Raw genomic sequence first — 144,179 nt, forward strand, 5'->3', positions numbered from 1 at the left:
GACACACAAACAAAAGCATGCAGCAGTAAACACTGATCAGGCTCCATTAAGAGTTCCACGTTCTCGCCTACACAGAAACACGGAGTCCGCGGTCTCCCTTCTGTTGCTGTCTGGTTTCCTCGCTCCTTAAAGGTCTTTACCTCAAAGTTGGGAAAGAAGAATCAGCAGTCCCTTCACTTCCCCGTCTCTCTCTCTGCCCTGTGGTGGGGTGGTTATTGAGATCATGGTGTGTCTGAGTGGCAGTGATAACCGGTACCCAGGTGCCAGTGGCACACGGTGTTTAATTAATTAATGAGACCGCGGGGTTGGTTTTCTAATTCCACCTAGCCGGCATCGGGGGTGTGGGGGAGATAGCCGTGAAATGTTTAGGTGTGTGTTTTCAGGCGAGAAAAGGGGAGATGTATGTGCGAGTGCGTGCGTGTTATGGGTGTATATCTATTTTGTTGGCAGTTTGGGAGCTGGCTTCCTTGTTAGTGGGGTATTAAAATATGTATGGAATATTTTTACTCCCACTTTTAATCAAGCCTCTTGATTGGGAGTTAATCACAGGCCAAATGAAGCTGATGATGAAAGAAACACAGTTAGCATTACAGTAATACATCAATCTGAACTCTTCCTCCTGCACAATAACCAGGTCATGGGCCTGAGATATAAACATAATGCAATTACTGGATGGTGCTCAGATGTGTGTGGTGTAGGTTAAGGATCCAATTAAGTAATATCAAACCAAATTCCAAAGAAATCAGTGAGCAAGGATATGAAAAAGACTTTTAAAATAAACTCTATATTAAGACCATTAAATAAAAACAGTTTTGCCAAAACATTTTAATTTACCATGTGCTTAAAGTTTAGCCAGAAAAGTATAAATGATGGTAAAACGTCCATGACATTACAATCAAACATTTTAATGTTATTTAACATTTCAGTGGGAGTTTCTTTTGTGGGGACTCTTGGGTGTTTTTTATTTCTTTCTTAGATGTATGAAAAGTAGCTGTATTCTGCTAATAGTGAGGTAAAATGAATTATAATTAAAACCTCTGTGAGTGAGAGTTATGTCCAAGTGAGATGTGATGGTATTTATTACAAAAAAGAGAAGTCCATCAAAATCCCAGACTGAAAACTGGGATGTTTGGTTTCTTTTAACCCCAACGTTAACTTTACATCAGTAAAAATTTTATTAGATACACCCTGCCAATAATACCCCTTTTTTATTCAGAACTGCAGTATTTGTTCATGGCACGGATTCAAAAAGGTGTTGAAAACATAGAGATTTTGGTCCATCTTGACACGATAGCATCACACAGTTGCTGCAGATTCATCAGCTGCACATCTGTGATGTAAATCTTCCGTTCCACCACATCCCAAAGATGTTCTATGGGATTGAGACCTGGTGACTACGGAGGACATTTGAGCACAATGAACTCATCGTTCAAGAACCAGTTTGAGATTATTTGAGTTTTGTGACATGGTGTGTCATCCTGCTGGTAGCAGCCATCAGAAGATGACTGGTACGAAATGTGGTCGTAAAGGCATGGACATGGTCAGCCGCAATACTCAGCTAGTTTGTGTTGTTTAAATGAGGCTTAGTTGGTACTAAGTGAAAATATCTGCCCAACCACCAGCAGCCTGAACCGCTGATATAAGCCAGGATGGATCCATGCTTTCATGTTACTTATGCCAAATTCTGACCCATACAAAATCACAGCAGAAATGTAAACTCATCAGTTTTTCCAATTTTCTGGTGAGCCTGCCTGTAGTCTTATGCTGCTGTAGCCCATCTGCTTCAAGGTTCAGCATGTTGTGCATTCAGAGATGCTCTTTGATTATAACAAGTGATTATTTGGGATGCTGTTTGTCTTCCTATCTGCTTCTCCTCTGATCTCTGCCATCAGCAAGACTTTTTTTGCCCAAAGAACTGCCACTCATCTTTTTTTTTGAGAGCATTCTCCAAACAACAACAACAACAAAAAACAGCAACAACTTGGGATCCTATACTGGAGATGGCAAAGACCAGCCGGTCTAACACCAATAGCCATGTCACATTACTTACTAACTTCACCTTTCTTCCCTATTCTGATGCTCAGTTTGAACTCTCTCAAGCACGTCTTAAGCACATCAAGTCGCTGCCATGTGATCGAGTGATTACATATTTTCATTTTTGAACAGTTGAACAGGTGCACCTAATAAAGTTGCTGATGAGCATACCTCTGAGAGTTTAAAAACATTTAGAATACATACTATACCACCATCAGCATAACAGACCACAAATGATAAGAAGATGCTTTTATGTGTTACAACTGTATCCTAGGAAAAGTTTGAGCGGCCCCGATTAATAGAACAGAAATAGTTAAGAAAGGCAGCTGAAAGAGGTGAGCTCACACAGAATGTGAGGGTCACAGAATCGCATGTGAAGACAGGAAAAAACTGAAAAACTGCATTCAGTGAAAACACTACAAATACCACACTGAAATATGTAATAAGAATTTGTAATTGATGTTTGTAGAGTACTGCTACACATTCAATAGATTTGTTAGAAAATGTAATATTAGTTTTTAAAAAAGGAAAAAAAGAGGTGGCGTGATGAAAAAAAGGTTTATTGGGTTCAGTCTGGCTTTTTTTTTTTTTTTTAAATCAAGCATCTGCAGAAAGAGAATCCATAATCAAAGCAAAAGCACAACAGGATATTTCATTCAGCTTTCTCTGATGCACGTAGACACAAACATTTAATATAGCTCAGCCTTTCTTGTAACTCTAAATATTTTTGCATTTTGCTCCAGGCGCAGGAGTTTTACTGCAAGCAGAAAAAAAAAGCTTCCTAGATCATAAATGATAGAATGTGCCTTAACAAAAGAAAAGCAGCATTTGTATTCACAGCTCATCTTTAAGAGCTGTTTTACATGGTACATGTTAACAAATTATGTATTTCATACTTTACTACTTCCATAAAGTACTCAAATATATTAGCTTACACACCGTAAATGTTAACACTGTGCAACTCGTACACTCACACACTGGCAAACAGTCTTAGAAGCTGATATCACAAATGAAGGAAATGATTTATTGACGCTCCATAAAACTCTTCTTTCTGTCGGAGCTCACAATAAAACTTATATAATCTCTGCTAGTGAAATATTATAGATAGGCTCTATAAAAATAGCTTTATGGCTACAGGGGGGAAAAAAGCGCTATAACTTGTTCTATCCTGTATATTGTGGTTTGAAACATCTTATTGCTTAAAGACAAACGAGTCCAACATGAACGATTTCCCAGTTCAGGGGTGGGTTATCACGAAAATCTTGGGAGTCTTGTTTCAGATGTAAAGTTTTGAGTAAAAGTTTAGTTAGAAAAAAAAGCTAATAACACAGTAAGGAAGAAAACCACACAGTGTAAGTTAATGATAATATTTAATAGTAATCTGAGATTTCAAGAGTGGTCGTGTACTGTCTGTATATTAAAGTTTTGCTGGAAGTGACACTGCCCCACATCTCATCGCTTAAAAGGCACAGATTGCCCACATACTATGAACCATCACAGTCATTATTGCTCTTATTTTTGTTTGTGTAGGGACTGAATAAAGAATCCACTTTGATAAAACCAGATATCTTTTCACTTCAGACAGAGCCAGGATACCTGATATCACCAGTTTACAGTCTTTGTAGCCCACCAGGAGTGGGGTAAAATAGGTGAAGGTGTTTTGGGAGCTCCCCCAGCAGCCTGGACCTACAGGATGGCTTCAAAGTCACCTGATCCAGTTCTTTCTCTAAGCTTTATCAAAAAGGAAAGTCTAAGCTTATTTTTAAAAGGAAAGTCGGTGTCTGTCCACTGAATTTGGTTTCCATTGACTTTTACTAAAGTATTAGAGAAACAAGAGGTTTACTAGTTCTCATAAGGATTTAATGGAGATTTCATTTAGCAACTGGCTGTTGTTTGCGTCTTTGGCAGAAAGGTTGCAGGAGCTTCCTCGCAGACTCAAAATGACTTTGGCAGGACGGATACAAAACAAAACAAAACCGCATCCCTACCTTAACACAGCATTACACTAAATCCAGTTGTCTTTTGAGTCCAGATTCATAGTCAATGCAAAAATATGAAATTTAGATCAAGTGTTTCATCAAACTCTCAAAAATAATTGTTGAACTATTCCTTTAACCTGCTAAATGCTCCCTGAGCAGCGATCGATCAAGAAGCTCTTGCACAAACAGCTTTACTTATATCATGAACTTCCTGCTTTAACATCTTTGATGTTAAATTTATACCCAAGTCAAGTATATGCCTTAACACACACAAATACACACACACACACATCCTGGCTCCCAGGTTGCTCTTCCTGGAGCAGCAGGGTGATGCAGGAGGAGGAGAAAGGGGGAGTGGGGGAGAGCGGAGAGAAGAAAAAGGAAGAGGCAACAGGAGAACAGACCTCCCATTGAACTTGGCTCGCTTCCAGCACTCATTCACCCAGTAATCAGCTGTGAGTCAGTCAGTCATACCGGCTCTAAACAAACACATTAACATTTCAGTGCGCAATACAGCGATGGCTGCTTGCATGCACACAAGCACAGACTGTCACTGCATTAAAGACGCACACACGCACTACCGGAGCACAGTTTACTAACTCTTTACCTGCATGCGTTTTTGTGAATTTCACTCGGAGAGTGTGTTTTTTTTTCTTTACAGTCTCAGTTTCGCGCAGGTCTTTGATGATCACGAGTGATGGAGAGCTGGAAAGGACAAAGGGTATTTTTTTAAAGTGTGTGGGGGGTGTATTGATAGAGGTGGGGTTGGTGGACTCTCATCAAAGGACGCCATCACTCACCTATGCCCCAAAAGGAACTGTCAGCGTGCAGGTATGATGCCTCGGCACTGCGTGCGAGAAGCTGAGCAGACCCCCGCGCAGCTGGGGAGGATAACCTCCGGTGATTACACTCGCAGGGGTGAATGTCAATCATGCTGGCTGCCATAATGTGTGTATGTATGTGTGAGACAAACCACTCAGTTGTTGATGCAAGTATGCCTTATGTACAACTGTGGATTTTGAGCATGTGTGTCTGCATTAGTGTGTGTGTATGTCTGCCCAGCGATGGCCTGTGAGATTGAGCTGTCAGTCGGCAGGCAGCAGATGAAGATTAATGGAGTGAGCAAACAATAAGAGGCTGGCAATGATCATAAATATGCTAATGGACATTATCAATACACACTCACTGACATGCATAAGAGACAAAGTATGCAGACGTGTGTGTGTGTGTGTGTACAGTATTCATGCACAAGGGATTTGGGATAGGAGGTGATTTGGGTTACCCAGTTAAAATCATCCTCCCTCCCTTTGGGATACTGCAGCATCAAAAGACACACACACACACACACACACACACACACACACACACACACACATTTTTATAGTGGGAGTGTGTTGGCTGACTGATGGATCGGGCACCTGAGCTTCCCATGTGTTATGTTTGGGGTGTGGGCCACAAAAGGGAAAGGGAGGAGGGCTCATTGAGTAGATGACATGATTGGTGTCACATTAAAATCTGTTTATTTAGTGCTTGTGCGCGTGTGAGAAGGGCAGCGGATAGTGATGGTGTCTGTGCCAAGCCTCTGATTAAGACTACAGGTTCGGCTAATAGCACAATGAGAAGCTGATTAAGAGCAGATGAGATGGTAAAAAAAGAAAAGAAAAAGAAAGCAGAGAGACATAAAAGGGATAGATATACAGACACATCTATTCACTAAACTGATGATGGGCCTCTTTGTTGTCTCATCCCATTCTGTGGTTCTCTTGGGTCCCTCCTGTGTCTGTATTGCATGCTCATTTTTTAAATGAATACCCTCTTTCTTTATCTCTCCCTGCCTCCCACTCCTTCCTCTTTGTCTCCCTCACCACCCATCTGGGTCACACAGCAAAAAAGAGCAGAAAGGGGTCCCTGATGTGAAACCTGGTCATCCACTTTATCACCTGAAAACACACTTCTTAACCTCCTTCTACCTGGTTGTCTCTTTTCCCGCCTACTTCTCTCTGCTCCATAGGGTATGCAAACTCCACTGGGAGATGTTGAAGGCTCTCGGGGCTCTCCGACCTTCCTTGTCCTTTTAGCGCACACATGCATACACACACACATACACACACACACACGTGTACTCCTGCTGTTACAAACTCACACTCTCTGTCCATTTCTGATGGAAAGCGCAATTTGTGTGTGGCAAGAGGGCGATGGATGGAGTGTGCAAAGTAACACAGGGAAGTGGTTATGATTGGGGCTAATGAGCTCACAGGGGATGCTGGGATAGAGGAGGCGGGCCAATGGCAAGCCTGGTTCAGATACACCACTCCCTGGAGGGTCTCAGTTTAGCTGAAACCCATTTCACCTCATGGGAATTTATTTGAGTATTTGTGTGTGTGCGTCTGGGTAGTTGCTGTTTGAAAATCAGCAGTCCCTGTGGTCATTATACACTCATTCTGCTGAGCTGGTTACTACTGGTCCCCATAGACATCGGTAGTAAAGCATTTAGAAGTCATATCAAATCGTTAAGTCAAGGTCACGAGGACCCGCTTGTTTTTTCCCCCGAGTGTTATTGAGTCTGTAATCTTGCTCTTAGAGGCCAAGCAGAACAAACTCATAGAAACTCAGTGATGATCCTTAACACTGCATCAGTGGTAAGTGTGGGTGTGTGCGAACAGGTGTGTGTGTGACAGTGTGTCATTCTGTGTGTCTCATTACCATGCATGGTGTGTCAGTGTTGTCCAGAAGGCTGAGCTTCCATCCATTGCTCCAGGGGAGAGTTATAGATTACTGGCTGGAGCAGGCAGGGGCCAGGGGAGCCGCTGGAGCCCAGAACCAAGAACTGTAGGCTGGGCACGGCTCTCAGCTCATCAGCCTGTCTCTTGAGGCTGCGGAGCTTAACCTGGAGCAAGGCTCTGATTAACCAGACTAATGACAGTACAGCCCCCAGCTCCCACTGCCAACACCATAATCACTGCTTAAGGCCCCAGCCAGTCGTCATGTCTATATGGAGAGAGAGCAGTGTTACAGCTTAATGGATAAGTCTACGGACAACAAGCATTTTAAGTCAACGGTCAATAGAAGCTTTGAGAGTCAATCGCAGGAGAAGGGACCAATGTATGAGGCTTGAATGAGCTCAAATACTTTTTTCTGTTTGTAAGCTGTATCTATGCAAGAGGCTCAGTATGTGAATATAAATATGCACCACCGGGTTTGTGTGTGTCACCACAGTTGGAGGTGTTTAATGAGCACTGATCGATGTCTCATCTGCGCCTCCTTAGCGCTAATGCAAACATTTCATCAGGACAATGGAACCGTTCAGCCTCTGGTACACACAGAGAACCCAACAGACAAACAGCACAAACCAAACAACGTATGCAAATAAGCCAGACAGTCAAGCTTTTGTTCTTACACTCTGTTACAGACAATTACCCAGTAAGTGCAATAAACACACCACTGGTAACAATTTATATCTTTTTAGCATCTTTGAAGGTGTGAAGGAGGTTGGAGTGCAGTCAGCCTGCAGAACAGGCATGCCAATAGTGCTTACTGTCCTCTGTGAGTAAAGTGATTTCTGACAACTCCTAAATTAATCCCTGCAGCTAGATCACAGCCCCGCTTTATGACTGTTTGTGTGTGTGAGAGGGAAAGTTAGAGACAGAAGTAATAGCTTGGTGTTATAAACAGACTCGAGTCGATAAGTGATCTAGCTCCTGCTGGGTGGAGAATGAGAGAATGATATTCAATTCAGACCCCAAAATAGGTAAAAAACAAACAAACAAAAAAAAAAACTCCTGCAGGTTTACTGCTGCTGCTGCATGAGGGAATAAAAGGATGACACTATTATTTTACTTTTCCTATAAAGCTAATAGCCGCAGAGGTGAGATATAGTTAAAAGGCAAATATGGGGCAGACTTCAATGAAAGGGTACCTGGTTACTTTACTTTCTCTCTCACACAATTTTTTAAAAAGCATTTCCTCATTTAGGACTTCACATCACAGGTGGGGATTCAGCAATATATGAACAACTTCCATCCCATCTCCAAGCTTTCAATATTAACAAAAATCCTTGAATCTGAGGTAATTTTGCAGTTAAAACAGTTTTTATCTCAAAGTCAAAGTAAACTTTACTGTCATCTCTGCTATATACAGTACAGTAGATAGAGAGATGAGACGACGAAGCTCCAGTTCCCTTCAGTGTAAAAGAACAACAATAAATACAGTAAGAGTAAGAATAAGAATAAATATAAAGACTGGGGTAAGGGGAGTATATACACTTTGAGGTAAAGGGGTCAATAACATTCTAAAATGTACAATTTACAATCATGATTTAAAGTGGCTTTGAAGTGGTTTAGATGACCAACATAGCAGCTTTACAGTTTACAGTACGAGTATGAGTATCTGGTAGTAGTCTGGTATCATCATAATTGATTTTTGGTTTCAGGATAGGGCACATACCATTACTGCTGCTAGAGCTGTGACAAATGATCTCATAGGTGTCCTGGACAGTACATTGGGTTGCCTTATTTGTGGATAATGAAGTGTTGATTAAAAAACTTAATAATGCTGGTTTTGGTCCTAAGGCTGTGAAGAAATTCTGAAATCTTGTAAATCAAAATCAGTCTGTATATGCAGAGTGCCATAAATCTGATTTTCTTGAGATAACTACTGGTGTCCCACAGGGTTCATTTAAACAAAAAAATCTGGGCAAATAAAATTTCAGCAAAAATACATCTTTATGCTGACAATATTATCATATTCACACATGCACTCTCTGTAGGGAATGCAATACAAGAGCTTTATTTAAAAACAAAATTTGTGGTATTCACAAAAATTCACCCACAAATCTGACATCTGATGGTGAATCAAATAATTCTTGCCTTACCCTTTTTTCAAATAAAAATACTTGTGGAAGCTACTTTTCTACCTATGATGGTTACAGGGATTCACTGTTTGATATATGGATGTTTCTGCCTCAGCTTTACTGAGCCATACACCTCCATGTTTTATTATAAATGCAATCATCACTGCATTCACCCCTGGACTCTGTGTGATTTGATGGGCTGGCCGTCACTATTTACAAAAAAACAGCACTGGTATATTTTTCTCTGATTCTAAGTCCAGCAGCATACCATATGCTCCTCTAAATGGTTGCTCAGACATAACTAAAGTTCTGACAGATCTGTGGAAAACAGTGTTCACTTACTATGTACCTTGGACATTTAATAATTTCCAGAAAGCAATAAATGAACATGCCTGTATCTGTTGGTGAAAGTTTCATAAGGAATGCAGTGAATGAAACCTGTAGATGTTTTTCTTGTGAGGCCATTCATATTTTATGTAATTGGCATTTTTTGTATTGTATATTATGTTGTACTCCCTGCATTTTGTGTTGTTTATGTGTGTCATTTTTTAAATGTTTTGAGATTGTACAGCATCTACCTTGGCCAAGTCTTTCCTTTGAAAGAAATTTGAATGCAACTTCCTGGTTAAATAAAGGTAATATTAACATAAACAACCGTGTGCATCTGAGATTTTTGGGTCTTTAGTGTATGTGGGAGACTCAAGAATAACTTGCAGTACCCGTATTTGTCCTAATTAAAGACAGCTCTTAAACCTAAAATCTCACCCCTTTTTAAACCGCAGTTGGACAAAAACCTCTATAGGAAATGAGGAATATGCTATATTGAGTTTGGACTACATGAGCAATACTTGTAATATCAGATATATGATCGGTTTTGGCCATCCATAATCCATAGGATGTATGCTATAAGGTGACAGAGGGAAAGAAGAAGGATGCAAGACTTATGTTCCAGTGGCCACTTTTCAGTCTGCAGAAACTCTTATTGGCTGACAGCCCTGACTTAGCCATTCACGTTGCTGCTGATCCTCCATAACATGCAGCGCTTACCTTGTGTGTCCACATGCACAGCTGTGTGCAGCTGCTGAATGGACCACTCATGCAATATTTTCTGTTAGTGTGAGTTAAAGCTGTGGCTTTACAAGTGCTGGTTGACAGCTAAGCAGAAGAAAGATCCAGGCATGCACTCAGAGCAGCTGCGTTTCTGAATGGATCCCGCCGCCATTGTTCTGCTGTCACTAACTCATCTCTCAGGCCCAGGAGACACACCACTGACATTTACCAGACCCACACCACTCCCCCTTCCCCACATATCCTTCCTCTCCTCTCTCATTCTCCCTTTCTCTCTTTCTCTCTCTCCTACCGCTTCCATTGAGTCCCTCGCTCATTCTCTGCTTCTGTCACTCCATCTCTATCTATGGGATGATGTATGGGGATGGATCAGTGTGGACACGTGTGTGTGTGTGTGTGTGTGTGTGTGTGTGTGTGTGTGTGTGTGTGTGTGTGTGTGTGTGTGTGTGTGTGTGTGCAAGAGAGAGTCAGAGTAAGTGTTTGTGTTAATGAGTGGCCCTTTAAGGCTATTAAGCTAAGATTGGTATGCCCAGAATCCCTCATTACCCAGCAAGCAATGCCCCCTACATGGAACGGTAATTGGGAAGGAGAGAGAGAGAGAGAGAGAGAGAGAGAGAGAGAGAGAGAGAGAGAGAGGGTGAGAGAGACAGGGAGAGAGGGCTGAGGTGGAGGTGGAAATAATAGGAGGATAAACAAGGGATAATTGGGCGGATTGAGACCAAGAGAAGCATTTGATCAGGCTGATTTGTGTCTGCAAAGAGAGAGATGATGTGAAGAGCAGAGAGGTTAAAGGTCACACACTCTAGTATGTATGCACACGTATGACACGCACATGCTTTACATGCATGAGTGGTGCTCTATAGACCCAGACCTGACATAAGCTTACAGATACATACATGCATACATGCACGAAGACATACTAAGACATGCATGAAAGATCAGGCTGCAAAAGCAATCTTTTAAAAGGTTCATAGTCCCACAGAAGGTTCATACTATGAAACAAAATTTGAGTCAATATCAGTCTGACTTTGGAAGTTCTGATTTATTTAGAAAAATGTTTTTTACTCTGTCAGGCTGTGCGACCATGGATGTCACTCAGAAATCTCTGACAGTCGCTGCAGTCTAGATACACTTTTAGTCAGTTTTACACAGTGATACATCAGCATCACCCACAGGACACAGACATGAACAGCAAAGATTCACAGCATTACTGGTGAAATCCTTACCTGCTGTTGCTGCCAAAAATCTTAAACTCTGATGGATTTCAACTTGCTTTGTTTTAACAAAAACACTGAAGTATTAAATTCAAGTGACTTTCTCTTTTTGGTCTTTCCTTGTGTTTACATTTAGGTAATTTTATCAACCACACACTTGCTGATTTATTTTTAATAAAAATGTAAAATAATACTATCCATTTTGTTTTTCTAAAATAAACTTTAGATTTGCAGATACTTTTGATAAGTGTTTATGTATGGACATAACATTTTGATGTCACCCTTCTGCGTTAGGGGCACTTGGAATGATTTACGGGCATTTATAATTCCCATCTGCTGCAGATCCTCCTGGTTTATTTATTTTTTCGTCTTTGTCTTGTACGTCAGCGACTTGACATTAAATTTGGGACTTACCAGAATTTTTTCATCTGGCTCTTCTTTACAGATTTGTTGATAAAGTACAGCAAAGTAAAGTGTAAGATGCTCTGTATGATTCTATGATGAAACTAAATAAAAGTTCAAAAAAAGAGCAAACCGTGGATTTATGTCGCCATCAAGTGGCAGGACTGTGACTTTGTGCACTCACAGAGAAAACGGGACAGAGCCTCTTTTTCTTTTTCGGTGGGCCGAGGTACCCGACTGTAGGATCTGACTATAGTCAGCTGCGACATAAGATACCATCTGGTCGCCTGTCCAAGGGGAAGTGTCAGGAAGATTACACGGAGTAGACCCAGGACTCAGATACCTGGTAGAAAATGGATGTGTGGATGCAAAAGTACTTGTTATGATAAATTAATGTAAGGTCACATATCTACTCAAAGTATGTCCACGATCATGCCCAGCTAAAAAGTCCCTGCTCACTTTGAATGCTCACTTATATGTAGCTACCTGGACTGACACGTAGTGACATTAAGCACCACATTTAGAAATGACGTATAATACTCCCAGAGAGTGCATGTGAACATAGTGGATATGCAACCATTTTTTATGGAACAGAATCTGGACCTTTTAAAAATCGCATATATGCACATATAACAAGCAGAGTGATATAGATTAAAAACAAGAGGAAAAACAGTGTAAAAGGAACAGCTTAAATTCGTGTCTTCAGTAAATAATTTTCGGAGAGAGGAGTGCAAACATGATTGGTAATTTTTAGGTTAGGTTAGATTAGATTACTTCCAAATTTTGGATGAATAAACACAATTTAACGCATAGCTCGTCAGAACAATAGAAGCTCTGTGGTATATTTGGTGTCAGTGACTAGGACTGAAATTCCGATTGCAGCCGAGGCAATAAAATCTTACTCTACAGGCTAATTATTTTACATTGCATCATCTTATACTCCAAACATGTGAAATACTGTGTCAGCTGTTGTGGAAACGTTGTTCAATCTCCAATTGATCGATGGTGACAGCAGCACGTAGCGTCTGCTCATTGGACGTTACTGTGATTGACTGAGGAGACGAGAGGAGAGGGCGGCTGGGCGATACCATTCATCCGGCCCAACACCGAAAAATAGCCTATGAAAAGATTAATGAGCTCTAGAAGCCATCAGGACTGCGGTTTCAAAGAGGATTATGGGCGTGTAGCTGAATTCGATGGTAAGATTACGAATCTGGGTAATTTAGAGCTGGATTAGCCTCCTAATCAGACGCGGTGTCCCCTCGCATCCCTGCGAATAAACAGGATGAGGAGACGGTTTTGTGACGCTGCAAGGAAACCTGCGAAGATGCAGAAATTCAAACAGTGATGGACATCCAGTTTTCTTCCAGATCGGTTTAACCGTTTTTGTTTTTTGTATTTATTGTTTTACCAGCGTTCCCTTTTTTGTTGGTCATGATTTTCCTGCGGAGGCTTGTGCAGCTTTCGGTGCTGCTGATCCACGCTGGATGGTGGGGGGTCGCGCCGAGCCCCACCGATGAGGGAGCACTCCGGACTGGCCACGGAGAGCACGGAGAGCCTGGACACCAAGAGCCTCACAAGGACTCCTACAGCACCTTCGCCTCCGAGTTTCTGGAGTCCAGATATCTGTCCGATGATGGTGAGGATGTCACTCAGTCCACTAAAGATGAGCAGCTAGTGGTTTTGTTTGCATGCTTTTTTTCCACACACAAGCACACAGGGCCTAGCACGGGCAGGACAAAGGTTAATATGTGCCAGTGTTGTCTTGCATCCAACCTGTCACCTCAATATGAGGCCTTTCAGCACCCAGGCCAGCACCCCGATGGTAGCTGCCCACCCCTTCCTTCTCCTCACCCACACACAGAGTGCAGATGGCCTCTCCTCAGTTGGCCTTCATCACTGAATACATGTATCAGCTATTTAGTGTGTAATCAACAAAATTCACGTTATTTATTTACTTATTTGCTGTGTTTCGCAGGTTACCCATTCCCCACAGCACCCCCAGTTGACCCCTTTGCCAAGATCAAAGTCAGCGACTGTGGAGTAACAAAGGGCTGCATAAGGTTAGAGATCCACCTCTGTCTTTCTCTAAAAAGAGCTCGAGTGTTACTGTAATCCCTGGGGGTCCTTCATCCCAGATGCTCCTGACGTCAGAGAGCCAGAGCTAAACATGGGAACGCTCAGCAAGCTAATCTTTCTTCTTTGTAACCTGGATTCAGTTTCTTTTAAAAAGTGTCCTCATTTGTTTAGATGAGCTCTGTCTGCCCAGCTGAGATCTTATCTCTAGTGAATGACTGTGAGCATTTGCATTTATTTATCTGCACTCAGGTACGGGAAGCCGGGGTGCGATGCAGAGACGTGTGACTACTTTCTGAGTTATCGTCGCATCGGGACAGATGTGGAGTTTGAGCTGAGCGCAGATACGGATGGCTGGGTGGCTGTAGGTTTCTCATCTGATAAGAAAATGGTGAGCAGCTCTGCAACATCTCTGACTGCTAAAAGTTACACAGGTCTTGTGTCTTATTTGGGACAGCAAACCATGTGTTTGTATCTTTTGGGCTGCATATAATTATGATTTTTTTGTTTTATCGCTTCAGGGTACAGAAGAATTAGCAGTCCCACGTCAAACTCATGGATAAGAATTTTTTTGACTGTAAGAGATTGAACCAATTAAATATGAAATTCAGTGACTCAGCAGGTCTCCACAATAAACTCTCTGTGTCAATGTTTCAAAACTTAAAAAAACATATATTAATTTGTTAGCCAGTTTGTTTAATAAAAACATTGTTTGGGTTAAAGTAAACCCTTTCACAATTTAATCCAATGAGGCGAAGCTTGTGCTGTTTTTTCCCCCAGGTCAAAACATTGACATCACAACAGTGCGACTGATACGTTGCAACCACAGTCCTGGAGCAACATTTATGTAACTTTTTGCGAAGACTAAAAGCATGATATTGCATCACATGCAATATCATGCTGCATGCATGCATCACAGTTGCTGCAGATTTCTCAGATGAACATCTGTGATGGAAATCTCCAATTCACCATATCCCAAAGGAGCTCCATTAGATTGAGATCTGGTGACTATGGAGGCCCTTTAAGTACAGTGAACTCGTTGTCATTTTCAAGAACCCAGTTTGACACAATTTGAGCTTTAAGACATGTTGTGTTATCTTGCTGGAGGCAGCCATCAGAGGATAGGTACAGTGTGCCAATAAAGGGATAAATATATTCAGCAACAATCTCAAGAATGGCTGCTCACTGGATATTTTCTTTTACAAGGAATTCTTTGGAAAACATAGAGATGTTTACATGGGGAAAATCCCAGCCGATCAGCAGTTTCTGAAATACTCAGATTAGTCTGTCTGGCACCAGCAACCAAGTTCAAAGTCACTTAAATCACTTTTCTTCCCAATTCTGATGTTCATTTTGGACTTCAGAAGGTCATCTTAATATCTTAAATGTTTAAATGCTTAAATGCACTGAGCCATGTGACTGGCTCATGGGTATTTTTTTTTTAATGAACTGGCCTGGAAGTGTATATTTTACCTTGACTGTATCATAATGGTCAGTTTTTTCAAGAACTAAATTTATGCACATTTTGGAAATAACACTCTTTGTCTCCTTAGGGAGGAGACGATGTTATGGCCTGTGTGCACGATGATAACGGGCGCGTGCGGATACATCACTTCTACAACGTCGGCCAGTGGGCCAAGGAGATCAAGAGGAATCCGGCTCGAGACGAAGAGGGCATATTTGAGAACAACCGCGTCACCTGCCGTTTCAAGCGACCGTTATACGTCCCACGAGAGGAAACGCTTGTGGACTTACACCTCTCGTGGTACTACCTGTTTGCATGGGGACCTGCTATTCAAGGTGAGCGATGAGTCTTTAGCGTCAGATTACACTGCCCATTTTTTTAGCCCTTGCCCGTGACATCTCCTTCATCTTACCTGTCCAACAGGTTCCATCACGAGGCACGACATTGACAGTCCTCCAGTCAGCGAGCACATGATCAGCATCTATAAGTACGTGGACATCTTCATGCCCTCCACAGCTTATCAGACATTTAATTCTCCCCTCTGCTTACTGCTCATAGTAGCTCTCACCTTCTACCTGCTGATGGGGACGCCATAACGAAGCACAGCACAGCACAGCAGAGAGAGGATGAAGCAGCAATAAAAAAAAGTTTAAATCTGATGCCACATACAAGTGCCCTCTTTGCACAGACTGTGTTAGATATATTGAACATGAAAGACTATATATTCATAACTCACACAGCATCTTGAAGTATTAAAGCAACACTCTAGAGGTGATATGTGCTGATCTGAGTATTAGACAAGAGGGCAGAGTAGTAGTAGTAGTTTAAAATAGGCCAGTCATTTTCAGTGTTAACGATAGCTTCCAGTTATATAAAAATATGAGGACTCCATTCCAACAAATACATCTCACAAGACTTTGAAACCCTGCATGCACTGGAAAATCTGGGAATGGTTTCAGACACCCACCGTGCACTGGTGAATAATGTCAAACTTTGCCAAAACAACGGGTTTCTGAGGATGAAAGGAAAATAAAACAGCTCTCACAAATGCTTCCCGTCTCCTCACCCTGCTACGTTTCTGTGGATCTCAGCCTTAAAAAAATAAAATAAAAATGTTGTTTGCTGGTGTTAGAAATATGGACTGCAGGGTTTCAGGAACAACCCGGTGCATCTACTATGTAAAAGATTTTCGTATACTTTTTTTTTACATCCTTGTCTGATTTCATCATCTCACTTCCTCAACCACAGTAACTGCTTTGTTTATCAGTACTGTGACACTGTGACTTACAGCAAGACTGATGAGAAGAGTTACTACTATTGCCTGTTCAAGCAATAACACGGTTAACAGAAACATTTTGCTCTTATATGAAGTAATATTTTTTTTCCCCTGGGTTGCTATTGTAGCTTTTGAAGTGTATTAAAAATGGTTGAATATGTTAAGATGTCTCCCACTGAAACATCTGTCGCTGCTGTGCTTATTGCTAAGAACACAGTCTATACAAAATACAGACGCTGTAGTGAATGCAGAGATTGCCTTCTCACTCTGGAAGTATAAAGCCAAAGGGCATGACTTTAATAGAATGTAACATAATTAGATTTTGAGCAGTGGCTACGTGTAGTATGATGTGCAGCCTGATAAAATGTACAAATTACTCATACATTCACACTCGTGAGAGGCTGGGCAGAAGATAAAATACACAAGAAAGCGCAGAAAATAACAAACCAACAAAAAACACACCACCTTTTACACACCACCTGCTTTTCAAGCACATGAAATGGGCAGTGGGAAAAATAAAGGGGTTGTAGAAATTCTCATAAAAAAGTAAATGAATGTACAAATGCAATGGTATTCATATAAAAACCATTGTATATTTATGCGTGGTTGTTTTGTTTTGTTTTTCTTACCAGTTAACCTAACATGCATGCCTGCCATGGGAAGAAGCTGTAGGGCACAGGGAGAATATGCAGCTTTTGAACAGAAAGACCCCACACAGCCATGAGATTCAAACCCAGTGGAAGTGTAAGCTAGTGTGGTGTCAACTTGAAGTCAACTTACCGTACCATTTAAAAAACAAATGTTTAAAAAAGGATCTCGGAATTTCAGAAAACCTGATCATCATGACTCTAATTGTCTTAAAGACACTTTGTTTAACAATGTAATGTAATTATTTTTATTTATATATTTTAAATAGCTATGATGTGTATTGCTGCTTGAATTAAGTACTTTATAACATCACCTTGTAACATTAATAAAACAATAATAAAAAATAAACCGGAAGAAAATTGGTAAGTTAAAAAAAGAAAAGAAAAAGAAAACAGGAAGGAACGCGCGACATCACCGACACTTCATTGCCCATGAGGCCTTTGGGCATTCGATGTTGCTACGTCATTGTTTTCCTCCCTCACGCGGTGGATCAGTTGGACGGGCTGGCGGAGCTGAAACTGGGAACATGGCAGACGAGGAGGATTCGGCGCCGGATCCCGCCGCTGTCTCTCCCCCAGAGAGTCCTCACGCTGGGCAGCCTCACTTTGTTTCTTTCTCGGAGAGCTTCCAGCCGGCTGTCGGGATGATGAGCCAACTGCTAACCCAGCCCTCCTCCCTGAAGTTTGACAAGAACATAAAACAGGCCTTCTACAACACCGGGGCGATGATATTTGTGGCTATCTGCTGCGGGGCAGCTGTCCTGGTCTATTTCATCCTCGAGGCCTTCCTCCGCCCGCTGCTCTGGGCTGTGCTCTGCGGCACCTTCCTCCACCCCTTCAAATACTCCCTGGCTCGTCTCGGCCGTTCATGGCTCAGCGGCCTGCAGGACAGCGGGACGCCCATAGTGGTGGGGACGCTGCTGGTCCCGGTGTGGTGTCTCAACTACGGGGTGGAGGCGATGGGTAGGGTAGTTCTGGAGAAGCTCACGATACTCCTGGTTATCGGGGCGGGGGCACCGCTGGTTTACTTCCTCTACCTTTTCTGGAGTGTCATCGGTATGCAGGTGATCCTCGGGCACGTCTGTGGGGTCATCGGGAACGCGCTGGACTGTTTCCACTTTATGTGGGTGAGTGACAGTAGAGTGACAATCCTCTCTCTGACAGAATGACAAAGGGCCCCTCTGTCCGTCAGAGTGGGTGCTGTTAGGTCAGCTCTGTGTAAACTGTGGCACATATTTTAAATATTATCTGGGACAGAATGTTAAAAGTTATACTTTAAACGTCAATGATTTTATTACTCGCCTGATTGTGTGGGTCTTACTATAGTAAACTAGTAATCTTACGATAACAAACTAGTAGTCTTTTGATTGTTGGTTGGGTAAAAAAAAATCAAATATGAAAAGCTCACATCACGTTATTTGCACAGAAAATTATCTACAGAGGGAGTAATAACAGTAATTGTGAATTTCATTCCTACTTAATCCCGTTTTGTGTGTCTGATTAAAATGAACTCAGAATTAAAATGTTGACTGTACAAATGTATAAATGTTATTATCATGTTGTCATAAATGCCATTTAGCAATAGGCAATAGTTGATAAAGAATAATTGGGGGATTAAAGTTGACTGGCTGCTGCAGTGTGTCTCTAATAAAGACTTATTCGATTAACCTAAACAGAAAATGTGTTTCTTGGAATATGTGTGCAAACTTTTATGTAAGTTGATCTAATTTCCTGCAGTTCCAGCATCTGATCGATCGGTACCTCATTCCCAAACAGCTCCAGGGGCCAGAACCCGTCCACCTCATCCAAATTGCATTAAATGTTCTTCTTTCTCTGAATGCGGAGTTCAGCTGACAGAGGGCCTGTGTTTATAAATAGGATGGAGGACACTATATTAAATTACATCAAGGCATGTCTTTGTGAGGAGCGACACAAGCTGAGATCTTTATGAGCAGTCGATTAAACTTCTAGTGTAGTCTTAAGTGCTGACTGCTAAACAGGAGCAGAGCGTTTGTAAAACTGGATGAGTTTAGGAAGAAAAAACATCAACACAAAGTGATTATCACAAAAACTGTTCAATTATACTTTTTAAGACTCATGAAGTTTAAAGGTTCAGCATCAAATGATGATTATGATGCAATGGAAGAGAATAGAAGTCTCAGTATATTTAATTAAAATACCCTCTGTTTCATTATTGTGCATCTTTGTTTTATTTCGTCACAGGTGGGGACTGTCGTGTTTGGATACTTGCTGGCGGTTTGTTTTAAGTGGAGTCCTCAAACTGAGCGGTACCTGAGGACTCTGGCACTTCCTGTCTGGGCTGTCCTGCTCTTCTACATCGGTGAGTGTGGACAGCGCCCACAGCCAGCCATACAAGCTGCCTCTTTGGACTGCAGGAGATTTCTTCTAGATGTGGTCAATAAGTTGCTGCCTGTACAAATCCACTTGTCTTTGAAACAGAGGGCACACAGAGTAAGATGAGGATGTCGAAAGTATTTTTAGCACACTTAACACTTGCTCTGAGCTTCAGGCGTGAAGTTTTAAAAAGTGACTGAAAGCTGGTTAAGAAGAAGTTCTGCCTTAAAAGGAGGTTTCTGGGCACATGTGAGAAAATGTTTTCTGCTTTGAAGTTTTTAAAAGTGCTTTCATAGCAACAGTCAACATTGTACCGGTATGTCATATTTGTTTATGAATATGGTTCAGCTCATCAGGCAAGACTAGCAGAGTCATGCTTGACAAGGAATATACCTGTTAAGCCAGTAATGTCGTCCTGCAGTTTAACTACAACAGCTTTCTCTCAATCTAGTTAAATGTATCCATCCGTAACTCATCCATCTTCTTCCACTTATCCAATTCCTCTATCTGTTTTAGTGTCTCTGACTGGCTCATGGAGAGTCCCCATATTTGTGGTTGTGGTTGGGCTTCTCATCGTGGGCTACCAAGAGAAACCACCTGTCCCTGGCACAGGTGAAAATATACTATCACACCTATACACTGACATACATTGACATTTACCAAAATGAGATACCTTTACTCACCATTAACTAGGTAATAAATATGGTCAAATGAGCACAAGTCTATGATGTGCTTAGATTAAGTTGCATTTAGCCACATTTGCCTAAGCCTAGCTTTACGTGAAATATAAGTGACTTGAGGTGACTGGTTGGGCTACGCTCATCAGACCAGCTTTGATCTTTCCTACTGTGCATCCTCCGCTCTGCCTGCCTTTGTGTTTCGTTATATTCAGTCTCTCTTGATCTCCCCAGGTGAGCTTTCAGGGCAGGTGCTGTCATTTGCTGCTAACACTATTTACATGGCAATCTCCTGTAGCAACCTTCAACCCAAAACTGAACTCAGTGGAAGCTCCTCCACAGGTAAGCTAGCTGCATTGTATTCAGTCTATTAAAGAAGATCATACAGATGTCCCAGATATCTGGGCTGTAAGGTTTATGAAATGAGAGAACTGGCAGATTGAACAGAGGGAATCAGACCTCTGAACATACTGTTCGATAAATGTTCAGAGCATTGCTAATTGGTCAGAAAAATGTCAAGTTTTAAAACCCAAGATATGCAATTTCAGTTTTACATTCTTTATTTCTTTTTTTACTGTAGCTGCTTTGGCTTTACCAATTTAGCCACAGCGGCTGAAACTCAACTGCTTTGTTCTTTCTTTCTCTTCCTCTTCTGTGCTTCCTCTGTCTGCTTTCCCTCATCCGCTCATAGATGGTGTGCAGTCTGTGGGTCCCGTGCCTTCCACTCCTGGGTTTCCCGGGTTCGCTGGGAGCTCTCGTACATTGCCCGGCCTCTTCCAGAGAGAGAAAAGCTCCCACAGAGCCAGTGATATTTACTTTATTCTGCTGGTCTGGGCTATTGTCTTGGTGCAGGTCTGGCTCAACCTGTGGATACTACAACTGCTCCCTATTCCTGTGGCCGGTAACACACACACAGACATACAAACAGATATGTGCACACTTTCAGTTACTCCTCGTCAGTCGGATTTTACTCATGTGCATGTTGGCTCACTGATCTAGTGTGGGTTCTGAAGAAGCTGGTGGTCCGGTTTGGTATGAAGAGCTTTGCAGAGAGGACTCTTACCTCGTGGTGGACGGTGCTAGAGAAGTTTGGACGTGAGCGTGAAGAGGCACTGCTCCCTGGACCAATCAAAGGCCTGGCTCAGTTCCTCCTACGTATCGACACTAAGGTAATGTAAGAGCTGCCTGTGAAGCTGATGTCCTTATTTCCTCTGCCTTTGACTTTATACTTCCCCATCCAGACACACTTTATCTGCAACTGCTTGATAACAAATTACTTATCAAAATATCTCAGGAAAACTGAAAGTCTCAAAATGCTCTGTTGTTATCAGTCATATTACATATGTTAGTTTCATTTTTAATGTCTAAATTTAGCCAGTGTAAAGATCTGCCAGGTCCTAAATTTATTAAAATGAAATTGGTAAATTCATATTAAATTGCCAAAAACGGGGGCTTTTTAGTTTCCTTTACCTTTAACAGAGGATTTTAGCTGCTGTTTTTGTTTTTCAGCCTTTTAGTTTTGACCCAGTTGCAACAATCTCATCAGTGTCGTTTACGGCAACAGCTGGAAGCTATTTTTAGCAAAAAGCTGTATTAAACCAAGTGTGCGCTAAACTGCCCAGCACCAAATGGTAGACAGACAAAATTAGCACTTAGCTGAGAAACACTTTCAAATCAGTTCATTAAAAAACAGAGCTAAAAGGAGAGTGAATATTAGCCTGATGCCCGCATCACCAGGTGGGCAAGAAAATACTCATGCATCAGTGATGTTGTTGCCCCATATCTGCTGGATGTGTAAGTATGCAGTTGTTTTGTTTCCAATCAAAATTTAGAGGCAAAATATCTCCAAATCTCTCAATATAGACTAAAAATCTCAAAAAACAAAGCAATGCAGAGCAGAATTTTTTGCCGACATATTAGAGTGAGTGACAGGATTAGTGCTACATGGTTTACATTTCTCAGGTTTTATAAATAATGATGTCATTGCTGTAATCTTATACACTTTTCTGCCTTGCCCTCACAGTTTTGGGATGTATTTGTGTTCTGTCTTTGTAATCACATTGATTTGCATCCCACTTGTATTGCCAGTCCACACTCACTGTAGTTAGTGTATCTTGCCTGCCACTTCCTGAGGGGTGTACTACGAAGCAGCTTCCGCAGAGTTTGACTTTTTTGTTTTCATGCATTAGTTGGTCCCATGAAACCTAAAACCTCATTCAAACCTGACGGGTATTTCCAATTTTAATGTTATGGTTTCTGTGACAGGCTCTGTCCTCGCTTACATAAAAGTGGGAGTTGGTGGTGGGAGCATCATTTGACTCCTGTTTAGCACAAAATGGACTGCAACAGCTATACTGGTGCTGCCAATAACTCAAGATGGAACAATTCAGCAGAAAAATATAATCGCATAAATTAATAAATTACTATATTTATTTTACCACTCAGTCCACTCCTGGTGCTGCTATTTAATGTAAAGATCTACAAATTAGAATCATGATGCGTTTCATTATGAAGTGCATTCAGGTTTGACACTGTAATTAGATAACTTTTGTTATTGACCAAATTGAATTAAATAAATTTTCTTAATTGAATAACCTCTGTAATAAATTCCAGTAGACTGCTATCGCAGTAGTGTAAAACGTAGCATTTACACAAGTTCAGTGCCTGGGAATTCCTGTGAAAACACAACATGTACAGTTGTTGTCAGTTTACATTCATCACAGGCATAAATGTCATAGTAAATTTGGACTTTTAACGATTTTTTTGAGCTGTTCTTTTTCCAGACTTGTATTATTGTAGACCATATATGTTTAATGACTTTAAGGAAAAAAAGAAATGGGAGCATGAGTTTGAACTTATTTTAGATTTTCTCTCATCCAAATAGTCTGGAACATATACATACACGCCCAAATGTATACACATACTCAAGTGGTCCCGAAGGTTCTACAGTGCCTTTTAATCTGACAGGGCCAAGGCCTATTAACTCCTCATTAATTATTGACTACAGCTGGTAGTTTCTCTTTGCCAGCACAAAAAGGATTTGCTTGGCAGGACTCATTTGATTGACCTCAGACCAATAGGAAACTCAAAGGAGCCCAACCCGAGAACCACCGAGGCTCAAGAACTGGAAACTGTTGGAACACCAACATCACTGTCCACAGTGAAGTGAATTTTACATCGCAGTGGATTGAGAGGGTGTTGACCAAGAAAGAAACCCCTGCTTTAAAATCAACACATTCAAGCTCCTCTGAAGTTTGCAGCTGCTCAAACAGATAAGCCAAATGCCCTCTGGAGAAAAGTTTATGGTCGGGCAAGATAAAGATTGAACTTTTGGGCCACAATGACTAGAAGTATAAACATGAGGAACACTGTACTGAGTGTCAAGCATAGTAGTGGTAGCATCATGCTCTGGGCCTGTTTTGCTGCCAGTGGCATAAGGTACATTACAGAGAAGATTCTTAAACTTGATCTTAAATGAACAGATAGAAGGTTGAAACTTGAACACAGTTGGTAGTTCCAACAGGACAATGATCCCAAACACATATCGAAACTGGTGTTAGAATAGATAAAGTAGGCTAGCATTGAGCTTCTTGAATGGCCTTCCCAAAGCCCCGACCTCAACCCTTTGAATATTCATGGACTATGCTGAAAGGCTGGGTCTGCTCCAGGAATTATGCCTAAAGCTTGTCGATGGCTACCGGAAGCATTTGGTTGACTTGCTAAGAGACATTTAAACAAAATAATAGTGGAGATTTATGTATATATTTTGACCCTTAGTGGATTAGAGAAGAGCCAAAATAAATACAAACAACTGAGTTCAAAGAAATCATTAAAAGCCCCAAATGACCTGTGATTGTATGTAAACTGACCACAGCTGTACCGTTTGCACTGCTGTAACTTAACTGCTAGACTTTGTTCAGTGCTGTTATGTACAGCTTAACAGATTGCATGTCAGCTGATAATCTATATCACTCTTAGGGCAACTTGTTTGGAAAAGAAGTGAAACCGTATCACTTGGAGATGATGTTAGACAAAAACTTCTGAAAATAGCTTTAAAACGAGAGCTGCCCTTCTGAAACCTCTGGCTATAGTCTCAACATACCTTGCTAACACATGAATTCCTCTTTGTAGTACACCGCTCTGACCCCTCAGAGCCTGTACCCACACAGAGCTTGTATTCTTGTTGCACGGGTACATGTGATGACTGCTGCAAAACTCTTTCCAATAATAATTTTCCCAATGTCTCTTTGTCTCCTCCCCAAGCTCTGGCATTGGCTTAACAAGCAGGTAATGATTTGGAGGAGCAGAGTGCTGAGAGAGCGAGACTGAGAGAAAGTGGGCTTGTGTGTGAGAGACATTGAGAAAACAAGGGCAAATAAATAAATAACTTGTATTTATGTGCGGGTGTGTGTGACAGCGTGAGCACACCTTGTAGCGGCTTGGACTGGCATTTTACCCATCCACTGTCATCACCTCTGCCATCCTGTCTAAACATCTGTCCTCTTGCTTCTTTCCAGCTTTTATTTTGACAGTGAGCTACAGCCGGGGTGTTGCACTCAATAATCCCTCAGCCCAGACTGTATCTTCTCTGCTTTGACCTGAGTTTGTCTTGAGTGTGTATGTGTGTGTGTGTATGTGTGCGAGCTGCCTCAAAGAGTAGTGTTAAATGGGGGGGTGTTTCCTTTTTTTTTTCCTGGAAATTTTAATTTTTTAATTTTTTAGGTGTGACTAAGGGACTGGACAAAACAATGGAAACACGGTTATTCAATGTGAGGAACTAAACTTAGTGAATATATTTGCCACCTTTGAACCATTTGGCTTTGTGGAGCTGGTTATTACCATAGACTGTATATAAAAGATGGAGATTAGCACTGGGCTGTCACTCATTGTTTGGTCTTTGTTGTTGTTGTTCTTTTAGTTTTAAAGTAAGACATCAGAAAAGAGGCTTGGCTCAAATTGAGATTTTTGTGGAAACTACATGCTCAGTCAGCAGCCAGGACCAAATTTCAAACCCTTTTTTGTCATCTGTTTTACTCTTACATTTGACCATATTGTACAACATACAACATTCTGCTTTTTTTTTGTTTTGTTTTGTTTTTTTGTTTTGTTTGTATTTTAATAAGGCTTGAAACTATTGATGAGACCACAAACGCTCTCTGTAGTTCTCAATTTGAACTATATACAGAATGGCTGTAGCTCCCGTTGACCTCAATGTACCTACAAGCCTGCATTCTGCATCTGAAGGCCACCAGGTCACAATAACTATGGTTGGAAAAAGACTTGCTTTCTGTCTTGACCTCAGTACAAATTTAAAGTGTTTACAATCTATTCAATTCAGTTCGGTTTTATTTATATAGCGCCAAATCACACAAGTTGCCTCAAGGCACTTTATACTCTGATTCTGGCTGTTATTTATGAACTAGAGTGTCTTTTATTTAGAATTATCACAGGTGTTGATTCAGTTCAGTCATTTCTGATGATGTAGTTTATATTTTTAATACAGTGCCGATGTGCTGCATTGGAAATGTAGTGTTTGTCGTTGTGCGGCCTGTGTATAACTTTTTAGAGGTCTCATGCTCCCTGTTGTGATAGTGACTGAAACCTCTTCTAAACCTCTCGCTGCTCAATATTACCCAACTTCTTTAATTTAATTACTTCTTTCAGTATTAAACTCTTTTTGAAGTGGTGTTTCCATTTTTTTGTTAAACAACTGTTTGCTGTTCTTCTTTCAGGTAAGCTAGATGTTAAAGAGGAAGGTATAAGACTCGCTGTAGATTCACTCACCTAAGGTTTTACACAGACTCTTTGCAGAAAATGCCATGTCATGTCACCATCAATATAATAAACCATTACGCCATGGCCTTAGTGCAAAAAGAGAGAGTTCTGCTAACAGAGCTTTGATTTTAATGCAGTTTTGGCGCATTGAGAAACCTGAGTCGAGAACAGAGAGCTCACTTTGAAAGTGATGTCATGTCTGTTTGTCGTTAAACCAACAACCCAAAAAGCCACTTGCATGATTTAATGCTTCAGTGCAAGAATGGGTGCATGCATTGTATGAGTACAGATATGCTGTTATTGTCCTCTGTGAGGACTTTTTACGTCTAAAATGACTTTTCACAAGTGATAAGGACACAGGTTTCTCCATGTGCATGTTTTTACCTCCTTTAAAGTTGTACTGATGAGTCTATTTTGCCATCTTCCTATTATCCCCCCCCTTCTCCCTGTCTTTGCCCTCCTCTCCTTTTTATCTGTGCACCCAGATGGTTGTGTGGCTGGAGCGATCTCTGGATAAAATCATCAGTATCTTCATCATCTTCCTCTTGGTCACAGGGACCCTGCTCATGGCTCTGCTGCTCACTGCTATGGTAGGTTTTTGGGTTTTTTAACCTGACTTCACATCATTTGCACTGATGATGGATAAAAAAAATAAACATTAATCTTTGTAGGTTCATCACGAAAGTGCTCACATCATCGACGTAACCAGTAACCTCATCAATGAGACCGTATCTAACCATCCAGAATGGGCCAAGTAGGACAGTCCACTCTGTTTTTCTGTGTTTATTTTTAGACTTTCCTCTCATTTGCTAAAACAACCTTACTTTGTCCTCTGTTAGCCTCCTTCCAGAAGCCCGCGTGGTCCAGAAAGCTCTAAATTCAGCTGCTACTAATGTCTACCAGCATGGGAGAGAATGGATAACACAAAAGGTCAGGACAGTAATTTTCACTGATAATAATGGAATACAGCCAGACAGCGAGGAATGTGACCAATCTGTTTCCTTTGTGTGTGCAGCTTCATAAGATTTTAGGAGATAAGGTGAACCAAACTGCAGTGATTGAGAAACAAGTTTTAGAACTTTGGGACCGACTGTATCACTCCTGGTTTGTGAAGGTAGTGTCAGAGTTTTGTGTTTAATGTCTCCCAAAGTCTGTTCTTCAGTATTCTTCAGTTTTACATAAAATACTATGGTCACATTTTTCAGAATGTAACCCACTCTGGACGGCATCGTGGGAATAAGATGACTCACAGACAGAACAGCTGGCTGGGGGACATCCTGGACTGGAAGGACATTGCTTCCTTTCTGCAGGAAAATATCGAGACACTACTGTCTGTAAGTATGAACGTATGTAACGTACACTATAATGCCAAGTGTTTCAATCACTTCCATGGCCACAGGTGCATAAAATCAAGCACCAATGCATGCAGACCGCTTCTACAAACGTCTGTGAAAGGATGGGTCGCTCTCAGGAGCTCTGAATTCCAGCATGATACCGTGATAAGATCCCACCTCTGCAGTCCAAGACCATTTTGTTTTCTTAGATCAGGACATCAGCCATGAGAGCACCATGCCAGCACTGCCCCACTAGCAGCATTTGCAAATTTACAACTGTGTGCGTCTTAGATAGAAGTACAGTTTCCTGTGGATGGTGTGTTTATTGTTGCCTCGTCATTTTGCAGATCCTGGAGTCTTTGTGGGTTGTAATGAGCAGGAACGTTGGCCTCCTCATCTCCACCACGACCACTCTCCTCACCGTCTTGTTCCACAGCGGCACGGCGCTCCTCAACTTTGCACTGAGTTTGGTATGAAACGCTGATCACAGCCACGTCGTTTTCTCCATTTTATAAAGTCCAACTGTTTGCAAAATTGATTATCATTATTCTTTTGTAATGCACAAAAGTAAGCAGAAAGTGTTCAGCTTAACTGCAAGTGTTTCTCAAAAATATTCTAATAGATTTATAGAAATCTGAGGCCGAATAATGTCCTGCAGACTCGTCCATAAAAATGTTCTCAGACTTATGTTTAGCTAAAGATCATTCCCAACTGTGTGCTTAGGTTGATTTATAAATAATGCTTACTAACACGTGTCAGTGGTGTGTGCTTGTTTGCTGTGCTTTCTGCAATGGAGGCAGTGCTTCTTTTAAGCATTGTTTAAACTGTTGTGGTACATTTAAACTCCTTCATATTAAGCACACACTCACACTGATGGATGCACTAGGGGCAATCTGGTATTTAGTATCTTGTCCAGAGTCATTTTGAAATGCATACTTGAGGAGCCTGGGATCAAATCACCGACCTTTTAGTAGATGACCCGCCCGGGGCACCTCAAGGAGGCGCTATCATTAGCTAACTTAACAAGGCATTCATTCCACTGAAACATCTTCTTAAATAAGTATTTTGCCAGGTCGTGTAAAAAAAACAAAAAAAAACATGATCCATAACCTGAGATCAGTTTAAATTGATGACACTGGCCTTGAGTTTTTTCTCCTCAATAAATAATGCCAGCACAAATGAGCAGTAGTCTGGAATGGCCATGGACCTTTACAAAGATCAAAATCACCTTAAAGTTAGAGGAGACTGAGGCCAGGAAACATTCACTGGACTAAAATAGTGAGCTGACATTAGAGCCAAACACGCATCCTGGAAGCGTGTCAACTCCACAGTGACCGAGGTGGGGCTTGGACATGTCATCTGTTCCTCAACCACAATACAGGACTTTACTGAGCATTGTTAACTGTGTATATTTAATGGTGTTGCTCTTTCTGTCTTATTTTAATAAAGTAGACCTGCCACATTTACTCTTAAAGATTTAAAAAGCTAATCAGATAGTCTTATATTTAGCACAGCTGCCATTTTTACTCCTTCCTGTAGGTGATTTTCCTGACTACTCTCTTCTACCTGCTGAGCTCCAGTGGAGAATACTACAAACCGGTTAAATGGGTGATCAGCTTAACTCCTCTCTCTCAGCCGGGACCCTCCAGTAACATCATCGGCCAGTCTGTTGAAGAGGCCATCAGGTAGTCGCATGCGTAAAAGCTACAGAATCTAAATTTGTACCTTGGCGAGATTATTTTTGACCATATTTGTGTTTGTTTTGAAGAGGAGTGTTTGACGCCTCTCTGAAAATGGCCGGATTCTACGGCCTCTACACTTGGCTCACTCACACTATCTTTGGCATCAACATCGTCTTCATTCCTTCTGGTGAGTCAGCGTGTCCGCAGCAGATTGTGCTGTCGTTATGTTCGCACCTGCCAAGCCACACTCAGTGTTTTGTCACTCTCTGAATCCCTCTTTCCTGGCCTGAAGCTCTGGCTGCCATCCTGGGTGCCGTGCCGTTCCTGGGGACCTATTGGGCAGCTGTGCCGGCAGTGTGTGACCTGTGGTTGGCGCAGGGTGAAGGTGTCAAGGCCCTGCTGCTGCTCATCTGCCACCTGCTCCCAACATATTTTGTGGATACAGCCATCTACTCTGATATATCAGGGTATGTATGCGTGACCAGCTTATTTGAGCTTCTCTTTATGGCACTGGGACATCTGACAAACAAATCGCACCAAACCACCTGTGACTGTTAACATAATACATACAAGTCCGCTTGCTGGCCTAATGTGGGTTTGAAAGAAAACTGTACAGTTGTACGAGTCTATAAACAGCGTCTCTGTTTGCCTCTGTTTCATAAACTCCCTGTTGTGGACAGATAATGCTCCTGTCTTCGAGCTTCAAGCCCTACTATCTTTACATACAGTTTACATACACACTCAAATGCATACATCAACTCAAATCTTTTAATAAGCAGTGCTGAAGATTCTACAATGTCTTGTAACTTGATAAGGCCAAGGCCTATTAATTTCTCATTAGTTATTATGATTGAGTACATCTGGCAGTTTCTCTTTACCAGCTTAAAAAGGATTTGACTGACAGCACTCATTGGATTGACCAAATGGGAACATCCCAAAAATTCAATGAAGATCTAAGTAGGAGAATTATAGATTTACACTAGTTGTGAAGGTCTCTTGGAGCTATTTCCGAACACCTGCAGATTCTAAGATCATCAGTTTAAGTAGTTCTAGCTAAGTACAAGTTATTCAGATGTGTCACCAGTTTGCCAGCGTCACTTTCCACAGAGAAGCCAGTTTTACCATGAACTGAGAGGATGACGACCAAGAAAGAAGTGCTCAAAAATTGACGTCTTCAAGTTCAACTGAAATTTTCAGCTGCTCACATGGACACGCCAAATCTTCTAGAGAAAAGTTTGATGGTGAGACGTATCAAAGAGTGAGTTTTTGTCCACAATGACAAGAGGTATGTTTGTAGTGAGTGAAAGCGAGGCTTACAAACCTAAGAAGGCTGTACCAGCTGTCATGCTCCAGGGCTGCTCTGCTGCTAGTGGTACTAGTACATTGCACAAAGTGGCTGGAATAATGAAGGAGGATCTCTAAATTCTTCACCTCAAATCAATCGTTGGACACAGTGGTTTGTTTCAACAGGACAGTGACCCTCAAACACACATCAAAACTGGTTGTGGAATGGATAAAAGCTCAAACTAACCTTGATGGGTGTATATAAACTTCTGACCACAGCTGCGGTTTGGGGAAAGCTAACTTTTTAGCCTGTTTTAGCCTTCGGCTGCATCACATGTGTGCACTGATACAGTAGCTGCCTGCCAGCCTTTCCACTGTGTTTTAAACCATTTCTTTTGTCTTTGTCTCAGAGGTGGACACCCATATTTGACAGGCCTGGCGGTGGCAGGTGGTGCGTACTATCTGGGTCTGGAGGGGGCTATTATCGGGCCTATCCTCCTCTGCATCCTGGTGGTGGCAGCCAACATCTACAGCGCTATGCTGATGAGCCCCAGCTCTGCAGTGCCCACACCAGTGCAGCCAAACTGGCCTCCCCACCCTATGAGGTAAGACGCATGAAGAACAAACAGCAGATTAGATGTTTTTTAAAAAAAAAAGCAAACCAACCAGTCAGTTGTCTTCTTGTCTGTGATTAGTAGGACCTTTACGGACGCCACTCCCTCTGTCCTGAAGAAGACCTGTGAATGAGCACATGAGGAAACGACATCCAGCTTCCTATAGGCTGATTCCTCAGGGGAATTGCTCCCCTCCCTGAAGCTCCTCCCTGTGTGGCCTGACTCCATAGGGACGCCCTGACTGAAAAAGAGGCATAGCAGCTGGTCACCCATGATGCTATGTGCTTAGCTGAACGGTTTCTCAGAGCGATATGGCACCAGCTCCTTTCATTCAGCAGCACACAAAAACTCCTGTAAGCATGCACCCTAATCCCAAACTTGGACCAATGACATCACATTGGGTTTACGATTGTGTAAGGTGGAGCCATCGATGCTAATCGCATCATCGCTCAAAACTCAGTGCCTAATTTGTTTTGTGATATTGAGAAATGCCTAAAAATTACTGTGTCATTTGTGGTGAACTGTAAGATGATATATTTTATCTACAAGACCCCTGATTTCCAGCCTGCACTCCTTGGCTGTATCTGTGCTACCGTACGTGGTTGTGCAGTATTTGTACTCCCTACCTCTCTCCTAATGGAGGCTCAAGTAGAGTTTGTAGTAAAGGCAGGTTTTCTAAAAAAAAACAAAACTTCTTGCCACAGTTGTTGTCTCATGTGACTCAAGTAACTGAGTAATTAGACAGGGACCTGTTATTATGCTTATTTCTAGCTACATATTCGTATTGTGAGACTATAAATGAGTATTTCGTTAAAACTGACATCACAGTCTCGAAGCATTGGCCACTGTATGTGCAGTGACATCGCCACAGCTCTGTACCAGTTACACCAGCGCCGAGGGTGCAAGGACTCGCTACAGTATTCTCCTGAACGATAGGTGTCGCTACTCAGACAAAAAGTCCATGTCAGTGCTGGTAAGAAGTCAAAACCAGAACCAAAGAAATCAGAAGATTTCTTTTCTCCCTTTCAACCTGCTGTAACATCTCCCTCTGTGTAATCTGTGGCAGCTGCTGCACGAGGTTACATAAGTTAAGCGGTGTAGCACTGGCCAAAACGACATCAAAGCTCGGCGTTGTTCACAAGGGCGAGGAACATAAATGGACCCTGACACAGCTGCTAAGTTCACCTGCTGTTTGAAGAAGCCCTCTTTCTTCTGATTGGCTTCCCCTCGCCTGGCTTCCACACAGAAGCCAGTGCTCATAAACCCCGCCTCCTAATCACCATACAAGGAAATCTGTGCCAAGCTGATGTCAGGAGTTGGCAAAATGATTGCCTCTCATAAAGATTAGTTTTATATACATTTACCTCATTTTTTGATGCACATTTAATATGATCACTGTAATTGGATAGTAGTATAAACACTATGATACACGACCGATAGAAAATAAGGATAGGTCCCATTTAACCGTTTTCATTTTTACTCTTTAGTTACTGTGTTATTCACGATTCCGTGATCGTAGCTGTGACATTCTCAGCTTTGACAACGGTGTTCACTCCTGCTTTACTGAACCAAGCTTTGTTACCACTGTTTGTCTTTTTTTGTTTGTACGATTCAGTTATTATTAATAATAAAAATAATCTATTTTTATTGGCTACAGGTTTAGACTGATGATGATGACTACTTCTAATGGATCAGATTACACATCTTACAATCAGATTTTAGTCTGGTTCCATTATCAGAGGATGTTTTTTATTTTATTTTATTTTGAATGTATTTAAAGATTAAGATTGTTTTGTACACATATGTGTGAAACCAAGTTTTTAATTCCTTACATTCTCTGCTGATCTCTCACCTTTGCACTCAGAAAATCTTGATTGAGTGATTTTGTGAAGCACTTTCAAGTTTTTTTTGTTTCCTTTTAAGTTTTTTTTAGGGCTGCGACTGTTGTCCCGGTCACAAGATTTCATTGACAGTTTAGACTTCACACACCTCAAATCCTATTTTAACCTCTTTTGCTCTTGCACTTCGTGCGCCACACTGTAACTCGAGTCAGAGCACTTGTCTGAGAGGAGAGTGTAAAGCAGGTCACTTGAAGCTTTAATAAAGAAGCAGATGACTCGTATGCAATGTGACTGATCAGACATGGCTACCATGTTAGCTGTCTGAGAGTGGGACAGTGTGATGTGCTATGAGTTTCAACCCAATACTGTAGTTTTCCTTTTGTACTGATGCTGTGGTTTTGTTTTTTTATTAATACTGGACATGCACTGATACAATAAACATGATCTAAACTGCAGTGACTTTGACTGTCTTGTATTGTCCTTTTTAGATTAAATAGATGAAACTGCTTGCTAAGTTTCGTGAAACTGGTTCAGTGTTGTATTTGCCAAAGTGTGGACGCAAGAAAACTGTCACTAATGAAGAAACATCAGTGGCTGTCCTAGCGTCATTCAGCAAGAGCCCACAGCGTAGCACTCGCCGCATGTCACTGGAGAGTGGCATTAGTCGAACAGCCCTTCGGCAGATATTAGCTACTCACAAATGGCACCCTTACAAACTCCAGCTACTGCAGCATCTCAACGAGGATGACCCAGATCGGCGCACAGAATTTGCAGAATGGGCAAAACAAAAATTGGAACAGGACGCTCAGTTCACGCAGAAGATTTTCTTCAGTGATGAGGCAAACTTTTATGTGAATGGTACAACGATAGTGGGTCCATTCTTCATCAATGGAAACCTCAAGGCCACTGGATATTTGAAATTGCTACATGATGATGTGTTTCCCTCTTTATGCACTGAAGCTGGCACGTTCCCTGAGTTTTTCCAGCAAGATGGTGCACCACCACATTATGGGTGCCAGGTCCGAGCATTCCTAGATAAACAGTTTCCTGGAAAGTGGATTGGTCGTTGTGGGCCAGTTGAATGGCCCCCAAGGTCTCCCGATCTGACCCCCTTAGACTTTTATCTTTGGGGTCTTCTGAAGGCAATTGTCTATGGTGTGAAGATACGAGATGTGCAGCACCTGAAACTACGGATACTGGATGCCTGTGCTGGCATTTCTCCTGCGGTGATGCTATCAGTGTGTGAAGAGTGGGCAGCACACAATGGGCAGCACACTAAACACATTTTATAAGTGGTCAGAAACTTGTAAATAACTCATGAAAGAATAAAGTTACGTTGAAACCAAGCAGACCATTGTTTTTCTTGTGACATTACCAATAAGTTTGATGTGTCACATGGCCCTCTTCCTATTGAAAAAACAAAAGTTGGCTGACTTGTAAATGGCCACCATGGTCACCACCCATCTTGAGGAGTTTGCCCCCTCACATATACTAATGTGCCACAAACAGGACTTTAATATCACCAAGCATTACCATTTTATTACCGTGTATCCATATAAAAGGCCCACCCTTTAAATGTGTAATGTTTATCTGAAATGTGTTATCACCAGTGTTGGGACTAACGCGTTATTAAGTAACGTGTTACAGCAACGACGTTATTATTGTGGTAACGAGCACGGTAACTAGTTATTATGCCAAAATCAGGAACGTGTTAGTCGTTACTGGGATTTAGATAGGGTCGTTATTCGTTACTTCGTGCGGTGGCTGTCGCGGAGCTTCCACAGATTCAGTAACATCAGCAAGCGGTGGAGGCCAGCAGGTGGATGAGGGAAGGGGAGGCAGGAGGAGCAGAGACCCGAGGCAGCCGCTGGTCCAAGTGTGAACTGAACTTCAGGTAAGAAGTTATGACCTGCAGTCCATCTGGGTCAGATATGAACCAAGTTTAGGTGGAGTTTATTTTCGTTATGCTGACTTTTTCATACTGGGTACTAGCGAGCCTGACTGAGTTTCTATACAGCTGGGTGGGTGCTATGATGTTACTGATGTTGAACTTTATTTTGTTCATAAGGTTAATTATTAGAGTTGCCAACCGTCCCCTAAGAGAAAATATTAAGCGTTTCGTATTGAGGTGAAAAAGAATGCAGTTTGTCCCGGACTTCAGCTACAATGAAAAAGACACAAAGCTGGAGTTATTCTGTCTTTGCTGCACAGCTGCCTCTTCTTCTCTCATTCTCTCCCCTCCCTCTCCTGTTTCTACTTCAATCATGAAAATGATCAATGATCAGCTGATCGGCTTTTCTCTCTTGTTTATTTATCGCCCAATTTGCGCCAGAAAGAATAAACCAGTGGAGGTCGTGTTAAACAACAGCAGCACGTTTAAGCTTGATCAGCTGTTGTTAGAATTTATTTAATATTAATTTCTAGTATCAGCTGTTGTTAGAATTTATTTAATATTAATTTCTAGTATCAGCTGATGTTTGCTGGAGCCACAGCTGTAAAGCTGCTGGTCATGATATCGGTTTGGTTATGTGGTGAGAGGGAAACATGAAGATGAAACCAGGAGACGTCCTTACTGAATCATCAGAGCTGAACAGGTGATGGAGAAACAGGTTTACCTTTTAGGTGACATGAATGAGTTGAAGGGAAGTTATGAACTGTTTCTGAGAGACAAACAACACCAGGATCCTTTTTTTATGTAGCTGACAGCTGGTAACTGTGCAGGGGCGGGTCTAGCAAAGTTTTGCCAGGGGGTCCATGTAGGGCATTAACGGGGAGACAACACAAAGAAGTACTTTTCTTTCTTATTCTCATTTAAAATATCTAGCTTTAAAAAAATAATTATCTGAGTTTTACAACAAACGATTGATAGATTGATGCATATATATATACCATCAGAACAGTGTACATCACTGTCACAACAGTGTTTGTTTTCATTCAAAGGCTTTATGATTTTTCCTATATTGGTGAGCCGGTCTCTAGTCAAAATGCCCGGGCCGATTTTTTGTCCCAGTCCAGCCCTGTATGCAGCTCATCTGCAGTCTGGTGTTACCTACATCTTCCTATTCGGAAGGCAGAATTTCCGAGTTCTGAGTACAATCGAAAGCACCACGACTGCAGTTTTTGTGTTGGATGTAAAAGGCGCACATGACGCTGTGACGTAGGCTAGAATCATGGCAGCAGTCAATAATAATGGATTGGATTTATATAGCGCTTTTCAAGGCACCCAAAGCGCTTTACAATACCACTATTCATTCACTCTCACACACTGGTGGAGGCAGCTACAGTTGTAGCCACAGCTGCCCTGGGGCAGACTGACAGAAGCGAGGCTGCGATATCGCGCCATCGGCCCCTCTGACCAACACCAGTAGGCGGTAGGGTAAAGTGTCTTGCCCAGGGACACAACGACCAGGACAGAGAGCCCAGGGATCGAACCGGCGACCTTCCGGTTACAGATGCGATTCCCAACCCCCTGAGCCACGGTCGCCCACAATGACGGTCCAGGCGTGGGATTTCTCTCGTGGAAATGTGCACATTATTTTTTCATTTCTATTGGTAGGTGGCGCAGTGCACTTGTGGCAAGTAAGCAAGCTAGAAGACTGGCAAAGTTATGGAAGAAACACATTAACAAGAGAATTCAGAGTAAAACCAAAGTTACTTTCCCTAGTAACTAGTTACTTTGAAAGTAACGAGTAACTTGAAGTAACTGAATTACTTTTGATAGAAGTAACTAGTAATGTAACTCAGTTGCTAATTTAAAGTAACTTACCCAACACTGGTTATCACACTCATTTTAAAAGCTTAATAATATGTATTTACTCTCACCGGGGGCTTCATTGGGTACATCTTGGTAGTACTGGGTTGGGATTCCTTTTGCCTTCAGATCGTACTGTTACATTGTAACCTTGGTTCTCTGAGTGAGAGACTCTCCACTCTGTTCTTGATATGATAGAGAACTGCTTTTATTCTTCATGGCACAGATTCAAAAAGCAGTTGGAAACATTCCTCTGAGATTGATGGGACTCACTGTGGACTGTGGAGGCCTTTTGAGCACAGTGAACCCACTGTCATGGTCAAGAAACCAGTTTGAGGTGAATTGATTTTGGTGTGTTTTCTGCCGGAAGCAGCCATCAGAAGATGCACACACAGTGGTCATGAAGGGATGGACATGGTTGGGTAGCCTGTTTAAATTAAGCTCGGCTGGCTCAAAGTGTGCCCAGAAAATATCCCCACCACCATCACACCAGCAGCAGCCTGGACTGCTGATATGTGGCAGGATGGATCCATGCTGTCATGTTTTTACACCAGATTCAGACCCTACTATCCCAGTGTTGCATCAGATCAGGGAACTCTTTTCTAATCTTCTGTTTGGTGGTGGGGTGTGAATTGTAGCCTCAGTTCTTAGATGACAGTAGTGGCATCTGGTCTGGTCTTCTGCTGCTGTAGCCCATCTGCTTCAAGATTCAACATATGTGCTCAGAGATGCTCTTCTGCATAACTTTCTTGTATCAAGTAGTTATTTGAGTTTTTGCTACCTTCTTATCAGCTCTGATTGCCAAGGCATTTCCACCCAGAAAACTGCTGCTCACTGGGTATTTTCTCTTTTCTGGACCATTCTCTGTAAACCCCAGAGATGTGTGGGAAAATCCCAGCAGATCAGCAGTTTCTGAAAAACTCCAGTGTGGCAGAAACAACCACATCACGTTCAAAGTCACTTAAATCACCCGGTGCTCAGTTTGAACTTCAGCAGGTCATCTCAATTGTGTCTGTGTCAGAAAGAGTTTTGGGTTTTATTTTGGAGGCTTTTATGGTATCAGTGTATATAAGTGATGAATCATTTAATTTTTAAGCCCTCAAATGAAGTCAGATCTGTTCTTTAAAGAAAATATTTGCTTTGGCTTTTGTTCCTACTGCGTGTGCAAAAATCACGGAGTTCAAGCAAACATTAACTCAGCTTGTGTGGAGGGTTGTGTGATTGCTGAATGAGAGGGCAGAAAAAGATCAATGAGCAAACAGTGTCTGATATTAGTCTCGAAAATTCATGTTAAAATATGTGGAATTTTTCTTTTTTTTGAACTTGTTTTTGTTCTGAGACACATTTGAGAAAGAGTCAATCGCAAGCAGTGAATTACTGGTAACATATGAGTACCTGTCTAAAAAGTAAGATGGGGGGGATTTGCGTTTAATATCAAGTAGCCAAGAAGCTGAAAGAATAAAGTTCCTGAATAAACAGACATGAAATCCTCCCTCTGTGTTTGTGTGAGTTGAGTCAGATCGTGTCATCTGTTCTGTGAAGGCTTTACAGATTGTCAATGTGTCAGCACAGCTCAGGACAGATGGACAGAATAAATATCAAATCCACACTTTTCCGGCTGCTGCTGAAGCCAACAGTCGGTCTATTTAAACACACTGATTAAATCCCTGTCGTCACGCTCTTAAATCATAGTGAAATCGTAACACTGGTTTTTTCCTGTTTGTTACTGGAAAGAAAAGAAGCTCTTCATAAAATGAAAATATGTAATTTAATTCCACTTGATAAAGGTGGTTTCTAAAGTGTCAGTGTTAAACACACGCAGACCGCACAGCATTTGATGTGCTGTAGCAAAAGGCACAGAGTGACATCTGAAATGACAGCAGATATAATCCCCCCCACCAGACTGCTGATCTTCACTGAAACCACAGGCTTCCAGGGTTTACACTGTTTATCTGTTAAAAAACAAACAGAATTCATTCAGTCCTGGGCCAAACTGAGAAAACAGATTTTCTTTTTCTTACCTTGGTTTAAGTGTTAAACACTTGGTTAAGTGTTAAACTTGCGTTTTTTTTGCTGTCTTTTCATTGGAAATCTCAATATCAGGTCCAAATACATGTCGAGTGCAAGTAAAAGAGACCATCATTAGGCTGACAAACAAAAACTAATTCTGTCAGAAACTTTAAACGAGGCCAAAACAACAATCTAGCGCATCCTTACAAAGAATGAATGCACCGACAAACTCCAAAAGGTCTGGAAGACCACAGAAAACAACTGAAGTGCACAATAACAGAATTCTGGTTAAGAAAAGCAACTTCACAACATCTAACTGAGTCAGCAGCACTCTTGAGGGGGTCTCCAATCAAGAGACAGTGTCATCAGTGTGAATGCAGGAGAGAAACAGCTCATGATGTGAAGCATAACACATCATGTCTGTGAAGGTTCTCAGTCATCCGGGTCATCGTAGTCCAAGGAGCTCGGAAAGAAAAGCATCAGGACTTCTTTAAGAAGTGTCTTCAAGAAACTTAAAGAAGTCCAGACACTTTTTTGTCCAAGATCCTTAGACCATAACACATCATCTGTCAAACATGGTGGAGGAATTGTAATGGCGTGTGCATGAATCGTAACTGAAGAGTTGTAGTAGAGCATGCTTTTCATTTACTAAATACACAACTGAAGACAGAGAGACCCAGAGACAAGCAGAAACTGTAGTAAAGGCCTGGCAGAGATGTAACACAGCACCCGGTGATGTCTGTGAGTCCAAGACTAAAAGCAGTTCTTATAATTATGGTAATTTTCCCATTTCTTATAAAAATGAGGGACTGTGTATAAACAGAGCTGTAATTCCCAAACCGTTAATGCAATTCTTCTTTTGTTAAACCCCTTGAATTAAAGCTGAAAGTCAGCACTTCAATAACGTAGCGTGTTGGTTAAAAAACAAAACAGAAAACAGAAAAAAACGACTCCATAGATAAAAATCAACAAAAGCCTTAAACAAACACATTTGATGAGCAGACTTCTAAGTTAATAAATTCACTCTGCTGCTCAAAGCGCACTTCAATATTCTGTTTTTTCTCTCGGTTTCCCTCTGGGCTTCAATTCAGCTTCACTTCTTCAGATCAAAGACTCCTCCCGTAGCTCCCATGAACTCACAACGCTGCACATAAACTGGAGCAAAGTCTCTGCGAGCTCGAAATCTCCTGAACGGCACAATCACTTCAGAACCACAGCACAGGCGTCTCCTTTCAGGCTGGACCTGACGTGAGCAGAGAGATTTGCTCCTGAGCCTCTGCTTCTCTGACCAGCTGAGAGATTCATAATCTCACTTTTGTCAAAACCACAAAACTTTGAGATGCCGATTGTCTTTTTCTGCTTCTTGAAGACAGAGAAGCTGCGCTATTATGAATTCGCCCCGGTGCTTTATTTACCACAGAGATGCTTTCAGGAAACAAATTCCATCGTTTATCAAAGATGAGTATGCAACGCGCTGTTGTCTAATATGTCTTCCTGGTGGCTCTCAGCGGGCCTAATCCTGACAAATGAATAATTCAGCAGATCAAGTGGAGGAATTTAAATAATCCACTCTCCACAAAACACTCTGCAGCCCGACTCGGCTACATTCACACTACCCTGCGGTGTTTATGAACAGGACCGAGGACAGCCTCTTCCCCACAGGTTTATCTTGATGTTTCGGTCCAGACTCACCGCTCCTGCAGCACTTCTAGCAGAGCAGAAATGTATCTTTTCAACACCCACCAGTGTCTCCAGCAGCGCCGATCTCAGCTCAGACCCAGTGAACAGTGGAGTCTGTGAATACGCTTCCATCTTTTAACCACTCAGTTCTTCAAGGGGTTTGGCAACAGACTGTTAATTCAGGATTTCTTATGTAACATAATCAATATGTAATAAAAACTATGATAGCAATAACTAGAATCAGCAAATATTTCAGATACTATAAAAAAGTGTTCTTGAAGGAAATCAAAAACTTTTGTTATTATATTACTAAAAATGTTCAGTTTTAAAAACTTTCAATGTTTAAATCCATAGTAGGATAAGACCTGTAGTCATTTTAAAAGTAGGAGATTTTCTGTCATTAATAAAAACACATTTATTTATTTAAGCCCAAAAGAGTCGTAGTGAGATTTCATTTGTTTGCAGCAGCATTTCTTTGTTATGCAGAGAAACTGAGACGTACTGTTGCCATTGCGCTTTTCTTTCTAATACTAAAATATCTCTTTACGTTGATACAAACAGGACTTTTAGTGGTCAAGTGGCTGCATGTGGCTCCCCAATGTCAAATGAGTTTGACGTCCCTGTTCTAGAGCTTTTGAGCTAATCTATACTGGGCAGCTGCACTAAAACCACTCTCCGCTATCTGTAATATTGTGTGGGTCCCCCTAGTGTCAGTGAATTAGCTATTACCCATCAGAATAAGGGCACTGGGCCTTTGTGAGGTGGACCTAGCCGTTTCCACATCCATGACTCTCACGGACATCAGAGCAGATTTGGATCCAGGAACTCTGGATCATTAACTTTTCCAGAGCACATGACTACCAGGACCCGAGATTTCCTCAGTTTAACAGTAAGAAGTACAGTGAACTCATCGTTGTGGACAGCAGTTTGTGCAAAATACAGTACTGTGCAATGTGTCCAAAGTTTGAACTCCTGTGCCATTTTAGTTTGGGGAACGTGGGGAATTTAAAAAGCAGCTGGCGCTTAAGATCCCACAAGTTATTACCTGCCTTTTCACACAAGTGAGTTATTTGTACGGTGCACATGGCGAGCAATGGAATATTCCAGTGATCAGGAAAAGCATCATAAGAATAAACTGCAATACACAATTCAAAGCAATTAAAAAAAGCCACTTTTTTATAAAGTAAAAAAGAAATATATTAAAGTAAATAAAAATGTGTTTTGGCAGGGGAGACCAACCGTAGACACAAATTTCAAGACACAGACAACGAACCTCCATTTTTGTATATGTAATTATGACATTACTGAGCGTCTGCACACTTACTTTTTAATTAAGTGCTAGATGTTTTTAAACTCTCGGTTATAAACATCATTGTAAAAGTTCAGTATTGGTTGGGCTACGTAATTAAGGGTTAGGGTTTGTGGTGCGTCTGTGGAGACAGAAGGAGGCAGAAATCACCAGGCACCTCAAAGTTTTCTGTAAACGTTTTCACTTTTATTTTCTACATTTGGATCAGCTCAGTGTGGAAGCCTGGACATGTCAGTTCATTTCAAACCCACCCCTTAACCCGACTCCCGAATTTAGAACAATCGATACGCTCCCCCGTCTGTCCTACAATCAAAAAAACTCTCACGTCTTCACCACAGTCACTCGATCAGACATGAAAAAAAAACCCCAAAAAAACAACCTGTTGATGGCCTCCACTCACTGCCATGTCCATGGCGAAGATGAACTGATGTCGTGTCCTTTGTGTAAACCCTTCCTCCATTGGAGGAAGCTGAAATGTTTAAAAATCCTTTTTTGAAATCACCTCTGGTGCCCTGACTCGCAGCGGCAGAAGCGATTAAAAAAAACAACAACAAAAAAACAAAGAATAAGAATAAAGAAGGCGTGATAGTGGAAATGAAAAAGACACGCTGTCTACCTCTGACTGAGATATGAATAGTGAAATGCTGCAGGTGCGCTTGCCAAGTGAGAGAAATGTAGTAATGGATTAAGATATGTCATCTGCTGTGCTCTCTGTAATCACACAGTTCAACCCTTTCCCTCCTTTTGGCTCTCTACAGCTTTTATTCTGTCCCTGATTAATTCTCATAGCGGTGCCACGTTCCTGCTGTAGATATGTCCGCAGGGGGAGTGCAGGGAACCCGGCTCTGTGTAAAAAATAACAGCGTTTTGCTCCTTTAGTACGGCGGAGGAAGCAGGGGTATGCTAATCTGCTGCCAGTCTATGCTACGGGTGCTTGCTCGTCCAATAGCGAGGAATCGGAGTGCCGTTTGTTCTAGTAAACAGGGATTAGTACTGAAGAAACACACGCTCACACCCACACAAATGCAAACATCCACACACTCCGCTGGAGGAAAGAAGCCCTTGGAGTGTTTTTGTTTTTCTTTAAGAGGTCATTGAGAAGACGATATGACAAAAATGGACTGAAGTATCAGGCTTAGGCAGCCTTTTTCCTATATGTATACAGCATGTGTGTCTGTCTGTGTGTTTATGTGTGGCAATGTAGTGCCTTACTGGGGAGATCCACGTGGTTGAACACTACAATAGGCAGTGAACATCAGTAACAGACTCATGTATCCTCTGAGTGTGTGTGTGTGTGTGTGTGTGTGTGTGTGTGTGTTAGCTCTATGTTAAATATCTTTAAAGACAACAGAGACGTACAGACAAACTAGGGTTACTGAAACAGTAGAAACAGACAAGCCATGTAAAAACTGGACATAGAAATCTTAAGATATCACAAACATCATAATTCTCTATCTCTAGATTTCTGCTGACGGCAGACGTCGGGTCCTCGTGATCGCTTTCTTGTTTTGTTTGTTTTTTTGTGTGTATGCGTCGTCCCTCTGCACGGAGGCGTCAGCCTGTAAGATGAAATGCTAAACTGTAACACCAGAGGGAGACACACACTGCTGCAAGACCATAGGACTGGCTCTGACGCACACGCACACACACACACACACACACACACACACACACACACACACACACACACACACACACACATCACAGCTTCTCACACATGCACACGTGCACAACCTTCTTCACAGGAGTACATTTTCAAAATCCATAAAAAATTAAATAAAACAAACATGAAAAAAGAAAGAAAATCAACAAGGAATTCAGTCCCCTTCTCAAAGCATACATTCATCTCAGTACACGCGCACACACACACACACACACACACACACACACACACACACACACACACAAATAAGTGCACACACTCTCGTAAGAGGCAGTCAGTAAACGTTAAGTGATGAGTTGAGCGGTGGACTGCTTTGTCCGGGGGAAGCTGTGATGACTCCACCAGTTAGTTCCTCGTATTCGCGCATGTGAGCGAGTCAACTCTCCGCGGTTAAAATCTCTTTTTTCTTTAAAAAAACCCCCAAAACAAAATGAATGTAAAACAACAGCCATCGTCTCTCTCAGAGGGAGGCTTTTCTCTCTTCTCGCTTTAAGGAGGCTTGTACGCTCTCCTCCCTCTGACGTCCGGCAGAGGTAGTACCGTCCAATCTGTCCTCCTTCCTTCCCAAATCCCAGTGTAGGGAAGTCTTTTTCATTCCTGGTGCTGGAAAAATAAAAATAAAATCACATCCGTTCGCCTTTATTTCTTATTCTGGGCCGCTGTGTGTGTGAATGTGCGCATTTGGAAGTGTGAGGAGTGTGGTCAGAAGACCTCTGGTAGTGTGACATTGCGGAGCAGCCACTGTTGGGAGCGTGTGTGCGTGCAGTCTCTGACGCTGGGCACCTGGCTGTCCTCCTCGCTGGCCTTGTCCAGACACTGGTTACTGTTGACGTGGATCAGGGTCAGCTTCTGCACAGCACAAAAACACAAATCACTCTTTAGAAAGGTTCATTTAAAGGAACATGTAAATGTCTTTTTGGTTAAAACAGCACATGGACTTTGTTATACTTTGAATATCAAATTCTGCTGTGCGAGTCTATGAGGCTCAGTTTTAGCTCTCTGTGGTGTAAATGCTGTGGTTGGGTTGGGTAACGAGTCAACGATGATATATCTCCAAACTGTGGCAAGAAATGATGCTAGGTTGAATTACGTGCACTGGGATTAGAAAAGATTCATTATTTATATTTTAATTTAAAATCCATTTTGATAGATTTGCTCACAGTTAACTGTAAACTGCTGCAAAGCAGCGTGTTTATGTGAATTTACATGAACATTAATTTGCATTTTTAACAATGTGACTATTTGTTTGTTTATATTGCATTTTCCAGCTTTGGAAAAAGCTCATTCTGAAAGAATCAGAATGAGCTTTTATAACTTTCAGAGCATTTTCTATTGCGGCTCCTTGGTAATGCCACTGCCAAAGCGTACTAACATTAGCAGCCTCAACGACTACCGACCAGTTGCTCTAACACCTGTTATAATGAAGTGCTTTGAGAAACTGGTCCGACGTCACATCATGTCCTGCCTGCCACCCACACTCGACCCGCTCCAGTTTGCATACAGAGCTAACAGATCAACTGAAGATGCCATTGCTACAACGCTCCACACCACCATCTCTCACCTGGAAGTGCAGGGCCGTTACGCCAGGCTGCTCTTTGTTGACTTTAGCTCTGCTTTCAATACGATACTCCCGGACAGACTAATAGATAAACTGCTGGAAATTGGACTTCCTTCCACCACCTGCCGCTGGATCAGAGACTTCCTCTCAGACCATGTACAGAGAGTTAGAGTGGGGCCTCATCTTTCCTCAGCCCTCAGCCTCAACACCGGCTCTCCACAAGGCTGTGTACTGAGTCCCCTACTGTACACTCTGTACACACATGACTGTGTTAGTTCACACCCAGACAACACAGTCATCAAGTTTGCAGATGATACCACTGTGGTGGGGCTCATCTCAGGGGGAGATGAGACTGCATACAGAGCTGAAGTTCAGAGGCTGTCAGATTGGTGTGCAGACAACAACCTGGACCTCAATACCACCAAAACAAAAGAACTGGTAGTTGACTTCAGAAGGAGGAAGTCCGAGCTGCAGCCTGTCAGCATCAACGGGGAGTGCGTGGAAAGGGTCTCCAGTTTCAAGTTTCTGGGTGTGCACATAGACACAGACCTCCAATGGAGCTCTAACACCTCTGCGGTCTTAAAGAAGGCCCAACAGCGTCTCCACTTTCTGAGAATCCTCAGAAAAATGGACCTGAAGAAGGAGCTGCTGACCGTCTTCTACCGCTGCTCCATTGAAAGTGTGCTGACATATTGCATCGGTGTGTGGTTCTCCAGCTGCACCACAGCACACAGAAAGGCACTCCAGAGGGTCATCAACATGGCCCAAAAAATCATTGGACATCCCCTTCCCTCCCTGAAGGACCTGTACAGCACTCGCTGTCTCAAGAGGGCACGCAGAATCCTACAGGACTGCACACACCCAGGACACCGGGTGTTTAAGCTGCTGCCGTCTGGCAGGAGGTTCAGGCTGCTGAGGTCCCGAACAAATAGACTCAAGGACAGCTTTTACAACAGGGCAATAGCCCTGATCAATGTAAATAGCTGACCTGACTGGATACCTCCCTGGACTTTTTAGGGGGAGGTAACAATGTTTAAAATGATAACAATAATATTTATATTTATAACAAGGTGCAATAATAATTAATGTGCAATAATAACAGTGTGCAATACACATACACTTATTCTTCTTTTTTATACTAAGTTAATATACTGTGTTGTGTTGTTTGTTACGTTGTGATGTGTCATATCGTGTCGTGTTGTGTTATATGTAGTGCCGACGTAGGACAGTTTTTCCAATTTCATTGTACTACTGTACTATGTATGACTGTGCAATGACAATAAAGAGTTATCTTATCTTATCTTATCTTATCTTATCTTATCTTAATGGACTAAATTGTCTTTGCAATTTAAATAGGCTCTGTGAGACTACATGTTGTGAAGAGGCAGGACGCAGGCACAGGTGAACTTAGAGTGAGCTGGTATTGAATGCAAAAGGTAAACAAAAAGTGGAAAACTGGAAAACTAGGAACTAAAAATCAGTCTACACTGGGGAATACAGGCTAATGAGGGAAAGGAACAGGAACACAGAGCAAAACCAGGGATAAACAGACGATCAGACAACGACAAAGAGGAAGACTGCAACTATAAATACAGAGAAGGGTGATTGGGGCAGAGAGGAAACACGTGGGAACACAACTGAAACTCACAGGGGGGAACTGAGACTGGGGGAAGTAAAACTGAACACTAAACAAACCTAACAAGAGGGGTGATGAAGACTTGACACAAAAGAGAAAATATACAAAACTAGAGACTAACTACACTAAGAACAGAACAATGGAAAAATTGCATGAATGTAAACTCAAACAAAACCAAGAAACATAAAACTACAAAGTCCATAAACCTCAAAACTCACTAGGTTTCAGACCCGGGACCCTCACAGGAAGCTACACTGCCCAATAATATACTGTCTATACCCTTTGGGCTTTGACCCAGTGTGACACATTGATCTCATTTGCTTTTTATTGTATGATGGTCATTTTTACTTGTGTCGTTTTGCACCCTTTAGTTCCATTTTACTGTCCATCCATCCTTGTTTATCGTGCTGGGTGGGCTGTGCCCTATCCCAGCTACCAAAGGGTGAGAGGCAGAGTACACCGTGGACAGGTCGACAGTGTGTCGCAGAGCACAGCAGAGCAGAGCTGTGCCCATTATATTTTATTGTCTTTCTATTTTATTTATTTCTAATATACATCACTGTGTCAGCCGTTGTTGTTTTAAAGTGCCTTAAAAATACAGTTGGAAGGGAATTTAACGTCCTAGGTTTTCCTGCTGTAAATGAACTATTTTCTGTGCCTGTCAAGACCTTTGTGAGAGCTCACAGTATTCAATTTAATTCAGTTTTATTTATATAGCACCAACTCCCAATAACAATAACCTCAGTGTGTTTATACTGTAAGCTATAAACCTACAGTATAATGGTACGACCCTACAGCATTCAGGAGAAAACCCCAACAGTCAGGGAGAAGGAAAGAGAGAGGCAGGACGAAGGACACACTATGGGAGAGAACCAGAGTTTAATAATTACTAATGATTAAATACAGCAGTGGTGAAGAAGACAAAGTGCATCATGGGAACCTCCCAGCATCCTAGGCCTGTTGCTGCATAATTAAGGAAGTCTTCAGGGTCACCTGACACCAGCTTCCAGTTTTCACAAAAAGACAACATCTGATGACCTCCTCTGTACCCTTAATGTAGAGTTTCCAAACCTACAGAAATGCTCTGTCGACCATTAGAAATGTTTTTCCCACTGGTAGCCCAGGTAAGCTGTACAGGCAGAGATCACCCTCATTGGCTGTTGTTTTATTTTGGAAGCAGGCATAAATATGAAATCTGACAGAAACCCCTCAGTTCAGAAAAAAGAAATAAGAATTACCCCTAGTAGGCAAAACCTTGATTGTTCAAGGTTTTATACATGAACAGGAAGATTTTAAACTTTGAAGAGAAGCTAATATGGGAGAAATATGATCTTTAACTGTAGTGTTGTGGTTTAACTGAAGGCTTTTCAGGCTGCTTTTATAATAAGATGATAATAATGACTTCTAACAGTCCAGGTGATGAACATATTAACCAGCTTTTCAGAATCACTTTGAGAAAATGCTTTTTTTATTATGTCTTCCACTTACCAGAGGGTCGTACTCCCAGAGCTGGTTGCCTTTGAGGTGATGGCACTTGAGCATCATGACGGGTCCGTTTAGCTTGGACACGTCTAGACACAAGTCATCTGTCCTGATCTCCTTGTTGGCCGTATAGGAGAAAACCTGCACACATCACCCACAGACTTTCTCTCTTTTTGTGCCGAGAATAACTCTGATGTCAACAGTGATCAACATTTACACTTTAATTCATGTGTAGTTACAGCGTTTTGTTATTTCTCTGTTACCTGGTTGCCTCCCATCCCGTGACAGTTGAAAATGCCGACCTTCTCGTTCTCCTTGCGGGCCATGTTGTCCAGACACTGGTTAGTCTCCACATTACGGATCTGAGCCAAACACACAGGAAGCAGGTTCATTGCTTGAATATACACCCACACCGTTTGATCCATACAGATTCAAGTGTTGCTTGTGTGAGCGAGTGTACCTCTCCCAGGGAGTAATAATGCCGAGGGATCTGGGAGTCAGGGTAGATGTTCTCCAGGTACCAACTGAAGGGTTTACACTGAAGCTTTTGCCTCAGAGCAGTGCGAGACGTGATGTCACCGTAGTCTACTTTGGTCACACCTGGACACGCAGACACACACACACAAAAAGGTCAAACAAAACACTGCATGCTGCCATTCCCCCCGTGTGTATAAGCTTTATTTAAACTGTGTTAGGATTGAGCAGAAAAAACCCACATGCTGATCTGAAGCAGCCAAACGTTCAAAACTGCTAAATCGCTTTTTTTTTTTTTTTTTGGAAAAGAACATGAAATACTGTAAGTTGTAACACCTGGGCTGAAAATGACCCAACAATGACAACAACAGTGCCTGATGAAGAGCAATGGAGGTCAATCATCTTTTTCATATAATAACTGATAGTAACTACATCGAAAATGGAGCTAGCACACTGTGGAGGTCCAGTTTCTACTTATGTGTTTTATGCTTACAAATAAAAAAACAAAAACCCTGTAACGCTGAGATGCTACTCATATCATTTTGTTGAGTTATGATTGAATTGTGTTTAGAAACGGTGCGGCCCTTTGGCTTGAATTCAGTGAAGTCTGGCCCGTCTAGCAAGACAGTCCACTTCTTGTTTTTTCAGTACAGTACCTTTACATACTCAGTCAGCAGGACGGGACCATGGGAAATCATGCACTCAATTACTTCAATTATTAGCTTTGTCTTTTAACTTTGGGCCACTATTACAACTATAACTTTCCCTTATATCTGTGCTTTCATGTATCCATTCAGGTTAAAAGCTCATCAAATTTGGATTCAGGAGACAGACAGTCTCTCTGCTTTTAAGATTAGGCTTAAAACTTTCTTTTTTGATCAAGCTTATAGTTAGGGCTGGAGTGTTTCTTCTTAACTTTAATCACTTTTTTCCACTCTATTTCTTTATACACCACTCTGCATTTAATTCTTAGTTATTATTAATCTGTGTTTCTCTTCTGTCCTGTCTTCCTTGTCTAATTCCAACTCGTAACAGATGGCTGCCTCACCCTGAGCCTGGTTCTGCTGCAGGTTTCTTCCTGTTAAACAGAGTTTTCCTTTCCTACTATTGTCAAGTGCTTGCTCATAGGGGCCGTCTGATTGTTGGGGTTTTCTCTCTATTACTGTAGTGTTACAATATAAAGCGCCTTGAGGCCACTGTTGCTGTGATTTGGTGATATATAAATAAAACTCAATAAAACAGAACTGAATTATGATCTCATTGTTATGCCCGGGAACTGATCTAATTAGGGCTGATGCTTTCTTCCAGCTCTGTAAGACCTCTATTATACAACTGGTCAGGTTATTGAAACAAGCGTAAGAAAGACAGAAGAGCGCCCCCTGTCAACAAAAGTGAGAGAGGTATAAATGTGTTCCATGAGGTGCTTCGCATCTAAAAATATTCTTCATTTCAGTAGCTCTGCTTCTCTTTTGGTTGCTTTTCTGCTGCAAGCTTGTGTGTGTGTGTGTGTTCATGCAAGTTAACGCATGCTTTGTAGCGTGAAATTACTCCCCGCCTCCCCCCATCCTGCACTGTTGGGTCACCACTGCAATATCACGCAGTCAGCGGGTTAATGGATAGATCACACCTGTCACAGAGATTAACCTCCACACACGAGCACATACATGAACGCAAACACGCGCACACACAAACACACAAAATGTGGCAAAACTCACCAGGAGAGATGATGTAGAAGAAGTTTTTAAATTCGTCCATCCAAACTTCTGCCAGACGCCGGTTGTTTTTGTTGATGATCTGTCCCGTTCCTCCGGGAAACGTATAGGGCGTCGCCTTTCTGAAGACGTGACCCACGTGAGAGCACGTGACAATCTCTAGCGTCCCGCCACACTGCCAAATCTATGAGAAACAAGCCTTGTCAACACTAATTTAGAGAATAAATTGCAGAGTAGACACACTGTAAGTCCTGGGCGCTGAACGAGCTAAGACAGACCAGTGAACTCAGCTGGGAGATGGATGACGCAGACTGGTCCCGGCTGTGCTGTGCCAGTCTGAATAAATTTGACTCGACGCCAGCCGGGATGACGTCTGACGAAGTCTTAGTCAGGTCAACAATTTATTCAGTGAAGTCAATCTAGAGGTGTAACATCTGTGTGTGTTTTTGAACCCTAGCTGACACTTCTGAATGGAAGAATAGAGTCATGTCAGTTGTCAGTGGGTGTGTTCACTCACTCTGAAAGAGATTTCCAGGTTCTCTCCTCCCCAGATGTCCATGCCTGCGTCATATGTGCCAATCTCCTGGAAATAATCTCTGTCTATGGAGAACAAGCCGCCTGCCATGGTGGGAGTCCTGAACAGAGACATCAGAGAAAAGGTAAATTAGGAGAAAGGCAGGTTAGTGCCACTTAAATCACTGACGGCCGGCCTTTTAAAGGTCATCCAGTATGTACACATTCCATCAGGGTTTTATATTTCACTCCTCTCACTCCCTGTTATTTGCTGATTTCCTGTTTTTTCTCCTCTCTTCTCTGTTGCTGTGACAGTCATGTCAGAGTTAAACGGCCTCGAGACCTCTTTCCATTTTCCCTCCCGCTTACAGAACGGCTTCCTCCTCTTTAGAGCTTATTCTTCTCCACTGCCTGTTTTCGCTTTTGCTTAAAATCTCTTACAAGAACACAAACAGACAAACATATCCTGAACGTGCACAGATTGATGGTGTATGACCAGCAATTGGCTAAGAGCGGGAAATAATAAGCAACCCAGAAATGGAAAAACAGTTCGTCAAACAGTTCGTAAAATGTGGCTTTATAACAAAAGACAATAACGACGAAGCCAACACAACAGATCTATGTATCCTTTCCTTTTTTCCTGAAGAGATATCAAAGCTTTCTAAATGCCCCAGCTTACAATAAATCACTTTTTTCTACGACACTCAAACACGTCGCAGTAAAACAAAGAAAACCCACTAATTTACAGCAAATCCTGGATTCTAATTAAAGTCATTTATCTAAACAGGGACCGGCCCTTACGTACATAAAAGCGTGGTTCATCATCTCAACATATCACAAGACTGAAATAAACGAACACTGCCACTGTATAAAGCATCAAAAGGCAGGTAATACTCAGCTTTGTGTTTGAAGCATACAATATCAAAATGACACATTTAGCAAGTTCAGAGAATTTCTTCAGATCTTTTCTGTTTGTTGTATTTTTTTAAAGTCCAACAGTGGCAAATACAACCTTCCCAAGTGAGTAGACTTCTGCACATTGCCGTAAATTACAAGGTAGATGAGCCCATAATAACTAGCTTAGCTGCTGATTTCCTCCTCTGCTGTCAACATATGCAGCTCCTCAGAGAGTGACAGCAAAAGACCTGCAGTTTGCATCGTCTAATGAAGAGAAATTCCCCCAGCAAATGCACGCGTGGAAGCTTGAAACCACATCAGCATTATTCGTTACAGTTTTTTTCATTCTGCAAACTCCATACGTGCAATAATGTGAAAGCGCTCTGTGGCAGAACAGGGTTTTTATGTAAATCGTGTCATTAGTGGAAATTAATTTTCTGCCCTGACACAACAACCCAGTTTTGTTTTTTAGGCCACTTAAAAGACACCCTGAGGAAAATTTTGTCAAGCAGAACTGAGAAAAACAACCGAAATCGGGGGCGCGGGGTGTTACATAAGCTACATTATGTGTGTGTGTGTGTGTGTGTGTGTGTGACCTTGAATATTGGCATCAAGCATGCTTAGAAACAAGAGCAGGAAAAAGAGATGATAGACAGGCAAAAATAAGCTCTTGATTTTAGTTCCAAGGTCTACAAACAACAAAAAAAGCCCCTCAAAACAAAAAACACAATCTTACATAAACATCTTGCATTGAACAGAAGTTGAAAGTTCACTCTATTCTTTCAGTATTCCTGCCTTGAGAACCTCTTATGATGAACTGCAGCAGCAAACTGAATGGTAACATATACACTGTTGTAGCAGCCATAGAATAAACAGGGATTGAAAAAGATAAAGAGTTCAGGATTTTTGTCTGCTATAGGAAGGCTTAGGCGCAGTGCCTAAGTGTTTCTGATTAAAGAATGTAAAGGCCTTTAGGCGACATATCACAATCAGTGAGTTTTATGCAGAACTGGGCAGCCAGGAGCTCACAGTGTGAGCAGAGGTCCTGGGTGGCTCCTTCTCTACGTAAAAGCAGGTGTCAGTGTTTAAAACATCTATGAACGGGATGAGGCTTATCTATCCTTTGAGTCATGATAAGAAAGATTAAAAAAAAACAAAACACTTTGCTGTTTGCTTTCAACCGCTGTGCTGTTTCTGTGTCTTTGTGCCTGACAAAAGCGAGTGTGAAATACAGAAATAAACTAGTATCCTGAAACGGTAACCTGTGTTCATCAACTGCAACTTGGAAAAGATAACTGCTTCCTGTGTGTAAACGTGTCCATATGCAATTGCACAAAATAAACTTTTGGCTTTAATGCCGCAATATACTATCGTGAACTGCTGGAAGCAGTGATGAGAGCATAGGTAGACTGTGGTCATAGAGGGACGGACATGATCAGCAACAATACTCATGTAGGCTTTGGTTTTTGATGATTATTAGTTGGTACTAAAGGGAAAACAGTTTGCCAAGAAAACATCTGCCACACTATTACATCACCACCTGCAGCCTGAATGCTGATATAAGACAGGATAGATCCATGCTTTCATGTTGTTCAGACCAAATTCTGATCCTATCATCAACTGAATGTCATAGCAGAAAGTGAGACTCATTAGACCAGGCAACATTTTTCCAATCTTCCAATCTTGTTTTGGTGAACACAAGCAAACTGTAACCTCAGTTTCCTGTTCCTAGCTGACAGGAGTTGCACCCGGTGTTGTCTTCTGCTGATGCAGCTCATCTGCTTCATTCAGAGATGCTCTTCTGCATATCTTCCAAAATACCTTAGTCATTTGAGTTACTGTTGCCTTCCTATCAGCTCAAAGCAGTCTGTCTATTTTCCTCTGACCTCTGGCAACAACAAGGCACTTTCCCCAGATAATTTAAACTCACCGTTTTCTCCTTTTTGCTCTATATTGTGTAAACCAGATGGTGGTTTAGCAGATACTCCTTCAAAGTCACTTAAATCACCCTTTCTCCCTATTCTGATGGGGTGTACCAAATTTAGTGGCTTTTGAGTGTCGGACTCATTTTCAGGTTGAAAGATGGAGCAAACTGTTTCAAAGGATGGAGGGTTGCAGTAGGAGGACTGTGGTATCAGCTGTGACTGTATGGCAAAAGTAATAGTTTACATGGATCAAAGGGTAAGATTTAAGGGCCTCTCTGCAGAATTTAGTTAGGTCAGGACTAGCCCAGGGTCATAGATGTCCTTTGGTAAAATGAAAAGACTTAACTTGAAGCATAGAAACTGCTGTCAGTCTGTTTTATAAGTATGAAAAGGATAATAGCAATGAAATTTAAAGACTCATCTTGCTGTGTGTACCACCCACCTGACAGGCAGCGTGCGGTCTCCTTTGCGTCGGTCCATCTCCCTTTGAGGTACAGGATACCAGCGGAAGTTGAGCTTCCAGTTGAATCCTCCGTATGTCATGTCAGAGCCTGCCATGTACTCAAAGGTATCATCGCTGATAACGTCGATAATGGGGCACACCACTGTTTTCCTACAGTAAACAGAAAGACATCAGCACACAAACACAGTACATCAACCTGCTGTTCATAACCCTGGGTGGACATCAACCAAGGCTAAAAGCTCATCTGCAAGATGTGTCACCTCCAGAACCAACTTCTCACCAGCTGTCACTCATCTCTCATTACACCTTTGTAAACCCTGTGCGTTTTCTCCATGTGCTGGTGTGAGTGTGTGTGTATACCTGCTTACGGGTAGCAGTAAACAGAGAATGAGTAATTAAGCGTAAGATAAACAAAAGGGCAAGCCCCCTGCAGGCTCAACAATACTTTATTGATTTTCTTTTCCAGGCTTGCCAATGGTCTGCGTATCTTTCGTGTTTGTGTGCCTTACCTGTCTTGTTTGATGCGGGCAAGCAGAGGCTCCAGCCATCCTGTTGTGCATTCACAGTGAGCATCCAGAAAGGTTATGACCTGAGAACATGGAGGGAAAACATAAGACAAATCTACAGTGCAAACACAATATGGAGAGCAGTTGCTGTGGATGTCTCGTATGTGGACATGCGCACACACCTGGCCAGTGGAGATAGACGCTCCCTTGAGGCGTGCGCGGATGAGCCCGGACCGCTGCTCCATCCTCACGACTCTGACGGGGACTTCCAATTTTCTCACATACCTCTCCAACTGCTGTTTGAGGAAATCTAATAAATGCATATATAAACAGATAAGAATGCAAAACAGGCGCCTACAAAACAAAAGCTGGATTACAAGCTGTTCCTCCAACCCACTCCATTTGTAGCAGCAGGGATCAGAGATAACTGTGCGCTTGCGTGCTTTCTTTCACGTATGTGGCCTTCTCATACGATACCTCTTGTACCTGCTAGGAGCTTCTCCATCAGCTTGAACACAAGTGCAAACATAAACACACAATCCGTGACCTGCACCATCTAACCTGAGGTCTCGTAAGGTTGCTTCTGCTGGTGGTAGTTGGTTGGGGTGGGGGATTGAGGGTAATAACAGAGTGTAATCCCTGCGTCTGGCAAATTAAAGACCTAATCTCCCCCAAACAGGGATTAACAGTATTGCACAGGGTGGAGTGGCACACACAGCCCTCATACATGCACTGACTCTCTCTTGGGCACCAGCACAGGCACATACACACATGTGCAAAAACATCTACCTACGCAGAATCCAGCAAAAATCATAGCTCTAAAAAATAGGCTAAGCCTCAAACTAGAGAGAGACTGAAGGAATTATCTGCAGTGAGTGTTACTGTGCGTGTGTGTGAGTTTACCTCTCTCGCTGGCATCATCCACCAGAACAATCTCCTCCAGCAGTGTGTGTGGAGAGCGGTCAATCACGGAGTGGACGGTTCGCAGCAGCGTGGTCCACGCCTCGTTGTGAAATACGATCACAACGCTGGTGCGAGGAAGATTATCGGGGTATAACTTGTTCTTGCACCTAAAGCGAGTAATCAAAAACATAGAAAAAATAATCAAAAGGGTCAACTCCATGCTGCAAGAATACAAGAATATTTACAAGCATATTTCTACATATATAAATCTTTGGTTGCAAGTTTGGTCTGCTACCCATATGAATTAAAGCAGAAAGAAAAACTTAGAAGGCCCAGAGACATGCTATTAACTAACTGCATCTCTCAAAGAGATGCCACAACAGAACTGGTCCAGAAGACATACAGTAGAACTGACATGATATTAAAGCCAGAATCTTGTACACAGAATATATGATATCAACCTGAAGCTTTCATCTACTTCTGGAACAACAGATATGATTCAAAAAGAAACTCCTTCAATTTTTTTTAGATGTAGACTCTTGGTCTGAAAAGTGAAGTCAGAAATGCAGAAGTTAAATAAACCTAATGGACAAAAAGAAGTCTATTAGAGAATAGAAAATAGATTGTCTCACGTTGTTTAATACTTCATTAAACATGTTCCTCATGAGTTAATGGTCTAAGCCAAATGTTTAAAGTGACGGTCAAACAAGCATGATGTTATTTTATATTTGTCTGGCCCATTTAGGGATCTACGCTGCTACTGTTACCTAAGGCCACAGGCAGTGGGTAGTGACTGAGAGAATGAGACTCCCGACAGAAGAGGCAGAAACGAGCTCAAATGGTGTCTGGTGTCTGTTCGGGAGGTGCTCAGAGTAGAACGCTCAACCCAAAACAGAAGTAAGAAAAACTAATGAACGATGTCAGAGTAGCTTGGTACATCATTTATTTACAGTATTCTAAAAGACTTTGGGCCAAAAAGTTTGGAACTGGTTAGGAAAAGGTTGATACAATGTATAACAATTTGTATCTATAAAACAGACGGCATTATTTCAGAGATTGAATTATATTTTAAATTAGTTATTAATCTACAGTCTGCTTATTTTAATTAGTTCTAAATTTCAAAAAGCTTCAATGTCACCAAATGCTTTGTGTGTAGAATGATACAAAGTTGCTTAGCACAAGGCAAGCTCATTCAAGGGGGCATAACTGCACAGCACAAATGATGAAACAGCTGAACATACAACATGAAGCAGAAACAACAAAAAATACAAAGGAGCAAAAAGAAAAGGTGTGCGAGATGCATCAAAAACTAAAAGCAGACAAGGCTTCAAAAAAGGCAACAATACAGGCAGTAAGTGAAAACGCAGACTTGATTTTAAACAGACAAACATGAACTTGCAGAGACCGAACAAAGAAAGGAAAAAGAAAAATCCTAGGAGACACATAACAATCCGGGCTCTGTGCGACTGTGAGAGCTGCAGCTACATCGACTTTATATAAGAGTTAAAAAAAAAAATCAACTAAACCACATTAGACAGTCCTAAAATCACTCAGATCATTATTTTGCTTCTTGTGAAAAATCATCGTAATCAACTTCAAAGAAAACTGAGAGTGAATAATAAACGAGTATCCGAGCGTAAATCCCCAGATTTAGACCGAGAAAGACAGAATTAGTGGGTCAGCATGATCACGCTTGATTAGTGATATTAATTAGAGTGCGAGTCATTTTCGTTGCAGTGTTGAGTGCACACATCAAACTCTCTTACTGAGAGACAGTGAAGGATGCAGTTGTCTAACACAGGACAACAGGCACAAGACGACAAATATTAGCACAGTGAAGACAGTCACATCTTTTTAAATATCTCTCCACAGTATTTCCAGAGAAACACTTCATTTTAAATGGTCAAATTGTCAGGTATACACTCCTTAGGCGAGGTGTCAAGCTTATTTCTGTTCATGGCTGGGCCTCACACATACGCAGTTTGATCTTTGATCTCAGTAAAAACATTGCATAATACCCAATTATATATATATATAAAAAAAAAAACACCCCCAGATTTGCCCCTTTCTTTTAGTGCAAAAAAGTCCAAACATATTTTGAAAAGGCTCACACTTAATGAACCATCCAGCTATAAAACAGATGATTCACGTTCAGTCAGTCCACTGTCATTACAAAGAAACGCTCCTGTCGTAAATCAAAATAATGTGTGGGCACGGCTCCTTGGCTGAAGCATCCCGCTTCAGTGCGGCATGGCAGGCCATAGGTAATGTCTTTGTCAGGCTGTAAAACTGATGATGATTCAGACCTCTGGCTCCAATTAAATTAACAGTTCAGACAATCTCCCTCAAGACTTGATCCATTTCTAATGATTTATGACAAAATACTTCCTGGTGCAAAACAATAAAAAGTTATTCTCTTCTTATCCGCAATTTCCAGTTCGCAAAGCAATCCAGTCCCCTGGATTGGACCTTTTGTCGGCTGAGTTCTGGCCTGTATGTCTGACGCTTTAGGATTTAGGCACTAAGTTTGCACCGTTTAAATAAATCTGACAATTTCAAGGTTGATTTCAGTTCAGTATGAAAATCAGCCTTCCGATGTCTTCTTGTCAGCCTTCTTGCTTGATGTAGCTACTCCAACACGGTCTCTTCACTGTAGCTGCCTTTATTTGCTCATAACGTTTTATTGCACTAGCTGTAAAGCAGCACAGATACCCGCTCCTACAAATAAACGTTTAAAATGAATTTCCAGAAATTCTTCCACTATGTTTTAGGTTGCCTTGAGTTTATAAAAACCATCAAAATCAGTTTAGGGGTCACATTAAAACTCCTTACTGCTGGCCTTGACTGCTTTACTTCAGTGTTACACAGACTACAGTAAATGCTGCATAGAGGACTACCTATTCATACTACATACAATATTCTTTTTTTAAGTAATTTCTTTACAGGTTTATGTTTACCAAAATTAAGCAACATGTTCCACGAAAATCCCTGTGAATAACATATATTAAGTATGGGTTTGTGGGTCACCTGGTTAGAGTTAGAGCAGACCGAATCATCTGTACACACATCTGTAGGTCAAGCAAAAATCGTAGCCTGCCATGACACCTGCATGCAAGCCCGATATAAAACTGTCTCACACTCTAAGTGTTTTCTAAGTGTTGGAGGACGAAACTGAAAGCAGCCCGACATCCTTCCTCTAACAAATTCAGCTCTTACAAGAGCCAAATGGAATAGGATCTGATTTCCTCCATCTTTATAACTCCCCCTCCTGCTTGTGATCATCCTGAGCGCTGGAATGCTTCCTCGCTCTCTCTGCGGTTGATTCTGACTCAAGGAATGCAAGAGCGACAGAGGAGAGGAGGTCAAGAGTGTATTCTCTCCTGCAGCTGCCCGTGGAGCACGTTAAAAACACGAAGTAATTCTCAGTGTTTGGGGTGTGCATGTTCGTATGCTCGAAAATAGGGAGGTCGATGAGCACACAAGATGATTCACTGTAAAATACAGAGACAGCCTTTGAGTCTTTTAATGTTTTTCTAAGGCGGCTCATTATTTCTCGCTCACATGAAAAAAACATGAGTTAAGGCATGATCTTTGGTGTGTAGCAGAGGAAAAAGAAGACCGTGTGTCTATACACAGCCAGTTGCAAACATGTTTATTTGTATTAGCATTTTTTTTTTTAAAGAGCAATTGTAGGGAGCCCTGTGCACTCGAACAGTCAGGGTGGCGGAGCAACATTTGGCAACGGCAAAGCAAGCTAATGAGTTACAGGCTGCGTCTTCAAGCAGGGAATTGTGGGGATATTTAAACATGGGCGTGCGCGCTGGCTTTAATTAAACAGCATTATTGTTGCAACATTACACACACACACACCAATAAAAGTCTGCATTCTCAAAAAACAACAAAAACAACAATGTAGTCATCACCAAAAAAAAAAGCTTTTCTGAAAGGTGTGGTCATGAAAAGTATTTTCACATACTGTAAATCCACCCAGACACATATAGAATTACACACACACAGGCGTGACCGTAACGTCAGAAAGTAGCGATCTTCGGCCGGGGCGTGTGGATGTTATAAGGCCTGCTGCACAAAAAAGATCCAGATCATTTCCTTGGCCGACTACATGGTGCCCTTTAGAGTGACCTGACAAAATATAAAGCTCATCAAATTAAATCTCTTGCACAAGTTTGTTAAAGTCCAAGACAAGAAAATGGTCATAATTCTGCCAAGACTGCATGTTACATTGAAAATGCCTGACTTCCTGTTGGGCCTAAGGTATGGCTCAAAGCTCCAGGCTTTTTGTCTATCTTAAGACAAAACAACATAAATGCAGATTAAATATGGTGCTGGGGTGGCTTCACTGAAATATTGTAGGTGGCACAAAACAGCCATTTTGCCACACTGACGTGTAAAAGCCATTAAATATAAACTGCACGAAAGGTGATTCATGGAGAATTTCCATGGCCCTAGGGTGGACTGCCATAATCTTCACACTAAAGCATAATCAAGGCTTTAAGCGCCTTGATGTAACTATTGTGATTTGGTGCTATGGAAATAAAGCTGAGCTGAACTGAAGACTTGAAGTTTACTCGCAGAACCTTTCAGGTGAATATGGTGAACCTGTGAGGAGTTCATCAAAGTAAAATTGACATTTCCTGTTCCCACTAGCTGGTGCTCAAAATATCATTGACTATTGGGATATAGATGTCTGAATCTTATTAAGTGTCAAGTTTGGAACAGACTGAACAAAAGCTATTTCAGTTATACTATTTTGGCTCCTCGTGGCAGCACATCAAAGTCTGGAATGCCACCAGCGGATCCACCATTTAATAAAAACTCACAGCCCTCATAATAACGTAACATCAACTCTTTGAGGGTTATCTGGTCAACATTTAATGCGCTGATCCTGCCTCGATCAGAGTGTAAAACATGTTAAATACTGTCATATATGAACTCTTATAAATCACGTCAAGCTTGGGGCTAGTTGGACAATTTATGTGTGAATTACACATTAAAATTTAATGCTGAATGACTAAAACTCACCACTGCATCACGGACACGGCAATCAAAAGAAAGTCAAAAGCTTCACAATTTAGCATGACCAAAGTCTTTAGTTCAAGACTGATCAAATATGAAGATGATTACATTAAACTATGAGGAGTTTATTAAAGTAAAATCCCCAGATTCATTTGACAGAAACATAATAATGCAACAAATTAATTACAATATGGCCTTCGCACTGTTAGTGCTCGGGCCTTAAAAAACCATAAGTGAGTTTTTCCCCCCTTTAATAAAGTATCAGCTAATGACAACCTCATTTGTGATGAATTCAGCCAGTTTCCCTAAACTTGCTGATCCACACACAAATACGCAGTGAAATAGACACAAATGCATGCACTCCTACACACACGCAGCCACACGTTCCCTTGCACGATATTGACTCCGTCTTATCTACTAATTGGAAAAGCAGATAGACGGGGGGAAGGCTGAGTGAAAACACACCTAGTAATCAACTCTCGCTCAAAGACTAAAACCCATTTCACGGATCAAGGTCCTCTTACTCTCCTGCCTGTCTACTGTGCATGTGCCCCTTCCTGTCACTGTTGCGCCTCTCAGTCAGTCTTCCTCTCCATCGCTCCAAAAACCTTCATTTCTGATGCATGTTCCTCTACTGAAGCAAAAAAAAAAAAAAAGACGGGGGGTGGGGCGGGGGGCTGCTTTCCACCTCCCTGAGCTAACCTTTACATATCTTTTCAGCTGTTGGCTGGATGCACATCGTCTGCCTGTCTGAAGACTGAACAACCTTCAACCTAAAACCGCTTGCACTCACACACAGACACAGTCAACATTGAAATTCTGCTCACATGATATATGAATTACACACATAACTTATATTATAAAAGTGTTGTTGAAAAAAACATTACATCACTAAAATGATGCTTTAGCTGTTGTGACAGGGTTTAGGATTTATTTATGGGCAGCAATTGTGTAAATATGACTGCCCACAGTCACCACATGTTCATTCATGACTTTACAGAAACCTTGCAGAATAAAGGTGCTCAGAATGGTGCTTTCATTCACTGATTGCAATATTAAGACACAATTACTGTTAGGTTGGCTATGTCAAGCAGTTTTACAACACATATAATAAACACAAGCACGGCTCTGCTTTACTTCTTTGTGACCGTGAGCAATCAGACAAAAATCCCTGTGTGATGTGCTAATGAAAACTGTTCTGGTAGCACTTTACCATCAGCTGGATTTAACAGCAGCCTTGAATGAATGAATCGCTCTAAAACCACATGCAGTCCCAAAAAGAACATTTTCACAGGTATTCACACGCAATCCTGTGAAGAACTAGGTACACCCTCACTGCTTCCATAGGAATTAAGAGTGTAAATAGCAGATGGGTGCACTTGATTAACTGATCATCAGCAAGTGTGAGTGTGAGCAACTCGAGTTGTTGATCTGGAGCATTCAGGTGTGTACAATGTTCCCAGGACTGGATACCCAGCCAATTCACCCCAAGGTCAAACTGTGCCAGTGCTCAGAGAAACTGGCAAAAACCCAAGAGTTTCATCTCAGACTCTCCAGGCCTCAGTTAGCATACTGAATGTTAAAGTTCATGACAGCACAATTACTAAAAGACTAAATAAGTATGGCTTATTTAGTTCCCAGGAGAAAGCTGCTTCTCTTTAAAGGGAACATTGCAGCATGGCTTACCGTAATTGTCGGGCTATAAGCCGCTACTTTTTGCACAAGCTTTGAACCCTGCGGCTTTTAGTCAGGTGCGGCTTTTCTGTGGATTGTCCATGATTTTTGTCATATCGTAAGACGATTTGTTTTGTTTGTTCCGCTGTTGTACGGCACTACGTTGCCTGGCGGAAGGGCATGTGATCAGACACACAGTATCGGGGTTCAAGAGTGGTATGTTGGTCACGTGTCCATCCGCCAGGCAACATAGTGCTGTACAAGTAGCGTGAAAAACAAACTTCAAAGTAGCGCTATGCGTTCAGCGGGAGTCGTGGATGACGAGCGGCGATAAACTTGCGAAAAGCAAGTTATGCTCAACTCCACCGGTGGATTCTGACAGCGTGGAAAAGTGTGAAAACATCCATGATCACCAACGGATTTCGAAGGGCTGGACTGCTGCATGATGAAGAGGAGGACACCGCCACGGCCCTTCTGAGGGTGTTCGACTCTGACACTGACAACGAGGATTTCTTTTGTTTTGAAAGTGACAACGAAGGAGAGAAGCGGAGAGTGGATGACGTAGGCATCCTGAGCCTGTTCGTATCCGACACTGGAGAAGAGGACTTTGGTGGTTTTAGTGCGCAGGAAGATGGTGGTGAATGACTGACTTTTCTTCTTGTTAAAGCCGTGTCGCTGCACCTGAGCCTAAAAGGTAGTCTGAATCTATTTTTCTGGTGTGCTGTAGGTTATTGTTATGTACTACATTTGTTACTCATTTATGAAGCACAGTACATGTTTCCTACTTGTAATTACCGCTACTTGTACATATACCTAAAAAGTTATGCAAATATGTACCCATAACTTGTTTTTCAAAATATTAAAAAAAAGGGGTGTGTCTCCAAACAGCCATCTCTTTCCTGACAATTCCCTTTGTGCATATTCTCTTACATATGATAAGTCAACATTGAAACACCTGCGGCTTTTAGTCAGGTGCGGCTAATGTATGTACAAAACAGGATTTTCCCCTGATTTTAGCTTGTGTGGCTAATATTCAGGTGCGCTTTGTAGTCCGGGAAATATGGTAATTTTGCAAAGTTGCATCTGAGAGAAAAAAACCCACACAATTGTTTTGGAACAATATCTTTTCAACAGGCAAACCAAATGAGGAGATGTTTGACCATAATGGTCACGTTATGTTGTTGAAAACCAAACAGAGCACATCAGCAACTATCAGCACAGCTGGGCTTGTTTTGCTTTAACCGACCTGGGCACCTTGCAGTCACTGAGTAACCTAGAGTTAAATGTGAGGACATCTGTGTGATAGATAAAACTTGTCCCAAATTGGGTCAGGCTAAAGGACAATGATCCAAAAACAGCAACAAATCTACAATAGAGCAGCATTAAAAAAAGGATCATGGTGCTGAAATGATCAAGTCAGAGTCCAGACCTCAACCTGACTGAAATGCAGTGGTGGGGCCTTAAGACAGCTGTGAAAAAACCCTCACAAACATCAATGAACTGAAGCAACATTGTGGGCAATAATTCTTAAACACTGATGTGAGAAACCTATACAGTCGTAGAAAAACTGATTACTTCCAGTTACTACAACTAAAGGTGGTCCTATAAGCCATTTAATCACAGAGCCGTGTGTAAACTTTCCTTTTCACATGACCGTATCTACTGTCATGAAATCCTGCACACTGATTCTCACCAGAGCTCAACTGGCAGTTTTGAAACCAACACAAATGGTGCTCAGCAGAGTTTGTTTTAACACAGTGTGAAAGCTCTCCAAAAACATTTGTCTTTTAAATGTTTTTTTTCCATGAAAACCATTTTCAAATGATTTGCAAAAAGGAAAAACAGAAGCTGGTTGAAACTGGAAAGAAAATAATAATATGAATTGTGGGAAGCTTTGTGAACACCACAAAAAAACCCAAACAAAACCCAAACATCATACATCTTTGGAAAACATTCTGCTGTCTGTGCGATGTTTAGGTGGCACTGGATAGATTTGACATGTACAATTTCCTGTTATTAATATTAACATATAATGATTTATGTTTATACTTACTACACAACATAACACAAAGAGGATATTTAGGCCCTGCTTCATACAATATGAATACCGAATTAGGAACTCCTGACTGTTTTTCAGGAAGTTCAAATTCCCTTGAGATCTTTGAGGGCACCACACCCTCTCTGCTCTCCGAGTATCAAAGTTTAATAACTTCCTAATGAATACTCAGAGGTGCTTCTAACCTACATTTATTTTTGTATGTTATTCCATTTTAAGATATGACATTTTTACTAGACATTTCTTTAAATCTCCTATCTAAAGTTTACCTAATTTTGCTATACTGTATAGGTCATGCCATTTAAAAACAATAAGACTAATAAAAGATGTATTATTGTTATTATCATGACAAAACACAGGACTTGTTGCTGGGAGAGGCAGCTCACCCTTCTAGGCGGACGTCAGGCAGCGAACGATTGAGAGCAATCATCTCCGAGGCCATGAGGTTGAACTGGTTGATCTTAAACATTTCCTTCATTTTCTCCTGCTGCTCTTTAGGGATCACCACAGGTTTCCCTCCTTCACCAGGCCCATCTCGTGGTCTGGACATGGTGTCTACAGAGGATACATATTCAGCTTTTCAAACTTGATGCTTGACAGTGCCATAAAAATGTGTCTGTGTATGGGTTTGTGTGGTGATACACCCTCACCGTCTCTCCCGGGCAGTCCTCTCGGCTTCTTGTCATCACACTTGTTGCACTCGCTGAAGTAGAGCAGAATGAACATGTCCAGCATCACCCAGACCAGAGAAGTGGCCAAAACCACCTTACAGTAGGCGAACCTCCGCATCCTGAAAATGTAGAGTGAGAAGTGGGGGGTAGTTACCATCAGAGGGTTTCTTTGAAAGCATGGTAGAGGAGGCAACTCTTCTCATATCTTTCCCACCTTTCTACTCAGTCCACTCAGCGTTTAGCCTTCCTGCAGCTCTGAGCCTCAGAGTGCTGGAAACACTTCCACCTAGAGCTGGGCGATAGAACGATAACGATATGTATCGCGATATAACTTTTACTCGATAGAGAAATTAAGCTATCGCGATAGACCTCGCCACTCTTGTCCTCTTAAAAAAAATAAAATAAATAATAATAATGTCAGCCAATCCAAATTAAGTAGCGCAGAGCCGAACCAATCACAGCCGCAGCGTCACGTCGCGTGACTTGTTAGTACAGCACAAGTGCCAAGCCGCACGTGTGTTTGTTTGGGAAGCAGCCAGCGGGTAATGGAGGAAATGAGTGTGCCGACTAGAAAAATCAACCGAGCGTGACCGAAGAGAAAACAGATGATGGTTCCAATGCTGGAGAGATTGTCAAACGGAAGAGCCATAGAAGTTCCGTAGTGTGAAGGTATTTCGGCTATTTCAAGTCTGACAAAAAACAGAGTAGCGTGCACTGTAAATTGTGCCGAAAGCAAGTCTGGAAATACAATAAACTGGTGCATGCGTCACACTGTGCGCCACGTTATTGTTTCGGTGAAATGAATTTCTACAATACTGTTACTGTTAATTCTCCTCTCTGCAGTGTTTAAATGCTTACATATACACACAGTTACTGTCCCTCCACACATACGACTCGGTTCTGCTTCTATGCCCCAGCTTTGTTTACTTTTTCCCACCGAGGCTTCTAGACTTCTGATTGACCAACATTTCTGCACGGTTAGGAATCTAGCGCCACCTGCTGCTTTGGCATGTTCATAGCAGCGTTTTCCTTCATTTCTGCCTTTATGTGTGGACGGGATTATTTTTTAAAACGTAAACGGAAAATCTCCGTTTTCAAAAATACCCGTGTACGTGTGGACGTAGCCTCAGTCTCTGACTGGAAGCGCTAATTCGTCATTCGGCTTTTGTCAGACTAAAGTAACTGTTAAAACTGTTTGAAAAGCTAAGCTATACAACAAGGAGAGATTGAGAATTTCCTTTTAGTTCTCAGTTTATTTGATATTGAGAAAAGTTAGTCAATTTTGTCTGTTCTTCTGTAAAACAAACTAAGATTTATTTTTAGAATTAATATTTTGTTTCTAAGTGGAATTGACAATTTAGTCTGTTTCATTTGTTCTATTTTGAAACTTAAACGCTTTAGCGGCTGTCTTTTGTGTAGTTTGCAATATTTGCCTTTTATTTATCTGAAAAAGTCTCATGTTCCTTAAGTACATCTACCCTGTTGAACTTATTATGGGAAATAAATATTTAAAAACAAGCTGCTGATTATTTCACATTTTACTTGTGAGCAACGGCACATTTAAATCTTACAAATATAGTTATTTGGCTCATATCGTGATAGATATCGTTATCGCCTGAAATGAAAAAAACATATCGTGATATGAAAAAATCTCATATCGCCCAGCTCTACTTCCACCTGTCCATCAGTCTGCCTGACTCCTGTCTCCTATCTGTCAAGCTTTTTATCAGGGCCCCTCTAAGTGGTCGTCTCTACACTCAGTGAGATTCTCAAAATGACGGACTCCTGTCTTACTGGAGAAACAAAGCAATAAATCTAAGAACAATGAACGTTTATAATTGTTTATAGAGTCAATTTTGTTTTTTGTTTTTTAAAGGCAGTGGTTCCAGAATGGGGCTGCCAAAGAACATCAGTGTACTAAGTCCAAGTGTGCCTTGGGATTTTGTGACAACCATACATAAATATTGCATTACACAACTGCACAAAGACAAACAAATGAATTTTTAATTTCCTGTGTGTTGACAAATTCTATCCACTAAAAAATAAACTAAAAAACAAAATCCCAGAAAAGTCTGTTTGTACAGTTTCTAGATGGTGCATATTACAAATATTTGACACATCAAAACCTGACAGCAAGGGGGGGGGGGAATTCATTTTTATGGCAAGCTAGCCACAACTAACCAATGCCAAGGACCCCACAGCTAAACAAAAGGGAAAAATGAAAACTGCATGTAGATGGTGTCCTGTAAGCTGGCCATCTTATAGCTTCATTGTGTCAACCCCCTGCCCTCTGGCCTGCGTGCGTCATCTGTTAGAAGAAGTTGGCTAAGGTTGACATGCCAAGCAAGTTAAGGAGGCACTTGGAAACCAAACATCCCTTTTGAGAGTCGCTTGGCCCGCTTCAAAAAGAGAGCTGGATTTGAACCAAAGGAAGCTAAACTGTTTGTTGGATTGCGGGAACGTGTCTGATAAGGTGTTGGAGGCAAGTTGCATTCCAGAGGACCTTGTGACACATTCTTTTAGAATATTACAGGTGTTGTATGGTAGGTCCAGGTGGTGCAAAAAAATGCAATCAAAAGAACTGATGACATCTCAGATGACACTCAGAGGCTGTTATACAGGTGTGACTTGAAAATCTGTCTTGCCCTTTGGGCACAAAAAGTTTAAAAACCAATGTTTTACGATATCTAAACAACACTCTAACTACTGTCCAGTTCTACACAACAACCATCTAGTATATCAGTGTTCCCAAATACCCTGCAGGATATCTACCCTTTGTACTTTTAACATACCAAATCCCTGTGTTCTAAAGTGCAGTCAGACACCCACTCAAAGGTAAGCACAAACACACACACACACGGACACACACACACACACACACAGCAGAGAGGGGAGCTATGATAGTAATTGCTTTTCGTTGGCAGGCAGCAAGAGACAAGACACAGCCACATTAAAATTCCACTGCTCCCCTTTCCTTCTCTCCTTCAGCACCATCTCCCTTCTCTTTGGCTGATTCTCTGCCTCAATGATCCCTCAGGTTGCAGCAGCACAAGCAGAAGGGAGAAAATTAATTTGGCCACGGTGATTTCTCTCGTGCCCCCGGGAGGGAAAAAAACGATGTTTGTGCACAGCTAGCTTAGCTTAGCTTAGTTTAGGTTTGCTTAGCAGCCAGGGAAATAAGAGAACTGCAGAGCAGCGTTTCTAAATTCCACCTGATAGGATTCTGGAAGCACAAAGTGCCGTGTACAGCAGAAAACAAGAGGGAAGATTTAACTGTTTGTCTTTCCTCAGACTTCTGTTCCTGTGAGTCAAGTAGTTTTAGTGTTCAGGTTAGAGCTGTACTCTCCGTATATGATGTGCATATATGTAGTCCAGGGATGGGATTCGAGAACTAGAATATCTAATCTATCAGATGCAGCTCCAGAGTAAGAAATTATGGCATCAGACTCAGAGCAGTGCACACATGAAAGCCGTTTTTATCCTGCTTCTGTTTCAAATAATAAAACATTTGTGGGCCTTTTCCTCACACAGAAAATTTATAAAGAATAGATAAGCAAATAGATAAAGAATAAGGCCTATTAGCAGAATCAATAATGACACTGGTATTGATGAAATCTTATCAATAATCATCACTAATGTACTCTCCAGCAGAGTTGGGCAAATTACTGTTCTCGGATTAAAAGCTGACTCAACTGGAGGCGTAAATTTAAAAAGGTCTTGTCAGCTTGTCTTCTACTTCACAGCGTTTTGTAACTTTGCAAGATTTTATCTCTCAGGTTCACACGCGAAAGAAAAAAAAATTGGTGCAGGGCATCCATCCACCAGCACATACATGCTTAACTGTGATCTCTCACCCCCTGGGGAGAGAAAAAAACATCCAATGAAATCTATTGAACTGCTGCACCACCACCAACTTTTGACAAGGTTAAAATGTAACATGTTACATCAGTTTATACGTTCCCACTTAGCCACTCGACCAGTTTCAGTTTGAGTAAGGTATAAAAGAAAACAAAGCACTTATTGCAAACCACCTCATATCAGCCTTTAGAAACATTTCCTGACCATCACTTCTGCAGCTCCGTTAGATAACATCAGACACACAAAATAAATATTAATTACAAGATTTTTTTTTAAATAAGAAATAAAAACATTTTAAAATAAACATTAAACATCTGTTTTTAATATCTGTAGGGGAAAAGCAAGTTCAGGGAAACTCTCTTGTGAGGATATAGTAAGTGGGATATTGTAAGCTAGTAACATAGAGCTTAACATAGATGTGTAAATCATAGATATTTATACATAAAACACACTTCAGACAAATACGTTTTGTGTATATCATTACTGTTTAATCTATCATATTTGTGAAGGACTACTTTAAGACGTAGAAAAATAACTGTGTTTTAAATATTGCCACTAAACAGCAGAAAAAATGTGAATGTGAATAAAAATGTAAATGTCGTATTTCTGTATGAATGATAGAAAAATATTACCGGTAATATAACAAATAAAAACTGTTTAATTGTCATCAAATGGAAACTTCCTGACCTGGGATGAAAAAACAAATACTCAAACCAGGAAGTGAAGCTCTTTGGATGTTAAAACCTCCAGAGCTATACCAGAAATAAATATCTTTACAATCTGGTACAAAGAAAATGTTTGGTCTCCGTTACTTTTCTTTGAAAAGGCAGCATGTGTACAGGAAGCGAATCTTTACATAACCAACAAATTATGTTCCATTAGGGTCTAATTAAGTCATAATTAATGCAGTGGCTGCCTTTAGTTACTGGTGGCTACTGACGGGCTAATCGACTGCAGCTAATCAAGTAACAGAACTGGACTTCTAGATCATGTTTGTGGTGTTAAAGCAAATTTACCGCACTTCTCTGACAGCGGGAAATAGAACCATTTAGAGTGTGAGAATCTTTTAGTTTTGTTTTACTCACACTACTGTACAGTTTGACCTGTTCATGCTCTCTGCAGACTGATATACTTTAGATGGTCGCTTAGATAAGGTCTGCATGCTAAAAATGGGCCACTTTAGCCTAGTGGTTGCTAGGACACATAATGACACCATGATGTCTGATATGGATAAAGCTCGTCAAGGGGCCTACAATGCATCTGTGTGGCAAATTTGTTTGCACAGATTTTTTGTATTATAGTAAGATGTTAAAACTAATTAGCACACATATGTGAGTGTGGATGCAAAAAACCTTTCTAGCATTAGTTACCATAATAACATAATCATTCATTACATTCTCTTTTAACTGGCTCCAAAACGCCAAAGACACAATGGGCAAAATGCCAAACCCAAGACTTCAAAATCATCTCCAGGTCTATCTTTTATATACAGTCTTGCTATTGTCCCTAACATCTTTATATACAGTTATACAAGAAACTAATGTTTAATAGGTGATCATTGTGGCATCTGGCAGTCTGCACTCATGCGTGACTGAAGGAGAGCTACAGGGGTTGCTGCGTTCTGTAAAGCTGCTACCGTACTGAGTGTTGAACTGTGCAGTATGTTCACATTACTAACATTAGTTATGGTTCACAGCAGAGGTGCTAGAGGTTTGTGCAGCGATATTGGTGAAAAAGCTGAGCGCACTTACAAAATCACCATGCTATAGGATGTGTTATTGTATCTCTTTATAGCTCTCACATTTGCTTTACCGTTGATGTTATCTTCTGTTGTTTTTTCCTGTAAGCCACAGTGCAGGACCCGACCACATCTGTAATGCACTTTAAACTCAAACCCAGCTTGGTCTTTTGTCACAATTTGGACTGAAAACCATCATAAAACAAAACATGCCAGTTATAAAATCGTTCCTAGTAGATTCCTGGAAAATAACGATTTGGAAAATTCAGATTCCCCCGGATATCCTGAAGGAATTTACTAGACTGTTTATCTCACTTTTTTCCGTCCTCTCAAACTTGTTCAAATTCCAGGACTAGCAGGAAGGCTGAATTTCAGTACTCGCTCTGCAATCTCCGTCCTTTCTGTTTCACTGACAGCTGCTAGACTGCGTCGGCCTTGCTTGACCTTTATGAAACAACAACACAAAACCACACAATGTAGCAGAATCTTGGATATACTTCTCTCTTCACCGTTTCTGGTGCAACACATACATAGCAGAGCTCTTATATGAATAAGGACACCAACATCGGAGCTTTCCATCACAGAAAAACTTACATATTCCTGTTCACAGCATCATGTCAAAAATGCTGTCGGATGGATGTCAGCTTCTTTCCGGAGATGCCATTTGATCACAGAGAATGTAGACCGCAGTGCTTCAAGCAACAGATACATTAAATAAAAGCATGCGCACGCACACACTCCTGCTTACTGCTGTCTCTCAGCCATGCCTCTCCACTCACTGTATTTCTAATCAGGCATGGCAGAGGACACCTCCGGTCTCCCTGGTGCTCTGGGCTCTGCCTCTCTGTGTGAGTGTCTGTCAGTTTAGTTTATGTTGGGTGCTAGTCTCTTTAAAGTCTCTTTTAAACAGCCTGGTTTCATATGAAGTTAAACAGACCCACAACTCTCCATTGTTCTTATTAAGCCATTAGCATACTGCACTTCCTCCATCTTTCTTTTAAACCTCCATCCTGGTCATCATGCACTCTCGTTCCCAGCCGCCCCACCCCCACTCCCTCCCGTTTCTCTCTTAGTGATGTTTTCTCCTTTCAATAGCGGTTGCCATCACTACTTCCCTACAAAAACACAATTTCCTCCTTCACATCCTTCTCTGTGTCTCTCTTCATCTTCCCCTCCTCTCCTTTTCTCCACAGGCTTAATCCCCCTTTAGAGATTGCACAACCACTATTTCTCACAACCATTTGGAAAAACTCAGCAAGAGGATCCAGCACTTCACTCGCTTTAGAATTTATGACTGCGAGCGAGGATCCTCCCTTCTAGGGATTTCATGTTTATATGTATAAAAGAATATTCAGAGGAAGGCAGGGAGATAATACTGTACGTGACTGAGGGCAAATGAAAGAGATGATGAGTGTTACTAATAAACACAAAGTTTGTCCTGCTAAATATGTTAAACGACAAATGTGGACCCTCTGTATAGCAGTTTTGTTTTGTTTTGTTTTTTAAAAATCATAATATACAACCAGGTGTATTTTGTTTCTAAAAGTGTCTAAAACATGCTGCCTTTTTGAAGCTTCCTTAAGAGGAAAACCAGAGACGGTGCTATTCAGGTGTACGAGTTGTCCTTGGGTCATATAGGCTTGATAAGCTCAACAGTTTCCAAGACAACGCTGATGGGAGCGCTGATTTTCTGAACAGTCGTAATGCATCTCAATTGGAGCAGAACAAGGCTCAGGCTAACATTAGGGGAGGGAAATAGAAACAGAACACGGTGGCCTGAAGCCCCGTCTTCATGCTTCTCTAAGGAGTACACAGTCGCCTGAGGCAAATCAGCTGGGTTCGCTTAATATCCAGATCATAACCTTGACTGCAGAATATAGACTGATCCCGTCGAGGAAATAAAAAACCCAAGGACTGGGACACGACTGAGAGAGAGTGAAAGAGACCTGCCATCAGTTAACAAAAAAAAAAAGGGAGAGAAAATACACGCTCTGCCCATCTGACAGTGGACTTAAAAAACATACCGAGCACTGTACCTCTTTGGCATGTTGCTCTCTTCACCATGAGTTACAGGCTACATTGTATGATTCAGACTAATGCAAAATCCAAGACACTTTAATGAACAACCCAGAACACACACACATACACACACACACAAAGAATTTGTTTAGGCTGCAATCTATAATTAATTAACCACAAGATTCATTGGTGACAGTGTTTTAGTTAATATTAGTGCGAGCCTGTAGAGCTCGAAGAATTCAATCATCACTTAAAAATCCCCCATGAGTCAAGATATCATTTTCCCCGTCGAATCACGACATGCTCTTAGCTGCATCAGTGGAAATAGATAAGGGGGATGGAAACAGTGTCAGAAAAGGGCAGAGGAGGTCAACTCAATCCTGTTTGCTGCGTAGATGCTCTCTGCTCCAGCGGAAAATACATGCAAAGTTAGCTAAACTAGTTTCTGAACTAAGAGCTACAAACTCTAAGGCACTAAAACAGGTTCAACTTTCTATTAATGTAGCATGTCAGGAGTCAGGCAGCTGCTCTGCAGGTGGACAGGACTGCGTTATTAATAGGTTATGAGCGAGGCTCTGGGATTGATTACCGATTTATGTTCTACATTTTTTCTCAGTTTTTAATTTTTTTTTCATTCAGACTAATATATTTTAAATTTGAATGGGTCTCAATGATCAGTGTTAGGTGTTTATTTAGAAAAACTCTTTTATTATTTTATTCAATCCGTTTTTTAAAGCAGCTCCGCAAACTGGCTTACTCACTCTGATTGTCTTCCACATGTCACGTGAATCCTTAATGATTTTAACTTGGTGGACATTATTGTTCATTGTTTTGTTATTTATTTATTTTTTTTACTCATGTGTGATCTTTGTTTTGAAAGGGGCTTAAATATACCTGCTTTAACAGTAATCTATTGGGATTTTCCCACTAAACCATGTGGGGTTTACAAATAATGGTCTGAAAAAGAGAAAAGATTGAGTGAGCAGCAGTTCTCTGGGTGAAAATGCCTTGTTGATGTCACAGATGATATATAACATATGGTTGAACAGCATTATTGATAATGGCCTTGCTTTGGCCTAAATACTGATATTAGTAACGATCTAAAAGAAATCAATACACCAAAATCAAAATGGTGCTATTCTCTTTCCAGTGATGGTTGTGAGCGTCGCGGCATTTCAGCATGAAAGTCACCTCACTAAAAGAAAAAGGTGCCACTTAGAGAACATTTCATGATTTCCACAGACCATCTAATAATTAAGATTAACCTGAGTACAGAAAAGGAGTGCCCAACATCAGCTGATGTCAAGATTAACTGTCGTCATCTCAGACACAACATTTCCAATTTCACAACACTCACAACAACAACAACTAAATCAAGCCAATAGACGTGCTTAAACACAGCAGCGCTGAGCTGAAACAGGCCCTGCTTCAGTTGTTTAGTTTCATTCTCCCGACAGTTCTATAGTCTGGTTGTTTTCCTGAGATGTGGAGCCTGGGGCTTTTTTTATCCCCACTACAGAGCTGAGAAATATCAGACCGCACGTACTACTAAGCCACTTGTGTAAGCAGAGTCAATCCCCCAGTATTATCAATGCCTGGTTCCTGGCCTTATTTATTGAAAACATTCCCCTGAGCAAACCCATATTGGCTTTTTACCAAATCACGGTATTACTGGCCACATTTACACTCTACACACTCTAATTAATCAGCACGTACGCCACAAAACAATGGTAAAATCTTTGCATGCTTTATTGATTTTTAGAAAGGCTTTCGATTCCATTTTGCTAGAGGGTTTAAATTAAAACATTCTCTGAATAAGCACAGCAGGTAGACGTTTGAAAACAATTAAGTCGACGTAAAGTCTTATTCGAATGACCATCAGTACATGAGGAATGCAGAGGTTGTCAATAATCCTAATCCATAATTTCTAATGTTAAAGAAAATCTTTTTTGCGTGTGTTTGGTATTTTATCAAGACTTCTTTTCTGCTTCTTTAAACACAGCATGGAAAGTCATTCACATAAAGGTCAAGATGAAACCTCTCAAGTAGGATGGAATGGCTGATATATATGATAGTATCTTTCAACAGTTTTATGTGACAACCTATAAATAGTTCAGTCTTCACCGAGGGGCCAGACAGATTTCAATCAATATTTGTCAAAAAATAGCCCACATATAAGCCTGAGGACTCATATCATTATTCAAGCTTAATGTCAAAGGCCTGCATTCAAAATATAAAATAAGATTCACAAGTTTAAGTATTATTAATGTTTTAAAGCACCAGAAATAAAAGCAATTGCTGTGAAGAATAACCCATTTCACTCTGATGTTTACTTTGTTTTTGGATGACAACTAGATTTTAGTTATTGATGCATGAACAGGTTCATGTTAATGTTCCTGCAGGTAAAGGTGGGGCTGACTTGAACCATTTCACATACTGCTGGGTAGCGTGTGAATTCCCCTTTGGGCATCATAATGTTAGTTATTTCAAGCTAAACACTAGGGCTGCACGATTAATCGTTAGAAAATCGCAATCTCGATTCATACTTATGTGCGATCTCATTTCCAAATGACAACGATTAAAAAAAAAAAAAAAAAAAAAAAAAAAAAAAAAAAGACGACGACGATTGTACCGCATTTTGATCCGGGACGTACTCTGCATGAAAACAAGCGCTCACTCTTCCTGCTCAACAAATGACAAGGGCGGAGCCTTATACCACGTGATACAGAGGCTGTGCCGTGTGAATTAGCAGGGGAAAACCAATGGAGAGCACGTCAGGGATGAGGAGAAAGTGACAGGAGAAAATCCGTCCCGGTCAACCACCCAAACATCAATAACGGGAACCTTATACAGCGCTTCCCTATACACGTCGAACTCCCGCAGGCACAAAGAAATTACGGAGGCTATCACTTATCACCTGACCAAAGATATGGCTCCCATCAACACTGTGCAAAACGAGGGATTTAGGAAAATGATCAACACCCTAGACAAACGCTACACAGTGCTGTCCCGCAACTATTTTTCTATTGTTGCACTACCTGCTCTATACACGCAGTGTCGAGCAACGGTGGAGACGGAATTTCAAGCAGTACAACATGTTGCAGCAACAACAAAACGTGAGACATTTGTTGTTTTTATGTTTATTTATTGTTTTTATGTTCAGTCTCAACTGTTACGAAGTTGATGTGCAGTTAATAAGTGCAATAAATATTTATACTGGAAAAGAAAATCGTGAGAGAATCGTGATCTCAATTCTAAGCCAAAAAATCGTGATTCTCATTTTATGCAAAATCGTGCAGCCCTACTAAACACAGACCTTGCTTTTCCTGTGCTAGGTGTCCCTCCCACACAGATGTGCGAGGGTAATTTCTAAATCGGACAAGTTATGCTGGTAATACCGATCCTGAGCAAACAGGGCTCATATCAGTAATAAAAGCAGGAAAAAAATTGGAAGAGGCTAATGAAGGGGAAAAAATTGAAAGAAGAAAAAAAAAGCAGGGACAAAAACAGCACTTCAGCCTCCGGCAGCAGTATTGACAGTCAACTACAATGAATTTAAAATCATGAGCTTAGAAAAAAAGCCCAAATCCCAGGAAAACAAATAGAAATTCAAATTAGGGAATACCCAATGCAGTCAGTACCTGGCGTTTAAAAACACTGCTTTGGTAAACTATCATCTGGCAGTGAATGCACTGAAACAAAAAGCATTTTTGGCATTTAGGAGAAAATCAGAAACTTCAGCTATCTCCCAAGTTAAGTCAAACCTGTCTTGGACGGACCATCAGCTGTTAAGAGATCACTAGATGTCAGCTACCCATCAGAGTTCTGCATGCAAAAAACTGCAGGTCCATAATAAACATCCCAGGTAATACCCACTGATTAGCAACACTGAAAAAAGAACACCTGAAGTCACAATGAACAAGGACCAAAGGAACCTTTTTTACAATTCTAAAGACATAAAGACCTTTAGCACTTCCTTCAAACTACATGGGGCATCAACATGAAAATCAAAGCAAATTAAATCTGGCATAATTTTTTGGACACAATCCTTGGTCACGGATCAACATAAGCTGCAGGCACAAATGATCTATTAACTGGCTTTTGTAAGTAGTACAGGGAGGAAGCCTCTGTCTACAGTTAACAGCTACCTGTAAACTTAGCACACAAAGAAATAAGTCATTTTTAATGCTGAGTTATATTGGTTTCAGTTGCATGTCTCATTTCCAACTCAACTGTTAACTTTAAACCATGAAACACAACAAAGACACACCTCCAATCACGGTACTCCCTGGCTTGTTATTGTGGTTGTAGCCTAGCTGTAGCCATGCCAACTGCCAACTCCCAACTGGCTATTTAATCATGTTGGGATTCCTACTGGCATTGGGAATGCAAGCAGAAAACACTCTTTAGAAATGTAGTTCTCAGGGGACCACACCTGTGAGTCGTTAAACCTTGGGGAGCCCCCAGAAGTGTATTAGTCAGAATGTACCATTACTGAAATAAACCTCAACACTGTTCAACCTCAGACCAACATGGCCTTCCAATAACCAAAGAAAGTATTTTTGGATGCTCCCTTATTTCCCATGGGTTTGTCACAGTGGATGGATCTGCATGTTTGACTTGGCAAAGATTTCCTGGAGCAACCCTCCCATTTATCTGGGCTTGGGACCAGCACTAGGAGTGCATTAGCTTGTGACCCCCTGAGGCTGGGTTTGTATCTCCTCCAAAAACAAATCAAAGTAAACTAAATTATTAAAGTGATAAAAAAAATGTGTATCTAGAACAATAGGTAAATCAAATGCAATTTGTAATTGTCCCTAAAGCATGAATATAAATTGGTAGAGTAGCATAAACTGTCTGAAATGCAAAACATAAACAGTTCCTGATGAAATACAGACTAAGCGGACACAGTCTAGCCACAGAGAACCAGTGACACAAGAAAGCTGGCCTATGAACCGAGGAAGAGGCACCGCAGAACAGTTCTTCTTAAAATATAACAATTAATATCAGAGCCAAATTTGGTTTGTGAATCTTCGCATAGGTGGATAACAGTGAAAAACAGCTGATTCTGTTAGTTGAGGGACCTGCAGCATCTATCTAAACTATCTATTGGGGTTTGTGATACAGCCTCAAAAATCATATTACAATATTTAAAGTAATTTTACAATAATGATCATTCTGACAATATTGGACAAATAAAATGCTGATAAAACGTTTTCCATCCTTCTTTTCCAATGAGCTACTGTCATTGAAGACAAACTACCTTATTCAAAGCGTGAATCTTTCGCCACAAGGTGAAAGCAGAAGCAGCATTAGAGCGTAATAGTAGTGACACAGCATAAGTCAAATACTGGTGGTGGAGTTTTCCCTGTAATTCTAAGTGAAAGTATAACACAACCTGCACATCACCACCTGATAGTATCTCCTCCTCCTGTACGTTCATACCCTGGTTTTACATGGTGGTGTCTTTTTGCCCCAAGTGATATAACAAGTTAGTTTCCACGTTTATCAGGAACAGTTTTCTTGTATATTTTGCAAAGAATTTTTTTTTTTTTGGAGTTTGTTGAAATAGCTTCCTTTTTACAAAATCAGAGTTTGCCATCCAGCTCTCTATGTCAGACATGCCTGTTCTTGTCAAGTTGTTGTGTTCACTAAGGAACATAGATGCCTTTTATATCCCATAAAAATGTATTCCCCATATTATCGCAGAGGATTCATCCCTACTACTTACATAAAACATTGTTAAATGTTCTAAAAATCAGTTTAAAATACAAAGAGGAGTACAGAGAGAACTGCCCATGGCAGCGTAAAAGTCCCAGCTAAAATTGATTACCAATGCAAAACTTGGCTCACAAGCAAAGTGGAATTAAATACTTCAATCTCCAATCACTGGGGCCTTTTTGGCCAAAATCAATATGCATTACTGTCACGAGGGGTGTTCCCCTGATGGTTGGAAAGAGAGTGGAGCTTTTTTTGTACACGTATTAAAATAAATTGATCACAACACACCTAAGAACACATAAATGACTGCATCATCCTGGTGGTCCATTTGATGTTAGTATGCTGTAAATGATCTTTTAACAACTATTAACTTTTTTGCACTTGCCTCGCAAAAATGCAAAGGTACACACAGTGGAGGCTTTGATCACACTGGCTGGCACAAATAATACAACAGTTTACACAATTAAAACATCATCGCAGGCTGTGTGTTAATTGGTGTTAACACGTACTCACACAGAAACTCCCTAATCACCCTGTAATACTTAAAGTCTGAACCATTAGGCCCAGTGGGTTTGTGTGTCTGGTCTCCCCTGTATGTTTGCGGCTCTTTTCTACTATTACAGCTGCTGCTATTCCTACTATAACTCATGCCAAGCAGGAGGGATTAACGAGTCTCTGACAGCACAGCTGGATTTCTCTGCCTACTAACCACTTTAACAATATGCTTTGATTTTTTTTTTTCATATAAAAATATGAAAAATTTTAATATTTCTAAGACTATGTTACAGTGCAACCTCGCAATTTTGTGGCTGCTTTCATCTGTAAAACGTCTTACAGTACCTTAGGCAAAAAAAGGAAAGAAAATGTCTTTAAAGTTTATATCTGAAGCTACTTGGAAGAGAACTGCATTGCTGTCTATTAAGCATGACTTCTTAATAGACTGTACAATGTCAGCATATCTATTTCCCCAGCACATAATATGTGATATATTTGTCATATTCTTTGGACTTTTGTGGAGCTACTGGTCAATTTTCATACATACACAGTGTAAAAACCAATGTGCAGACATATGTTTAGCTGCCCCCCAGGTAACACACAATAACAAAAAATCAAAGGTTAACTAGGCTCTGATTCCTCACTGCATTAAAGTATCTGTTGTGTTACACAATTTCTAATCTGTATTATAAAGCACACAGACATACAAGAGTAAACAACAACAACAAGGAATCAGGAAAAATACTTTGTATTGTTGCATTGCATTCCTTGCATTATGTTGCATTGATGGTTCTTTTGCAACCCTCTTTTCATCGTTATGCCATTGTTACGATTTTTAGCATTATTGATGATCAGTGTTCTGACTTTCTCATTCTCATTTTAGAACCAAACACAGCAGCGCTTTAAGTGTCGTTTAAAATTCCTTAAGAAAACTCTAATGCAATCTTCACATTAACTGAATTTCCTGGAACAGAAAAAGCTTGATAAAAGTTGATTTATAGTTGCTGTTACAGCAGCTGATAAGATCAAAGAAACATCCCAACAGAGTTATGTGCCAAAGGTAGTTTGGATTTTTCAAATATGGTAACAAATCAGATATAATAAAGCTTTGTAAATTTTAGAGAAGGGCATTGCTGGATGTCAGCAACAGGGGGGAACAGGGAACCACAGAAGCCAATAACACTAATCTAGTGTTGCAAATGAAACTTCTGCTAACATTAACTTCCCACACTGACACAATATGACACATTTTGCCTTTGGATTTTCAGATTTTACTCATCTCTGTATTTAGCACGTTACCCTTTTTCACACATAGCCACCAGACAGTAAATAGTCATAAAGAGAGCAACGTGCTGCAAAGACACGCGTCACTATTTTGGGGACTTTCTTTTAGTTTTGACACATTTATAGGCACAAAATTGATAACAGGAGCAATTTACAAACTAATCGGTGATTTCAATCCTTACTTATGTACCTATGACCCTTAATTTTTGTTTTTCAACAATTGTTTAACAACACTTTAATTAGAATACTTAAACTTGTGTATACAAATAGTGTGCTAGTATAATAATGTGTGACAATGGCATAGATTTGTTCAAGGGTTCAACACACAGAGCATAAACAATAGATCATAGCAAAGTCTGAAATATGAAGACAATACGAGACAGTTACATAACTGTTACAAGCTGTTTCTATGACGCATTAATGAGTTACTGATAGTAAAAAATGAGAGAAATAAGTGATATGAGATCGGATGAAGCAGTGCTCTCCTACATGCATTTTACAGTTGTAATAATACTCTAGCCATTATTCTTGTTATATCTTCATTTCTCATTCTTTCTTTTTACTCTTCTTTAACTTGACCTCATTTTTATTTTTTTGGTTTTTTTAATCACTGTTGTATATATAAAGACTTTGCCCTCACAATGAGCCTGTGGCACTTTAACTATTTTGTTTATTTATTTCAAACTATACCTTTTTTTTCTATCCTGCTATGGTAACAATGTAGCTTCCCTTGTGAGATCAATAAAGTATCTATCTGTGTAGATATGTATATTCTTCGTTAAATATAGCTGCTGTAACTTGGGCTTTCTACATGATTGCACAGCTGAATGAGGCTAATAAATGGGGACCCCACCATGAAGCTTACAAAGAATTGCATGCCCCGCTCCCGCTTCACTCAGGCAACAACAAGGCAGACCCACCTCTCCAATGGAAAGCCTTTCACTTTGCTAACCTCTTTGACAAAGGCAGCAGAAATGCAACATGAGCACCAGAATTGAGTCAAAGTGAATGCAAATGTGCCTAATTTGCAATCAAAAGGGTCAGCACACAAAATCAAAAGAGGCACTTTGCTGTTAATGGGGTGCTGAGGTTTATGTTTGACAATGTAACATGTAATTTCTCAAAAATAGTTTAAGCACACATTTTGATTTTGCCCGTATGTGAATAAATCTAGTTTGTAGTATACATCAGGATCATATGGGGTGCGATGTTAAAAGGTTATATTTAGACTGAATTTTATCCACTGAACTTCTCTTGTTAAAGAAATTGGATTTTTCAGCCAGAAGATAGACTGGCTTATTAAAACAAAGAAAGGGTCACCATAGAGGAGCTGAGGTCAGTAAAAGAAAAAAAAAGAAAAAGTTGCATATGCATGAACCGGTAAATTTGTTTAATATATCCAGTTCAATACACAGTACAATAAAAAAAAATCTCAGCCCTTTAGGTTTCAATATGAACAACCCTATCTACAAAAACGGTTGTGTTAACTGTTCTTTGTTGCATCACTTTGTGTAGCCATTCCTTAATTCGTACCTTTCAAAGTGAGTTAAGGGGTCTCTGGTCAGATGTGCAGGGTGCTCCACCAGTAGAGGGGGCGGAGCTTCAGAGATCCCACTTCCTCTTTTGCTCGTCACTCATACATGCTCCTTGAAGAGAAAAGAGAAATAAATTTAGAATAAATATTTATTGTGCTAAGGATGTTAAAAGACACCAAACATGCTGGCTAGAGGAAACTCTTGTGCAATCTTGAAACTAGAATAAGGAAATGCTTTAAAACAGCTCTTCATTTATTTATTGTTTTCAAAATTCATGCATCGTACATAGGGAGAGTATTTTTTCAAATGCCTGGGAAAGGAGACATTTTCTGATCTATGAAAAAACCACAGGAAGCCAAAAACACACTTCTTGTCTTTGCATGTACAACAACGGTGCTATTCTTTCCTGCAAGATTACAAAGTTAGCGACACAATCTCACAGGGCAAGCTCCCACTCAGCAAATTATGCAAATGAGCCAAGATTCAGTCAAACGTGCCAGTATAGTGGACTTTGGAAAGTTCTCAGTCAATTAAAAATTGGCATCCAAGGTCCGCATCTCTTTTTATTATGTCATAAACCAATCATCGTTCCTCTTTCCAGCGGAAATCTAAAGGTCAAACATGACCAAAGACGCCGCCAGCTTTGCAGCAGGATAAAAAAAAGCAAGCGGGGAAACAGAGGGATGATGGGGATGATGGGGTGGAGGGAAGCAGGGATAGGCAACTGACGAATTCTCAGAACTGCTCATTTCACTGGATTAATCTGCTATTTTTGAAAAGTCCACAGAGAGCAGAGATGAGAGCGAATATGACTCAGAGTGGGCCTGTGTGTATGCGGGTCTGCGTGTCCTTCAATCCGGCCCTTGGCCTACTTTAAAGCCAAGTCATCATTCTGGTCCACTGGGGCCTCATATTGCCAGCCAGTGTATATATGTGTATATTGAGGAATTGTATTACAAAAGCAGCCATACCATAAATCTCTTCCTGCCAGCCCACACACTTCTGCATTAGTGAGTGTGAGGAGGCTGTGCTGCAGTGCAGGTATGCCTCAGTATGAGAAGAGTCGTGGCCACCAAAGGTGTCTGCCTGTCTCCTTCTGGGTGAGTCATCAATCCTCATCTCTCTCTTACTTTATCTCTCATATACGTCGTAAGCCGTCTCTGTCTTCCCTTCTTTTCTCACTCTTTACATGATTTAAATGAGCCTCCATGAAGTTTGAGTGGAATGTAATTCATCTGCAAATTGGAAGCAGGACAAGCAAGAGCTTCTAAAAATACTCATCAGATTCCCCTGACAATGACAAAATAAAACTACAGAACACCCACCACACACTCACACATGACCACACAACACTGCAGTGCAAATAGCAACGCTCTCTGTCTTTGTCTGTGCAAACCTCTTGCTCTTTTTAAAGTCAGAATGCTTTCTACCTGTCTCATTCTCTGCGAGTTTATGAGCTCTACATGTCTGGGTGGAAAAAAAGATGACAAAAACCACAAAACCCAAGACGGCAGACAGCAAGCACAGCAGTGATGATGAGAGAATGAATATTGTGAGAAAAGTGTCTGGCAGTAGTGCCCTTTGTTACGCTCGTGATAATAAACTAGCCTCAGTGTTCATGAAGTTTTGAATGACTGTTTTTTACAAATGTAAACTTGACTTTGTACCTTTACAACCACAAAATGATTTCGTAATAGATACTCCTGCTACCAAGGCATGCCCCATTTCAGAAATGAAGCACACACAAACACAAACACACTGTTCACAAGGCATAAAATATAGTGGCACATTGTTTTGGCTTACATATGGACAGAAGTATGAGGCAGAGAAAGTGAGCATGCAAGGACCCGTCCAAACACTGGCAAACACACAGTTGTGCCAGTGAAATCTGACATTATGTAAGCCAACACAGGAACCCTAATCCGGGCAGGGATAGCTCAGTAGGTAGAGTGGTGGCCCCATGATCGGAAGGTCGGGGGTTCGACTCCACTGAACGGCTACCCTGAGGTACCCCTGAGCAAGGTACCATCCCTACACACTGCTCCCCGGGCGCTGCATTGGTGGCTGCCCACTGCTTCACTGGGTGAATGGGTTAAATGAAGAGGAACTATTTCCCTATGGGGACTAACACGCACACTTTACACTTTACACTTAATCCAGAGAGCAGAAAGAGAAGTCTATGCCGTGAGTGTCCACTTTGTTGCATGCTAAGAGGTGTGATGTGTACTTATAGTAAGGAACTTTTTTATTTATGTTTGGGGATATAGCCATTTATTTTTTCCTGCTGCACCAAAATCATACCAGCTTTTACCTTCGGAAATGAGATAACTCCAAAACACGGCCTGCATATATTGTAGCACTGACACTGCTATGCACATGAGCCAGATGTGACTGAGCCAGTTTTACTGCAGTGAGCTAATTTTATCGCTGTAAGGCCTTACATAAAAATATGGAAAAATGTATCTGATTATGGCTGATGCATTGTAAAAAAAAAAAAAAAAAAAAAAAAAAAAAGCAGCAAAAATTTTTTTTTCTGGCACAACTTCACCTGCTTCCAAGGTGCATGGAGAGGATGAAAGAAATAACATAGCAGGAACTCCAGCAACGCTTTTTGGCTTGTGGCCTTCATGAGGGTCATGATGACCCTCATGAAGGCCACAAGCCGAAACGTGTTGGTCAAATATTAAAATTGTTCATCTTCCCTCAACTGTTGCTGGAGTTCCTGCTAAAAAAAAAAAAAAGAAAAAGAAAGAAAGAACAAATTGCACCATGTACATAAAAAATACATAAAAATTTAAAGTACAGTTGAAAGTTGGTGTTTTAGTACTAATATATGAAGGATGTCAATGAGTGAATTTGGCAAAAGAAATTCCTCTCCCAAAGGTAAGCTTTTGTGAAGGCAGATCTCCTACTACAGACACCACAATCAGTATCAGGAGGCAAAAGGTTTGTGCATTTCGAATTTTCTGCAGTCTTTGCCATTCCTTTGTTTTGTACACCTCCCTTCTTCTTTGTTCCAGCTGTGTGAACCAAACCAGAGAATGCAGGATAGGAGCCAAAAGGCTGTGTCTTCATCCCACCCTACTCTTGCCTCTATCTCAGTCCCTACAGAACACCCTCTGTTATTAATTCAGTGTAACAGTCTCTTCTCCCACTTAGGCCTCTTTCCATTCAGCTTGACCCGACGTAATTCCTGTCGTAAATCCAAAATACCAGTGACTCAGGCGGACTAACAAATGCAGAGGTGAGGAGGTGCTCATGTGCGGACTAATGAAGAGATTTCTGCACGCAAGCATAAAAGCTTCTCTCTCTGTAAGCAAGACATTTTGCAGAAAGAGAATATCATAAGGTCCAACATGACACCTTGCAAGATAAAGCTGGCATGCTTAAGTGTGACAGCTGCAGCCAAACAAGGTTGAGGAGCTCTGGAACAACCTTTGTTCTGGACAATTTAGAGTGTAGTGTGGGTACAGCTAAAACTAACAGACAGTCAAATCAGTCTTTCACAATCCCCCAAAGCTCAGTGTGAGCACACTGTGATCAACCAGCCATGTCTAAGCATTAGACCTAACTGTTCCCCTCTCTCCACAGACTGCCACAGAAAGTCACAGAGTAGAGGGGAGACACTCATAGACAGGAAGAATGGCCTCTTCTTTTAGACTATGTGATAGCTTAGTAAGAGCATGAAGAATGTGTGTGTGTGTGTGTGTGTGCGTGCGTGCGTGCGATATGCGACTCTGTTTGTAGCATATGCTGTAACAATGGGAGCTTAAAGATGGCATCTTTGGTCTTAGCAACAACAAACAGTGCTGTGCCAATCCTGAACAAACTACAACTTCCGTCCAAATCCTTTCAGCATTCCCTTTGACCTCTTGCTCTGTCAATCACCTCGTGGTTCAAGTGGTGTGGGAAAGGAAGGCTTTACAGGGCCTGAAGCACACCATACACACACAAAAACCAAATCAATGCTAAATAGGGACTAGAGGAAAGGCAACAAAAGATGACAATAACATTATCACAAGTGATTGCAGCCGTAGCTCACCATTTCTGACATCTTTCCCGGGGAAGCCCAGGAGGGAAAAACAGGAATGCCAAGAATAGCGTGAGGAGAAAATAGGTAAGAAGCAGCTGGCCCAACATCCCTGAACATGTCATACTTATCCTGGATGACACAGCTCACCATTTTGCCTCTTTTGCTTACCTTACTAATGACGTGCATTGGGACCTACATGCCTATTCCTTCCACACATACAGCTTGCACTTGCAGAGGAAGGCGAGTGTAGGAAGAGGCAGAAAGAGGAACCAAAGGACAGACAGAAAAGGACAGAGCGAGTAACAGAAAGACAGAGATCTGCTTCCTGTTTACTGAAGGCAGAGATTGCAGGAAACAAAGCACCAGGCCACAAGACTGTTAACAGTAGTGACAAAGAACACAGCATAGATACACACTACCTTCCCTCTTCTGTGTCCTGAGTGATTAGACAGGCCAGATTTATCATCAACTTCCCCATCCATCTCTGTGTATCTTGGTAACATCTGCATGTTTGTGATTTGTTCTTGGTTTCTATCTCCCTCCTGCCCTTGTTCTAGCCAGCCGCCGTGCTAACAGGATCAAGCTTAAGCGCATGCACACCCCCAGCTGTGTGCACAAATGCTCCCGGCAACATTCACCAATCTAAGACAGACTTCCCAGCAATTCCACGTGGCGCTGCAATGCACTGCTTTTGTGGTTTAGTCAAAGTGTGGATTTAATGCAGTTTCCTATCACATGAGCTGGCTTTTAGCCACACTCACTGCAACTACATTGTAATTTCTGGAAAAATATCTTTGGAAACACTTGAAAAGAAAAATGAGAAGTATTTATAATTACTTTATGAAATTTAGAACACATTTCTATCTTATGATTCAGTCACACTAGAGTAAAAATAGGATGGCAAACTCCTTATGACTAGTGACTCAGTGGTTGCCTTTTTTTTCTGTTGGAGTGCAAGCAATGCAAGCATACAGGTAACCTAGTAAGAGACAACCTGCCTGAAACCAATTGCAGCCCCACTCACTGATCACAATCATTGAAGGACAGACTGGTGATGGGTTGCCAATATTTGGTGTCTACTTCAAAAATGCAAACATACTGCTAACACATCACAATAAGAGTGAGGCAGTCTGTTTAGATAAGTGCAGTTTGTGAGAAACATTTCTTTGAAACAGACTCGACTCAACTAGTTGCCAACTTGTTGTGTTGTGGTTCTGTTCCTATATAAAATCAAGACTGGTAAGCGCTCATTTCATTTTGGTTTGGGCAGAATGTACGAAATTTCCAATTGAAATGCAATTTTTGCCAATTTATCAGTTACAACTGCTGTATTATCACAAGAGATTGCAGATAACTGCCAACTTAGTTCCATTCAATATCAAACTGACAGCAAACTGACTCTGTCTTGTTGCCACGTTAGTTTAACACTGTCACACAAGTTGCTTTGAAGACAGCAACTGACTGCAAGTGGTTGCAGACCTGGTTCCTGTCTTCAAAGCAACCATTTCGAAGCAACCTAGGCATCAAGATCAAAAGTGGACTGCACACGGTCAAAATAATTTTGGTTTCCAACCACCATATGACTAACATTAAGAGAGTTGCCTCTCATTTATCCATTCTCTCGCTCTCTCTCTCTTTCTGAAAATAAGCTCTGCCTGACAATACAGTGCAGCCCTGTAGAAAATAATTCAACAGCAGGGATGTTGGACTGGTGATGTTGTTGACTGATTCCTTACGCCGTGTTTTTAACAACTCTACTGGATGAAAATATTTTTGGAAATGTTAGCAGCAGACTTCCAATTTGACTGTATTTTTGCAGCTGTGTTTTTGGCATTGAGAACAACTGAACTGCACTCACAAATGTTCTTCTCTTTTAGCAGTTGGCTTCACTTACTCTTAGCATAAGGAAGTGCAAATCAGCACAAAAACAGCAGAAAACTAAACAGTTCTGGTGGCATAAAAAAGATCCCTTCTCTACAATACATACATATAAACAGCACAGGTGGCATGGAAAAGCATGTTTGGTCCATAGAAGTAAGGCTGTTATGAATACAATCGGATCCAGAATAGCGATAACTGAAATCCGAACATTCATGTTTTTATAACCACTTTCTGACAAAAATTAGAAAACACATAAACTAAAGAGTCTGAGGTTAAGATGCATGAAAGAAATCATCTCAGAAAGGAAGTTAACAAAGACATTTTGTCCCTTCTAATGTCCTCCTCTGACAGTGCACAGCCTCTGTGTAGGTGTTGCTGCTCTCTGCTTTCGGTCACTAGGTGAACAGAAAAGATGGAGAGAACCGGAGAGCAAGACATCCGCTATCACTACCTGCTTTTTTTTTTTTGGGGGGGGGGGGTGTTGAAAGGATGTGAAAAAGTCACTAAAATGATAACAATGTTGTGTTGTAAAGATGTGGGTTGCAGTATCTATGGCCTCAGGCTGCAGCAAAAAGCAAACCTTTTACAAAATAAAGTGAAAATTTCACTAAAGCAACTTTTAAACAAGAAAATAAAGATGGTAAATGGCCTGTATTTATATAGCGGTTTTACTAGTCCCTAAGGACCCCAAAGCGCTTTACATATCCAGTCATCCACCCGTTCACACACACATTGTAGCCACAGCCACCCTGGGGCGCACTGACAGAGGCGAGGCTGCCGGACACTGGCGCCACCGGGCCCTCTGACCACCACCAGTAGGCAACGGGTGAAGTGTCTTGCCCAAGGACACAATGACCGAGACTGTCCAAGCCGGGGCTTGAACCGGCAACCTTCCGATTACAAGGCGAACTCCCAACTCTTGAGCCACAATCGCCCCCAAGACATTCTCTATTAATCGTTCTCTAGGATTGGCGCATAACCTGCCTGTCTGTTTGCATGATTTGTTCTCATAATCCTCAGACAAATTTAACACCACTGGGCCAACTCAAGTTGTTTGATCTATGACACACTACTGCCTATTGGCATCTGCAAAATGCACAATCCATCACAGAGTAAATATATCTGAATACACACATACAACTCTGCAGATGTGCACACACATAAACACACACTCGCATACACACACACACACACACACACACACACACACACTAACAAAGCTAGCAGTATCAATACTTCATTTAACCAACTCTGTCATGAGGTCAATAGCCCCTCCACCCACACACAAACACACACACACTCACTCCTAACACCCCTCGTCACACTACATAACCTCCAATAAGTTTCACTGTGGGTTCTAAATGTTCAGCAATAACTTTGGCTTAATTACTTCAGGTGAAATCCACTATGAGCGGCAGGCATGACTAATCTGGTCATCCTCTTTCATATCTAACCTTATTAAGAAGTCATGTAAATTTTCATCTCTATTTATATCTCAGTATGCCTCTGTAGACTCTATTCTTGTAAAATCTACCACACAGAAATTTAGGTGCCCATAAGTAACACTTTTAATCATGTAAATATACAGAAAACGGCTTGAACAACTAAAAATACCATGGTATTTTTGCTTGAGGCTATGTTAAAAAGAAAACTCAAATCAGATCTCAAGTGCAGCTTGGTTCTTCTTTTATTTTCTACTGTTGTGAAATATATTTCAGGCTAGCCCATGCGCAGCAAGTACAGAGGCAGCATCCCTGCTGCTGTCTCTCTCTGACCCGTGGAGCTGCAGCCACAGTGACCCACATCCAAGCCTGTGGCAGATTATACTGCATCACATGCAACACACACATTCCCAAGATACATGAACACAGTGCATCTGACATTCGTGGCTTGTAGAAATGCAATTTCTGATAGCTTAGCAGACACACACACACACACACACACACACACACACACACACACACACACACACACACACACACACACACACACACAATGGACAATGGACGAGTAGTTCTGCAGTCCATCAGCCTAGACTAACTGTTGATATGACTATCAGTGTGCCTGGTCTACAACAAGCTCACTCAGAGACCTAGCACAAAAAAACCACACAGACCCACACACATGCACACACTAGATAAGAGGCAGAGATGGACAGTTTTGTGTATGTTTGCGCAGAGGGGAGAGCTGTGCCTTCGTGAGGGTGAGCCCCAGGCAGATAGCTCACTCTGTCACACGGCTAAGACAGAGCACAGAGCTTCCACAGCAGTGTCAGTCCTTTCTGCCCTCCTCTGCTTCTCTCTCTTACCAATAACTTACAGACAAATTTCCATATAGGACACAAATGTTGCCTTCAGTTATATTTGCATCAATTAATTATTTATACAACCTTGAGAATGGCACTGCGGTCACACCTTTGAGAGTGTAGTGTCCTTCTGTAGAAACATGCGGAAACTAAGCCAAGAACAAGCACAATTTACTCCCAGTGGAGTTGAAAACATTTAAATGAAGAATATGAAGAGCAGTATCAGACTGCCTTTGTTTATTTATATTTTTACTACCTGTGCTGCCCTTGAATAATTTGGCCAAGACAAACATCAGCCTACAGGCAAACACAATGAAAATTAGCGGCTAAATGTTCAAAAAGCGAAAGCATTTGAGTATTTTTTATTGCCACCAAACAGCTTGCCTGAGGTCTCATATAACCATATTCATATGTCACGAAGCAAACATTATATCCCCCACCCATTATTACACAAGATATACAAGCACACAGAGAAAACCCCAGGGTTTTAAAAAGATTCCTCAGCAATTAACTATATAACACTCAAACAGCAAGCATATTTGGCAGCAAATTTCAATTCATTTGTAATCTACATTCCTGAAGGAAATTAAAGTATGAACTAATACTGTTATTAGTCAACTAATACTAATACTGGCAGTATTAGTTGACAGTAATATTAATTACAGTCAACTAATAGTGCCAGTGACTACAGTATTCCAACTGTAGTCACTGGCAATCCATCTGTTATCTCTATACATTTTGTTTGACTTTTGTTTGAATTGTAACCTCTTTACCCACATCCAGTGTGAGATAACTGTTATTTGTTTCATTGGTTGCTGTTGTCAGGTAATAAGAGTGACTAAAAGCTTTTAATCACTATCATTTAAGGAGGGTGACTTTTTCCACAACAAGATCTTTCGTTTAACTGTTCAAAGCGCTGCAAACAAAGACACATTAAGAGCTGTCATCCGAGTACAAACAGGCCCTGCTTTAGCCAGTACTGCAGACCATGAGGCACTACACAGACTACAGAAATGGAGTTACTCTGTACAGTGGACTGTAACTGCCAGCTGCTCCAGGACAGTGAGGCTGGATTAAATGCTGAAAACAAATATCCCCACAGAGGTCAATTATACACACAATTTAGCTAGGCTACCGTGCACACACAAAATACTCTTAGACTGCTCAAGAGTATTTAAAACGCTTATTCTGTGAGGCCTATTTTGTTCTTGAGATTCACTGGACTGACTCTAATGTAGTACCCTGATTAGAAGTGGACGATAAGACTGAAGCCTTTTCTCGGATGTAAGTAAAACATGAAATATGATATCTTGAGTAGCAGTCATGCGCACGCACTCATCTGCCGGGCTCTTGGAAGCAGTCAGAATGATTTTCTCAGTCAATTTTCATTTTGAGCTCATCAGCTGTGGGTTTCATGACTGTAAGACAGATTTTCTCCCTGGTTAATTTCAGCAAGTATAAAAATGTTTAGAGATTCTCTGAGCTAGTTTTTGGATGACAGAACTTTCAACCATTTCAGTGAGAAAATGCACGAGTTCAGTGGATCCAGGGTTAACACCTTTGACTTAAGCAGGGATTATAGTACAGTTTTTTTATAGTCCACTTAACACAAGCATCCATGCAGATGTCCAAGTGCCTGGCTGTTTTTTGATCATGCTGAGAACTTACATTACAGTGCACCACCTACACATGCTCACCAAGTGGTGGACTTGAGGTGTATAACATAGACCATAGGTGTCAAACTCTGGCCCGCGGGCCAAATTTGGCCCGCAGCCTAATTACATTTGGCCCGCGAAGCCATACCAAATTACTATTAGAGCTGGCCTACTGGTATTATACAGCTAATATATATATTGTTTAGTATTAAGCTTTGCTTGTTCCATATTCAGTTTTTCAGCAAAACTTGTTTGAGTCCATAAGAAAAGATTCATTCTTATATCTGGAGGAAGATTTTTTTTTCTCCAATAAATATTAACGTTAGCCCACGACTTTGTTCCAGTTTTGAATTTTGGCCCACTGTGTATTTGAGTTTGACACCCCTGACATAGACTGTATGTGTGCTTGGCTAAGCAGATGCTTCCTGACAAAACCTACCCAGCCCTAGAAGCACTGGGTGGGTTGTGTCGTGCTGTCATAATACTGTCGCAAATAAGTATCTAATCTGATAGAAGAAGGAGCTACTTAAATAAGTCCTCCCTTATTCACAAGAGGCCAGATAGCCCTAAAGGGAGTTACAGCTTTCAGGTTTGCACTGGTATTTCTCTCAAATTAGACTTTGCACATGTGCAAAACTATTTCTCCAAGTGGTTCTCCCTTGCTCTGGACTTTTCACTAGGACTCCAGCAAATTAAATTTACTTTCCAACTGCTGAGAGAATTTGCATGAAAGGACTTAAAAGCTAGCACTGTTTGTCTAACTTGTGTACTGTGAAAGAAGAACTGGTGTTTATAATTTGTAAAGTTCCTACAGGAAAAACGTGCATACTTATCAGATTCACGCTATAAACAGAAAAAGAAAAAAAAAAACCCTGTTGCTAGCTTCCTTAAGTTCCTGACAGTTTTAGAAGATCATGTTACATCAGTGTGTCCCACTTTTTTAAACCAAATTTACAGAAATCTTTTTCTAACTTTAACAGCATAATCAGTCAAAACAAGCAGGGAAAACTGTCTAGAAAATTCCCTTAGCAGAAAAGTCTAACAAAACAAACAACTCTGAAAGACGAATACAGAAGCCAAAACACACGCAAAACAAACAGAGTGTAAAATATTAAAAGGGACACAAACTGGTTCCAAGCCAGACAGAGAAGAGACGTGTCTGTCTAATTATGGACCACACTACTGTTTCTCCATGAGTCAGCAGTAATTGAACGTACACCACTTCTTCCTATGGCGAGCAAGGAGGGGGGGGGGGGGGGGCAAGGAGCACGACTGTCACCATGGAAACTACCTCTGTCGAGTAGTATCTCAGAGTGAAACAGATGCTTTGAGCGAGATACGGACACACATGAACAGGACACTTTTACAAAGAGGGGAATTGTCAGAGCAAAGCTGATAACAGCATATACTGTTACTCAATGTGACTATGCTGAGCTGCTGCATGCTGTATTAGCTCATTCTACTGAGACTTTCAAGGTGACTTTTAAAGCTAGGTACTTTGTCTGTGCAGCAAACAGTAGCAGGCTACCGGCACTTGTCATTAGGCGTTTAAGTTGCCACAATTTCTTAAAACCAATAAACGCTCACATCCCAAAAACCGACTTGTTTCAGCCTCAGTATTCCAGCTTCCTCTTTTCGCCACTTAAGACGAACACAACATAGACATAGACATAGACATCTTTTAAGTTGATGTGTATGGCAAACTTAAAATCAAACAGTCGTGCATGCAGTGGACATGAAACTGCATTAGTGTATTTCTGGATACCTGATAAATTAATTATAACATTCAGGGTTTTTTTTGTTCTTCACCAAGTCATGAGGGAAATCTTTGGCTTTTTAGCTGTACAATGGTCCACATGTTGACCAGCCTTTTTCCAGTTTGCCATTTTGTGTTACATTTCTGTAATAATAGCAATAATAAAAAACTTTTTCAAACATTTCAAACTGTACAGATTATTATTTGAACAAATAGAAGCTTCAAATATATTTGAAGCTTATTTGAATATTTGAGAAAATGAAACCAGTAAATGTTTAGAATGCTCATCAGAAAAATAAATACACTTATGAATAAATAAAAGTAATTGTCAGTTAAGTTGTTTTTTTATTGACTAATTAATTAACTGACTAAACGCTACTGCTCAGCAACAGCAACAAAAAAACAAAAAAAAAAAAAAAAAGAGTTGTGAACTATAGACCAGACTCAATGAACTGTAACAAACCATGCAGAGAGAAAAACTGCAGAGTTGGCAGATCATATTTTGTGAGTTTACCACACCCATTAACACATTTACACAGCACACTGTCACATTGTGCATAAATACATGGTTCAAAAGCTTCTACACAGAGCCGCTATGTTGGATGGATATTTGTAGCATCTTGTGGGGAACACAAAACGGAAAAAAAGCACTTTGCAACACTTTAAGCATCACTGAGTTTACTGTAGCACTAGCTTTTGTATTTGTATTTGATAAAAGTCACGGGTGACTCCCGACAAACCGTGACAAACAAAGTCTTCATCTATGCAAATATTTGGGTTTTTTGGTGCTACCTTGTGAAGACTTACATACGCAACTGAAATGAAAACAGAAATAGACCATTAATTCCTTGTCAAAGGAGAGCCAGAGCAGAAAACAAGAGACTGCAGCTAGGAGTTGAAATAAACCTCTGCTGAATGCTGGGCTAAATCCTATTTCCTTATCATTAAGCCAGCAGAAACACTGTGTCCATCCAGCTGAGACACTCTGGCTGTGACAGGCTCTGAATCATCTGTAGAGGTCCTATATGCAGTTTAAACATACTGCGCCACATATAGGCGTGCTGCTCTTTTTGCCTTCACAGTTACAGTTTTTTTCCACCAAAGCATATTTATGAGGAGTCAAAGTGCAACAAACGAGGAAGGAACATGTTCGGTAAATGGCTGATCCAGCAAAGGTCGCTGAGTGTGAAGGGTGTGATTTTCACACTAACATGTAATTCTCAGAAACAATCCTTACATATGTGGACGCACACTTTTTGTGTAGGCCTTCAGTCGGTTCAATGCTGAATAGGAGCAGAGAGCTGGCAAGACTCCCCGGTGGCACTGGCTGACCCACTTCTATGCAACTCTATCCCTAAAGTGACCCACTGTAGAGCCAGAGGACACACACGTATAGCCAAGCACCAGCACACACATTCACACACACAAGAGCACAAAACTAAACTTGTCTGCCTAAACCCTAGAGGACTGAGAAACAGGGAAAAAAATCTGCTAAATGCTGCCAATATCCCCTCTCTCTCCTTCTCGTTACACTCTGTTTTCAGCTTCTCTTACTTGTCTGAAGATCAGCCATTTAGGTCTCTGCTATCTGATCTAGCTAAACTAGCTACAGGGCCACACTTGCCTTTTTTGAGCAGAACAGATGTTTAGATCCACCCCCTCAATCAAGTTGACGTGTCGGCTTTTGCTAATTCTCTCTGATATTGGGATAGATATAATACAGGCTAAATAATCTTGTAGCATGCTCAAACTGGCTTTAATTCGACCACCATCGTCTATTTTTCAAAAATACTTTTTAGATTTTTGGCAGCACAAAAACAAAACCCATACTTGTTTCACCACAAAAAACAAACATATATTATACATAATAGCTCCAAGTTGGTGATGTTATTCCAATTTATGGCAACTCTACTCTGCTCTGTGACAAGAAAATGAGCTTTCAGCTGCACTGCCAATGCCAGAACCAACTGCTGCAGAGGGTAGAGATAATTCTGTCTGATGTGAGTGTGATCAGACAACATTATTAACAACAAAACCCATCTTAGTGGAGTAGCTGGTTGGTAAGCAGGCAGTAATCAGCTCATGCACTGACAGCTGATGTTTGTGCAGTCCTTTTCATGTGAGAGCGAGATTCCATTAAAGAAAGCAAAAGTGACATTTGACAAGCTACAACAGATACCACAAAATCTGTCGCCGCCAGTGGCTTTTGTCTATGACAATATGCATCCATATGATTAAAGTGTCCCAGTTATTTCTTGTTCTTGCAAATAAACGGTTACCATCATTATGCATATTTAAATGACTTATTGTTTTAGCAGAAAATGACAAAACACTGAAAAATGCTCATTATGGCATCCTTGAGGTGATGTCTCGTCTTTGTCTAAGCAGCACAGCAAATCTTAGAAGTTAATTAAAATAAATAAATACAAAGACGACACAGATTTGGCTGCCAGTTGTGCACACTAGAGAAGCTGCTATCAGAATTTTGCAATGACGGGCAAAAAGACTGCCAACTTGTGAGAAGCAATAACAAAATGATTAACTGGGCAATTTCTTCAGTTCTAGTTACACTTTATTAAATACTTCTCACCTACTTTGCAGGCCTATGTTAGGTGGTAAGCAAGATGAACAACGCACAAAGAGTGGAAGTGCAATAAATTTTGCTCACTGATATTTAAAGCACTCACACGCTCAGCAGCCACTGCCAGGTCATGGTGGCTGTGCATGTGAGTAATGCCAATGTAACAAAGCAGGGTGACCCAGGTTTTGGGGGGGAACAGGCAGGCTGGTATGAGTCCTCTCGCATGTATCTCTTTATGTGCATGTGTGCGATCCGGTCTTAGTCTGGAAGTAGGAACAATGGCATTCCTGTGCTCTGAGCTCCAGGTGGCTGTGGAAACCCAATCCCAAACCAAGCCTCACTGGCACACAGATCGCCAGGGTCCCCGAATGCTGCTGCTTCCCTCCGGAGACACAGATCAGAATAGAGCTATTGTTCCAGAGCAGCTCGGAGTAATAAATGCGCCACAGCCACGCTTGATGACAAACACTAGCAAACACGCAAACAGGACGGCAGTGATTTTCGCCTTCACTTTCCAGATTATTTACTCAGCAGCAAAGCCAATGAAAACGTGAGCTACTAATTTCTCACTGTGATTAAAAATAGGGAAAAGGTTAAGACACTTTGTTTGTAACTGTCCCTTATAATTTAGATGTTTTGTAAAAACATGCTTTTGCAATGACTATATCCACCTGCAGCAAAAACATACACAACTCATTACTTAGTCATACTCACTATATGACTTAAAACCACAGTGACGTACTTTCCCCACACACTTTTTCCCCTCCTCAATTAATCTCATTCACTAAAAAACTATTTTTGTTATATTCCCAATGCTGTACGTCCCACAGATTGGCCAAAATGTTCCCAGTTTGAAAGACTCTCAAGTCAGCCATAACAAACATGGTTACACAAGCACACACACACGGATGCAAATCTGCTACAGCCTGAACACACAGTCAATGCAACACAGGGCAGGAAACACATCATGCAGACTCCACAGCCTTGAAATGAGGAACATGATTCATTTCCTTTCAGAGCTGGATAGTCATGCCTTATAACACAAGCCTAAGTTTAGATATCCAGCTCTGAGGCAAAGATCCTCAACATGGCACAAAACCCCAGTTATGATTCCACAACTTCAACTTCCCATATAGATTTCAAGGAAGCCAAGCACTATGTGGTCAGGTTATTTCTTCTTCTATTTGGTAGTCAGCGCTACCACACAGATAATCCTGTTGAAAATGATCAAAGCCTTGAGCTCGCCTGCACCATGGGACCGCTGCTACAGGTAGTGAACAAGGTACCGCACAGCTTCCCTTAAGCAACACAGCGTATTCTCCTGCTGCACTCTTACAGGCAATGCCACACGAGTGTGTGCACGCACGCACGCACGCACGCACGCACGCACACACACACACACAGAGAGAGAGAGAGAGAGAGAGAGAGCGAGAGAGAGAGAGAGGATAAATAATACATGCTTCCTCTTTTCTCTCCCTTTAAGGAACATGACAGATTAATTTAATTGGTTCCCTGTCAATCCTACAGCTTCATCAGCTCTGCTGTGCAGAGCTGCCGAGTCTTGCAGGATTGATAGTGGATCCATTTTCTTATCTCTGAGATAATTACAGCATTGTTAATGCCCGCACATTCTCTCTTCTTTCACTCATACATACACGCACACATCAGGCCCCACATGCTTTAAGTAACCCTTTACAAAGTCTTTTTAGTGACTGCGTTACATTCAAAGTGACTAACCTCTTCAAATTTGCACTGGCTAGTTTTCTTCTCTTTTCCCAGCTAAAGTCATCTGACCTCTATTAGGCGCACAACAACAGACCAATCAGAGGTTAAATTCCGGGTTTACACATCATCTTTTTCGGGTTGTGATGCAACAATGAAGCATTAAAATGTTCAGAAAGGAGGAAAAGAGCAAAAGGAAGAGCAGATACACATTCCACTGTAACCATTATGCTCTACTTTAAACAGACGCTTTCTTTTGATCTCACTGGGTGAGATCACAGAGCAGTCAGGAAAACTTGATAACTAGCACTCATTTGAATTGACCGTTAGTAGGGGGAAACAAGTCGCTGCAGTCAAATGCGGCAAGTGTGCGATAGCACTGACCCCGGCAGTGGCCCATTCGCGCTACAAATCAACAGTCACGGTTGAACGCTAACGCGGGATGGATAGAAAAAAAGTATTTATGAGCACCGTTATCAGGGAAGCAGCTTTCCCTTCACTTGGCGTGTTTCGGTGCGGTTGTGGAACAGCATCTACCGGTTAATTCACCTGAAAGCAAAGTGGCAATCTGTGCCTTAAGCGGAGAGTCGCATCGCATCCCTGTTGCTCGGCTGCTTCTGTCAACAAGCCCCGCTTTGCCATAACGGCGGCTGCTTGCCTGCTACCAGATAACCGTAGGGGGGTCACTGGGCAGAAGCAACCCTCCAAAAATGACTATGTGGCTAAGAGAGGAAACAACAATCACTGCAATTGGTGTTAAAACAAGTATTTTCACCTTACCTAGAGTGACTGGTCACCTCAATCAGCCGTGGCGCAAAGAGTCCGCAGGCAGAAAACTGATACCGACTCGATACAAAGTATCGCCGCTAAGTTAGCGGGCTAGCTAGCTTAGCGGGCTAACGATGGAAAGAAAAGGGGGGTGAGTATGGCTCTCTCTGTGTCGTCGAGAGAAGGCAGTTACCTAAGAAAACAAGCAAGGGATGAGGTGTTTCTCACGCAGCTACAGGAGCACCTTCCGGTGTCAAAAGGCGTGAACGGAGGAGACATCCATTTGAAAAGAGCGTGCGGTAGGACTGTCGGTGTCAGGCGGCTGTAGCGCTATGCGGTGTGAGCTCTCTCTCCCGGAGCGGACGTACAACCTCTGCCTGGGTCTGTGCGAGAGAGAGAGAGAGGGAAAGAGAGAGAGAGGAGCAGGGCTGCTGATGTGCGGAGCAAACACAGGCAGCATCACTGCTCATCCCTCCTTCGACTATCACAACCCGGAAGAAATACTGTAACTGATCCCTGTTTTTATTTTTACACAGTCCAAAAAAGAGAAAATTTCAGTTCATTGATCACCACTATTTATTTACGCATATTTTCATTGATTGAAACCTACTTGTTAGTGTGAATGATGCATTTTGGAGCTCGTGTGACGTGAGTGATGTGTTATAAAACAAACATTATAGAGGTCATAATTATAGTAATAATGATTTTAATAATAAGCCCAAAGTCAGATCAGTGAGATGGTGCTTGTAATGAGCCTATAATTATTAACCACGCGGTATAAATGAGCAGGGGGTGATTCCTGTGAAAACTTCTGGAACTGCAACACTTGTAACACGGTATTAACTGGCCCTCTCCTTCCTACAGCTCCCTTGTGGGAAATATTCATATTTAGGAAGAAAACTAAGTAAATGTCTGTTTCTCATTTGAAATTAATGTCCAACTCAGGAGTCAGAAAGCACTGAGTATTGTAAATCTGCAAGGCATGGACTTTTTTTTTTTAAATTTCAATTAAATTATTATTATTATCATTATTATTTTAACCAAAGAAGGAAGCTTTAAGCAACACACCTGTCAGGAAAGCTACTGTGTTTCCTTCAAAAAACAGCTCTTTTAACTCAATTGATCCTATCTCAACCTGTCACAAGACCAAAACAGAGAAAAGGCAATCAACTTCAGACTGCAAGACAACCCATGCAGGCACAGGGAGAACATGCAAAATCTACATAGTTAGGTTTCAGTCGGTGAGCAAAATTTAAAAGCAAACCCTTTTTGCTGTTTCATCAGTAGGGGAAAAATACATTCTGAAACTTTGCAATGTTAAAAACCTGCCTTACTTACTGTTATAGCCCTTAGTTCATCAGCACAAGCTCTTTAATCTTTTACTGGGTGGGTTCATTTACATTTAGTAAGCCAAATTCAAGACATTCAAAAGCCTAAAGCAGATGCAGAAAGCCCTTCGTTTTCAACTAAAGCTTTGCAGAAAGTTTGGAATAATAATTGATTTAAGTGACTTTGAACGTGACGTGATTGTTGGTGCCAGAGGAGGTGGTCTGACTGTTTCAGAAACTGCTGATCTACTGGGATTTTGCAACCATCTCTAGGGTTTACAGAGAATGGTGTGTGAAAGAGAAAACATCCAGTGAGTCATTTTCTCCGGGTGAAAATGCCTTTGTTGATGCCAGAGGTCAGACAAGAATGGCGATGATAATGCTGTGGAGGATATTTTCTTGGCACACTTTGGACCCCTTAGCACCAACTGAGCACTTCTTAAACACCATAGCCTGCTGACTGCCTCCATCCCTTTATGACCACAGCGTACCAATCTTCTGATTGCTGCTTCCAGCAGGATAATGAGCCATGTCACAAAGCTCAAACTCTCCCACTGGTTTCCTGAACACTGTGGTGAGTTCACTGTACTCAAATGGGCTCCACAGTCACCAGATCTCAATCCAGGAGAGCACCTTTGGGATGTGATGGAACAGGAAATTAACATCATGGACGTGCAGCCAACAAACCTGCAGCAGCTGTGCGATGCTATCACACAGGAGTGTTTCCAGCTCCTTGTTGAGTCTATGCCACAAAGAATTAAAGTAGCGCTGAAGGCAAAAAGGGTCCAAATAGGTATTAGGAAAATGACCAGTGAGTATATATCCGTAACGTATCTATCCCTAATAATAGAAGCTGCTTCCATCAGGACGTTAGTTAATAGTGTCTTGAGGATGCAGGGAAGTTTAATATCAACTGGGAAATATTGCTGAAAGCAATATATTGTATCAGGCCATTTACTCACATTTTTCATCCTTTCTGTCACAGTTTTAATAAAATATAGTTTTATATGAATACATAGGAATAAACAACAAATTGGTCATGAACTGATGGGAAGCACTAATAGGTAATTTTAAAAGAGGGCTACCTCAGCTTGTTTTTATAGGCCACTACTTGCACACATACCATCAATCCAGTGAGACCTCAGATCCAGCTAATGGCTTTTCATGTATTGCTATATAGAGAGGATAAAAAGCTGCACAGAAAAAAGAAGGAAAAGCAGAGAAAGGTGAATGGGCGCTTCTTTTCTGGCAAAAGGAAAAGGGAGAAATGGGACACGCTCAGTTACAAGAAGCTATAAATAAGATGTCAACAGTATTGCTCACCATTACCTGCTCCATCAAGAGTGTTTAGATGCCTTGACTGAAAACATAACCTTTTTTGTCACAATTTATTACCAGAACAAGAGAAGCAGTTGGGAGCGCTCACACCATTTCCAGTGCTGGGCAGAGCTAGCTGTCTGCCTCAGTGAGTTCATTTTCTTCAACTCATACCAATTTATTGCTCGCACATTGCCTACAACGGTAAATTCTGTTTCACATTGGCAAAGCAGACACGGATGTAATTTTGAAAGATACACCGCGGTCAACATATGTTGTGCAAGATATGGTGTTGGTCCACTCTCTCAGGGTTGCACATGCAAATTGGTTTGTGTCAGCGCGGGTGCCAAACTCCTGTTGGACTTAATGAAGTCAGCGAGGAGCCGAGTCTCATTTTTATGAGTCATCGCTCTACCTGCACAGACAGAAAACACTCTGCCTCGACTTGATGAGATGTGAATAGCAATACAGCTGCACTTCTAGGTCAGGACATGCACGGTGTATTCAAAAAGCAGCATTGAGCACAGTGAATGATTAAATATGTGATACACACACACACATGCTCAACCTATTTGCATTTTCCCCGGACAAGCTTGCCATCTTGTGTTAGTCATTATGCATTTACAAAAAGTTCCTACAATCTTGTTATTTTTTCTTTTCTATATTTAAATCTCACATGTGCAACCCCCCCCCCCCCCCCCCCCCAAAAAAAAATAACCCCAAAACAAAACCAAAAACCCAAAAAACAAAACAAAACAAACAGATAAATAGCCTGAATCAGCATGAGATGCAAATAAACCAACAAAAAAACCCCAGCTTAAAGCCTGTGGGATTGGGGGGGGACGACACTGCTGTTTTAAACTCAAACCTTGGAGTAGGAAAGGAGAATGTCACCTGCTAAAATATCACTGATGCACCTCTTAGAATGACACTAAATGCAATGCAAGCATTTGTTTATGCAATACAAAGTATAACTAAGGGGGAAAGGGGGTGGTTTTGTTTTGTTTTATTCATCTTTCTACTGATACCACAGTCAACAGTGGCCAGTTTTGGAGATTTGGCATATGCATTGATTATTGTATCCTAACCCAGCATCATTTCACAAAGTAGAAGATGTTATCTTTTAAGTTAAGTCTTAAGTCATGCATTTTGGTTCTTAGAGTTATTCTCTTATATGATTTCCATTTGTGTATGCCAAATGGTAAAAATCCATTAAAAGTTAGATGTAAACATAAACAAAACCTACCTTTACCTTTACAACAGGTTGCCGGTGATCTTGCGGATCTTATGATGGTTAAAGCAGCCTTTTTTTCAACTGTACATTTTTTTTTTGCTTCAACACGTGCGCTCATTCATATCTAAGTGATAATCAAATATATACAAATGCACATAAGCTAGGAAGGATCCAGGCAGGCGTACAGGCCTGCTTGTGCTCAAACACACACAAACGCTATCCATTCCCATTAGAGACATTGACACACACCCAGCACCAGTCAATGGCCTGCTTACATAGATCAATAAGTTTTGCTTCAGGTTGCGGCTTACATGTTTGCCTCCCATACCACACAGAGCCACTAGAGCAGAGAGCTACCTCACTGGCTTACACAACGTTCTATAAAATTGCTCACAGCATGTGTGCATTTTTCCACCAGAAAATCCCCAATAAAAGCTTTTGTTTTTTCTCGTTTTTTTTTTAGCAACAGGATACTTGAGAGCAACAGAAAACAGCTTTCCTTGTTGAAAAGAAGAGCTCTGTGTGGCACCCAGGTGAGTTTAGGCTGTACGCTTGACAGCTGGTGCCAAATCTTTTACTTTGATGTTGGTGGTTCTGCCCTGCTGCTCCAGACGACTGTTTGACCAAATACAGCAGGTGATGTGTTCATTAGAAGTAGCTTGTGCAGGTCCAGTGCCCCACAGCTACATCTCATAACTTGAGCCATAAAACATTCATATATGTTTGCAATTGAGCTTAAGTAGAGTCTCTAGATATACTTTATTGATGTAGCTGGCAGCAGCAGTGTCTCAGTACTGAAAAATGAATGAGGCATTTGGAAAGACCTTCTGAATCAGCATTTCCCTGGTGAGCCTCGTCCTCCAGTCACAGTGAGGACGGGGAAAGAAAAGTAGCTGAGCAGCAGCAGTCTTCCTCTGTGTGTGTCTAAAATACATACACACAGCTTGAGTTCATCAAGGTCTTCCCAGCAGCTCGGAGGGCACCGAGTTGAATTTGGATGTGGTAGATCTTTGTTGTGTAAGCTGGCTAAATGCTGACAGGTTCTTCCCTGGTGGGCCAGCACAGAATGATGGATTTGCTGGAGGCACTTCCCCCTCAAAGGTGTTTATGTAAAACACAGTGACTGAATGACAAGAGCACAAGCATGTACTTCCCAAGGCATGGCATAATGCTCTGATCAACAAGTAGATTACTGTAGACCAGTTCAGGCTGCAGACACACACTGAACAGCAACATAATTAAAAGCACCATCAGGTGAAGTGAATAACATTGATGTAGTGTTCCCAATGTCCCAGTGTATTCTCCCTGAATGATAAGCATATAGTGATAAACTAAATTTCATAAGAATTGCTTGAATGAGTTGGGTCAAATTGTGCCCTTGACTGTTCAGTAGAAATGTATTATTATTTTACCATGCTCACTTGGATAGGCACATGTGAGGGGCAATGAAATGTATGGGAAGTAAAGGCGATTACATTTTTGGATTTCTTTAACCGCTGCATAAATATATTTCCTTTCTTGTGGAATTTCAGTGGAATACTGTGACGGGGTTGCAAGCAGTTAGTGCTTCATTTCACAAGGGAGAATGCCTGGAAACCACATTATATGATAAAGAGCAAATGGGCTTAGATTGCTTGGAGATCTAAAGCAGTTGCGGTTGACCTAGCTCTTGTGGACATACCATGACTGAGATGCCTGATAATCTGTACAGACATCAGCCTATATGTTTGTATGTAATTTGTAGAATGAGAGCAGATAGCAGCACAGAACCTTATGACTCAAGATAAGAGGCTGTAAGCTGGTGCAGAAATCTTTGCAGGAAGGAAAAAGTTAAGCAAGCAGTACTATGGATTTCTTAGGAAATAAGAGAAAGTCTAGTCCCACAGTTCATGTAATCTTATTGCCAAAAAGAGAAAAGAAAGAAAGAAATACTGTTGTCTTTGGAAATTTGTACGAACATATCTGGAGCTCAAATAGAGAATAAAACATCTGAGTGTGGAAAGATTACGAGTTTGTATAGTGTAATCAAAGCCTCCAAAGTAAAATGAAACAAGGTCACGAAAAACTCACTGTAACCCTTTGCAGCATTATTATTTGAGTCTACTGAGAATCTAAAAAAGAAACTTTCCTTAAATAGGGTGACCGGATACCAACAAACTGAATGTGGGCCACAGACTATTTATGTGGTGCAATATAGGACATGTTACTATTGCTGAGAGCTATTCTGAAAAATCTCCAATCTCTAACTTAAAAAAACCCAAAACAACAAAATTATACAAGTTAAAGGTTTAACAAATGTACTGCATTTTATCTGAATGCAATTTTCCCAACTCTTTCACTAAGAAACCACAGGAAGTATTCAAGAAAGCCTAAAATTTGCATTAAAGGTCTTACGTACACATGTACAAGTATGTACATGTGTCTTTGTGCATTTGTGTATTCCTTGGTTCTAATTCAATAATTCAATAACTATTAGCTGTTATTTCAGCAACTGTTGTGCGATAATAGCCGTTGAGTTTCGGATGCAACTCATAAATGTATTTTTGCAAGTTAGAGCTAATAAAAATGAGGGTCATTGTTTCAATGAGTGCAAAGGGGCACAATGATTAAAGATGCTGTACAGTCCCACGTATACTGGGCACCTGGCCGTCCTTCAGTATGTATTTTCACTCAGTATAACCCCTTTTTATAGGGATTCTTTATGGTTTGCCTCCAGTTGTGTGGTACCTCCTGAACAACACATGGTGGCAGCAATGTTCCACTGACAGGATTTTTTCTGTCACTGCTAAGCCTACTGACAGCTATATTGAAGGTGGTATTGGTTTTAGGAGAGTCAAGTCTAACAATCAAATAATAACGCATTCTGTTTCTTGGCTTCTTTCAGATACAGTGGATATGTTAACTTACATTCAAGAAGAACACTGACAACAGTACTGACATCCCTTTGTGATAATAGTTGTAATGTTTAACATTAAAATGTTCAATATTAATAATTTACTACTGCTCTTTTTAGTACAGGGTTGAAAATAATGAGCAATATTTTAAAATCCTTCAAAGGAATTAAGTTGAATTTAGAGAAGGCCCAAAAAGGGACACATTATCATTTTTCCATCTTATAAAATAGGCTGATTCATACTTATACTTAGCGGAGACTAACAGAGTCTCTACTAATTTGCAGGCATCCATCCATCCATCCATCCATGGTATCTGTTCTCCCAGTACAGAATCACAGGGGTGCTAGAACCTGCAGCTTGACAGGGCAGGGGGATAGGTTGCCAGCCTATGACAGGGCTAACACAGAAAGCACAATATTAAACTGAAATTCTTAATTCAGAGAACCTTACAGTCTCGGTTTCCCCCCCCCCCCTGTCAGATCCATAGCTTTTTAAAAACTATTACACTTTCTGAGTAAATGAGAAATTTTGTTTCATGATTCCAGAATCCTTTCTACATAATTTCAAAAATACATGTGAACTGAATTATTACAATGCAAAATGATAAAAGAGTTTGATGAGGCTCACAGGTTAAATGGAGTAAATGCTGGAGCTTCATACTGATTGAAGCTTGATGTCATCCATTAGGGCAGCTCACTGGTGAAGCAATAAATACTGTAACTACACACAGCAAGGACCTGGTGAGTGGTTTATGAGACTCCAGTTCTCTTGTTGTGTCGTTTTCATGTCCATGTACAGAAGTGTGGCCACACTATATTTCCCCTCGGGATTAGCAGCGTGACCATAAAATCTGTAGGCTTTTAATGTTCTTGGTGGAATCAATCTCTCCTCTCAGCGTCAGCTTCAGTGGCTCTATGATGTTGTCACAGTAAAATCTGCTTGTTTTATTATTCGTTTAAAGTCCTTCTGTGGAATATATGGAAGGTAGGCCACAGCAAGGGGAACACTGTCATTTTTCCATCCTCTAAAAGTCAGTGTTGATTATATGGGAACTTCACATATTTTCAAGTAATACATGTTCTTATTTCAGAGGCCATGCATTTCAGAAAGAGCCTCTGAGTCACCAGTGACCTTATATCCAGTGGTTGTACTTGTAGAATGCAAACATTTTTTGAACACAGGCTTTCAGGGGAACAAACAAATGCAAAATCTTGCACAACTACATTATTAAAGAACAAGGACGCTGCAAAAAGATACAGGACCTGTGGCTGCTCAACTGAATGCAAAGTGGCTCTTACAATGTTTAAAAGGGGAAACATTAGTTAGACAGCTTTGGAGTTAATAAATATATAAAAGAACTATACAAGATCAAAGGAACCCCAACAGCCTTCATCAGGAACTCAATGGGGATGTGGTGAACAACACTAGAGGCCAACTTCAAGCCAATTGATCTACCAAAGACACGTCCCCTCTGCTGTTCTGCATATTCTGTTCTGTTCTGAACCAGCTCAGTGAGATCATTGACACGAGTGGTTAAGGATACAAACTATGGAATGGAGCAACTATCAGGCACCTACATGGACGGCATCAAGCTGTTTGCCAGGAATGAACGACACACTGATTCACTCATCGACACCACTAGGATGTACAGCAGCAACATTGGAATGTCATTGGGGTTTGAGAAGTGCAGTCGGATGGTAACAAAGAGAAGAAAGGTAGTCAGAACTGAGGGGATTGCACTATCAATAGGCAACATTGCAGACATTGAGGTCTGCGAAACTTACAGGCAAATGGGAACCACGAAGAAGCTGCTAGAAAAGCCGGAACCACCAAATACGTGCAGTGGGTCAGGCAAGTTCTGGAATGGAAAGAACAAGATTAAGGCATTAACACCTATGTCCTGCCGATAATCAGGTACCCTTCTGGGATGATAAGCTGGCCAAAGGAGGAGATAGAAGCCAGTGACATCAAGTCAAGGAAGCTTCTGGCCATGGTTTCACCCCAAATCCAGCACCCTGAAATTGTATGATAAGAGAAAGAAAGGGCATAGAGGACTAGTGCGTGTCAGAACCACTATCCAACAAACATCCATGGGTACATCAGGAAGACGGCCACAACAGGCCGTGTGCTTAGTGGATACCTCAATCAGCAGAAACCCAAGAAAGAATAGGAGCAAGGAGAAGAACCATCGTGGAAGGACAAGACCCTGCACGGTATGTACCACGAGCAGATGAAGGAAGTGGCTGACATCCAGAAATCCTACCAGTCGCTAAACACAGCTGGACTGAAAGACAGCACAGAGGCGCTAATCATGGCAGCACAGGAACAAGCCCTAAGTACGATCAGGCAAGACCCAGGCAGGCTGTGTAAAAACGCCCCTGAGACAATCCAGCACATAACAGCAGGGTGCAAGAAATAGCAGGCACGGCATACATGGAACGCCAGAACCAAGTGGCCGGGATAGTATACAAGAACATCTGTGCCGAGTAGACCTGGAAGTCCCGAGGTAAAAATGGGAGACACCCCTTCTCAGTGGAATTACCATCCCCATCCTAAATGACCACAGACCCCTTGTATACAGTCCCACAATGTTTCTGTTTCAATGTTTCTACACATACACCATGTATATAGTTTACTCACATATACATATATATTGCTTCTTCTTCTTTGTATATTGTTTTCTTTACTTTCGCACCTTTGTGGTCCTGTTATCCAAGTTCGCTGTGCCAGAAACTGCACAATGACAATTAAAAAAAGTTTGAAGTCTAAGTTCTAAGTTCTAGCTAAGATAGCTGAGACCGAGGTAAGATCCTGTGGGAGTTCCAGATACAGATGGACAAAATGGTGATGGCGAACAAACCAGATATAGTAGTGGTGGACAAGCAGAAGAAGACAGTCGTAGTGATAAACGTAGCTATGCCACCAGGAATCGCATTGATTTCAAAATCCTTCTGCTCACTTTTAAAATTCTGAATAACCTGGCCCCTAGGTACCTAACTGATCTCCTTGATCTGTACAACCCAAAGAGAGCACTTAGATCCTCCAGCCAACTGCTCCTAATGCGACCAAGTTCTCGTTTAAAAACCAGAGGTGACCGTGCTTTTGCCATTGCTGCCCCCTAGACTCTGGAATAATCTCCCAGTTGATATCCGTACATCGGAATCAATTCAATCGTTCACCTGTTCACTTTCGATGCAAATTAGTTTGACTTTCATTCAGCCTGCACTACACCATGTAATGTAATTTTAACTATTTGTTCCTTGTTCTGCCCACATTGCGGTTTTATTGTGAAGGACTTTGATGTACACTAGTCTTTTAAATGTGCTATAGAAATAAATTTTGAGTTGACTTGACGTGAGGAACCTTAGGAAGAAGGAACACCAGGAGATGGAAAAGTACTAAGGGCTCACAGAAGAGCTCAAGAAGATGTGGAGGGTGGAGGTAACATAAATATATATATTTATTTGTATATTATTTATATAATTTTAATAACATATATATGTTATGTTTTTACAATTAGTGGTTAACACAGTATAGTTTATAATCATCAATAAATATTAATGTCAACTATTTAGCGGCTTACGTAGGCGGAAATGAATTGATTCCACATCCGGGTGAAACGCTGTTTACGATCAGGATAGTGGTTGGCTCATGCTAAGTGCCGAGGGAGAAAACAACGTTTATAATTATATATTATAGGTACTTTGCTCCAGAATCACCACCTATGGCAACTCAGATCCCTATAACCGTCAAGACTCCCCCGCCAGCCGCCAGCACCGCCGCTTTCCGTGGGAAGAAACGTCCCGGCAGTCCCGCTGTTTCAGCCACTCAGCAGATCACCGGGAACAGCAGCAAGAAGAAGAAAGGGCAGCCAGTGGTTACTACAGCAACAACCCAGGCACAGGTAAAAGCTAACCGAGGCACAGTAAAACACCTCAGGTGTGTTGCAACGTCTTTTTGTCATTATCAAAAACTCGCACCAAGAGTTAGGTAATAATAAAAAATATGTCCATAAAAAAAACAAACAAACCAACAATCAGCACGATCAAACTTCAAAGGCAGAAATGCACCGACTCGGATTGCCAATTTTTAAATTGTGACCTCCGATTTTCCTTCTCAGAACTATAATTGACTGCACATGTAAACTAAAGTCTTCTTTTCTTCTAAATATTATTTTCACAATAAGAGAAGTGATTAAAGTTTATAGTTGCCCCAAACGGCAGCAAGCTACAGGATCTTCTCTCACTCACACAACGAAAAATAAAGTGCTTTGCTGCTGGAAACGGGTACAGATGATTAACAGGAAAATGAGCTGATGCAGACCAAGCTTTACCTGACAGATTTTAGTTTACCAAAGAAAGCGGCTGCAACAGATTTATGTGACAAAACCAGTGTTATGTACTTTTCTTATTTTCCAGCATGTTTACCAGGCAATAGGACATCATCCGTTTTCTCTTTCCTCTCTCATTTTTTTATATTTTGCTCATACTTGATTTGGTCTTTTGCACATACCAAGGCTCTGAGCTTTGACACCTGTTATTAGGTTTGTTGTTATGAGGATTTTCATACTAGTCCCCCTGTGGTTAACTTTGGTGATCTTCATGTCCTCGATCACAGTGAGGAGCTTCCACGCTAACGACATGTCATTGTGTGTCTGTGTGTGCACGCATGGCTCACAACTGGTCATGTGGGAGGCTGATCAGTCATCGAAAAGGGCCTTAACCACTGGAAATCATCCAGTCCTGGGCCCTGGCCAATCAACTAGTGCATTTCTAGTAAATTTGATGTTTAACAACTCTCAGTGAATTAAAGTTTTTTAGACTTTTGGATTTATTCATTTGTTTTAGTTGTGTAAAAATGATTTTGAGACATTCCTGATATAATTTTTTTTTGTCATAGATTATGTTTGTATTTTGTATTTTCTTTTTAAAAAAACAAATTCTCTTTTGCATTGTTACTCCTGCTCAGGTATGATTGTAAACTATTTTTCTTGTTGTAAGCACCTGAGGTTTCAGTCTAAGCTGGGTATAGCCAACTTTTGCCATTTATGCATAACATGTTGAACATGTGAATTAAGTCAAACATGTTTGCTGTATATCTAACTGTTGTGTCTTATCAGATGACAACAGTAGAGACGGTGGCTGAGGTGAAGGCCGTGGGATCGGCGGACAGCGGTCCAACCAGCACCATCACAGAGTCCACTGTAAAGCCTCCACCATTTAAAGACCACACATTCATGGTGGGTGCATATGTCTGCATGAATCTGAGTTCATCCTGTTCCTTTGTTTCTCCTTAAATTTTTATTCTCCTTCTTTTTTCCCTCCGCTTTTCTAATCTTGGCAGCATTCGGGAATTGGCGGAGCAGCAGCAGGCAAAAAGAACCGGACCTGGAAGAACCTCAAACAGATTCTGGCATTGGAGCGTACCTTACCCTGGAAGCTCAATGATCCCAACTGTGAGTTTCTTCTTTTAACTGGAGTCATTTTTGCATTTGTCAGCTATAAACAATTCCAGCTCCATTTCCATTTTATTAAATGGTGGTGAATTAATACCAAAACACATTTTTTTGTATTTAAAATGTGACTAACAAAGCTGACATTTTAAATAAAAAGAGAATGATTTGCCATTTTAAAGCAAAAGCACAAATTACCACTTACCCCCCCCAACAAAGATTTGCTCTGTATTTTGCTCTAGTCATCTGCATCCCACCTGCAGCGACTTTCATCTTTAATGCAGTAGTTTGAGAATTGCTGCATTAGTAATGAGACTGATGAGACTTTAAAAGCCACTTCTCTGTGAAAATAGTGCAGATAACAGTACATTTCAAATTTGTAGTTCATCTTATGACCCTTTTGTGTTTGTAGACTACAACATTGATGCTCCGCCATCCCTAAAACCAGCCAAGAAATACTCAGACATCTCTGGACTCCCTGTGAGTAACCGTTCTGCTAAAAAAAAATGTTTTAAGTTGGACAGTATTACTTTAGCCAAGTCTTGTACAAAGAACACACTGAGTAATCTCTCTTGTCTTTCCTCAGGCAAACTACACAGACCCACAGACAAAGCTGCGCTTCACATCTTCTGAGGAGTTCTCCTACATCCGTCTCCTGCCCACTGATGTTGTTACAGGCTATCTCGCTCTTCGAAAGGCAACGTGCATTGTGCCCTGACAGTCGAGCAAGGCTTCAAAGCTAAAACAGGTTCAAACCTGAACTCACCTCATGTCAGCGTAGGAAGCTGTCAGGCCAGCGAGGAGAGCAGGTAGTCTAGACAGTTGCTGGAGATCAAAAGCTGACTGTAGCTAACCGTTTGCACCGTTGTTAGTAGCAGGGTGAGCTACATCTTAATTGTTACTATGTGACAAAATCAATTAAACAAAATTGATTTTCCTTTCATCTAGAAAGATTGTGTTGGGCAATTGCTTATTCTTTTTATGAGGCATGTTTCTGTCAGTAGCTGGATGTTACATTGTAAATATGCCAGTGGGAAAAGTTCATTCAGAAGTCAGCAACAGGATGTGCTTCTGCTTATTCGTTAAAAAAAAATCTCCTCAAATGTAAATGTTATGTTCCCATTACGTCTCCCTTCTTCCTCCTTCCTCCCTGCTGTAGTAACTGTTTACACGCAAGTTTCTGTGTTCCACTTTGTTATAATGATCTGTGCTTTCATTGGTGGAAATGAAGAGTAGAAGAGCAATGTTTAACCTGTTTTTTTCCCCCCATCTTTTTCATTGACTCAGTTACTTTTCATAATGTGCCTATTAAAACTAGCTTGAATGTGGTACTAAAGTTTGAGTCTCTTTTCCACCCGCGCTCTCGTAAATGAAATTTGTGTAAATTTACATCTTCATTTACATCTTGGATAGTCACACAGTCAAAGAGAGATGAAGCCAAAAAGGTGTAATCAATATTTTTATAAGCAGCAAATCATCAGATGGACTTAATTTCACGCATCATTTACAAAAATATAGCGTTGGTTCCACAAGCAGCATTTTACGTACAATTTACCCCTCTACCTGAGTTAGAAATCGCACTTGGCAGGCAGCCACAATCATTTTCATAAGATATTTCATGGTGCTTTATGAAAAATTAAAGAATAAATTCTGTTGTGTTTCTCATGAGAGGGATTCCTATTATGCAAATAATAAAAATACAGGCTAAACAGCACAAATAAGGATACGTGAATACGACAAGAACCACTAAGCTGTGAGTCCAACCTGTTGAGACAGCGAAACAGGTGCAACAATCTAAATAATTTCCTTCAGTTCCTCCTTGATTTTTAAATTAAATTTTTTTTTTTTTAAATTTGCTCAAGATGTGTAATTACACTTTACCCTGTATCCTCCCTTCAGTCTTGAAGCCCAATACAAACAATAAGCCATGTGTTATCAATGAAGGACAAGCTGATATCTATTCTATACAGATAAACGGATCCCACTACTGCCTGTTCAGCTAAAACCTGTATATAAAGCATATATTATTTCTCGTAAGATCACCATTGCTGTTTAACAGCAGCTAAAACACCAATAACACTATCACACTGGGTGGTATGTTCCAGAAAAACAAACACAATGCTTCAGTCCTTCTGCAAAAGACTCGTCTTACTCGTGGCTGAGTGTTCTTCCAGCTCTGGGCTGGAGTGAAGCTGATGAAGGCAGTATAGTTTATCCATGAGCCGTTCCTGCTGTGGCATCAAAACCTCAACACCGTGATTAATGAACGTCATCAGAGCTTTCTACTACCCAAGCACACAGCCCAGCAGAGTGTCTCCATGCGTGTGTGCATTTACATTTCGGGCCCTCTTTGCTGCGCTCACATGCCAGAAGCTACACAGTATTATGTTGTGCTTAGAGTTAGGATTTATAGAAGGCCTCAAACATGCTATGTGAGGCTTTTTTGCATGACTTATATATGAATATTTGTGACATATGCATGCATAAGTGAGCGTATCTCACGCAACAGAAATGGAAACCAGCAGGTTTTGTGGTGCACTTGTCTTTGCAGTCACAGTTCATCTCCACTTGGGTGCGCCAGAGCTCTGCCCTTTCTGCCAAGTCTGTGTCCCATGATGAGTCATGGATGTCACAGCAGGGTGTCCATTTCTGAGCAAAACCTTGGCTTCGTTAAGTCGAACTGCGGCAGGAGAACTTATTCAGCCACTGTGGTGGTGGAGGATAAACACTACCATCTGAGAGGTCGTCATAAATTCAAGTTTAAGAAGAGTATAAGGAAAAATTAGAAATACTTCTGCTATAGTTGGGCTAATAAAGACACAACAGAGTGAAAGCTTACACTGACCGCCATGCAGACAGAATCCATAATTACCTTAAAGCATGTAATAGACTTTAATAAACACGAGCACACTGATTTAAACAGGCTGATGATAATTATCACTAATTTCAGTATGGGCATGGCAAAGGATGTAAGCAATCGAGGACTACAGCTCAATCATATAATAACCGTCATTAAGAAATTGATTGTGATGTGCCTAAAAAGGCTCATCTCGCTTTGATGGAGGATTTGGCACCTGCTGCACTGCATAAAATGTGCGTTTTTGGAGAACACACACACACCGGCTGAAGTCAATGAGTGACTTCTCTGTCGGTTTTGTTTTCTAGTACTTCCCTCGCTGAACTTTTGCAGTTTTCTGAAAGTTTCTGATACCCTGTGGAGACACACTCTATGATCTAAAATCATCTTTATGTCTATTTTCATCCAGTTTGTCTCAGTTTTTTTTCAGTGTCACATTTTAGTGGTGGTGGAGCTGTACTTATTTATTTCACATCCAGCACATGGAATTTTTTTTACAGGGCAGCTTTTCGCCTATGTTATTGGGCCTATCGAACGTAAACAGGACATGAAGCAAGGAAAGCATCATTTGGGACATTTAACTCTTCAGCGGATACATAGTTGTTACCGCATATGTCCAGGTTTGCAGAACTTATTACCAGATCAGATTCACAGCTTCACTGGCTTCACCTGTGCTCTCACATTCAGAGAGGAGCCCTCAGAACTATGTGGACACATGGGCAAGCCCTTCACAACAGACAGGGAAAACTCTAATGATAGCGGTCATGTTACATTATTCATCTGCAATCTTAAAGTATGTAAGAAAAATTCAAGAGAGCTAGTCTCAAATGCCAGGTCAGAAAAATGGACTAGCAGCTCTGGTAGGCTGATCAATAGACAAACTTCAGCTCCTGCCGAGTCAGCAGGGAAACTTTCATATTTATGTTTCTGACCTATTGGAACAGCAAAAGTAGCAGAGTGAACTTTTTTACTCCCTGTAAACAAAGACTTAGCAGTCTGTATCCGTATGATGCTACTTCAACACCTGAATTATTGTTGAAGCACAATGTTTATATTGGATATCAGTTTCACAGTAGATTCAGCATGAAGGTAAATATCATGCCGATAACAGTGATCAACTGTTATTGGAAAATTTCAAGATGAAAATAATTCATTTTGATTCCACAGCTTCTCTCCAGACAAAATAATTTAGTAGAGCTGAAGTACTAAAAAATTACAGAGATAAAACAACTAAAGAAAAATATAGCTTTGATTTTTTTTGTATCTTCTAGAAATCAGCTCTCACGCTGATCACATGTGGATAGATCTTAAAAAGGGCGACGTTCCCAATGTCCTTAAATTCTAGTTTCAATCTTCACGTAACCACACTGTTAGAGATGTGAGTAGTGCCACTGAATCCAAATCAAGTTCTAAAGAACAGATTGGAAAGATCTGACTGGTGATGACAGACAAACTCTCTGCGGACGGCCTCTTTTTCCATCCCAGCTGGCGTTCAACACACACCAGAAAATGAAGCTGCCTGTGGACCATTCCTGTAAATGCAATATTTAATTTCTCTTGTCTGTTTATGGATTTTCTTCACTAAGAAGACGGCTTCCAGTTCGAGAGTCGCTCTTTTTGATCTTGTTGAGATTATATATAGAAGCTCTTTTTTGTCCTCGGGATGATGATTTAATGTGAAAAGAATGTATCTGAAATGCAGTGAAACTCTTAAATGCCCACGTATCAAGTATAGATTGTATAAAAAGATGGACATAGCTAAAAATAAAGCTAACATGTACTACATTGTTTCTGGTTAGGAGGCACGAACTGTGGTCTAAAAAGACATTTGGAAATCAGGGAGACAATAAAAAACCGTTCATGATGAGGTTATAGTTTCAGTCACCAGTTTCACATCTTACTGATTACAAAATCCTTCTCATTTTGTAATTTACTGTGCTCATCTTTTAAAACATCTTTTACATTTTAAGATAAGATAAGATAAGATAAGATAAGATAAGATAAGATAACCTTTATTAGTCCCACACGTGGGAAATTTGTTTTGTCACAGCAGGAGTGGACAGTGCAAAAGTTATGAGGCAAAAATTAGAATACAATAAGAATAAATACAGTACACAACTGTACAGAATAGAATAAAATAAAAATACTATATACAGTAGAATAAAATAAAATAAATATACAATAAGATAAAAATAGAATACAAATACAAATACTATATACAACTGAGTAAAAATACAACGATGACAGAAAGGATTATTGCACTTAGTATTATTGCATATGTATGGATCTGCATTATTAACTGATTATTAGTCTTTCACATAACAACTTGTGGATGATGATGGAGAATTTTCCCGCCTGTTGCTCAGCAATATAGCTTTCTGATACTGCTCATCTGCCCCACTTGTCCAATTTCCTCAAATTTCTTTAAGGCCATATTGGACACCATGCAGAGATATCCCAGGTTTTCAGCTAACAGCTCTTTGCAAATTACCTTATTGGTGCAAAAATGCTGTTTTATATAATATTTTATAACATTTTATAACAAACAGTATTATTATTAGAATTTTTCATACATTAAATGTAAAAAATAGGAATAAACTAGGTTTTTCTGACCGTCTGCTAACAACAAAGCGAGGAATTAAAGTTGGTTCTTTGCTAAATTTTCTGTTATGTGTAGACACAACACTGATGCATCCCTTGAAGTGGCTGTAGCTCAAATATCTTTGGTTAGGTTAGTTGCTTTCTGATGCCTGGTTCTGAGTGTGAATGTTAGAAAGTTCTTAAGCACAGGGAAAAAAGTGCTTGTGTGAATTAAGCATGTCGTATCACAAGCCTTTTAGTGCTCAGGTAGAATAGAAAAGTACCATATGAGGTACTAGTAGAAAAGTCCATTTTTTAATGCTCGAATGATTCACGGGTCAGTGTTTAGTGTCTATAAGCACACATATAATAATCAGAACCAAACGAACATTTTTTCATCTTTGCTTTGGTCTTGGAAGAATAAACAGATATAATGTGCTAACTGGTGAACTTAAGTTCTGCCGTTCTGTCAGATGCCACTACTGTTGCAGACATATACAGACAGTATTCAGTGCCTGGATGCACTGGCTGCTCAGCATTGGACAAAGAGAGATGATGGTCCTCTTTCGAAGAGCAATAAAATCTACGGTGGACATTTCTAGGTGTGCCGGTGCAATAAGTCACAAGTTTCTCAGTCAGGACTGTCTTTCGATTTTCCTTGCTGGTTAGCTGTTAGGACCAAAAATGACTTTGAATATCATAATTTAGACCTCCACATTGAAAGCTTACACAATGCTTTTAAATGTGATGCCAAAGGGTCCTTTTCAAGTTGACATATGGGATGAGCTGGGAATGAGACCCTTCTCACTGCTGCCATAAACCTGGTGTGTTATGGAGCTGACACCAAAGGACACCTTGTTTATATCTGTGGTCAGTAAAACGGCAATATTTCATGTCCTGAGAATGAGAACAGGCTAGGCAGACAGCAGCAGCACTCATCAGCGCATTCCTTTTATCATTACCAAAATTTCTTTTGTTTTTTGGGGGGATTTTATTCGCCTTCTTGGGAAGCCTTTGCCCTTTGCCACTGCTTGTGTGATTTGGCACTGTCCTAAGAGGGACAGACCATGGGAAAACAGATTTTTAACCATAGCTGATCATGCTGTGGCTGCCCACACAGTGACACAGTTTCATGGTTCATTTAGCTAAGAAGAAGCCCTGATGGCTGCCTCAAGGAGGCCCACGGTAGCAATTTTTCACCCCCTTGTTTGAATGCAGCCTCAGTGAATGCAATGAGTTACCAGGTGTTCTTGTGCTGCAGAGGTCAAACGACAGTGTCATCAGATAGCTAATCAACTCGTTCAGATATCATTACACTGGGCTAAATCCCTGTTAATCCCACTGAAGATTCAATCAGTGCTCCCTCACAGGTCAGCTTGCTCCCCTCTGTGTGTATGTGCGCTCACATGTGGGCATAAGGGACAGAAAGAAAGGCAATTCTTCATGCTGATAGACAATGATTGTCCTTCAGTGGGCCACATTCGCCGTCTCCTCTCCGTCCTTCTCCTCCTCTTCATTTTGGTGTCCTGTCTGCTCCTATCTCTCCTCAACTTCTTTCCCGTCTTCTTTCTCCTCTGCCGAATCTTCTTGGGTTTCTGATTGATATGCCTTCTGCTGTTCTTTCTCTCTCAATCTTAGCAAGCACTGCCTATATCGAAAGGCTCTGGCTCAGTCCTGTTTGTATGTGTAACTTTCATCCATCTGTCCATATATTGTATCTACTTTTACTTGCCCTCCTCCCCATCTTTCTCCTTCTCAGATTAGCTCCATCCATCGAACACTGCCAAACCTATAGTCGGGTGAATAAAGTGTCATTGGACAGAGAAAAAGGTAATAGGCGGGGTGTGACCCCACAACCTTCTCTACAACAGATGGAACCAATCTCACAAATCCGAGACAGACCATCTATTCATACCAACCAAGCGTGGTGTGTGTGTGTTTGCTTGTAATGATAGTGTCCATCCATTCACACTGCTTCTGGTGACACAACTCAATGCCTCACTGTGCTTAAAAGCTATTACACATCAAGGCTAGATTTGTCTGCTTTCAGGTGTGTGTGTGTGTAATTTCAAACCTGTGTCCCAAATCTGATGTTTTACCACCAGCTCAGCTCCAAAAGGCAGTTCACTGTCTGAGCCAAACTGTGCAAATTTCTGCTGCCAAATTGGAAAAATAATCTCAGAAGGATTTGCCTGTACTGAAATATTCGGTTTCTCCAAAGGGTGCAAAGATTTTATCACACAATTATGCACTCAGATCTATACAAATGAATCCATAAATGGGAGCAGTACGCTCACAGTTATTGTTTCCGTGTAGCAAAAACTAACTCAAAGTAAAAAGTAACGTTTAGCTGCAAAATTCTCTATTTTGTGGCTGTATGAAAGAAGCTGATATTGATACTGCAGAGGCTTTATGAGATACAGTGTCTCCAATATAAAAACTCTCCCTTCTCTCTCTCTCGCACACACACACACACACACACACACACACACACACACACACTTTTATTGCATGTCTCCGAGCCATAGCCATACACACTGGATACACCGCAAAGAGAGGAAAGAGATAATTGCATTCACTTTAGAAGTAAAACAACAGTTACAGACTTAGTGGGTGTGCATTTGTGTGTAATGTGTGTTTAAACCTCTCAACCATCAATATCAGTGCGCATTAAAGAGAACTCTGGCCCATTCTGTCTTATGCTCTGCTTGCCCTTGGAGAACAACACAGTACCTATTGACTCCAGCTCCTCTAAGCTGGTTTCTCATTCACTAATTAAAAATTACCCTTTAAAGTGTGTGTCCATCCATATATATTTATGTATGGTGTGTACGTGTTTGCATATGTACAGTAAGAGAAAGACAAAGAGTATTTAAAAGGAGAGAAAGAACAAGCTCAAGTACACACACACACACACACACACACACACACACACACACGCACACACACGCACCACAGTTAGTGTTTTAGGAGACTGTGGTGGTAAATGAAGCGTGAAATGAAGAGTCAGAAATGTTAGAACATTCCTTCCCCAGGGAACCTCTACAGCGGACTGACACAGACCGGGCCAAGATAGATCAGGCCAAACGAAATCAAACCGTTAATGTCACTGCATCAATACGCCCCCTGGTGGGTAGAGCATGATATGCGTGGTTAAGAACATCTGTGAGTTACTTTACGTCTTCTTCTTTAACTTAAACAGAATGTAGGATTGATTTTTCATTTTCTTTCTCTAGATTACAAAGTCTTGTGCCATACTGATGTTTGCCACTTTGAGCTGATGAGTTTTTTGTGTTTCTTGCCCTTTAACAAATCAGAGGGAACATCCTAGTCCAGGAGTACTGATATTCAGCCAACACAAAAGGTGTGGTAGCCAGTTCATATTTTAATGGCAAATCAAATCAAATATATGTGTTGATTAAAGTCTCCGTCACACAGGCAGAGACATAGGTGAGCGACCTGCTGCCAACCTCTGGTACCAACGGGCAGGGACATATGGGTAGTAGTAAACATCTATGTCATTGCTTTGAACCCTAGAAGTTTGCAAAAGTCACTTGTGGTTTGCATTGAAGAGGCTAACACCTATTTGATTTATGGGGGGGGGGGGAAACAAAAAGCAAGTTGTGGGTAAATAGAACTTAACAAACAATTAATTTTGGTTATATTCTTTTAGTCATATATAATGTACACTTACAATAGCAGCAAGTTACTGATCTAGCCTGGTACTGATCATTAGCTTTGATGAATAAACCCCTCTTCCATTTTCTCTTATTTTTTGTTTGAAATAATATATGCCTTACTTTATCTTCTGATTCACTTTGTGGCCCAAACATCCTTCTTTGGACCCCTACTCCCCATATCTTCAGTGTACAATATGCCTCCTCAGCTCTGACAGAAATCGAATGTCTCCACTGTTCTGATTCATCTTCATGTTTTCCTGGTCTGTTGTGTTTGTGACAGCTTTACAGCCTGAAGTAATTAGCCACCTCCAGTGCCTTGCAAGTACTTGTTGGGTTAATGTGTCTCCTATATCTATGAGATGGGAATATGCACTAACACAGACCTCAGCAATATGAATGATATAGTCCCAATATTAAAATTAAGTGGTATTTCCCTTAAATAGCCATTGCTAACATTATTATCCCAGAGTTGACCACCGTAGCAGGTCACCTAATTCCATTGGAGGCAACGTCAGCCTTTCTCTCCTCCCCAACCAGAGTCCATTACAACATCGGGTCTTATCTTCTCTAATATGCTCTGCTGTTAATGAACAATCAGTCCTGTTAATGTCCTCCTAATTAATAGCCCATCAGCCTCTTCAGAGTGGTAATTAAGTGCCAGTTGAGGCGTCTAATTGGCATGATTTCTGATTGGATCAAGTCACGCTTGACCCTCTGGGACACAGGAAGTGAATTACAGCGTTGTCATCGTTGTGGAGAGGACTTTTGCAAAGACTGCTGACTTGCTTGCTTAAGAAATAGAATCATCTTGTTAACCTGAGTGGCAGTGAGATGCAAGACAGTTTCACTTGAGTGACTCTGTCAGCGGACAGATCTCTCATATCTGAGTCAAACAATCACTGATGCATTTCTGTTTTCTCATCAACTATGGATCAAGATCTGTTTAAACTGTCTTTTCCAGTACATAAATAATTATAGTGCATTAGCAAAAAATAAAAATAAAAAATAAATAAATAAATAAATAAAATAAAATGTTGATTAACCAACTGGGACCCTAAAAAAGCCTTTATAGCTTGACATCTAACATCCTTTGCAGTATTGTGAAAAAATAAAATACAAAAACCTAAGCTAATACACCCAGGTGCTGCTAATCAAATGTACATCAGAAAGTGTAGTCATCTCTGCAAAAGTGGAGGTTTTGGTGTTTTGCTGGTCTGGTTTATTCAGCTGTGCATTAACACAATAGCACGGTTTTCCCAGGAGGGGAAACTGAAGCAAATTTAGATTTAGACTTTCTTTATTGTCATTGCATTATAAATATGAATTTATGAATCTCACCTGTTAGAGCCAATCTATAGAGAAATATTTTTGATACTGTTTCAGTTATTGTTACATGTTTAATTTTGTATGATATGTTGTTAGAGAATAAATGCTGCGTGTTTAATTTGTGTCGGGTAAGAAAACATTACAGCGCATGTGTTGTAGCAGGTTAGAGTGAGCCAGGACGGCAATGGAAGTGTGCGCTGTAGCAGCAAATAGTTTTTTGACCGTGACATCTTTTGTTTGTATGTACGAGTCAGAAATAAATCTGAACAGCTCACATTAAGAAGTGGAAGAATTATTTTTTCGAAGCTTGGGACAGAAATTCGCCACTACATAAAAGTCAAAAAACTAGCGAGTAACGGAGGAATGTTTTCCGCGGTGGAGCCACCGACTGAGACATAGAAAAGTCACCGGATCGTCGGCATAAGGACGCCTACATACAACAACACGGCGAACAGCTAAGTAAAAAGTGTTTTGTCAGATGCATCTTACCTGTGGAAGTAGCATAAAGGAGTTTATGCAGTACACCACCCGACAGCTGTGCCGAAGAAAATCATTACGGCTTAGCGGTGTTATATGATTACAATGGCGGACGACATTAATGACAGTGTGGGTGTAGTTACGCGTGATGGCAGCCAGAGGGCGATGACAGACAAAGGTCTGGAGTTCAAACTGCATCAGCTCACAAAGGTGAGAAGAGGCAAATTAGGACAAGTGACAGCACAAGAAGATGAAACTGAGCGACTTTTGAGCCATGAAATTCTGCCGGCTGTAAATGATGTGAGAGAGGCACTGAAAGTTTACAAGAAGTTGTATGAAGAGTTTCAAGAATGCAATTATGCAGTGTTGCTGTGTATTAAAGATGAGGAGGAAAAGGAGGCTGACCAACAACTTTGGTTTCAGCCAATGTCAGAACGATGTTTGCAGTTCATTAATAGAGTTAATACATGGATTGAAATACAAACATGTGATCAAGAGATAACTCCCATGGACAGTGCATCCAGAGTGTCAAAAACATCTAGAGTGTCAAACAAGTCTAAAGTATCCAACACGTCAAGGGTGTCGACAGCATCGTCGGAGCGCGTCAAGGAAGAAGCTAACAGAGCAGCTCTGATGGCACGAGCAGCGTCTCTGAAAGAAAAACAGGCTCTAGAGTTAAAAGAAGCAGAAATTAAAGCTGCAAAGGAAAGACTGGAAATTGAAACAGCCATTGCAGTGTCTACTGCCAAAGTGAAAGTGTATGAGGAATGTGAAGGGGTTAAGTCTCAAATGAGTGAAACCAGACTTACGGTAATGCCACGTCGTGACCTCCTGAAGATGAATAACGAAAATGGTCATGGCAACGTAAAACACACACCAGGGAAGCCAACAGAGATAGAGAGGTCTGCCTCTTGGAGGAATCCTGGTGATCCAAGTACTGCAGCAGGGGCCATGCCTAAGACACATAGAACTCCACTGCAGGGGCCGAGCCAACGCCAAGATGGTGTCTCACTTCAGGAGACCAGACCAAGTGAGCTTTATCAAGTTATGCAGAAACAGGCAGATATTACAGAGATGCTTGTAAAGAACCAACAGCTGGCTCGGTTACCACAAAGGGATGTGCCAGTGTTCCACGGAGATCCTTTGGAATACAGGTCGTTTATGAGGGTCATCATTTCCAAGTTGCCATTTAAAATAAGAGAGCGCTGGAGAGTCCATGCATATGATATCCAGGAGCGGCGCTGCAACAGAGCAAGATTCACAGAGCTGGTGGCCTTCGTTGAACGCCAAGCAAAGATCATGTCCGACCCACTCTTTGGCGATCTTGAAACAGCAGTGTCAGACAAGGTTATAAAAAAGCCACAGCAAGGAAATAAGTTGAAGAAAGACATTAGACATGGGAGCAGCTTTGCTATCAAGGTTAACCAAGGTTCAGAAATGGACAAAAGAAGCAGAGTGAGTAAGAACCAGAGTGACCTTTCACTCAACTGCGCCTTCACAAGACCTTGCATGTTCTGTGGGAAACTTCATACACTGCAAGAGTGTTACAAGATTAGAGAGGAGACTCATAAGGATAGAGTGGACTACTTGAAGAAAAACGGACTTTGCTTTGGATGCCTGCTAAAGGGTCACATGAGCAGAGATTGCAAAAAGAAGATGGTGTGCAAGGTTTGTTCACTCAAGCATCCAAGTTTGTTGCACTTCTCAAGTTATGAGGAAGAGAAGCCTCCCGATGAGGTCAATATGGGTAGCACTGATAAAGGCCCAGCAGGGTTGTCTGAAGAAAAGGAGACAAGTGCCTGTACTGGGGCTGGAGGCAGCTGCGTGCTTGCCATTGTACCTGTAAGGGTGAAGTCCTGCAAGAGTGACAAGGCTGTGGAGGTTTACGCTTTCATTGACCCAGGTAGCTCTGCATCGTTCTGCACCAAAGCCTTGGCAAGGCAGCTGAAGGTGCAAGGCAGACGAACCGAGCTAACGTTGAGGACCATTAATTCCAAAAGCCGAGAGGAGAGTTATGTGCTCACAGAATTGGAAGTCAGCAGTCTGGCAGACAACAACTTTATCGCATTGTCAAAGGTCTTCACACAGAAAAGTATTCCTGTTTCCAGAGAGAACATCCCACTCCAGAAAGAGGTTGACAAGTGGCCGTACCTACGCGAAGTGAGGTTGCCTCATATTGAGGCTGAAGTGGAGCTTCTCATTGGAACTAAAGAATACACCATATTGGAGCCATGGAAGGTGATCCCAAGTGAGGACAATGGTCCATATGCCGTAAAGACAGCACTTGGATGGATTCTGAATGGACCACTCAGAGAAACGGATACTGCAGCCAATGATGTACAACCATGTGCTATTGTGAACAGAATAGCCATCGACAACGTGGAACAACTGCTTGTACGACAGTATAACCACGACTTTCCAGAGCGTCACTGTGATGATAAAGCAGGAATGTCTCAAGAGGACCACCACTTTATGGAGTCTGTGTCAAGCTCTACTCGTCTCACTGATGGACACTATTCCATAAGTCTTCCTACGAAGAAGTCGTGCGTTCAGATGCCGAACAATCGAAGTGCAGTGTTACAGCGTGCACTGAGCCTTCAGCGCAAGCTGAAGAGGAATCCTGCACTCCATGAAGAATACACTGCCTTCATGAGTGACATGTTGAGCAAGGGATATGCCGTTGAGGTTCCAACAACACAGTTAAACCGCAAGGATGGAAAACAGTGGTATATTCCCCACCATGGGGTATACCATCCACAAAAAAAGAAGCTGAGGGTGGTCTTTGACTGCGCTGCCAGCTACCAAGGAGTTTCACTGAATAGTGAACTTCTACAAGGGCCAGATTTAACAAACTCATTGATCGGAGTGCTGACACGGTTCAGACAAGAGTCTATAGCCTTTACAGCAGATATTGAAGCAATGTACCATCAGGTGTGTGTCCCGGATGACGATGCTGACCTGCAGCGCTTTCTGTGGTGGCCAGCAGGGGACCTCAATCGAGACATTGCTGAGTACAGGATGATGGTGCATATCTTCGGTGCGACTTCTTCTCCCAGTTGTGCCAACTATGCACTGCGAAGAACAGCAGAGGAGAACCGCAGCAAATCATCACCTGAAGCTGTAAGCACAGTTCTGGAAAATTTTTATGTTGACGACTGCTTGAAGTCTGTTGCCACGGAAACTCAAGGTATGGAGTTATACACAGACCTCACTGAATTGTGTTCTGGTGGAGGATTTCACCTAACGAAATGGACAAGCAACAGTCGTGCCTTGCTCTCATTCATCCCTGAGCATGAGAGAGCCAAAGATGTCAGAGACCTGAACTTGAACCATGACCTGCTGCCTATGGAACGTGCTTTAGGAGTTCTATGGTGCCCTGAGTCTGACGCATTCAAGTTCAGGATTAACATCAAAGAAAGACCTGTGACGAGACGTGGAATACTTTCCGTCACCAGCTCCATCTACGACCCACTGGGATTCCTTTCCCCAGGAACTCTCCCCGCAAAAATGATCTTGCAGCAGTTATGCAGGGAGGGTCTTGCTTGGGATGATGAGATCCCAGAACAGCTCAGTCATAAGTGGAACAAGTGGTTACAAGAGCTGTGCCAGCTGTCAGAGGTAACCGTACCCAGGTGTGTGAGACCATTGGACTTCGGTCCTGTCGCAACAGCACAGCTCCACCATTTTTCTGATGGGAGCGAAAGTGGATATGGAACAGCATCATACTTGAGGATGACCAGCAATGACGGACGGGTTCACTGTACGTTAATGATGGGAAAATCCCGTGTGGCGCCCCTGAAGCAAACCACTATTCCACGAATAGAGTTGACTGCAGCTATGGTTGCTGCAAAGACAGACAAAATGTTAAGAACGGAGCTTCAGATGAATCTTCTTGAATCTACATTCTGGACTGACAGCACAACTGTGTTGAAGTATATTGAAAATGAAAACCTTCGCTTCAAGACATTCGTGGCCAATCGCGTTGCGGTCATTAGAGAGCTAACAAATCCCCAGCAGTGGAGGTACGTTGGTACAGCAATCAATCCAGCTGATTGTGCATCCAGAGGGCTTGCACCATCTAAGCTCATGAAGAATCTAAGCTGGTTCCACGGCCCAGCTTTCCTGAAAACCCCAGAAAGACAGTGGCCAGAAAGACCTGACAAGGAAAGGATTGATAAAGATGACAGCGAAGTGAGGCATGCAACCATGGTACATCTCACAAATGCAGCTGAGAATGTTCACACGTTGAACAAGCTGATCAAGCACTATTCCAGCTGGCATCGAGTGAAGAGAGCTGTGGCATGGATGATCAAACTCAAAGACTTACTGCTACGACGATGTGAAAAAAGGAAAGAGACGTACGTTAAACAGAAAGAACAAGACAACGAATCAATGCAGACAACACTTACCCTGAAAGATCTGGTGCAAGCTGAGACAGAGATCATCAAGTTCTGTCAAAGTCAACAATTCCAAGAAGAGATCACCATGTTAAAGAACGGCAAGTGTGTGACAAAGACTAGTCACTTGAGGAAACTTGATCCCGTGATGCAGGACGGAGTTTTGAGAGTTGGTGGTCGCCTCGCAGCTGCTGGGATGCCAGAACATGTGAAGCACCCAGTCATTATCCCAAAGGGCTCACATATCACCACACTGATCTTGCAGGATATACATGAGAAGATTGGGCACTGTGGAAGACTGTATATGCTTTCACGGCTGCGACAGAAGTATTGGATTCCATCCGCTAACTCAGAAGTGAGGAAGTTTCTGTCAAGGTGTGTAATCTGCAGGAAAACTAGAGGCAAACCACTGGAACAGAAGATGGCAGATTTGCCAGAGGATAGGCTTCTACCTGATGAACCCCCCTTTTCTAATGTTGGGGTGGATTACTTTGGACCGTTTAATGTGAAGCATGGCCGCAGCACAGTAAAAAGGTATGGTGTGGTGTTTACCTGCCTTACAACAAGAGCAGTGCACATTGAAATCGCGCACACTTTGGACACTGATTCATGTCTGAACGCCATCAGACGCTTTGTGTGTAGAAGAGGTCAGGTATCTGTCATGCGTTCAGATAATGGCACCAACCTAGTTGCTGCTGAACGGGAGTTACGCGAAGCCATTCAAGAGTGGAATCAGTCAAAGATTCTAGATTGTCTCATGCAAAAGGGAATCCAGTGGGTATTTAACCCACCCGCTGGTTCTCACTTTGGAGGGATATGGGAAAGGCAGATCAGAACCGTGAGGAAGGTCCTGAGGTCTATACTGAAGGAACAGTTGGTCAATGATGAAGGTTTACTGACACAAATGTGTGAAGTGGAGTCAGTACTAAATGACAGACCGCTGACTACAGTAACAGATGATCCAACAGACCTGGAACCACTGACGCCTAACCACTTGTTACTGATGAAGAAAAAGCCGGGTTTGCCTCCTGGACTTTTCAGAAAGGAAGACTCATACTCCCGCCGCCGTTGGAAGCAAGTGCAATATCTTGCTGACTTGTTTTGGAAGAGGTGGGTGCGCGAGTATTTGCCTATGCTTCAAGAGCGTCAAAAGTGGACTCAGGTCAGAAGAAATGTAACTGTGGGGGACATTGTAATGGTGGTCGACGAGTCAGCACCAAGAAGCTCGTGGATGTTGGGGAGAGTTATTCGTGTCATTCCAGATGCTAAGGGTCTGGTGCGGCGTGTGATCATCAAGACAAAGACTAACACCTTAGAAAGACCCATTGACAAGCTATGCTTGATCTGTGAGAATGTCATGTAACTTGGAATGAGAAAATACAGTATATGTTCTGATCGGTTACAGGTTTTGTGAAAGATAATTTGAATGACCATGTGTGATACAGGAAGTGTTAATGTTTTTGGCTCTTTTGTAAGTGTTCGCTAATTGTCAGTCTTCACGCCCTCCAATTAGGGGGCTGGAAATGTTAGAGCCAATCTATAGAGAAATATTTTTGATACTGTTTCAGTTATTGTTACATGTTTAATTTTGTATGATATGTTGTTAGAGAATAAATGCTGCGTGTTTAATTTGTGTCGGGTAAGAAAACATTACAGCGCATGTGTTGTAGCAGGTTAGAGTGAGCCAGGACGGCAATGGAAGTGTGCGCTGTAGCAGCAAATAGTTTTTTGACCGTGACATCTTTTGTTTGTATGTACGAGTCAGAAATAAATCTGAACAGCTCACATTAAGAAGTGGAAGAATTATTTTTTCGAAGCTTGGGACAGAAATTCGCCACTACATCACCAGTGTGGTGTTGTCAGCAAACTAAATAATGGCATTAGTGGGATGGACTGAGGGGCAGTCAGTCACAGTGCTCTGAGGAGCCAGTGCTGATAGTGAGGGTGGAAGAGAGATGGGAGTCAAACTTGGTTGGTGAGAAGGTCTTTGGCCCAGCAGCAGGTATAAGAGGAGAGGCCAATGTCAGACAGCTTCCTGATCATCTCTCTGGGATGATTGTGTTAAATGCTGAGCTGTAGTCAACATAAAAACAACCTCACATAGTTTATACTATGTTCCCGATAGTTCAAGGGATAATGCAGAGCTGTGGCGATGGCATCCTTTGTGGGTCTTTTCACTTTGTTGGCATAATATGAGTGTGGATCAAGAGTCAGTGGAATACTGATTTGATGTCATTTGATACCAGCCTCTCAAAGTACTTAATGATTATGGGTGTGCAGTAAGTGGGTGGATGGAGTGTCTGAGTTGGGTCTTTTAAACTCAAAGTGTAAGAAGCGGTTCAGCACCTCTGCCTGTGTGGTGTCCACGTTGGTGACTGTGGGAATGCTTTCCTTGTGGTTAATGATGTTCTGTGTACCATGCCAAGCCCACCTGAGGGCATTGTCAGCAAAGTGGTCTTCAGTTATCCTCTTATAGTCCTTTTAGGCCTTCCTGATGTGTACTTTCAAGTCAGCCCTGTCCCAGGTCCTGTCTCTGAACCTGAATGCAGAGGCACTGTTCACAGGGAGGGTCTGGACATCCTTGGTGATCTAGGTTTTCTGGTTTGAACTGTAACATTTTCTGCATAACTGAAGATGTAAACGCCCAATGCTCAGAGAAGCAGCAAAAAACCCAAATGCAACATCTCAGACTATACAGCCCTCAGTTAACTTGTTAAAGGTAGCGATAATGACAGTACAGTTAGAAAAAGACTAAAAACGTACTGAAGGTACTGAAGGTGAACCAGAACAACCCACTTTTCTCTCTAAAAAGAACATGCCAGCACAGCTTAGGTTTGCAAAGTTGTGTCTGAACAAACCACATAATGATTTGATTTGATTTGATTTGATAATGCAATGATGTTCTTTGGACAGATGAGAACAAAGTAGAGATGTTTGCCTATCAGCACAAACACCTCATACCAACTGTTAAGCACGGTGGCGGAGCGCTGATGATTAAAGCTTGCATTGTATCCACAGGACGTCACCTTGCAGTGATTGAGTCGACCATGAGCTCCTCTGCATACCAAAGTATTCTAGAGTCAGAAGGGAGGACATCTGTCCAACAGCTAAAGCAGACTTTTTCTGTGCACTTTTTCTTACGACTTCACAGATGCAAATCCAGGATTTTTATTTATTTATTTTTTACTGTTTTTGGCTCTGGTTTTGCTTTATACCAAATGTTTAAACCATTAAATGTCTCACTGTGATCTCTCACCAGTTGCTACCTGCTGCGAAGGTAGAGAAGGAAAGAATTCTCTGTGGGAGTGCCACCACGAATAACTTTCACACTGCAGTCATTTGCTCCATTGTTAAATGATAGATAATCATTTTAATTTACTACTTTGAGACATATGAATTTAAAATGGCACCTATGATTTGTGGCCAACGGTTTCGGTGAGCCAGATTGATGGTGATTTTGTTCACTAATTGGCTACACTGAGAAGGAGAAAAAAGGATAATAGAGAAAGGATTTTCACACAAACACGAGTTTAAAACCAGCTAGAATTGTGAGATAGATTCACACGGCTGGAAACTGGCTGCGAGCTGCTCGGTTAATTAGTTTGACTGTTAAAAAGAACAGAAATAGCCAAAGGTTTCGGGCAAAGTTAAAGGCAGAGAGAAGGCTCGATATAATACAAGCTAACAGTGTGAGGTGGCAGTTTTCACTCACATATGGCTGACTGGTTGCTTCAAGCTGTTGGATAATGAGTCAGAGAAAGGTAAAGAGAAGGGGGGGAGAGAAAAAGGAGGGTGAGAGATGAGTGGAAGGAGAGGGAATGAAGAGGACGAAGGAGAAAGGAGAGCGAGAGATGTAAAGGAGAAAGGGGTTAGATGGGGGTGATGTGGCTTTATAATGAGGGGACAGAAGAGACAAACACCTGAGTAGAGTGAGAGAGAGAGAGAAGGTTGGAGGCAAATGAAGACTCCATTTGGCAGCTACTGTACAGACACACTCACACCCTCGATGCACAGAGTATACTGGTTGCTCGGAGCAGCATGGGATAATAGGAAACACAATAAGGTGGTTTTTATAATGAGAAACAACAGCTGAACCACCGATGGCAGAGACGAGAGTGAAGAGGGTTGTGGGCAATGGACAGCTCCACTTACTGTACAAAACAAGGTTCTGCACAGAAATAGAAAGTTGTTACATGATATACTCGCTGACAAAGTATGGTAAGTGAAGAGGTCTGATACATCCCTGACTAAATGTCCGTCTGCAAATGATGGGTAATGCAGGAGTTCGAGATGAATTGTGCTGTTTTGTCTTGGCTCTTATGAATAGGTTGGATGATGTCACAGTTAATCAAGGACAAGTAGACATTAAGGACACTGGAAAACATAGAGTTTGCGGGTCTTTTGCGCACAGTTTTTATTTGTGGAAAAAAGCTGAAAGATGACATTTAGAAAAAAAAAATAGCACTTTACAGGTGTAAACAAAATAGTGTGTTTATACACCACTCTGCATGTAATCATTATTAATCTTTATCTCTCCTCCACTACAGGGAGTGCAGAATTATTAGGCAAATGAGTATTTTGTCCACATCATCCTCTTCATGCATGTTGTCTTACTCCAAATGAGAGTGAGTCTTGATGGGCCAGATGGATGGGCCCGTGGCTGGATTGGTAAAGGGCAGAGAGCTCCAGTCCGACTCAGACGCCAGCAAGGTGGAGGTGGAGTACTGGTTTGGGCTGGTATCATCAAAGATGAGCTTGTGGGGCCTTTTCGGGTTGAGGATGGAGTCAAGCTCAACTCCCAGTCCTACTGCCAGTTTCTGGAAGACACCTTCTTCAAGCAGTGGTACAGGAAGAAGTCTGCATCCTTCAAGAAAAACATGATTTTCATGCAGGACAATGCTCCATCACACGCATCCAAGTACTCCACAGCGTGGCTGGCAAGAAAGGGTATAAAAGAAGAAAAACTAATGACATGGCCTCCTTGTTCACCTGATCTGAACCCCATTGAGAACCTGTGGTCCATCATCAAATGTGAGATTTACAAGGAGGGAAAACAGTACACCTCTCTGAACAGTGTCTGGGAGGCTGTGGTTGCTGCTGCACGCAATGTTGATGGTGAACAGATCAAAACACTGACAGAATCCATGGATGGCAGGCTTTTGAGTGTCCTTGCAAAGAAAGGTGGCTATATTGGTCGCTGATTTGTTTTTGTTTTGTTTTTGAATGTCAGAAATGTATATTTGTGAATGTGGAGATGTTATATTGGTTTCACTGGTAAAAATAAATAATTGAAATGGGTATATATTTGTTTTTTGTTAAGTTGCCTAATAATTATGCACAGTAATAGTCACCTGCACACACAGATATCCCCCTAAAATAGCTAAAACTAAAAACAAACTAAAAACTACGTCCAAAAACATTCAGCTTTGATATTAATGAGTTTTTTGGGTTCATTGAGAACATGGTTGTTGTTCAATAATAAAATTATTCCTCAAAAATACAACTTGCCTAATAATTCTGCACTCCCTGTATGTGACTTTGTCCTGTCTTCCTCCCGTCACCTCCAAACGGCTGCCCCTCCCTGAATCTGGTTCTGCAGGGAGTTTTTCCTTCCCACTGTCATCAAGTGCCTGCTGTTAGTGGGTATCTGAATGTTGTGGTTTTCCGTGTATAATTGTAGGGTCTTTATCTTACAATATAAGCACCTTGACTGTTGTTGATATTTGGTGCTATATAAATAAAATTAAATTGAAGTCCAACCATCCATTCAAGTAAAAACTTGTTTTGTAGATACTGTACAATATAAAGCACCTTGAGGTGACTCTCTCGGTGATTTGATGCTATATAAATAAAACTGAATTGAATTCTAAACCTGACTTTAACAGCACTGTCCCCTTCATGGTTATATCCCTCTGAGGCTGCATTGCTTACTGCTGAGCTTTTGCAATGCACTTGGGGCCAACAGTGTAGTTGCAGGGAACCAAATTTGGCAGGTATGACTGTTGGTGAGCAACCTTTGTGTTGGTCTGATAAAAAAAAAAAAACGTACTCAATTTTTTTTTCATATTTTTATTGAGAGACAAGTGTACATTAGTTTACAATGACAATACAATCTGTTCCCCTCACATATTTTTTTAGTTTTTCTTACATGAACAGATACGATAATACAGGCACACCCACACACGCTTAAATAAAATTGAAAAAACAAACAAACATAACAAAACCTAATAAGAAACCCAAAACAAACAACAAACCCCAAAACACACACACACACACACACACACACACACACACACAAAAAAAAGGGGGGGGGGGGGATATGATATTAATCAGCTGGTAGAGCGTTTAATGACTTGCAATAGTCTACGAAGGGGCCCCAGATATGATAAAATTCTCTGTATTTGCCCTTCGCCACGAGGCCTATCTTTTGCAATTTAAGAAATGACATCACATCTCTAAACCAAAAAGAAACTGAAGGTGGCTTTGAAGATTTCCAAAGGAGTAAGATGCAACGTCTATCCAAAAGTGATGTAAAGGCTAATATTTTGAAGTGTGTAGGGTCGGTTAGACCAGTGTTGACTGGAAGCCCAAAAACAGCTAGAAAATTGTCACGTACTCAATTTTTAATGTGCTGTGAGTGGTGCATGATGGCACACACCACAGTTCAGGTCAATGGGACCAAATGTTCTCGCTCGGATCCCTGTGGATTTTATAGGAAAACTCGGTGTTGGGGTTGAACTCACAGTGCAAAGACTGTCTCCTAAAAAAGACAGAGAAAAAGATAAACATGCTTGTGGTCACATTCCTGCAAGTGGGCTACACTTTACAAAACGACAACCTCGAAGTGCACAGCAGCTAATTTCAAATCAGGTTTAATTTAAGTACTTTTAAGATGTGATTCTCTTTGTTTGACTGAAAGGTTTTTACAACTCTGGCCATGGTCACATGAAGACTAAGCTCACTGTTGACCCATAATCTATTTAATTGTGGTTTGTATAGCTTACTATACAGTATTTATTCATCTGTTGAGTCTTGTGAGCATGGAAGTGAGTCAAAAGTAGAAAATGTTGCAAGAAATGTATCTTTTCCGGTATGTTTTAATTTTTAATAAATATAAATAAAAAATCGAATGTGCTGGAGAGGAGAATTTGACAGAGGTAAACACTGCATGGAAGGAAACAGCTTTTTCTCACAGTCTATTTTTTTTGTTGCTGTTTTCGTTTTTAGGTTTTTAGCAGCAGGAAAACCACAGGAGGAGTTCAGTGCTAATTCAGTGTTGGTATTACTGATGTTACCCCTGACCAACCAGGACAACAAACAAAATAAAATACAGAGAAATAAAGACAATAAATAAAATAAATACAATAAAGAAGTATTACTCCCAACTTAGCATAACTTACAAATGGTATATAAGATAGAGCATAAGTTTAGAAAGTGTAGAGGGCTGTGGAACCTATGATGGGTAAGACACCTTGTGCTCCTGTGACTGACCAGCATGTCATGGAGTGGGTGGGAGGTGTTATCCAACATTGTTTTTATCTTGGACAGCATCCGCCTCTCCGACACCACCTTGAGGGAGTCCAGCTCCATCCCCACAACATTGCTGGCCTTACGGATTAGTTTATTAAGTCTGTTGGCATCTGCGACCCTCAGCCTGCTCCCCCAGCATGCAACAGCATAGAGTATCGCACTGGCCACAACAGACTCATAGAAAATCCTGAGCATTTTCTGGCAGATGTTGAAGGACCTCAGTCGCCTCAAAAAATAGAGACAACTCTGGCCCTTCCTGTAAAGTGCTGTGGTGTTTTTAGCCCAGTCCAGTTTATTGTCCATGTGTACTCCAAGGTATTTATAGTCCTCCACAATGTCAACACTGACCCCCTGGATTGAAACAGGGGTCAAGTGTTTCCTGGTCTTCCTGAAGTCCACGATCAGTTCCTTGGTCTTTGCCACGTTGAGCTGCAGATGATTCTGCTCACACCACGTGACAAAGGAGTCGACCACAGCCCGGTACTCTGTCTCATCATCCCTGCTGATGCATCCAAAAGGCACAGCTTATAGTGAATTGTATGTGAAACTGAACACTAGGATCAAGCTGGAAAGGATGTGCAGCAGGCGAGAATGATTAACCCAAGGATGGAAATGTACCAATGAGTGAAGGCAAAATGAATATGAAAGAGAGGGGAGAGAAAAGAGAGTGAATCAGAAAATGCCAGTCAGGTATGAAAAGGACAAAAAGAGGAAACATGGTTGATAAAGATGATGAACCTGTGGAGGTATGGAATTATCTATTGAAAAGGGAACATGTACTGGCACTGATTTTCAAGAACAAAGGTGATGAAATAAGTATAGAGGGATAAAGCTGATGAAACATACCATGAAGACCTGGGAAAGAGTTGTTAAAGTCAGGTTAAGAAGAGAGGTGGCAATCAGTGAACAGCAGTACGCTGTCATGTTGAGAGAGAACGCTACAGATGTGACGTTTGCTTTGAAAGTCTTGATTGAAAAGTACAGAGAAGGCAAATCGTATATCTTGAGCAAAAGATGTTGAATATGGAGCTGCAAGGCAGGAGGAAGAGAGACTGAAGGTTTCTGGATGTGTTGAAGGAGGATATGCAGAGTGTTGATGTGACGGAGGAGAATGCAAGGGATGGGATGAGATGGAGGTAGAGTATCCACTTTGGTGACCCCTATGAGGAGCAGCTGAAAGAAAAAGAAAAAGATTTTATTTTATTTAAAATAAATATATTTCACCAATAACCCGTAAAATGTGACTTTTGAATTTGCTTGTCCTCTATCAGATAGTTTGGACATTTTGTACTTGCTTATATTTCAGTACTATTTCAAGATTTTGCCCTGCCCTGTGGTTCAGTGCCTTAATAGAGGCCTAACTGGTGTCTGTCAAATGTCATCATGTTCTGATTTGCATTAATTCATTCATTCTGTTCTGTAATAGTATGGTTCAAATTAAAATAACCACAGCCAACTGCTGTTTTTAATCTTTACTGGAAGTTTGTTGCATAACTCTGCAAACATTTGTTTCATTCACAAACACATTTTCAAATATACAGGCTAACTCCATGACCTCAATCTTCCTGCCCTTCTTTTAAATAAAAAAGCAGAAAATAAGCAGATAGAGAATGACAGGCTCTGTAAGCCTGAAGTACAAGCAGGAGCTGTCACTCTGATGGTGGCCACAATGTTTCAGGAAGATCAAATGCAGCTGGACAGATGGGTGTCAGATATAGATGTGTCTGCAACATCAAGATCCAAGATTATTAGACCATGGAGTAGGCATGCTTCCCGACCCGAGTCCACAGAATGTTTTGTTGCTTCAGCCAAGGTTTCTCTGAGAAATTGCTACATCAACAAGGAAAGAAGATATATGTACACATCAAACTGCAAAATGCAGCATAACTAATAGAATAGATAGATGGTTACCCTGTTATGTTATTCTGGTTTAGCATCGCATTGGTTTCTCGTGACATCATGTGCACATTGCTCAAGTGTTGTTAAAATGAGTTTTTTCCCCACTGTTGCCAAGTGCTGTCTGATAGCAGGTCATCTCATTGTTGGGATATTATTGCAGCATCTTTATCTAACAATATAAAGGCGACTGCTGTCGTGATTTGGCGCTGTATAAACAAAATTGAATTGAAATGAATGTCTGGTCCCAGTTTTAAGATTAATCCATTGAACACCTCAGACTAGCTGAGCCACAGTTAGCTTTTGGCTTGTGTTCTCTGTATGTTTTAGAATCAAAGAATTCAAAGAATTAATTGAACAACTAAGATACAGGCACTGAGATTAATTCCCATGTATTATGAACTGCTATGTGGATATTATGTTCAATAAAATGCTCATTATCTGTACACACAAGACAGTTTTAGCTGCTGTAACTCCAATGGCTACCGTAGCCACTTTTCCAGCTAGCTGTACTTGTTGGTGTACTTCCTCTTTGCTGTAAATCAAATCCAATTTTTCCTTTAGGTAAAGGAAAGATAAAGAAAGTAAAAGAAAGCTATGGTGTTATTTTTCTGTGTCTAATACGAAGGACAAAAACAATGTATTTCATAATAAAAGGCTAAAGGAAAAATACCACCTGATGCTGTCCAAACAGTACCTCACCATGAAAAATATCATCCAGTCATCCTGAAATGTGGTGCCACACTGTGGATGACATTATACACAAGAAATAAAGGGCTGTCCTATTTTACTGAATGGACTCAGTTATACTGTTTATAGCTCAGCGTCCTGCTTAGATAAAGAATTGAAGAAGAAATCTGAAATGATTTTGTGTAAGTAGAAATAGTAATTTAATGTTGATTTTATACATGGTAACATCTTGCATGCTTAATGTGAAATGTTACACCAAAGTTACCCAAGGCAAACACTATAAGGCCTTTGCAACAATTATTTGACTGTGTGTGTGTGTGTGTGTGTGTGTGTGTGTGTGTGTGTGTGTGTGTGTGTGTGTGTGTGTGTGTGTGTGTGTGTGTGTGTGAGTGATCTGAGAGCTCTACAGCCTTCCTCTTTATTTCTCCTGGATAAGCACTTTGTTGTCCTTGGGAGACTGCTGGTGCTTGGCTTCTCGTGCACAGTCGCCAGGCGCTGTTTCACAGAGCTGTGCACGTGAGGTGACCTTCCTTTGCCTCTGGCTCAGTCACGCTTCTGTGCACCACGCAGGCACACATACCTTTGGGATAACACACACCGTCCCCTGCGATGTTTCAAACTGACAGACATCCTGTGTTGCTCACTTTAATGGACCAATGGAAACACAAACTACAGCATTTACACACATGAACCACCGCACATTACCCTGCCCCCATGACACACACATGCACATACACACAGAGGGACATATAGCATCCATTTCTATCTCCAGGGGCTTTAGCTAGAACCGGCCACACAGGTGTCCAAACAAACACAACCCTCATTTTCCAACAAATCCACTGATACACACACACACAGGTTTTATATGAAGTGTTCACACATGCACACAACATCACAAAAAGGGGGACTTTGTCAGAAAGTACAGATTAGCACAAGTGACACATCATATGTGTTTATCTGGGATAACTCAGTTTTTATCCGCATACAGCTCAAAACATAACCATGTCATCAAAATATAACAGCCACCGAAGAACTGAGATGTCAGTGGTGTCTCTGAACTAACATCTTCAGTCAGCTTTTGTGACAGTTTGGAGTCATGAAATGCTGAGAGGTGACTCAGTCTAAAAAAATATAAAAACACCATCTTATAGGCACTGATAGCTAAAGTGCTGCTCCCATGGTTTTGCCAGCCTCTTCAAAGAATATCCTTACTCATCACAGACTTTCTAGTTGCAACAAATGGTGTTCAGTGTATTTCCCCGAAGAGCACGTCATTATATTGAAACTTGATTCTGTTTCCTTTTAACATAATGAGGAAATGTTGTTAATTAACGTGTTGAGAGAGTTTCAAGTGCATCAGAGACTTCGCTATTCACTGACAACATATTCCTTTTGGACTTTAAAAGCAATATCCATGCTAGTGTCATCCAGCTATAATGGCTTGTGGGTAAATAATGTAGGTAAAGAACCCAAACCCTGATCTTTATGTAACTTTGGCTTCCTCCAACAGTCCAAACACATGCACTGGGTGTTTTTTGTCACTCCCATTTGGGTCTGGCTGATGGTTTGGTGAATTCTATCTGCTGCTTTCAACTGTGACAGCTGAGCTTCATGATCAGGCACAACCTGTCTGCAACCTGCAACTTCAGATGCATCGTAGAACATATCCTACATAATCTAATCAGGGTGATGCTCTACATGAATGATAATTTATACAAGTCATATATAATCATCAGCCACTTTATTAGGTACACTGTTTAACTGCTTGTTAATACAAATATCTAATCAGCCAATCACGCGGCCTAGAAGACCTGCTGAAGTTTAAGTACTGCTTAAATGCCACGACTGACCAGGGTGTGGTTGCTGACCGTGTCTATCCCTTTATGACCACAATATCTCCAGATCACTGCTTCCAGGATTTAACACCACCACAAACCTCAAATCCTGTCGAACTGGATTCTTGAACATGACATTGGTTTCAGTGTACTGTAATGACTCCATAGCTCCAATAGAAGATCTTTGAGATGTCGCGGAACAGGAGATTTTCATCATGGATGTTCAGCTGACAAATCTGTAGCAACTGTGTGATGCTATCACATGAAGCAAAATCTCTGAGGAATGCTTTCAGCACCTTGTCTGTGCTATGAAGACTTGAAGCATTTCTGAAGGCAAAAGAGAGTCGAACCCAGGAGCAGCACAGCAGAATTAATAAAGTGCATAATGTCTTTGTTTTGTTGTGATAGCTTCTAAAGCATTATTGAAGCTTTAAGCAACTTACACTTGGTTGAGGGACCGTTTAGTACCACAATCCTTCTCTCTAATACGTTTGCTTAGTCTAGGTCTATGTACCATTCACCAAAATCCCCTCCCTAAAGCAGTACGCTCTTTTCAGTCTGACAAAACAAACATAAGCCGGACGGTCAAAAGAGCATTTGGCAAAACCGTTTAATATGAACTATACCAACATAACTGACCAATGCTTCAGACAAAATGAGAGCACCCTGGCAGAAATTTTTAATGATGACAGTGATAGAAGTGTTGCAGGGTGTGAGGGCTGTTTTCTTTCAGTCCAGATGTTGACCCCTCTGTAGAGCCTGAGGGTGGCTGCGAATGTGGGCTGAAAATCACCCCGGATGTAACCGTGGTTATCATGTCTGTTGACAGATGCTCATTAAAACAACCAAAGCACACGCTTACTCTCTCACATAGTTTAACTCGATAGTTTCGTCATACTTGAAAGGCCGTCTTTCTTCCTTCAGAATTTGTTCTGAGGTAAATTAACTTGTCTCATTAAGGATTTATACTTTTCACTTAACCTGGAAAATAAGAAAATATGAATGTCAAGATTTCAGCTATTTCAGCTCTGTGTTTCTGAAGAATATGCGTAAACTGATTTGATGCGCTTGGCTTGGTTTCTTCTGAGAATGTTCTACTCATTAATGTAAATTTACAGCCAATATCAGACAGCGTGCGGGGGGGTTGAACCGCGACTTTGACACCCACTACACCCAATTATTTCTCCCAGAAGAATGATAATAATCTGACAAATGTTGTTTGTTTGCCTGCTTTGTTTATTTGGGTTTTCATACTTTTAATTCACACGTTTCATCAAAACACCTCTTGATGAAACTGTTGGTTTTGATTGTGATTAAACTGTCATTTAAATATGGCCCCGGGATATGTTTGTGTTTGTTTGTCTTTGTTTTCCGCTGTTTTCCTTCCTTTTTCTTTTCTCTTCTCTTCTCCTTAAAAAATACAGGAAAATGTGATCATTACAATCTACTGAGGGGATATATTTATTCATAGATTCAGTCTATAAATTTTTAATGTAACGGTGACTTTTGGCCACCGTTTTTGACTGGATTTAACTAGAAATAATCTTCAGACTTTTTTTTTATCCCGTCTCTGCAGCTTCACAATACACCCGAGTTTCATTATTCCACTTTTAAACACTACTAGCAGGTCATAAATGTACAACATATTAGCATACAGTAGTGGCTGTGAGCAGGCAGACAGGTGTTAATGATCCTCTGAGGACTTCGATATTTATTCATGGATTCGTTTCAGCTTAATTCTGTGTGCTATATCCAAATGCACCGTGATGGCTCACCCAGTTTTTACTGCGTGTAGATGCACCTGTACTGTATATCAGGGACAGTGAGCAGACAGGAAGTGTCATATTGCATTTTCATCATCGTTTAACAGCAGCGGCTGCGTGCTCTTATTGTACAGATGTATTTATGTGGAGAAAAACATGAATAACATAGTTTTGTTTTTTTAGACATACTGAGAAAATCAGCTTTTCTTCTGATTTTCTTTCCAGCTCTGACTGTCATTTTCCTTCAGATCATTTTTACAAATTTATATAAATAATTGCTGGGACTTAAATATATAACAAGTCATTAAAGTGTGCTGCGTTTGAAGGTGTTTTTAAACGCAGAACAAAGGAGAGAAAAAAGAGAAAAGCTACAATTGTGCTTTTCTCTTTAGATATTTCTGCATTTTAAATGCTTATTTAATCAGTCACATTCAGTAAAAACTTCTTCCTATTTCAAGAAACAGCCCTGGGAAGAATTTTTAAATTGAGTGGTTTCTTCTTCAGGCGTTTCTTGCGAAAATTAATTAGAGGTTAACACCCTGTTAGTATACAGCAGTTTATGAGAAGGAAGATGATGTGAAATTATCCTTTGTGGAACAATATCTTAAAATGCAATTCATTCTTTTAAAGCTTTCCTGTGCATCAGCGCAACAGCGGAGCGCTGTAAACGTGCAAACGGCACACAAAGGACATTTTAAAATATAAGATTAATACAGCTCCATTAAATCACAGCATAAAATCAGGCTGTGTGTCTATGAATTGCATAGAATTAAAAAAACTAAATAAAAACAAACAAACAAAAAACCTAACAGAGCAACAGAGATTTTTTTTAATGGGTCACATACGTTTCTTGTACAGTAGGCACAGTAAGCAGACAGATGGGTGTAAATAATCCTTTTTTTAAATTCATAGATTCAGTTTATTTTGCCGTTTCATTGTTGTGTCTGTTCCAGGCTCCTCCCTGGCGGCAGCAAGGCTCATGCATATTAATGATCTGAATTTGCATAATTAGATGCAGCGTTATCATAATAATAAAGGCCTACAGTATAGTGTATCTCTAAAAGGATCCTAGACCTCTGATCAGATCTGTGAGCTTTGACCTAGAAAAGAACAAAGATGACTGTATTACTAAGATGCCTCATAGGACTGGCAGCCGTGGGCAACGAGAGGCATAAAACTTTATTGTTTAAGAGATGCAGGACAGAAAGTTGTATTTGAGCCGAGCTCCTCTGTATGAATGCGACATACATATATTGCACTGTAACAGCTCCGTGCTGTTTTACTGGGGTAAAGACTAAAGGGTGACACGATGCAGTTGAGCAGTTCCTTCACTTGTTTGTGGGTGTTACACTTTCTTTCTTTCTTTGTCTTCTCTCTTCTGAACATATTGTCTCTATCTTTATCCACCTTTCGCTCGCTCTCTCCCTCTCTTTCTCTCTCTCTCTCTCTCACACACACACACACTGATGCTAATCATCTAACCCACAGGGGAGTTGCTGGCTTTGATACTGGATTTCATGTGGCCTCCGAGTTTCATATTTGCAGCAACACTGGAGTGTACTGACTCACATCAGTTTCGACACCACATGTGCAAAACCACATATACTGCACATGCACAAAGTGACAATCACACAATAACAGCACAATAACGGTGTAAGCTTGTATAGTCTATATATGTACATCTATACACACAGACACACATACACAAAAGTACTAATGCACTATATAAAACACACACGTGTGAATAATCCCCTTTACCCCCCACCCCAGTGTCTGCCTCACACACACACACACACACACACACACACACACACACACACACACACACACACACACACAGCCTGGCTGTGTCCTGTGGTCTGTGTGTGCTGATAAGGGTTTAATCCTGATTGGAGCCTCAGTAAAAGGCTTTGTTATGAACACTAAATAGACTGGCCCTCGGCGAGCACACTGGGACACTGCTGATAACATATACACATGAGCACGGACACACGGACAAAGGACGCATATAAACACACGTGTACATAAATATCCATACCCACATTACAGACAAACCCGGGCTTCATGCATTATATACTGTACCTGTACAAATTTACTTACAGCACAAACAGGAATGTTCCCAACATGCCTTCAGACACACACACACACACGCAACGCACACACACTTTGCCAAATCTCTCCATAAAATCACATGTGTGCATGTGTCTGTATCTAAAAGTGAGTGTGGAGTTTATCAGTGGCTTGATAAAGCTCTGGAGAGCAGTAAGTGTTGGCAGACTCCAGACTGAATATGCTGTAAATAGACTACTAATAGAGAGAGAGAGAGAGAGAGAGATTAGAGGAGTGGAGGAGAGGACACAAGAGGAGAGATATGGAAGAGAAGAGGAAGGAGGAGATGAGAGAGGAATAGCAATGTCAGCAGAGTCGCACTTTACCTCTGAATCTGACCAAACATGAGGAGACGCCCCCCTCCGTCACACCTGTGGCAGCAGATTAACCCTGTGACGCCAAATGCATCATACATGAAACGTGACTTTTTGACCTCAACATAATCAGTGTGTTTTACTCCCCCCCCAAAAAAACCTTGGATACATCTTGAGCAATAAAGTGCACAAAAGGGGAAATATGTTTCAAATATGACCCAAACTAAAACTCATTTATGCAAACTGATATTTATTTATTTATTTTTAGTTTGTCAGACAGTTCAATAAACTCGCCATTTCTGTTACTGTAGATCTTAACTGCACTACAGGTCCAAACCACAGCTGTGGGACAATCACCTTTCTCCAAATTGTGCAGCAACCTAAACTCACGTGTCCCTCTCAAAATGCATTAAAAAAATACCAGAAAAGCTTGATAACATTTAGTTTCTCTTATCTTAAGTTTAGTATTTTGTTTCCTTCTGCAGTAGTTCTTGTGGATGCGTGGGGTTCCTCTACCTCCTCAAATTTCTTTGTAAGTCAAATGCTATTTAAATTTTTTTTTACATAGACTCAAATCTAATCTGTATCTTAAATATGAAATATCTGACCCGAAACACCATATACCTGTTTATTATTCTTTAATTTCTTTCGAGAAAATAAAAATTGTGTAAGCATCAAAACTATGAAGCACATTTTAAAATAAAGCTGAGCCTTCTACATTTTTTCAGCCTTCTTTTAACTCCCTTATTATTATTATGAGAGTGTGGATACAGATTAAAAGCAGCTAATGTGCCATGTTGCAGGCAGCAAAGCAGCGTTATTTCGGAGTGGACTTATCATGAATTAGCCAATCAAAAGAATATTTACAGGATGACATGACAGGTCCCAATGTGCAGTCTAACAGCAGGCGGGTCCCTGTTTTTTCTGTTGACTCTGTTACGGCTCTACTCAAAAGGAGACGCAGCATTAATGAGCATTCATTGTTTAGGCATCAGTCTACCATTCAGCCTCCTTTTAATTTTGCCACTTTAATAAAGTCAAAAACTGTCAAAAAAAAAATAAAATAAATTAAATCCCATGAAAGAAGTCCCACCATTACTGCTCTTTGTTCCCTTTCCTTCTCTAATTCCTGACTCATGTTTCAAACTGAATGAGTCCTTTGAAAGCTCTCTGAATAGCTGTAATTTGCAATCTTTGATAAGAGACCCCCAGCGCTTCCTGCCTGTGCTATTTCTCTTTTCTCAATTGACTGTCTGGTCAGTTAATCAGCAGAAGCGGTCCCTTCCTCAGGTCGCCGTGGCCGCATGACATCTGCTCTTGACCTTTCATCAGTGACCTCTCTCCCACCCAGGGGTCATTAGACGTATCCCAGTATCATTACCACTATCCCAAGAGGTCAATCCTGAGGTCAAGGCTGCACCTTGAGGTTACAGTTGAAAGGTCACTACTCTGTCATCAATAACAGAGAGGGTGTAAGGTCTGTTGTTCTCTAGAAGTGGTGATAGAAAGCCCCAACACAGTGAGCTCTGCTTGTTGTGTTTTTAAAGACAGAATATACATAATGCTCTTCATCTGCACGATGTGCTGCCCTTTTGGTGCTGAAAACACTCGCTTAAGATGAATGTTCACCTTGTGGTGTTCAGTCAGATGTGGTAGCTTTTTAGGCCACGCGTACATGCTTCACTGACTCAAACCGCAGGTTTCTCGTTTCGCTCAACAGCTCACACAAACACATGAATATAAGTGAGTAAATACACATCTTTGCAGTAGGGATCACTCAACTTCCCCACCTTCCCCACACGTCGTGTCCTCAGTGAGTAATCCTGTTCTTTTGTATCCCATCTATCGAATGCAAATTGCAAATAATTCTGAATAAGCTGCTTTTGCGTTTTTATGTAGACAGGGACACAGAGATTTTCAAAAACGCTGATGTATTAGTGTAGTTTGAGCTCTGGCATCTGATTGTCTTGTGTGGCCACACTTGAAAAACTGCTCTCAGGCACAGTTTGCGCTTGGCTTTCTGTAAACGACAACTAAAGCTTCACAAACTGCAAAAAGCTGCTTACATTCAGCCACTGTGTGCGCTGTCGCCGGCTGAAGTGGCCTTTACATGCCCGAAGGAAGAAGAGTTTTCCTGCTCTTTTGAGTAAAGCCTGTTTCATTGTAGCCGCCAAACTTTGGAGAGAGGAAAAAAAATCTAAAAGTGCAATGATGCAAAACTTTGAGTGACATTTTCAAATTATGGGCATGGCCCCCATCACCTCCTTGCTTCTCACAATCCCTGCTTTGTTTGTTTCTCTTTTCTTTCTCATTCACTTTTTTCCTTCACTTTCATTCCCACCTTAATTTCCTCATCCCCGTCTCCCTCCTCTGAGTCCCCCCTTCCATCCCACCCCTCCCTCTGTGTAACCTTGCAGGGTAAAGCTCCATTGACATCTGCTTCATAAGTATTCAGGACTCAGCGCCTTTGACATTAATCAGCCTACAGTACATTATCTCTCCACTCCTCTCCTGCCCCATCCCGTCTTTTTGCCTCCTGCTCCTCCTCTCATCCCTATCGCCCCTCTTTCACCTCGCCTCCTCCTCTGCCTCTCCACACTCTCCTTTCCCTTCTCGGTTCCATCCTCTCCCTCCTTTTTTTATCGCCTCCTATCATGCAT

At 41.2% G+C, this 144,179-nt stretch overlaps 4 protein-coding genes across 7 annotated transcripts; 3 read left to right on the forward strand and 1 right to left on the reverse strand.

The window, feature by feature from the left end:
- Window positions 1–12,609: 12,609 nt before the first annotated feature.
- frrs1l (ferric-chelate reductase 1-like) lies at window positions 12,610–16,527 on the forward strand. Its single transcript, XM_085292222.1, has 6 exons — window positions 12,610–12,745; window positions 12,961–13,185; window positions 13,525–13,609; window positions 13,875–14,013; window positions 15,176–15,422; window positions 15,511–16,527. The coding sequence occupies exons 1-6, from the start codon at window positions 12,667–12,669 to the stop codon at window positions 15,681–15,683; spliced, it is 948 nt and encodes a 315-aa protein (XP_085148348.1). The 5' UTR covers window positions 12,610–12,666; the 3' UTR covers window positions 15,684–16,527.
- An 871-nt stretch (window positions 16,528–17,398) lies between these two features.
- On the forward strand, window positions 17,399–33,027 carry tmem245 (transmembrane protein 245). Of its 3 annotated transcripts, none has more exons than XM_085292220.1 (18): window positions 17,399–18,137; window positions 19,234–19,351; window positions 19,882–19,977; window positions 20,277–20,384; window positions 20,734–20,943; window positions 21,042–21,211; window positions 24,306–24,329; window positions 26,303–26,407; window positions 26,489–26,571; window positions 26,657–26,747; window positions 26,833–26,931; window positions 27,023–27,151; window positions 27,499–27,621; window positions 28,691–28,836; window positions 28,920–29,020; window positions 29,126–29,300; window positions 30,528–30,722; window positions 30,816–33,027. In XM_085292220.1, exons 1-18 carry the CDS (start codon window positions 17,463–17,465, stop codon window positions 30,862–30,864), a joined length of 2,697 nt encoding a protein of 898 aa, XP_085148346.1. In that variant the 5' UTR covers window positions 17,399–17,462; the 3' UTR covers window positions 30,865–33,027. The 3 variants fall into 3 exon arrangements, with proteins under 3 accessions (XP_085148346.1, XP_085148345.1, XP_085148347.1); XM_085292219.1 differs by having other exon boundaries at window positions 17,404–18,137; window positions 30,813–33,027; XM_085292221.1 differs by lacking the exon at window positions 24,306–24,329 and having other exon boundaries at window positions 17,408–18,137; window positions 30,813–33,027.
- Window positions 33,028–41,486: 8,459 nt separating this feature from the next.
- On the reverse strand, window positions 41,487–98,233 carry galnt1 (UDP-N-acetyl-alpha-D-galactosamine:polypeptide N-acetylgalactosaminyltransferase 1). Of its 2 annotated transcripts, none has more exons than XM_085292224.1 (14): window positions 98,034–98,233; window positions 81,138–81,250; window positions 64,469–64,608; window positions 64,205–64,373; window positions 55,055–55,221; window positions 54,334–54,461; window positions 54,155–54,234; window positions 53,625–53,795; window positions 50,365–50,482; window positions 49,851–50,031; window positions 48,122–48,261; window positions 47,925–48,023; window positions 47,668–47,802; window positions 41,487–43,834 (listed from the first exon to the last, which is right to left on the reverse strand). In XM_085292224.1, exons 3-14 carry the CDS (start codon window positions 64,605–64,607, stop codon window positions 43,688–43,690), a joined length of 1,674 nt encoding a protein of 557 aa, XP_085148350.1. In that variant the 5' UTR covers window position 64,608; window positions 81,138–81,250; window positions 98,034–98,233; the 3' UTR covers window positions 41,487–43,687. The 2 variants fall into 2 exon arrangements, with proteins under 2 accessions (XP_085148350.1, XP_085148349.1); XM_085292223.1 differs by having other exon boundaries at window positions 97,853–98,233.
- Window positions 98,234–108,230: 9,997 nt separating this feature from the next.
- Window positions 108,231–111,393, forward strand: ino80c (INO80 complex subunit C). The gene is made up of 5 exons (XM_085292226.1): window positions 108,231–108,517; window positions 109,733–109,852; window positions 109,957–110,068; window positions 110,478–110,545; window positions 110,652–111,393. The coding sequence occupies exons 1-5, from the start codon at window positions 108,338–108,340 to the stop codon at window positions 110,781–110,783; spliced, it is 612 nt and encodes a 203-aa protein (XP_085148352.1). The 5' UTR covers window positions 108,231–108,337; the 3' UTR covers window positions 110,784–111,393.
- Window positions 111,394–144,179: the final 32,786 nt, after the last annotated feature.

The sequence above is a fragment of the Mchenga conophoros genome, linkage group LG11 (genome assembly GCF_057382185.1).
Source record: "Mchenga conophoros isolate Kocher_MC1m ecotype Shallow Benthic linkage group LG11, M_conophoros_male_GT1.1, whole genome shotgun sequence".
Taxonomy (NCBI): Eukaryota; Metazoa; Chordata; class Actinopteri; order Cichliformes; family Cichlidae; genus Mchenga; species Mchenga conophoros.

What these genes read in the sequence shown, in the direction of transcription:
- frrs1l (XM_085292222.1), top strand. Translation starts at nt 12,667, where the DNA reads ATGAAAAGATTAATGAGCTCTAGAAGCCATCAGGACTGCGGTTTCAAA. An exon ending in CAGATATCTGTCCGATGATG is followed by an intron (nt 13,186 to 13,524) that starts GTGAGGATGTCA and finishes TGTGTTTCGCAG; the next exon opens with GTTACCCATTCCCCACAGCA. An exon ending in GTAACAAAGGGCTGCATAAG is followed by an intron (nt 13,610 to 13,874) that starts GTTAGAGATCCA and finishes ATCTGCACTCAG; the next exon opens with GTACGGGAAGCCGGGGTGCG.
- tmem245 (XM_085292219.1), top strand. Translation starts at nt 17,463, where the DNA reads ATGTTGCTACGTCATTGTTTTCCTCCCTCACGCGGTGGATCAGTTGGA. An exon ending in GGCATTGGCTTAACAAGCAG is followed by an intron (nt 24,330 to 26,302) that starts GTAATGATTTGG and finishes CTGTGCACCCAG; the next exon opens with ATGGTTGTGTGGCTGGAGCG. An exon ending in ATATCGAGACACTACTGTCT is followed by an intron (nt 27,152 to 27,498) that starts GTAAGTATGAAC and finishes GTCATTTTGCAG; the next exon opens with ATCCTGGAGTCTTTGTGGGT.
- galnt1 (XM_085292224.1), bottom strand. Translation starts at nt 64,607, where the DNA reads ATGCGGAGGTTCGCCTACTGTAAGGTGGTTTTGGCCACTTCTCTGGTC. An exon ending in GGATGATGCCAGCGAGAGAG is followed by an intron (nt 54,462 to 55,054) that starts GTAAACTCACAC and finishes TGCATTTATTAG; the next exon opens with ATTTCCTCAAACAGCAGTTG. An exon ending in TCTGGGAGTACGACCCTCTG is followed by an intron (nt 43,835 to 47,667) that starts GTAAGTGGAAGA and finishes TGTGCTGTGCAG; the next exon opens with AAGCTGACCCTGATCCACGT.
- ino80c (XM_085292226.1), top strand. Translation starts at nt 108,338, where the DNA reads ATGGCAACTCAGATCCCTATAACCGTCAAGACTCCCCCGCCAGCCGCC. An exon ending in TTAAAGACCACACATTCATG is followed by an intron (nt 109,853 to 109,956) that starts GTGGGTGCATAT and finishes TAATCTTGGCAG; the next exon opens with CATTCGGGAATTGGCGGAGC. An exon ending in CAGACATCTCTGGACTCCCT is followed by an intron (nt 110,546 to 110,651) that starts GTGAGTAACCGT and finishes GTCTTTCCTCAG; the next exon opens with GCAAACTACACAGACCCACA.